Below are 119,494 nucleotides of genomic sequence, written 5' to 3' on the forward strand. Positions count from 1 at the left end.
GTCACTAAGCGACCAGTGATGTCCATGCCCTTGTCTTTGGGGCGTCTGCTACAGCACACGGCCTTGGCACACACTTCACTAAGTCTTATTGTGAGCAGCAGAGGGAGAGCCTCTCTACAAATGAACAGCACAAATATACACCTTATTATTATTAATTATAACAATAACAATAATCATGAATATTATCAATCTTATTCTTATTAATGTAGAGATTGCGCAGGAGTCAGGCTTTTCTTTGGCTCTTTGCCGTTAATGAAAAGGCGCAGTGTTGAGTATTTAGTCACCACTAGATGGCCCTGTGCCACTACACAGGTGCATTCAGTCAGACTGAAACATGATGGCAGGCACACGCACAGAAGCACAACACTCTAGCATGTTACAATAATAACAATAATAATAATTATTATTATAACAACAATAACTGATACTTGTGTATACACACAAATCGAAACAACAACATTTAAGCATTAAATATGCTATGATTCAAAAGCAACCAGCCTGTAAAACCATAACAAAACCACTCATGAACTTTATCAATAACCAATGCAAGGGCCTTTCTCATCATAGTAGGGCACGTTCTGGTGAAGAAAACAGAGAAGAAAGGCAGAGACCTGTTGTTGTTTTCATGTCAGTGGTGAGCTGAGCTTCAGCAGGAACAGACTTTATGCTGATAGTCCAAAGTCCCACAGGACTACTGTTTCACCACCTCTCCCCAGTTCACAGCACTGAGACCAAGCACTCTGTGTCCTTATAGACATTCATATTTAGAGGATAGTATGTGTCAAATCTCCATCAGCAGCTCTATTAGATTCCCTACAGTTGATCTACATGTCTTACAAAAAACAACACATTAATTAAACTGTGAATTTTATGCTCAATTAGTTTACAGATGATATGATAATGTTACATCTGTATGATAAGATCAGGGTGTGGGAGCTTGAGACACAAGCATAAAAATACAAACATAAAAAGATGAACTGGGGTTTCCGGTTGGCGGGTTTATGGAGTAGTCGCAAGGACAGTAGCCTCCCACGAAACCGTTCACACTTTTTGACTAAAACCTACCTATGAGTTAATATTTTTGTTGTTCTATATCCCATTTTACACTTTTAAATTTTTTTATAACATACGATGGCGAGTAAGTCCGGTAAAAGCTCCAAAAAGGATACAGGGGAGATTAGCCTGACCTTGGATAGCATTACTGACCTGCTGAATCACCATACTGCAAGGCTTTCGGCCGAATTTAAATCCTCATTTCAGATAGTGGAATCTAAATTGGAAAAACAAGAAGAACGCATGACATCACTTGAAACAGCAGCGGAGGACGTGGCTCAGCGGGTCACAGACCTGGAAGAACGGTGCTCAACTTTGCAGGTTAGCAACGAACATCTCCGCACCAAGGTCTGCGATCTGGAGGGGCGCAGCCGGAGACACAACATCCGCGTGGTGGGCATGGAGGAGTCGGTCGAGGGGACTCGGCCATCGGAATTCTTTCCATCCTTTCTCTGCGAGGTCTTCGGGCAGCAGGTGCTGCCAACACCTCCGGAAATCGACAGGGCTCATCGCAGTCTGGCACCCAAGCCCAAGAAGGGAGAAAGACCGCGTCCGGTGATAATGCGCCTTCACAAGTATCAGGTTAAGGAGCTAATTATCCGAGAGGCACGCAAGCGAGGGACACTTGAATATCGTGGCCAGCAGATCCGTATATATGAGGACTATCCGGCTGATGTAGTAAACCAACGAGCGGAATATCGACAGGTCATGTCTGATCTTTACAACCGAGGACTTAAACCATCACTCCTATACCCATCACGTCTCCGCATTGTGTTGCCTAACGGTGAGAAGCAATGGTTAAAATCGGTGGAGGAGGCTAGGCAGTGTGTGGCACGTCAGCCTCCCGCCTAGATTGCTAAAGTGACTCTCGTGCTAGCTATCTTTTAAGGAAGGGTATCTCTACAATGCTTGTGACATATTAGTTATATGCGGGTTTAGTTCAATTGCTTAATATCTGTAGTATGATTTCAGTTCCAAGTGCTTAATGACTTAAATTTCCTTTGAGCAGTTTGTGTGCAAATGTAGCCATTAGCCAATCTTTAGCACAAACTAGCCATTGCTAATATTAGCCAAGTCTTTAGCCATGGGTTAGCCTAGCTTGGTAGCCTAGCTTGGTAGAAACAGCCACTGCATTTTCCGTACATTTTTGTTTGCATTAATGGGGTGTATAGTCCCTTTTCAAACAGTATTGGCCCAATATTAATGTGTTCATATTGCTGATGATGTTTACTCTTCTTTTTGGCCATGATATTATAAACTGCATTACAATTTAAATTGTGTTAAAACGGAAAATAATTCTGGTACCTCAATGCCTAACTTTTTGTTGCTGTGGGTGTTTCTATGAATTTGAAAAATGTGGGTAACCAATAGTATTTAGATTGTTTAATGTTTCTTTTACTATAACGGTTAGGGACCCAGAAAGTTTGATAGCCTACTCAGGATTCTTACATAGCCCTGGGTAGCTCTGCATACTATGGTCGGTTATCGCCATCTTGTGGTGGAAAAATGCAATGTTTTCTTTTATCTTTACTTTTACTTTTAAGGTAAACGCTTTCACAGGGAATTGTTACACCCTTGTTTTAGTTTGAAAGTAAATCGCCTTCTATGCAAATTACTGATGAAGTTTAGTTAGCTTTGCACATTGTGTGAGTTTTTCCTGGCTTTTTTATTTATTTATTTTATTTTTTGTATTATTATTTATTTATTTTTTAATAATTTTTCACTATTTTATTTTCTACTCTTCATAACGGAGAATTCAGGGATATACGTAATGTTTTGAAAGGTTTAATTGTATTTGTGTGGGTAATTGGCTTGTGGTGGTAAGAATCGGAATGAGTTTAGGTGGACAAAAGAATGTCTTTTGTAGCTTGCTGCTGTTTGCATCAGCAGCTTTAGGGGTGTTTGTTTGGATTCGGGGAGGGTTACAGGGAGAGAATACGGGTGCTATGGGGGGGTGGGATACTTTTTTGGAGAAGGGAGGGCATTTTTTTACTGACTTTAACTTTACTGACCTTACTTTAAATATGTTACACATGATTTCTAGCCACTTTGTTTATGAGATAAATGGCTGCAAAGCACTAGGCGGCTGGTGGGTACAATACGCTCACCCCTGCTCTTATGTCCTTGATAGTAATTCTGATGAGCTGCAACCTTAGATTTGTAAGTTGGAATGTGAAGGGTTTAAACCATCCAGTGAAGAGAAACAGGGTCCTTTCTCATCTGAGACAGTTAAAGACCGGTGTGGCTTTCTTACAGGAGACTCACCTACGACATAGTGACCATTCTCGCATCCACAAAAGTTGGGTGGGGCAGCTTTTCCATTCATCTTTTCCGGCGAAGGCAAGAGGGGTGGCTATTCTGATTGATAAGGCTGTGTCGTTTGTCCCAAGCCAAGTTATAGCAGACAAAAATGGCAGGTTCATAATTGTCTCTGGTAAACTACTTGACACCTTTGTTACTTTTGCTAACATCTATGCCCCAAATATAGATGATGTAAAGTTTTTCCAACATGTCCTGGGCATGCTTCCTGGTCTGAACTCCCACCCTCTTATAATTGGAGGAGACTTTAACTGTTGCTTGGATCCAGTCTTGGATCGCTCTTCTACTAGACCCCGCGTGGTGAGTAGGTCTGCTTCCTACATACACGACTTCCTTTCAGAGTACAGCATAGGTGATCCATGGCGTTTTTTACACCCCACAGAGAGAGAATACTCCTTTTTTTCACATGTTCATCACTCATACTCAAGGATTGATTATTTCCTTATTGAGAATGTTATGATGTCAAAGGTTGGCTCTTGTGCATACCAGAGTATTGTAATTTCTGATCATGCCCCTCTGGCCTTAGATCTATCATTTCCCTGTGTAGCCAAACCAAGGAGGAACTGGCGGTTAAACTCAACTCTCCTAGCGAATGATCATTTTGTTGAATTCATTTCTGAACAGATTTTTTCAGACTTTTCTAAGCATCAATATATCCCCAGAAGTTTCAAATGCAACTGTCTGGGAGGCCCTTAAGGCCTTTCTCAGAGGACAGATTATCAGCAAACACACCTTACAAATCAAATTAAAGATATAGATAGGCAATATGCAACCAGCCCAACACCAGACCTGTACAGGGAGCGTTTAAGTGAAAACTGAATTTGACCTACTTTCCACCCAAGAAACAGTTCACCTTTTGCAGAGGACTCGAAGAGATTTTTATGAGCATGGGGAGAAGACAGGCAAACTTCTTACCAGCCAATTAAGAGGGGCAAGAGCCAAACAGACTATTAGTGCTTTGCGACTTGATGATGGAGAAATTACCTCTGACTCAAATGTGATCAATTCTAAATTTAGAGAGTTCTTTAGTAACTTGTATACATCTGACTCTACAGTGAATAGTAATGAAATGGAGGATTTCCTTGGCGGTTTAAAAATCCCAGCTATATCTTCAGACTATAAGGAACTTCTTGAACAACCCATTACACAGCAAGAGGTAATATCAGCTATATTCTCTATGCAGTCTCAAAAATCTCCCGGTCCAGATGGTTTTTCTCTAGAGCTATAAGACTTTTTCTATTCAGCTCTCTAGTCATCTAACCCTTGTTCTCACAGAATCCCTTGAGAAGGGGGTTCTACCACCAACAATGGCTCATGCCTGCATTTCACTGTTAGCTAAGGGTGGGAAGGACCCATTAGACTATGCTTCGTACAGACCCATCTCCCTGTTAAACAATGATGTGAAGATTTTAGCAAAGGTGTTGGCAAGAAGGCTTGAGGATGTCCTCCCCTCTGTAATATCCCCTGACCAGACTGGGTTTATTAAAAACCGACAGTCATTCTTTAATATTCGTCGTCTTTTCAATATTTTATATTCCCCTTCAGAATCTGTTCCAGAATGCATTATCTCTATGGATGCAGAAAAAGCATTTGATAGGGTAGAATGGGATTACCTCTTTACTGTTTTAGAGAAATTTGGTTTTGGCCCAGTTTTCATTTCCTGGATAAGACTGCTGTACAGCGCACCCTCTGCATCAGTCCTAACCAATAGTCAGTACTCCACTCCATTCTCTTTGCACCGTGGCACCCGACAGGGCTGCCCTATCAGTCCTCTACTCTTTGCCCTTGCTATTGAACCACTAGCAATAGCACTTCGCAATTCCAACCAAATCACAGGTGTGGTGCGGGGGGGATCTGAGCACAGGGTATCTTTATTTGCCGATGACCTCTTGCTTTATATTTCTAATCCAGGTGTGTCATTACCTGCTGCTATGTCCTTGCTTAATGCATTTAGCCAATTCTCTGGATACAAATTGAACTTGCACAAGAGCGAACTTTTCCCTATTAATCATCAGGCATCACAACTACGCTTAAATGTACCTTTTAAGATTGCTAGGAATAGTTTTACATACCTAGGGGTTAATGTTACAAGCTCTTACAATCACCTTTTCAAGGCTAATTTTGCCAAATAGTTAGAACTAAACAAGACCTCTCAAAATGGTCCCCTCTGAACATGACTCTCATTGGCCGGGTCAACTCAATTAAAATTACCATTCTTCCCAAGTATTTGTATCTGTTCCAGTGCATACCTGTCTTTCTTCCTCTTTCCTTTTTCAAATCTTTAGATTCCATTATCTCATCATTCATTTGGAATGGCAAACAGCCTAGACTGCGTAAGGCCTTTCTCCAAAGACCAAAAGAACAGGGTGGCATGGCTCTTCCCAACTTTAAATACTACTACTGGGCAGCCAACCTACGGTGCATGTTATACTGGTGGCGTTACCATCTCAACCTTGAATGTCCATCTTGGGTTTCCATGGAAAACAGTGCTTGTAGGCAGACCTCTTTGTCAGCATATTTGGGTGCTGCTCTCCCTGGGATTAGTCGTACGCCTACAAACAACCCAGTGGTAAACCACTCTCTCAGGGAGTGGCTTCAGTTCAGGAAGAAATTTGGCTTTCAGAGAGCGTCCCTACTAAGCCCCATAGCATTGAACCACTTATTTGCTCCATCGATGCAAGATAAGACATTTATGGCATGGCATAAACTAGAGCTACACTGTTTTAAAGACCTATTTATAGATAAGACATTTGCCTCTTTTGAGCAGTTGTCAAGACAGTATGACTTGCCAAAACGAATTTTTTCAGATTTCTCCAGGTCAGGCATTTTGTGCAGTGTCAAGTACCAAACTTCCCATCTATGCCACCTGTGAACCCTTTGGATGCATTTCTCTCTCTTGACCCATTTGCTAGGGGATCTATTTCAAGATTGTACAAATTAATGTCGGGTCTGGACTCTCCACCTTTGGCTGCAGTCCGAGCAGCCTGGGAGAAGGACTTAGGTCAATGCCTTCCAGATAGTAGCTGGGAGTCAATTCTTAGACAGGTGCATGGATCTTCTATGTGTGCACGCCACTCCCTGATACAGTTTAAGGTTGTGCATATTGTCCATTTGTCTAAGGTAAAACTTTCTAAAATACACCCAACTATTTCTCCCAAATGCGATAAATGTAAAAGTGCAGATGCCTCCCTAATTCATATGTACTGGTCCTGCCCCTTTCTAGAAGATTTCTGGCGTTCAGTATTTGAGACTCTCTCTGGAATTATAAACCACAAGATTGACCCTGACCCGCTTGTGGCACTGTTTGGGGTTATCCCGGAGGAACTGCAACTACCTGTAGCAAAACGTAAGACCCTGGCCTTTGCTTCACTGTTGGCACGCCGTTCCATCTTGTTGAAATGGAAAGAAGCTGCCCCACCCAAACACACCCACTGGGTCAAAGATATACTGTCTTTTCTCTCATTAGAGAAAATTAGATATAGTCTCAGAGGATCAGTGAATACATTCTATAAGATCTGGAGCCCTTTTCTTGACAGTGTCAGCACTTCAGACATAATTGAGGACTAGTCCTCGATAATTGATAATTGATGACCTTACTGAGCACTGTGGCTTTTCTGATTTTGAACACAACAGAGATAAAGTTTGGTCAGTTTTTTTTTTTTCTTTTTTTTTTCTCCTGTATTGTTTCCTTGTGTGTTTGGGGTGGGGGGATGGGTGGTGGGAGGTGGGAGGTGGTGGGATTTAAATTGTATACTGTATACATGTCTTGTTTGCAATGATATTAGAAATCAATAAAAATACCATTGATTAAAAAAAAAAAAGTTGAACTGGTAAAACACAGACTTCCATCCATACTACACATGAATTCTGTCAGGGTTTGAAGGAGCCGTTTGCCTTACTTGACTGACCCTTCAACCTTAGTCTACCAGAAAAGAGTCACACATCCAAAGAATGTCAAACCTAAATGTCAAACCTAAATGTCAAACAGGATTGATAAAGAGCTGTGAGCAGCTTTTCACTTCCTCATCTGTTCTTTAGTTCAGTGAGAATGGATGAACCAGGGGGAAGAAGGAAGTACTATAACACAAAACCAATACATTCTATGACTCTACATGTAAAAATGTATTACTAAACACAGCAGTAGGTAATACCATGTTCAGGAGACTGTTAGTTTAGCCAAACCAGCCCTTTGCAAGAAAAATCACAATTATTCCCACTGTCAGCCACAACCCTGAAAACCCTGCTGCCACAATGTCAATGTCACAAATTAATTCCCATCAACCTTTGCAACAAACCCTCAAATAATCAGCCTCAGCTATAGTTGTCAACAGATTTGTACATGTTTGTTCATGTTAGTTGTTGTTAGATACCAATGGAAGGACATGAATGTTTCTGGTTGTTGTTTCATAGGGCAATGAGCTCAGCAAACAGGCTTAATGCAGCAGTGACTGCCCAGTGAGAATAGGCATGAATACCTATGTTTGCTTATTTAATTGACTCAAAGCAATCAAGCACACATGGGCTGAGTAATTAGTGGATGTGGCAATGAAGCCATTATTCATCAGCCAATCACAATGATTCAACCATGCCTTCTTAACGATGACACAGAGCTCAGTTATTCGTCAGCCAATCACAATGATTCAACCACACCTTCTTAACGATGACAGATAGCTCAGTTATTCATCAGCCAATCACAATGATTCAACCACACCTTCTTAACAATGACACAGAGCTCAGTAATTGTTCTATAATGGAGCAAACAACATGTTTCCGGTTGGCAAGGGGGCGGAGCGATGTGCACCTTAGGAGACTTGTGGGGAGATCTGCCCGACACGAATTAGAAAATGAATGGATTTGATGTTGCTTTGAAATAACTCTTTAAAACATGGAGCTCCTATACTGATTGGGCTTAGAATCTTGCTCATGTTATGAAATTAGCTAAATGATTTTGTCAAGTTATTCAATTAGCTTGAGGTTATGCACGGCGTACTGCATGTTGCCAGCGATGTTGCCCATCAATGAAATTAGGGCCACTGTATCAATAATGGAAGAAAGGGAATATTAAAATAAAGGATTTCCTCTTTTAATACAGACTTTAGTCTGACCTCAGCTGCACCAGTAAATATCACCCCACTTTCAAACGTACAGCCTGACTTTGTGGACACATTTTCCCATGTATTAAAAATATACAGATAAAGTTTTCAATCTTAATCATTCTTTTCACTGTCTTAGTCATGTACAAGTTTTGTTTTGTACTTCAGCCACCTGCTGTAACAAAGATGGCTCTCGTCCAAGGGCTTTAAAAAGCACTAAATGGAACTCACTGGAAATCAGCACCAGGAAACATTAACCCTTTCAGCATGGGTAACTTTCACCGGCTGGTAAAAGCCTGATTTACAGTCTTGATAATGATGTGTCTACCAGCACCTCATGACCTTTGAACTCACTGGCAGGATACGCTGATAAGAGAGATTACATGAGTCACCATGCTGATCTGGAGTCAGCCTCTCTCCTCTGGTATGACCAGATAAACGCCCATAGACACACAGCACTGAACTCAGCACAGTATGTGGCCCCTGAACAGCCCTGCTTTAGCTATGGGGACAGGCTTAACCATAAGGGGTCTCTGTGACCACAGGATAAACCTCAACCTCAACCTCAAAAAGCCTAGTCTACTTTAAAATCTAAGAGACCATCCGATTCTGTGTACATTAATCTACCTTGACAATCCTCTAGCCAACACTCATTTTTTTTAAATGCCTGACAATCAAGATAAATTATCGATATATTTTTCATTTTCACCCTCGACCCATATCCACTTCAACTTAATAACAAAACAAGTAAACAGACTTACCTTGAGGTCAGTGTAGCCACCTAAGACATGTTCCACCTGTACTGGTTCTGTCAGTGAACTTTGTGTTTCTGTACAAGCCGTTATAAAATGTTTTATAGCTTAGATACCATCAGTTCATTTCCTTAAAGAAACAGTAACATGGTTTAGGTGCTGTAAGTGTTCAGGGCTGAAACTTTGGGTATTCTGTGTCAGCTCAGGGTGCAGACATTGTTCAGGGTGTTCATTTAATACCTGTTCACACTCACAGTAACACCAAACCCAGCAATCCACACAGGCAGTGCCGCCGCTCCCATAACGCGCACTACACGCTGTGCGTAGGGCACCAACTCCTGTGGGGGGAACCAAAAAATAGGCAACTTAAAAATCATCATAGTTATAATAATTATAATGCCGATATTATTTCATATAGAAATATTAGGCATCGTTTAGGCATGTATATCACAAAACAGGCTGAACAAGAGATATATTTAATTGCTCAAAAAAAGTTACGCTGGTGACCCCCCCCCCCCAAAAAAAATACACTCAACTTCCCAAGCTGTGGGTGCCATAGACATGGTGCCCTTTCCTATCTCAGTGGCCTGACGAACTTTGACAGTAGGCTAGGTCAACTTTTCGAAAATGGCCTCAAAAAGACAACAGGAGTCAGGGGCAGACAAAAGAAAGAGAAAGAAACTGCGAGATGATGCCCGTGCATCACTTCCAGGTAGGTCCATGTGCTGCTAATTTAATGGTTAGCCTATGCATACACCTCGAATTAGCTGACGTTATTGCTAATGTTAGCACACTCAAATATGGTATAACTTAGGTGCAAGTAGGGTTGCCAACCGTCCCGAATTGTCCGGGACATCCCGAAATATTATATCAGGGACAGCTCCGTCCCGTATTCCAATCACAGCCTTTTTATTTGTATCCGTGAAAAGAGAAAAATATAACAGTTAAGTGTAATCTGTGCCCTGGAGACAAGCGCCTCTCAACTGCACTTGACTCCACAAGCATTTGTTACGCCAACACGAACAGGTGAAACTTGTAGTGAGAGATCATCATGCCTCGACTGAAGGACAGACTTCCCCAACTCAAATAGAGTATCTTAAATCACGATTAAATTGGAAGCTTGCACATTGACTACTGGTTGTTTTCATATTTCATATCAGCATTCTTTACACATAATGAACTGGTGTTAATATGTGTGAATATGAACTCGTTCATACGAAGTGTCACAGGCACCAATTATAATTGTAGAAGTTAAATCGAGGAGACTATAACATTAGCTAGATAACTAGCTATCATTTCATGCAAACGGAAATCTTCCATTTAAATCGTTTGTTATTAACGGTTTCCTTAGCTAGCTAACCATAGCCTTAGCTAGATAACCATAGCAACCAGGAATCACAAGGATCTGACAAGAGGTAAATAGCGCCCCCCCTTGACTCATCTAAAACAATGTTAAAACTGTGGCCATGCAGTGAACTGCAACCAGTCTGAGTTACATAGGACGTTGAGGCCCTGTTCGAAATGGGTTAAAATGCTACGAATGATGTTCTGACTCTGATTCTGATCGGAGCGCGGGCCAAAAAAAATCGAGCGTAGGCCCCAAATTGGGCAGCCTTTGTCTAATGCTATTTCAAGAAAACAACATGAAATTTGAGAGAAACTTGTAATAATTGTCATGACTATTACTATGAACAATACATCCAAGCAAGTACAGTAGTGGTTTGCCAAAATTACACTGAAATGAATAGGTTTATGGTATGGCTAATGAAACCTTGCGATTTCCATTATTGTTGGTCAGCTGTTGGCTTGCGCGCACACCTGGAAGAATTTGTTTTTCTCGGGGGGGGCGGGGGCATCATAAAGGAGTTATGCTTAGGGCACCAAAATGGCTAGCAGCGGCACTGCACACAGGCACCCTTGATCACTGACTGAAAAGGCTGTAAGACGTAATTTCCTAGACCAATGAGGGAATAGGTGTCTGGAAGGTTTGAGTCGGTGCGTCTTTCTCCTTGCTTTGCTGAAAACGTAAGAGTGATTAAAACACCTTTCTTAATACAAACATATATGATCTGACTCCATTGTCTTTGTCTCACTCCACTCTTTTAAGGACACAGCCATAGCCCGACATCTGTGGAAACACTGGAACCTATGATACTTTTCTAGTTAAGAATTTCCGAAGAGGCACAGTGGGTCAGAATTACCAATTTATTACGACAGGTACAAGTGCCCTACTACAGTCTACAAATTCAACTCTAAAGTGAAGAGTATAAGTTTCTAAAACACCACGTGAAACATAAAAAAACATGAACCTACCTGGCTGCTTAGAAGTGGCTACTCACACGGATGTGAGGGAGTTCTGAAGACAGAATGCTCCAAGTTCTTTGACTGTCTTACCCTTAAGTATCCATTTTAGTCCTGCATCTGGCCTAATAATTACCCCCATAGATAAGAGGTTTTTCAAGATGAGAATCACACAATAACAACTAAATGGAGGGAGTTCTCATCCAAAATTGGGGTGAGCCCCCTCCAAAGAGAGATACCTTTGCACTCTCACAGAGACCAGAATTATCAGGTCTCTGATATCTATGTTTCAAATAATACATACAGCTGTAGAACTGAGACCATTTTCCTACTCAGACGGAGACCATTAAAATGAACCCAAACATGACAAAGAAATCATCTTACAATGCAATATTTCACTTTAGCACTCTTACACTCATTTCTCTGCCCCTAGTTTCACCCCGGCCTGGAAAAGCACAGAGAGAGAACCAGACACATAGGTTTGAGATAAGAGTCTCAGCAGGGGGTGGGAAAATCAACAATTGGGACAGTGTATCTCTGGAATGTTTGTTGGAGCCACCATAAACCAACACCCAGGCCCCACCAAATGAGAAGTTACTAGAGGAAGAATGCCAACTGTGATTTCCCACTGCAAAGATTAATTTCTGCCCTTACAAGGAACATCAGAGGGTGAATGTCACCCAGGCTGATCTGGAGTCAGTCCCTCATCTCTAGTGTCATCAGATTAACTCCTACAGGCTGATCTGGAGTCAGTCCCTCACCTCTAGTGTCATCAGATTAACTGTTACAGTCTGATCTGGAGTCAGTGTCTCACCTCTAGTGTCATCATATCACACACATACACCGCCACTGATCTTAGATCTGTCATCATAATGTTTTGTAGGTGGAACCCAACAGCAGAGCAGACAGGAGTTGGGAAATAAAACAGCAGAGCAGACAGTAATAGGGAAATATGTTTTCATCAAATGTGATTGTGAAATGATTTCTCTCACAACTCAGTGTCAGTGTCTATGCACTACACAGACCCCCCCACACACACACATTACCCAATAACTAAGTCGAACACCCCCCCCCCCCCCCACACACACACACACACACACACACACACACACACACACACACACACACACACACACAGTCAAAGGGTTAGTGTCAAAGGTCTTTGGGCACAAAAAGGCAGCATGGAGACAAATATTTAGTGGCTTGCAATTTATTTATTCACCACCTGGGGATGTAGAGTAGCCATGTGAATTAAAATAAAATAAATAAACAAACTAATAATTTTTTTTTTACAAAACAGCTGATTATGCACAGCCACTACAATAGCTTGCAGCAGATGTCCCTAAATACAGGCAGCAAAAATATAACAGGCCTCACACATCTGAGGATGCTGAAGAAGACAAAGCTTCCTTCTCACCATCTCACCACAACATGTGTGCACCCATCTGCTTCTGCACACACCAGCCAAGTTCAACCAGTTCAGTATGTCATGTGCTGATGTACAATAATGAATGTAGAAGTCACTGTTGGTGATGTACAATAATGAATGTAAAAGTCACCGTTGGTGAAGTACAATAATGAATGTAACAATGTTATGTGGTGATGTACAATAATAGACAATAACTATACACAATATACACAATAATGAATGTAGAAGTCAATGTTCAAAAGTTTTTTTTTTTAAAGTGCAAAAAAAGGTCTGGTCCATCCGCCATTAGGCATATAAAATGCAGCATCACACACCTACACACATTACACAATAACTATACCACACACACACACATTAAAATACCTTTTACACACACACACACACACACACACACACACACAGACACAGGCATTACAAAATAACTATTACACACACACACACACAGACACAAATATTACACAATAACAATGCCTGACACACAATCAAACACACACACACACACAGACCCCAGACCAGTGCATCATTTTCAAACACATGCAGCAAATAACTAAGCCTTAAGGAGAGCGGAATACATCATATTGTTGCTAAACAATTCTTATAATCCATATTGTCTATTCAGAAAATGCACAATATATACAAAAATACAACATCACCATTTCTATAGTATCATCAGAGCCGTGGTGTATAAACAGAATACACATATCACTATGTCCATAGCATCACACATGTGTATTGTAGGTGAAATTGGTATCAGCCTCACATAGGAGTACCAGACTATGTAGGTACCTTACCCTGTTTGCAGGCACCAGGTGAATGTGGGTGCAATTGTGTGTAAATTGTGAGGGCCACCAAGACACATGTCCTTGCAACAGCAACAATATGTTGGTAATCTCACCCGATTGGACAGGCATCAAGCATTCAACACAAAGGCAGATCAATTAAGTTGAACACCTAGGGGGCGCCACACAAAGTGTAGTGTCCTCCACAGTGGTCAAAATAAAGATAATCCACAAATCAGTCTCGTTAAATATATCAGTCTCATAAAATATATTATACTATCAATTTGATTTGATTAATAATTAAATTAATAACCACAACCAAAGTTACCTTATTAATAGTATGGTTGAAGGTCATTAGAATTCTTAATAGAAGAGGTTGGCAACGTCCATTCTTGTGTAACATTAAATAGACCAGCAACCCTTAGATGGTGAGGCGAAGCCAACTACCAACTAACAATGAAAATATATAAACAGTTACGATCAGTAAACAAAACAGGTGAAACACATGAACAATTGCATGTAAACAGTCTTATGCTTAGCCAGGTTGTGAATAGCTAGAATAGCTAAATGCCCAGTCGAAGTTTACCAGTCCTTTGTGAAAAGGGTCGTCCTGGCGAATCCGCTGTTGAAACGGTAGAGAAGAGATGATGCTATCCGTAGATGGATGACGTTTGTCCTTGCTGCGATGTCTTTGTGTCTCTGCAGGTGAGGTCGGAGGATGTGATCGCTCGTTCCGTTGCAGTGGCGCGATTCTGTTGCTTTTGCCTTTGCAATTTAGCTAGCAGGTCTAATGTTAGCTGCTTTCGCTAAACTTACTTCGTCTCACTTAGCAGTTCGTTGACCGAGAGATCTTAGGTGTGTGTGGGGCGTAAGAAGTGAGAGTGGTCTCTTTGTTGCGAGAGAATAAATAGAGAAGACCTTCACCGGTTGACGGTGGTAGGAGAGCGGTGTGCTCCAAGCAATGCTGGAGGTGCGGAGAGTGGGTGACTCCTGTGTCCCTGCAGCATGGGGAGGTCATGTGATCTGGCACAGGGTCAATGAGGAGGCATGATAAAGCCCAAACCCTGGATAGAGGGGCTCAGTGAATGTGGAGTGGAACGTGTGAAGGTGGGTGAGTGTGTCAGAGGAGACGCTGTAGAAGGACAGAGAGCCGGCCGGCCAGTCCAGGTACACTCCTACTCTTCTGGAGCGGGAGGAGGGGACAGGTATGACAGTGTGTTCTTTATTGTGCCAGGCAGAGTAAGTGTGAGAAAAACTCCAGGACTTGTCATTACGTCCCAGCAGACTGTCATCACTCCTCCTTTTCCTCTTGATGCTTTTATACGCCACAGATATATCAGCCCCACGCCCACTCGACTCAGCCTCCCAGTAACAGCGTCCAGACAGACCCTCTCTACACAACACCTGAGACCACAAATCAAATCTCTCTGGGTGGTCAGGATACGGCTTCCTCGTATACACCCATGTCACCTTTCTGTTCCCCTCAGAGAGATAGAGATGTCTGTATGCTGTGTTTGGGTCCAGTGTGAGCTCACAAGCATCTGCAGACAAGAGGAGAGGACAGAGGAGAGAACAACATAATCAGAATATGGGGAGTGACAGCTGCTGCTGACTAACACACACACACACACACACACACACACACACATAAACTCATACACACATAAATACACACACTAACACACACATAAATACACACACACAAACTCACTCTTTATTTCACATTCCAGACACTGCACACCAATAGACATACACATAACTTACTTTTCCAAACACAACACACAGCTACATATTTAAAACTCAACTCACCAGTACATACAAACACACACACACACACACACACACACACACACACACTTACATATTCCTTACACAATACACTGAATCACATACACACACTCACACACACACACTCTCAAAAACACCTTCCTAACCCAGCACAACAATACACACAGACACATTACATTCCAAACACAGTACACCAATACGCACACACATACACTGCTAGAAATTCCAAACACAGCACAGCATTACACACACACACTACCTCACACTCCAAACACACTCCAAACACACCACACCACACATTTACACACAAAAGGGGTAGCCAATGAGAAGGGTGTTAAAACGTCAGCAAGGGCAGGGATTAGAGACGTAGTTTTAGGGCCCGGCCACATGGAAACGGGATAAGCCGAAAACAGGCAATTATTTTTTTCGGATCTGCCTTTTGTACACACGAACACGGCGAGTTGGTAATTTTTAACAATGCTTGTCTGTACATATTATTGTATTCACTTTTTGTGATAAATAAAGAAGACAAAATATAGGTAAATAAATGATTATAATATTTAAACATATTTAAACATATTTTTTTTTAAATGGAAGAAATGAACAGATAGAGCTAAAATCCACAGCTGATGTATATGTTTAGGGGTTTAAAAGAAAACAGCACATGAAATTGACCCCTTTTCAGTTAAACGCTGAATAGGTGGGTGTTTTCAACTCTTTTCAATAATTTGTAGTAAATGAAATGACTAAATAGTGAAAACAATGTCATATGTTGCTTTTTTATCTTGTGGTATATGATTGTCACGCCAGTGCTCAGCCCTGCTCCCGCCACGCCCCCGTGCTCCTGCCACGCCCCCTCCTGATTCAACTCACCTGCCTCAGTCACCTTCCCAGTCCTCTGATTGCCTGAACCTGTCACTCTCTCCACTATATAAACTCCTCACTCCCCTCACTTCCCTGTCTGGCCTCGTTTTGAAAGGACTAAACTCCAGCTTCAACTCCCACGATCGTTCTTCCTCTCCGACTTACAGGTGATTTTAATTATCTGCGTTCTCTCCCTAGCTCCTGTTCCTTGTTTTCCCAATTCTTTCCCTATTTAATATTAAAAATCCTGAGCTTTGAGTTTTGTTGGACTTGAACTACTAAATTTTGTGTATATGGACTTTATCTTCTGAGCGTTATTTTACCAGTTCTGCTTTTGGGTTCTCCCCGTTATTTCCCCTGTTTCCCCCTGTACTGGCTGTTTCCAATAAACGCTATCCATTCATGTCTCTCAGTCGCCTGAAGTTCGTAGCAATGATGATATGAATTGATCTGAAGAAACATAGTAGCTCATAGTTGATGCCCTGATGTGAAGTCATAGAATTTACTTTTTTTTACACTAATGAACAATTTTGGGGCGAAATAATCTATTTACATCGCATTATCTGTGCTTTCCCAAATAACGCATTTGGATGCATCCCCACCCCTTACTGTCCTATGAGAAGTGTTAAAGATGCTTTGTAAACATCTTAATCTTACTTTCTAGATTTATTAACAGCTGAACACTTCCCAAATTATTTGACATTGGAAATTAAAGACTTGGGCTCATTAATTGCAGTGACCCTGACACACACACACACACACACACACACACATCCATTGGTGTGCATCATTGTGAAGTGTTTAGTGGTAACAGCTACAACAGGCATAACACTCAGTGAAGACAGACTACAGACTGAACACACAGAACAGATGTCTGTGTTACTGAATTAACTATTAAGACTTACATCTCAGCAAACGTGGTCGTGCTCTGTTTCCAGAAGCATGGTCAGTTCTGTAACAGAAACAGACGGTCACACATATACTCTTTTAAAACAGATAAGATCTGCCATTTTTTTTCATTTGAATAGTTAATAGTTAATAGATGAACTAAATGATAATTTAAGGAAAGATGAATATGTATTACTGTCAGAGGAATGTTATATCTGATGAATCACTAATTCAAATGGCTATAGGAGCACTGGTGAATATTTGATTGCATTTTATGCTGTTGTATTTTGCACTGGTGCTCTTAGTTTAATTATGTGAAGGAAGGCAGTCAGGTTGAGATGGACCTTGACCTTTGACACCAGAGACACAAGGAACAAAGGAATCAGGAAGATGTAGAGTAAATATAGTTCTTTATGCCTATGTTGCTTATTTCTTGCCTAATTTGGACTAGTTTTTACCTTTACCAACTGCCTATTCATTGACTAATCCCTTTGCTACCATATAATTGCTTTGGACTTCTGGATTCCTTTGGAGTCCACTTACCTGCTGTTAGGGATTTTTTCACCCTTTATCTGGACTGTATTAACCTCAGAATTAAGACTCACACAACCAAGAATATAATAAATAACAAACTTTTACTCTGGCAAAGAGGATTGCATTGGTTCCAGACCGCTGTTCCCACATACACTGACTCTCTGGTGAAATAAAACAGCCTTTATGGAAAGAAAATATCACAGAACAAAGACATGACACTCCCATGGTTGTGTCCTCTCGTGCTGGTTACCCAGAGATAAGAATGTTTACCTAAGACCCTCAAAAAACCCTGACCATCGACTTACAACAATAAATCAGTCTTAACCTAAACATCTCATGACACCTCTGAATTCCAATCTCCTCCCCATCTGTCCTCACAGTTTCAAACTTCCTCTCACAGAACAATGGAAAGAGCTTAGTCTTCCATTTAACTAACTAACTAATATCCAACTAACACACATGATAATAATTAAAAAGAAACATTTCTTTCACACCTGCGTACCACCTTCCCAATCCTCACATCATTCAAAAATTCTATTTAAATTCATATTTGCAATATTGGACGCTGTGTCAAAGAAGTGAACCTACATCTAAGTTGATAAAGTAGCTACTGTATGTAAATACATCTTTGCAAATCTATTACTACACTAGGTATGAAGAAACTGATTTGATCTCACACGAATAATGCAGAAAAGTACAACATTGGGATTTCTTTCTACGCTTACTTAAGCTTCTCCAGTTTACAGACAGGATCCTCCAGTATAACAGATAACAGCTTCAGTCCTGATTCTCCGGGATGATTGTAGCTCAGATCCAGCTCTTTTAGGTGGGAGGGGTTTGAAGACAGAGCTGAAGCCAGACAAATACAACCCTTTTCTGAGATGAGACAATCAGAGAGCCTAACAGAGAGAAAGAGAGAGAGTTGTAAAATGTGATATAATCTAAAAACTATTCAGGGACAGGTGTAAAATGGAGACAGAGAAGGAGATACCCAGTGAAATAGTACACACTACTTCATTCTCCAAGCTAAACTGAAAAAGCTCCCTATCAGCATAATATCTCTTCAGTACATAAATTACTGTTTTCCTGTTGTGTCACAGATGAACTGAAGTGACTTATATCATTTTTTTATTTTCTAAATCTGTAACCCATATTCCTGTTTGTGTTCTCTGCACTCTGGGCTTGATTTACTGGGTAAAGACATGGAACCGTATTAACAAAGGGCGGCACACATGAGTAAAAACGCAGATTGCCCGCTGGTGGGAGGGTATAAGGGAAAGTGGGTGTTCATCGCAAAAGAGATGGGAGGAGATGCGTAAAGTGCGCCTAATTATGTATTCCTATTTACTATTTACTAAAACTTCACGTCTCTGATTTCAGGTCAAACCAGGTCTGTAAAGAAACAAGTGGTGTTTTAGCATGACATATCAGCTAATAAATGAAAACTATGTGCGTGCGAGATATTTGACACAATTAATAAAAAATAAAATACGTACATCTTAAATGTTATTTGTTTAAATGTTTATATTTGATATATCATTTAATATTAGGCATATAACAAATTGTCCCAACAGCTGGCGGCCAGGTCTTACCCAGAATCGCCACTCCATGTAGGGTTTAAACCGTATTCTTTTCTTTTCCACCCATCGTTCAAGCACACAGAGTACAGTGCTCGCCTTCTGCATAGGAATAACGTGTATCTATTCAGGAAAAGTACTTGTACGTGAAGTACACTAACTAAACTATGTAAATTGTAGAGACAGAGCAGCATATTCATGTCACCTTCCATGTTTATTTTGACATTAGAGCCTCTCAAGCACAAGCTACCCCCAGTGTCATGGCAACGTCAGCGTATTAAACCTCTGTTACCCCTGAACGAAGTGTGGACAGGGGTCTAAGTTTGCTGTAACCTTGTGAACCGAAAAGCTCTAATTCTAATTTTAACTCATCATCCATGGTGGCAGGAACATGCAGGTCCATTCTCCCGTCTTTTAGCGGCGCGCTATTAACACTAGAGGGTGGAGTAAGGTGCTGATTATGCGACGAGGTTCTTGTTTGATAAATACTACGCAAAATGCGGAAACCCATTGTACGCTGTATGTGGTTTGGCAAAGTCGCTGATTACGCTGCGCTCGCAAATGTTAGTAAATGAGGCCCTCTGTTTCAAACATGGACACCATGTTCATTAGCATTCAAATGAAGTTTGCGAGGATTCAGGTTCTCCTGTATGCATTTGAACTCCTTCCCCAAGAGGTAGTGTCACCACTCCCCTGTATTTTACTATATGACTGACTGGTATAAATGCCAGCACCTTCTTATTGTCAACTAGACCATTCTCTGAGCAACACACTTGGAGGGTGTCTCCACGCTCACTTGTGCAAGAAAATGTGATGAACAGTTTATGTTCTAGTGTTATGCTGTCATGGTTTTTATAACTAATCAGGAAAATCATGACTATGAGAAATACTCAACACCAAACTCACTGTCTGTAGTTTGCAGTGGTGACTAGACAGTCCCTTACAGAGAAGTTGAACTCCAGAATCTCCCACCTCTATCAATCCTATGATAGGGGTAACGCCTCTACTCTCTCCTTCTTTCCATGCTGGACAATATAGTAGGGCTGCTTGATTATGGCAAATCACGCTTTTTTTTAATCAATATTGAGTTCACAATTATTTCACATGGTTCATGGCGAAGCTCAAAGTGGATATGTTTGTCCTCACCATCATCAGTACTATATGAAGTATGAAAACAACCCAACTTGTGGACATGTTTACTGATGAAACGGGATGTTCTCAGGTGTTCTTCTTACGTCATGACCCAATAGCGATTGCAGATTTACCATGCATTTATCATATGAATAGCCCTCATTTTCTAAGAGCTACATAAATTATCAGAGAATTCATGACAATAAGGACATATATAACACCAACCTTAATGTCTGCAGTTTGCAGTGGCGACTACGCAGTCCATTAGAGAGGAGCTGAACTCCAGAATCTCCCAGGTCATTGTTACCCAGGTCCAGCTCTGTCAGGGAGTTTGGTGACTGTAGAACAATAGCCACAATTCCACAGCACTTGTCTGTGAGTGTGCATTCAGCAAGTCTGCAAAACAGAACAACAAACGACAAAATATTACTCAGAAATGAAAAATAAGCCTTTCTTATCATGTCCTGATAAATCAACATAATTGATGGGTGCAGACAAGTAAAAATCCAATTGAAGTGGTGCTGAGTTTATATCAATATAATGAAAGGTTAGAGGAACACAATTCCAGTTGAAATGAGGCTGATTTTTCCCTTAGATTTCTAAATGCACTGCTACATTTTACATGACAGAAATGGCATACTAATACACAAACACGGTGTACGCCTAAATTGCCACAGTCCTCACAGTTCCCTCATATTAATGTCCACGGCAGCCTGTAAAAAGGAGTAACACACACAACATACATTCCTCTACAGGTTTCAGTTCATTCATGTGTATACTACTTTAGTTTTTCTCCACCAAATTGCTTAGGTTTTAAAAATGAACTTCTAAATTTAACATGACATTCATGACAAATACTGTTCCATTAAGAGCTTCAACCCCTGTCATGCCAGTACATAGTTCATTCATGTGCACACTATTCCTCCACACTAGTCTTGTAGAGAGACGTCATTATCTGCATCTGTTCAACCAACAACATTATCTATCATTCAGATAGAACGGCGTGGTTTATACCTGAAGTTATGTAGAATCGAGCAAATATTGTGTGTTCTATGCTAATATTCATTGAGAATCCAATTGTTGTGCTTTCAAAACATCAACTTGATTTAATATTGACATATAGGAAACAACAAACAAAGTTTGGCGTTCCACCATGAAAAACTTGGTTGGGTGTTATAGGAACCTAAGTCAGAATTCAATTCCATTCTATTCGAGAACTCCGTTATGGCTGATGGCTACATATAGCAAATAACATTTGTTTCCATTGCATTATTTTTCATTTCCTCAATAATGTATTGAGATATATCCCTACTACACACACACACACACACTCTCACACACACACACACACACACATATAAATGCAAAAAGCCATATGTTTCCTTCACTGATAGTTACCATGGCACAACGCTATTCACTGCATAGATACACTTCACCAGATACTTACACCTACATACTTTGTTACAGTAGGCCTCACTGAGAGACAGGCTACATGATTCTTTGTAGATGAGGTGAGATAAAATCATTAAAAACCAAACACCAATCAAGAGAAAGAATAGCGTAGGACTGACGCACAGAGGTGTCAAGTAACAAAGTACAAATACTTCTTTAGTGTACCTAAGTAGAATTTTTAGGTATCTTTACTTTACTCAAGTATTTATTTTTCTGGCAACTTTTTACTCCTTACATTTTAACACAAGTATCTGTACTTTCTACTCCTTACATTTTTAAAACAGGCTCGTTACTCTTGGTTCCGGTTTTATTTCAAAAGTTTCAAATGTGCGCCATCCAATACAGATCAATGGCGCCTTTTCAGATATACTGATTTTGAGCGTAATTGGATGAAGCATAGAAACCCATAACACTCATTGGTTAGGCTATCCATCTTCTTTACGCATGACGCAAAACAAGACAAAAGAGGCGAGATGTCTGGCGAGATGTCTGAAGGGTCTGAAGACGCAAGACAGTAGTGGCGATGGAGAACAGCAAAACGTTCCACATCCCTGGCCCTACCTCAAAGAATTGTTAGAAATCGTCGGGAGCAAAAATAACTTTTCAAACCCAAGAACCACGTACTTTTGCCATTCAAAACATGTAGAGGTAAGCTCTGTTTTATTATTATTATAATAATGGTCGATTTACAATGCTTGCGACAGCTTGGCTAGCAGAGGAACATGCCAACATGCCTTAGTTTGCTTGCTAGCAGTTGCCTACTGAAGGATCCTAAGTTACAGGTTAACCTAGTTAGCTCTCTGTGATGTTTGACAAATAAGCTGTAGGCTAATTCACTACCACGATCTAAAATGTACTACACAGTAGCAGTGTCGATTTTAGCCTGACATTTCTGGTGGGGCAATTTTGTATGAGGTCATGTCACCTCACAAAAATAGTCTACATTCCTCATTGTAGTCTGAATTAAAACTTCCAAGATACTCAAAAACTAGCGATAGCTAACTAGCAGTAACGTTACTGGCATTGGTCTGTCTGATATGATCTGACTATTGTTTTTTTTTCTTGGTCACAGGGTACAGTTCTCGCGGTTTTCGCAATATTCGAGTTGAGTTGCTAGGCAGATTTCTTGGGGCACATCTGATAGTGCCCCATCTCCCAATGTTATCTTTGGCCTGTGTGGTTCACGCTCATTTATGTTTCCATGGCAACGGTCTTAAGCTTGCACCGTAGCCCACAGAGCAGAGAAGGACAGCGGAGAGCAGCATTTCACAGAGCAAGCACACAGACAGAAACACACATGAATCAAATTACTCCAAAACAGGACTATAATGCTTGTGAGTCAAGCTTATTCTCACACACACATTCACGCTACTATGCATATTAAATCAAATAAAGATATATTTTGCCACAAAGCACAGATTGAGCTTTCTGCAAAACAGCGCCATGGGGATCTGGTGGGGCACGTGCCCCTAATGTAGAAATGCCACTGCACAGTAGTAAGCTAATATAAGGCTATTTAATATTCAGTTTATGTATCAGTGTTTCCCACAGGAAATGTGTTAGTTAGGCTTGTGATTGTCCTGGGAGATAACTGAAAATTGTATCACGCCAAAACAATTCAGTGTCACATTTGTTTTGAGCTGTCCTGTTGGTTTGAATGCGACAAAAAATACCCATGTATATGTAACAGGTGGAACTAACCATAGGAAAAAGTTACATTAAATGTATTATTTAATTAGTTTAGAACAATTATTTCACACTGAAACACTTCCCACCCTGCTCATGACAATACTCTAACAGACACACCTGTCCTACTCACCGGTGAGTTCGTCTAACTAAAAAGGGCACAATAACCAGAACACAAAATACCAATGCCCCGTGCCAACATACACTGAATCCACTGTGGGTTAATAACTAAATTAAATGCAAAGACATACAATTACATCATTCAAACCCATAACAGAAGATCGTTTTGCACAATAAACATATTTCACAATCAAAGTCCAATGTTTTCCACATTCAGTATGATGTTCACTGCAGTTCACTGTTTTGCATGTTCAGTTCAAAATGGTCGAGCCACGGTCCTCAAAGTGTATTGAACTGTTCCCAAATCGGACATTACCGTCCCGGACACTTTGCTGCTCGTTGACAATATGGAGTCACATGTGGCAGGGTAATACTCACGAACCACACCGTCTGTCAGTGGCGTGGGAGAGGGAGAGGGAGAGGGCAAGTGAGCTGCGGGCACATCAAGGGCTGTAGTGGCGAAACGGCTAGCTGTCCAAGTTCCCTGGCCTGGTGAAGTCTCCGACGTTGGCGACGAGCTTGCTTCTAAATGTTTAACACTTCACTAACTAGCGAGGACATTCCGCCTCACACTACAACGTGCTATACTTTTTGACAGCGACACCGGGTGATCTTCAGTGCTGGTGGTGTAGACTCCTTCTTCACTTCAACCGTAATTATTCCGTAACACGGACACTAACAAACTTAATAAACTTAGCGCTAAACCTACAATTAACTGACTTGTCTTTCTATTATTCACTCACAATAACGTGGGAGCTCTACGGGCGCCGCCATCTTCTCTCTCGTCATTCTCCGTCTGCCGCTTGTCCCGCCCCCTCCTCTCTCTCCATTAGCCAGTGCACCACCTTTCCAGGCACTGATTGGCTGAACCTACGGCCAAGTTCTGTGGTGCTATATGTTGTGGAACTTATGATTGACGTCCCAACGTAATCGCAGGGGCGGCAGACAGAAATATGTCCACACTCTGGGTGTACCCCTACATATACCTGCCCCTTTTAATTTTTAAAGCTGAACTATATCTATATTCTTTCACTTTGAATTGAAAAGCTATAAAACACTATATATACAGTATATTTACTAACCCTCAGCACAGATGATTAGCATTACATAATTGGTTTGTTATTGAATTGAAGGTGTTCCATGAAAAAAATATGACATTTTGAGTTTTTTATTTGTAATTTTAACAGGTTTACTCCTGTCGAGCTTGCATTTCTGGCAGAATATGCGAAGACTATGAATCTAGTTACAAAGGCCCTTGATGAGAGATGAATGTGCAAATGGGGTCGAGGACTACTTGAATTCCAATAAAGTTTGAGAAAAACATGCTCTTCGAGTTTGTTGTCTTTGACAGCATTATTATATTTTTGTATGACATTTTTCACCATGTCTTGGGCTCCATGTAGCACTCATCAGCTATTAAATTAAGCTTCTATTTCTTACAGTCGTGTCAATTATATTAAGTCCAACTAGTTTAGCTTTAAATGTTAATGTTTTAAAAAAAAAAAATGTATTAAGGTTACTTTTACTTTTATACTTTAAGTACATTTTAGAGCCTGTACTTTTTTACTTTTACTTGAGTAAAGAGGTTAAGTCGATACTTCAACTTTTACCAGAGTATTTTTAAACTCCAGTATCAATACTTCTACTTGAGTAACGAATGTGTTTACTTTTGACACCACTGCTGACATATGACTAGCGTAGGACTCACGCATGAGGAGCATGTGACAGCGACCAAGTGACGCATCACTGGTGCGCGACAAACGACAAGTCAACCTTAGACGAGCGTGTTGAGCATGTGATTAACGTGTGAATAATGACAGAATAGTGTTTTGCTGGCGTGTGGGTTTTATGGTCAAACGGGTATAAAACGCTGGAAAATCATAGTGGATTAAGTTGATCTGAACGGTGAACATCATGCCGCCAAGACGACGAAAAGGTGTGAGGGGGGCTTCTGCTACTAGCGCTGCTGCAAGTAAGAAGATGATAAATGCTGCTGAAAGTAAGAAGAATACAAAGCCTCTTTCACTAGCAATGTCTTCGGATGAAGATTTACTGTTATTATTACTGTGATTTACGAAATAACGGGCGTTATTCCTGGGGTTTTATGTTATTAAAATAAATGATTTAAATTTGACACTGAATTTGTGTTTCTCAATGTTTATTATTAGAAAACATCCCCACATCCACACACATTGTCCATGTCACAAGAGTCTTCATATCATATCCATCTGCCATGGAACAGCACCAGCTATAACAGTGCTCAGCTATGTTCAAGTTCAGTACATCTACTTCATGCTGGGCTCAAGCAAGCATATATACCCTCCACTCCGCTTTTCACTAGATTATGCAATGACCTTGCATGACATGATAGCATGGAATATGTAGATTTATAGTGCACAGAATAACATTTGCAATGATGTAAGTTGCGTTTGTTGATCACGTATGGTTAATAACATATTAATTGTAGAAATGAATCAGAAATCAAGATCTTCCCTTGGTGAAAAAACTTTTGCCGATATCTTCGTACAAGAGATGGGTTAGTTGCTCAATTTTCCCGGGATCAAAGAGGACGTTAGTAGGCATGTCCAAACTAAAAATCACGTCTCAGGATTGCTGCGCACATAAGTTATTTTGGGGGCATCAACTGTACTCAGTCTACCCTACCCAACGACTGACTACGATAGCCAAATGCGTGCAACGTTAATAAAACGTGCCACGAAAGTTCTCAGAACGTTATGGTGCGACAGGGCCTGTAGAAGGATTAGTAAATTATGTGGCACAGATTTGACCAGTCTATAGAACTGTAACGGTGCAGCTGCCCGTTACCACAACGGTAATAGATTCCAGGGTGAAAATAAACACACTAGACAACACGGGCTACGAGCACACAGTTTATTTACACATGAACACCACAAGCAGATTTCACCGTGATCAGGACTGCATCCGTGAAGACACACACCGCAGACATACGGTGACTGAAGAGCCTTCCCTTCGGCGCGTGGCAGGCTTTGTACGGGGCTGGACCGTAACAGAGTGCTTTCTGTGCGGTGGATCATTGACCGGATAGAAAGTTGGGAAGGACCTTTCAACTCTGGGGCCATCGAACGTTAAACGTGCTCACGCCAAGTTGGTGGGATAAGAGGGGTGTGTGTAATGTGTGATAACTATTGAGGTAAATAGAGTGGGTTAACCTGGTTATGTATGTGATTGAGAGTAAGTCTGAAGTCTGGGATATGTGTTAATTGATTTCCGTGATATATGCAATGGTTCAGGCCGGTAAATAAAATGCCGGCGCAGAACAGGTGTTGAGAGAGATGAGTCTGAAGGGAACAACTTCCCAACCCTTTTTGACGACGAAGGTAAATTGTTTAGTTTGAAGAGCGACAAAGTGTAAAGTTGACTCACGATTGTTGAGAGTTACTTGTGCAGTTTTGGAGCTGAATTGTTAGGGACTTATTCATTTATTAAGAATTTCTGTTTGTAGTTTTTGTTTCTTTTAGTTTTTTTCCATTCTGGTGTTTTTGCCTACTACCACGGACATTAAACATTTGCCATTTTTCTACAAAACATCTGAGACACTGCCTCCACTTCTTTTCCATCGCCGCAAGGCCATCCCGGCTACAAGAACATTTAATGTCACACCCCAGTAGAGTGATGTTGGCAGGGTAAGATGTTCACTGGTATATTTACAAGAAAATGTGACGTTAACAGTTACTCCACTGTTATGTTGTCATGGTAATTATAAGCTTAAAGTGGCATTATGCAGTAATTGTACATCAGGATTAGGGTTAGGATAAGCAGTTTTACCTTAAAATAACAGCTTTAAAAAAATTGGGGCGCTACAATGACTTTTAATATGGAGAATCGCCTCCGTGCCATTGCCATACCATTGCCATACCAGGGTCCGTAGGCATATTACTGCTAAATGTAGGATTGCCTGAAGCCGCCCGTTTTCTACTGTCTGCCGAACTAGTAAGTAGCTTATTTGCCGTCTTGCTTTGTCTTGTGTGTTGCACTTGCTTGATGTTTGACTGTATTAGGACAGTTGTTGACTAACTAGTTTGTCATAATGTCAAAGTCAGCACATTTCAAGAGATTTCGTTAGTTTTAGCCGCTAGCATATCGTTAGCGATTAGCAATTGTTCCGTTATGCTACTTTAACTGTAGTACTTGATAATGAGTTTATTTCCTATATTTTTCATATTTTTTTTTTCAATGATTTTCAAATATTTCCCATTCATCCATCATCCTCTATTTGAGGTGTTGGAGGGATGGGAAAAAACAGCAGAAACTCTAAGAGGGATGAGAGACACAAAAAGAACAAGTGGAAATTGAGTTAGAATCGTATGTGAAGGGAAGCAGACAAAAAGATACACCATTAGCAGTCTGCAACGTTAGTGAAGTCTGGTTATCACTACGCTTATATAACTAAAATAAATCATAGTTAAGCGCTACATAATTACTCCGAAAATTCATGACAATAAGGACATGGATAACACCAACCTCAATGTCTGCAGTTTGCAGTGGGGACTACACAGTCCGTTAGAGAGAAGCTGAACTCCAGAATCTCCCAGGTCATTGTTACCCAGATCCAGCTCTGTCAGGGAGTTTGGTGACTGTAGAACAGTAGCCACAATTCCACACGACTTATCTTTGATTGTGCATTCAGCAAGTCTGCAAAACATAGTGACAAAAGACAAATATTACTCTGAAATTATAAAAAAAGCAATGCCTGTCTGAAGGTGTCCTGAGAAATCAGTATAATGAAAGGTTAGAGGGAAAATATTCCAGTTGAAGTGGGACTGAGTTTTTTCCTTAGATTTCTAAATACACTTCTACATTTTACATGACAGTAATGGCATACTTATACACAAACATGGTCTACCCCTATATTGCCACAGTCCTCACAGTTCCCTCATATTAATGTCCACAGCAGCCTGTAAAACGGAGTAACAAACAACATACATTCCCCTACAGGTCTCAGTTCATTCATATGTAAACTACTACTTAGTTTTTCTCCAACAAATTCCTTAGGTTTTAAAAATGAACTTCTAAATTTAACATGACATTCATGACATATACTGTTCCATTAAGAGCTTCAACCCCTGTCATGCCACTACATATTTCATGTGCACACTATACCTACACACTAGAGGTGTACAGAGACGTCATTATCTGCATCTGTTCAACCAACAACATTATCCGTCTCTGTATCCGTATTCAGATAGATGGGCAGGGTTTATACCTGAAGTTATGTAGAATCAAGCAAATATTGCATGTTGTATGCCAATATTAATTGACAATGCAATTGTTGTGCCCCCCCCCCCGCCTTCTAACCTTTGAACATGGAATAATAAGAAACAGCAAAATAAGTTTGCCGTTCAACTATGAAAAACTTGTTTGGTTGTTAGTGAACGCTAAGTCAGAATTAAATTCCATTCCATTCTATTACAGAACGTCATTATGGCTGATGGCTACATACAGCAAAAAATGGTTGTTTCCATCGCATTCATTTTTCTTTCCTCAATAACTTATTTAGATATATCCCTACTACACACACACTAGAAGATGGATACCCGACCCGAGCCCGTCGGAACCCGACGGGTCGGGCCGGGTTCGGACAAATATGCTACTACATAGTTAATTCATGTACACACTACACCTACACACTAGTGTTGTAGAGAGACGTCATTATTTGCTTCTGTTCAACCAACAACATTATCTGTCTCTGTATCCGTATTCAGATAGAACGGCGTGGTTTATACCTGAAGTTATGTAGAATCAAGTAAATGTTGTATGTCCAATGCTTATATTCAAAACATCACATTTATTTAGTTATATAACATATAACTATAAATTATGAAATATATTTCTCATACTGTTCTTTTCTTCTCTCTATCTGTACACACCTTCTAACTGGTGAACATGGAATAATAAGAAACAACAAAAAAACTTGGATGATAGCTTTAACTTTACTGTTATCAAAGGGCAGACTTACTAAAAGTGTCACTTACACTAAAAGGTAAATAATGCAGTAATGTACATTTTATGCCAAGTTATCAACCCAACCAAAATACTGCAGTGAAAATGGAACATTACTCTCCGATGTTATGACTACACATTTATGCATCTGCTGGTATATTTAGATGTTTCATGCTGCACAACAGCAGTAAGTATCATCAGCAGTAGACATTGACACATTTTGTCAAAAATAACAATGAAAAACGAAGTTTATCCATCTCCATCAGAAACTCACCGTAACTTTCTGTAGCATCTCACAGCAGGAAGCAGTCTCCTGCGTCCCTCATCTGATGTGTTGTATTTCTTCAGGTCAAACTCATCCAGCACCTCCTCAGACATCAGAAGTATGTGGGCCAGTGCTGAACAGTGAGCAGGGGACAATTTCTGGTTGATGTTCTTCGGTGACTCCAGATATTTTGTCATTTCTTTGTGCATGGAATGATCGTTCATTTCAAATAAGCAATGGAAAAGATTGATGCATCGTTCAGGAGAGAGATCTTCCCTGTTGAGCTTCTTAATGTATTTACATATTTCCTTGGTGCTCTTTGAGCTGCTGTGTTTGTGGTTCAGTAGACCTTTCAAAAGTATCTGATTGCTCTCCAGAGAGATGCCCATAAGGAAGCGAAGGAAAAGATCCAGGTGTCCATTTTTGCTCTTCAAAGCCTTATCCACTGCACTCTTAAGTAACACATGTAAATGATGAGATTGTAAGCCCAGCACTGATTGAAGAGATGTTAAAACAGGACTGGGTTCATGTTCTTCACTGAGGAGGGATTTTAGGGCCTCAAGGTTCTCAGTAACATAAGAGTGAAACACAAACACAGCTGCCAGAAACTCCTGAATGCTCAGGTGCACGAAGCAGTAGACCTTCCTCTGGTGAAACACAGATTCTTCCTTGAAGATTTCATTGCACATGCCAGAGAATACTGAGACTTCACTGACATCAATGCCACACTTTCTCAGATCTTCCTCATAAAACATCAGATTGCCATTTTCTAGATAATTGAAAGCCAGTTCTCCAAGCTTCAGTAACATTTCTTTCTGAGTTTTAAGATATGTCTCTTCTTCTGTCTCAGTTCCACTCTCATACTTCTGATCCTTCCTTCTGGTCTGGATGAGCAAGTAGTGTATGAACATGTCAGTCAGAGTTTTGGGAATGTCTTCAGTCTTGTCCAGCATCTGCTGAAGTACAGTGGCTGCTATCCAACAGAAGACTGGAATGTGGCACATGATGTGGAGACTCCTGGATGCCTTAATGTGTGAGATGATTCTGTCGGCCTGATTCTCATCACTGATTCTCTTTCTGAAGTACTCTTCCTTCTGTCGGTCATTGAACCCTCGTACTTCTGTCACCTGATCGATGCACTGAGCAGGAATTTGACTGGCTGCTGCTGGTCGTGAGGTTATCCAAATGTGTGCCGCGTGAAGCAGAGTTCCCTGAATCAGGCTTGTCATCAGAACATCCACTGATGATATTTGTTTTAAATCAGATATCATGTTCTGTTGGAAATTCAGAGGTAATCGACTTTCATCCAAACCATCAAAGATGAACACAACCTGACAGTTGTTGTATTCTTCACCATCCTTCAGCTCCTTCAGTTCAGGATGGAAGTCAAGCAGAAGTTTGTGAAGACTATACTGATCATTCCTGACCAAATTCAGCTCACGGAAAGGAATGGGAAAGATAAAGTCTACATTTTGATTGGCTACCCCATCTATCCAATCAAGAATGAACTTCTGCACTGAGACTGTTTTTCCAATGCCAGCAACACCTTTGGTCATCACAGTTCTGATGTTCTTCTCCTGTCCAGGTAAGGGCTTGAAGATGTCATTGCAGTTGATTGGTGTGTCTTCTGTGGTTTGTGCTCTGGATGCTGACTCTACCTGCCAAACCTCATGTTCCTTATTCACCCCTTCACTCTCTCCCTCTGTGATGTAGAGCTCCGTGTAGATCTTATTGAGGGGTGTCTCAGCTCCTGGTTTGATGATGCCTTCAGATATGTTCTCAAACTTCCTCTTCAGACTGGCTTTATGCTTCTTTATAACTCTACTCAGGACTTCATCAGCTGTATATCGTGATCAAAAATGAACATAAAAAAATATTAGTATCATATGTATGATGAATCACATTGGATTTATTTGAGTTTAATTTGTGATCGCTTCAGCCAACTTATCATTGACATTACAGACACAAATATCCATTTACTTTTCACTACTGTTGCTTCTCACACAATAAAATGGTAATGTTCTGATCAGCTGTAGAGCTTCACTCTGTCTGATAATCTAGAGCAGGGATGGAGAATCCTTCTCCTACCAAGAGCCATGTGAGTATTTACAGAGTATTATTTTTTATATTATGTTAATTTTAATGATGCATTAACAAATTATTTCACTGAATGGCTACCTTTTTGTCAATGATTAAATGTATATAATTGTATTCTCCAATTGACTTGTGAGGCACATGTTTTGGGATCAACCTAGGCCCTTGTAAATAAATATATTTATATTTGTATATGAAAACCACCATCTCCTGCACCCTTCATCCTACCTACACCACCCAGTCCAGTCGCCACATCCCAAAAATGTGGGGTGACCGCCTCGGTCCCTTACAGTCAGCTTTTCAAATTCAATGATTAAATGTATATAATTGACTTGATTTCCTGTGTAAATGTTATATGGTCCAGAGGCAAGAAGTTCCCGACCGCTGATCTAGATAATCTTAACCCTTATGTTGTGTTTGCAACATGCTTAGACATACTGTTATGCACTTATTCTACCCCATACTCTGTGCTACCTTTACCTGCACTGTAAACAATGGCCATCATCAACATAGTTTTCTCTACCTACCCTTGTAATAGTAACCTACTAGCAAACTGTATACCAACTAAGCTGTTCTACAATATGTTCTACAGAATGCTCTCTACCCACCTTATCCACTGTCAATTTTGTATTTATTTCTCTACCTCTACATCTCAAATAAAAGTCTTAGGATTATTATTATTTTTGCTTATTTAAGAATGTGTTTAACAATTTACAACATACATTTAAAATATGCATAAAATTGTAGGTACACCTGGAATTCGTCCATTGTGTTTGACTTCAATCAGTAACTTGCGTAGGGTTTCACCCGGAACTTACGTACAACTTTACCTATCATAAAAGTGTAACCTGACGCAATGTTAACCACGCCCCCTTTAGCTTGAACAAAAGCAACGTCTTTTCCAGATGTTCTCTCTCTTCATCTCTCCCTCCGGGCATCGACCGAGGAGCAAGCCTCTTTGACCTCCTCTCAACTCCGGCATCGCCGGCACATGGTGAAGAACAACTCTCTTTGTTCTCTCGCAACAAAGAGACCACTCTCGCTTCTTACTGCCGACACACGCCTAAGATCTCTCAGTCAACGAACTGCTAAGTGAGACGAAGTAAGTTTAGCGAAAGCAGCTAACATTAGACCTGCTAGCTAGATTAGAAAGGAAACAGCAACAGATTCGCGGAAACTGCAACGCAACGAACAGTCAAATCCTCCGACCTAAACTCCAGTGAAACAGACATCACAGCAAGGACAACTTTCTCCACCTACGGACAGCATCATCTCTTCTTTGCCGTTTCAACATCGGACTCGCCAGCACGACCCTTTTCATAAAGGACTGGTAAACTTCGACTGGGCATTTAGCTATCCTAGCTATTCACAACTTGGCTAAGCATAAGACTGTTTACATGCCATTGTTCATGTGTTATTTTGTTTTGTTTACTGAACGTAACTGTTATATATTTTCATTGTTAGTTGGTGGTTGGCTTCGCCACACCATCTAAGGGTTATCATTAGGATTGCTTCTCCGACACATCGGGTCTTGCATGCATCACTAACCATTTCCCTCTTCTAACATGGCATCTTAATCGCGCATGATTACATATACATTGGCTTTCACATAGCCACACACACTCAAACTTCGCGCTGCACATAGGCTCGTCCTTTTCCACATCACATGTATGTTCGCGTACGTGCACACACATGCACGCGGAACTGCGGTGATCAAACAAAGGAACACACACACATTCTTTCTGGCGAGCTCCTAACAGCGCAACCCCGAGCCCACAGGCTCACACACACACACACTTCCCCTCTCTTACATATCCCCACACTCCTTGAATTCATTAGTTAGTTACATTTAGCTAGATCACATATTGTGTGTTATTTTCTTATCATTGTGTAAATAAATACTTTGATTATATACGCTGGTTTATTTAATGTTACACAAGAATGGACGTTGCCAACCTCTTCTATTCAGAACTCCAATGACCTTCAACCATACTATTAATAAGGTAACTTTGGTTGTAGTTATTAATTTAATTATTAATCAGAGTTCCAAATTGATAGCATAATATATTTTATGAGACTGATATATTTAATGAGACTGATTTGTGGATTATCATTATTTTGACCACGTGGAGGACACTACACTTTGTGTGGCGCCCCCTAGGTGTTCAACTTAATTGATCTGCCTTTGTGTTGAATGGTTGATGCCTGTCTAATCAGGTGAGATTACCAACATATTGTTGCTGTTGCAAGGACAGCACCAGTGTGTCTTGGTGGCCCTCGCAAAGACGGTATCACAATTTACACACAATTGCACCCACGTTCACCCGGCTCCTGCTCACAGGGTAAGTTACCTACATAGTCTGGTCCTCCCATGTGAGGCTGGTACCAATTTCACCTACAAAATATATACCATCAAATCTTGAATTTTGTATCACTATTTTTGCATGGCTCTGCCAGATAAAAAGGTTCCTGACCCCTGTCTTATATGCTACTCCTTTATCAGATCTTATAAAAGTATAAACATCAGGAAACCCTCACCTAGCTTGCTCCTTCTGTCAGGTGTGTGTTCAATGTGATTTGTTGACCTAAAATTCAAAACACACCAGGCCCCATTCAAGCAAAGATGTGAACATACTGAATCAGATGAATCAGTAATGATTAACAATAAGAAGCAGACTTAGGAAACACAGGATAAAGGAAATTATAGGAATTAAATGTATCCCATATATTGGAGACTCAGTCTGAGGTACATCAGAACGTCAGCAGTGAACCAGCACACTCAGACCCATCGTGAGTTACAAACTTGTATTGCAGATTTTATTATTTATAAGATCTATGGGTTTGTGATGTAGAGGAGTAGTGGCCTTAGAAAAGAGGAAATTGTTTGTTGGGCGCCAGATGCTCGGAGGGAGCGTCACAGAGAGAGAGAAAAGTTACAACGGCCACTATCACTACCAGACCCAAAACCGCACTAAAAGGGATTAGGCCAATATTGAACATGTCCTGGCTAGCTCAGGGGTTGGGTGAAAGCAATTAACAAGAGCAGGGCAATGCAAATAGCAATAAGTCAGTGTATTTTAGAATGACAAGGGGACGGAGAAGTTTGACAGAAAAAACATTAAATATACACAGGAAAAGAAAAGAACAGGGCATCAACAGTGCATCAACAGTTTTTCCCCACAATCTCAGTTCATTTCATTATGTTCAGAACTAATGGTTCACACACACAAATATCAATACACTTGAACATCATAACATAACCCCCTTCAGTCACACAGGGACTAAACCATAGCGTTGTGTATGAGCGTGTGTGTGCGTGCGGCCAAGCGACGGGAGGGAAAAGGGAGAGAACTCCAACATTCGTCCAGCAGGCGCGAGTACGGACGTAAGGAGTAGTAGCAGCGGTGATGCGACACGAACAGAACGTCGGTAGTGGAGCAGAGGCACCAGAAGAACGTCGGGTTATAGCTGAGGAATACGTTCACTACAATGCAGATAAACTGTCAGTAGCAGCGGTGATAAGACACAGAGAGTACCTGAGAGTTTTTGACAGCGATCTGAATCCGGTATTCCACCAGGAAGCCCGAAATGTAGTCCGCAATTAAAGCACATCCATTTTGTATTCCACAAACGAAAGAGATCTTGTTGCACGAGTCTCGCTGCCCTTTGTGCACAACATCCGCAAGGCAACCACCAAAACATCTCCCCACTCTCCCTAAACAGGAAGTACTATATGGACGTAGGCCTATTCCAGTCAAGCCACAGCGGCCAATGACGGTTGGTCTTTAAAGCGGTCTTTAAAGAGACAAATTTTATGTCCACTGTCTCCAGGGGCTCAAACGGAGGCCCTGTGAGAGCACTTAACACAACCAGCAGATCCCATGAGGGTATGAGCTGTCTATCAGGCACCCTGAGCCGTCTTACCTCCGCCATAAAGCGTGACGCTAGCGGGTGACTGCCCGGGGAAATGCCATTCATGCCTGCATGGCAGGCTGAGATGGCCGCCAAGTACACCTTGAGAGTGGAAGCCGCCTTCCCCTCATCAAACAACTGCTGTAGGAATTCTAATATGACGCCCAGCGCGCAGTTAACGGGGTCGTGCTGACGCGCAGTGCACTATCGTTTGAAACTGCGCCACTTCAGCGCGTACAGAGCCCGTGTCGACACTGCTCGGGCACTCTGTATCGTAGCTACCACCGCGTCTGACAAGCCTGACACTAGGAGCCTGCTCCTTTCAGGTGCCAGGCCCTGAGACGCCACAGCTCCGGATGGGGATGCCAAACTGTCCTGTGCGCCTCTGATAGGAGGTCTGTCCGAAGAGGCAGCTCCCAAGGCTGTTGCACTGACATATTGATCAAATCCGCTACCCACGGCTGGTTGGGCCAGTGGGGGGCTATCAATAACAATTCTCTGCCCTCGTCTGCTACCCTCCTCAGCACATGCTGGAGGAGCGGAACTGGGGGAAACGCATATAGGCGCAGGCTCGGCCACTGGTGGCTCAGCGCGTCTATGCCGAGTGGGGGGTTGTCGCCCCCTAGTGAGAACCAGAGAGGGCAGCAGGTGTTCTGTCTGCTGGCAAACAGGTCCACCTGCGCCCTGAAAAAACGCAGCCAGATCTGCTCTACCACCTGAGGGTGTAGACACCAATCTGCTGCTTGAGGGTCGCCCCTCGATAACAGGTCCGCCCCGTAGTTGAGGTGGCCTGGAATATGAACTGCTCTGAGGGAACGGATGTGAACTGCTGCCCACAGGAGCAAGCGGTTCGCCCAGTAGTGTAGTGACGGGGAGCGTACTCCACCTTGGCGGTTTATATACGCCAATGCTGAAGTGTTGTCCGTCCTTACCAACACATGCTGACCACTTAATCTGGGTAGAAAGTGGTGCAGTGCTAAGGCGACCGTTCGCAGTTCTAATACATTTATATGTGACACGGCCTCTGCTGCAGACCAGCGGCCGTTCACGCTTTCCCCCTCACAGACCGCTCCCCACCATCTCGTGGAAGCGTCTGTGGTTACCACTACGCGGTGCGTCACTATGCCCATGGGGCCTGACGCCGCGAGGAACCCTGGGGTTCTCCAGACTGCCAGGGATTTTCTGCATCTGGAGGCCACCGTTATTCTGCGGTGTCTGTTCTTGGATGAATTGAGTCTCAAGGAGAGAAACCACATTCGGAAAGGCCGCATGCGCAACATCCCCAGAGGGAGAGCGATCGCGGCCGATGCCATCATGCCCAACAGCCGTTGGCAGCACAGTGACGAGACTGACTGTCCCAGCCGGAACTGATGCACGCATGATCTGATGGCATTTATTCGGTCTTGGGACAGCCTGACCTCCATGGAGGTGGAGTCCAGAACCATGCCTAGGAAATTCGTGGTCTGGCCTGGGCGCAGAACGCTTTTTTCTTTGTTTATTACGAAGCCTAGTCGGTGCAGGTGTGCCACCACTAGATGGCAGTCTTGCACCGCTGCTGCTCTTGAATAAGCACAAACGAGCCAATCGTCCAAATAATTGAATAAACGCAAACCGCATTGTCGTAATGGGGCGATGGCTGCTTCCACGCACTTTGTGAAAACCCTCGATGCCAAAGCTAGGCCGAAAGGGAGTGCGTGGAACTGGTATGCTACTCATCCGAACGCAAAGCTCATAAATTTCCGATGTCTGGGGTGGATCGGGACATGGAAGTAAGCATCTTTTAGGTCTATCGTGATGAACCAATCGTTTGGTCTTATGAACTGCACTAGCCGGCGGGGGGTCAGCATTCTGAACTTCAGCGGCATGAGTGCTTTGTTCAACACACGTAGATCTAATATTGGCCGATAGTTCCCGTCCTTTTTGGGGACCAGGAAATAACGGCTGTAGAAGCCTGATGCTGCCTCCTCGGGAGGCACTACACTTATGGTTTCTTTTTGGAGCAGGGAGTCTATCTCTTTCCGTAGGAAATGAGACTGCCCCTGCTGCACCACTGATTGGATCACCTCTCCGAATGACGGAGGGGGACGAGCGAACTGCAGCACGTACCCCGCTGTGATCGTTCTCAGCACCCATGGTGACACTGCGCATGCGCACCAACTCGCAACGCAGCCTGCCAGGCTGGACTTTGAGTTGAATTGGTCGGGAACTAACCCGCTCATAGTCAATGAGTCTAAGCCTAGATCTGCGCCCGCTCCGCCTAGGGAGGGGGACGAGATCTGGGGTTGCCCCCTCATGGTTTCGAAAAAAAATGGGGGGTGCGAGTGCACTGTGTGCACCGCGGGGGGAGTCGCACAAGCATGCCGTAGCACTGCGCCTACTGGGGCAGGGACTGAGACATTTGAGTGTGGTGCTTGTGGGAACCTGCTTACCGTGCTTGACATGAATTTTGCATGAGAGCAACAGGCGGATTTCTGTGGAGGCGGTGGGGACTCCACCGCTCCCCCCTGTCTTTTGGTCGGGCGACTGTCCATCAGGTGGCCGGCGGTCTGCCCTGGTTCGGGCGCGCAGCTGGCTGCTGCTGCGTGGGCGGCTGAGAGGCAGGGCGGAAGGGGTGTTTCTGCCAACCTCTCTGGGGGGGCTGGCGAGCGGAAACCGCTCCGCTTCTGGCCCGGGGTGTAGTGTGTCCCGAAGAGGACTGCTCACCGGACCCGCTGGAGCGAGGCATCCATGCTTGGAATACCTCCCTGCTCTTCTGCTGCTCCTCAAACTTAGCAGCCATCGTGCCCACAGCCCCTCCAAACACGCCCTGGACGCTGATCAGGGCGTCCAGGAGTGGCGCCTTCTCCCGGTCAGTTAGCTTCGCCAGGGACCGCCACAGGGATATCTGCGTTGCTACGGAGACTCCCATGACCCTCCCCAGGGCCTGGGAGGTGCAGCGTGTGAGTCGGAGGGAGAGGTCCGTCGCCCGACAGAGCTCGACCACCGCTTGATGACTCTCCCCCAACGATGAGGCCAGCTCCGTCAGGAGCTTGGCCTGGTAGCGCTGCAGGAGTGCCGCCACGTTCGTAGCACAGGCAGCCTGCCCTGCTGCCAGGTAGGCTTTCTCAGCCAGAGCCGCCTGGTGCCTGGCCACTCGTGTGGGCAGGAGGGGCTTCTGGCCGAGGCGCATCGTGGGAAGGCGGGCGAGAGGTAGCCCGCCACTGCATCCTCGACTGGCGGAAAAGAGAGGTAGCCACTCTCTTTGGCCTGGTCGAGGTGCATGTACGCAGCGAGTAGGGGGTTGCCCACGTAGTCTTCAGCTCCCCATGTATCTCCGCAAAGAAGGGGAGGGCGCTGGGGGCTGGCACGGCTCTGGGCCAGCATAGAATTCCCCATCATGACCCATACTGTTATATCGCAGTCCAGCTGCGATAAGGAACCATGATTTAAGATTTAGAGTTAATAAGTATATGCCATAGTCAATGTATCTCATTCCTAGTGGTAATGGTTAGTTTTATTTAGAGATGTGTGAAAAGTAAAACTTCTCATGTGTATTCTGGACCTGGCCTACATGAGGTGTGAGATAGCTCTCAACTTCCTCCCCAGCCAGGGCATAGTATCTTAGTTTCCTCAGCCTCATGCATAGATTTTGATTTCTTTGATCATGGCTTGAGTTCTGACACCCCTGTGCTCTCTGTGAAGGAAATGGGCCCCAGACTCCACGACTCCCAGGTAATAATTAGCATTTAGGAGATGGAGCCCCTTGCTTTGCCAACAGGATAAAACCTGTATTATTCCAAAAGCTGACAGAAAGAGATTTAGGTGAATCCATCCAGTGTCATCTAAGTCTCTCTTCCTCTGATGTACATCATTGCAAGATTAAACCTGAATTTTGGTTTAACAAACATCAGACTGAGTCTCTGATATATGGGATAAAATTAATTCCTATCATTTCCAACAATGTGTAAAAATGATTGGAAAAAACTGTATATTACTGTGTGTTTGCATGTGCATTTGCAATCTGAAATGATGCCCTTCAATTTTATTTCTAGAGTGTGCATAGATCTTAAATAATAAAATCTGTAATACTGTAAAAGTTTGTAACTCACGATGGGTCTGAGTGTGCTGGTTCACTGCTGAAGTTCCGAGGTTCAGGCATGGACAGATCACTCTTCATGGACACACAGCTGGGCACTGGAGATGGAGGTCTGTGCTTCTGTGACCTGTTAGTGTTGAGAAGCATTAAACACAGACTTTAATTTCTCACCAACACACTCATGTTGTTGATGTGTTTTGAGAAAGTTGTATTTAGTGAAATAATGCACAGTATGTTTGGGGTGTTATTCGCTTGTTTAACTAGAATCTATTTCCTCAGACCCTCCTTGAAGAGAACTGGCTGGACTTTGTACTTGTCCAATGAAATACCCCATATCCTGATTGAAATGAGGTTGTCTCTAGCTAGTTTGCACAAAAAATATTTTTGCCTATATAATTACTTAATTAACGACAACCTAAAGCTGTGGGAATTTTTTAGCATTCGCAAACTATTCCTTAACGTACATCTAGGCCTCAATCAGGGTTAACATTGTGTTGTTTGGCCATAATCACCAAAGGGATGCTTGGAGAAAAGCATTTGATGTAAAGAACTCCCTGACAACTGTGGGCGACAACATGCGAGTGGACCGCTTCTGTTTTTGGTTTTTCAGCAGCCAGGAGACACTGTATGAAAAAGGAAAGAATGTAGTCAACTAAACACCAGCACAATTCAGGATCAAATTACATCAAGTCAGTAAAAAAAACAATGATTTAAAGTAAACCTCACGTTACACCATGAGGTACTACATTAAAAGTAAATATTAGCTTGTGGATGCCCTGCAGTTGCAAAAATAAACAGGATTGAGAGTTTTTCCCGAGTCTGACTTCTTTGTGTTGTGTTTATCTACAAGAGTTCCTCTGAGTGTTATAGTTTTGGTGCATTAGAATCTTCTGTGTGTTATATAACTTTTAATCTTCTGAGCGTTCTCCCATTTTGCTTTTTGTTTTCTCCCTGTTTTGCTTCCCTTTTCCCCGTTCCCTGGCTGATTCCGAATAAGTACTGTGAAACTTCCATCTCTGAGTCCTGATGTCCCTGACACTATCTGTAATAAAAGCTTGTAACTCACAATAGGCCTGAGTGTGCTGGTTCACTGCTGAAGTTCCGAGGTTCAGGCATGGACTGATCACTCTTCATAGACACACAGCTGGGCACTGGAGATGGAGGTCTGTGTGTCTGTGACCTGTTAGTGTTGAGAAGCATTAAACAGAGACTTGAACTTCTCACCAACACATTTATGTTGTTAATGCATTTTGAGAAAGTGATATTGTGTATTCATTTGTATATCACCTATGTGAGGTTTGTGTTTTCTGTGTGTGTGTGTGTGTGTGTGTGTGTGTGTGTGTGTGTGTGTGTGTGTGTGTGTGTGTGTGTGTGTGTAGGTGGGTGGGTGCCGTTGTGCATTCATATTACTGTGTGCTTGCACATGCATTAGCAATCTGAAATGATGTCTTTCAATTTCTAGTGAGTGCATTAATCTTGTAAATTATAAAATCTGTAACAGTTTTTCTCGATTGCTTAATCACAATTTTGAAAACATGGCCCGGTTTTTCAAAACACTACACACAATGAGCACAACCACACACCCATTTAGTAGAACACCTCAGATCCTTTGCAAAGTGAAAAACTCTTCTAAAAACTATACATTAATTTATCAAAACATATGACTTAATTCCGTTTGAACCAGTTATACACTGCTGTTGATAACCTAAAACACTTTTACCAATTCTATATCTCAGTGATTAGAGTACTGTAAGTGAAGTACACAGAGAAAGAGCAAATATACAATAAATTCACCAAACACTACTCAATACCAATGCTGCAGACTGATGAAAATATATTTTATTTCTCTCCATATACCCAAATCAGTCAAAATGTCAACATGGAGACTCACAACAAAACAACGTCCCAGTTTTCATGCTACTACTGTATTGTGCATAACTCTGTAAGCTCAGCAAATATGAGACAAAACTAAATGATGTATCCAGTACAGGTGACAATTACAGTAAAAAAAAAATAAAAAGAACAAAAAAAAAAGATATGAAAAAAACTGAAAATACAGTACAGAAAATACTAGATTCGCCTAGCTGGATCTGGCCAGATAATTTCATCTGATAAATTTGGTCCTCTTCTTCTTTGAGCACATTCTCCTCCTACTTCAGGTCTTTCTCTTCCTCTACCATCCACATCGGCCTCTACCTCCGCCTCTTTCTCATTCTCTTCATCCGTGAAATTCCCCCTCTCTACCTCACTCTTCTTCTTCTGACTCCTTCCATTTTGGTTGAAGATATGTGAACTCACCTGCTGCATTTTTCTAGTGCTTAAACCTGATTGGTGTGTCTACAATTAAACAATCCTGTGTTTGTGCACCTGATGGCTGTGTTTAACCAATTGGCTCATAGGTGTGGTCATTTGACAGTCAGTGCTTTGGAATTGCAAGGAAGTGAAATCATGAGATACTTCTGTGTCTAATGTATACAAGCATGTTTAGTGTTTTGCAAATCACGGTGTGTATTTTGTACAAAGTGTGAGACTAACATTGTGGTGCAAATCTGGGCGGATGTTTGGCTCCTTGAGTGTAAGGTTTTGATAATTATGTAATACTTTTGATTTTAGTATTTATGCAATCGAAATAAAACTGTAAAAGTTTGTAACTCACAATGGGCCTGAATGTGCTGGTTCACTGCTGAAGTTCCGAGGTTCAGGCATGGACTGATCACTCTTCATGGACACACAGCTGGGCACTGGAGATGGAGGTCTGTGCTTCTGTGACCTGTTAGTGTTGAGAAGCATTAAACACAGGCTTTAATTTCTCACCAACACATTTATGTTGTTAATGTGTTTTGAGAAAGTGATAGTGTATATGTGTATCACCTATGTCAGGTTTGTGTGTATGTGTTAGAGGTTGGATACCCGACCCGTGCCAGTCGGAACCCGACATGACCCGAGGGGCCGGGCCAGGTTCGGCCAAATATTTCGAAATTATACTCGGCCTCGGGTCGGGATCCGGTCGGGCTCGGACACATCAGCGCGATAAGGCATTGAACATTCCAAATTAAAAAATATCTTAATAAGTAGTAAAGTCAACATGTCTGCTTCACATGATGCTTGACACATTTTACACCTGTGCTACAAGACAATAAACGTCTCGGTTACTTACGTAACCGCGGTTCCCTTAGCAGGGACCAGATATAACAGATGGGACATGACGTAGTCATGGCACCAATCGAAGCAATATTCATTCACGCCTGAAAGGCCGCGATTCGTCCATTCCCTCTCCTGAGCCCGCCCCCTCAGGAGCCTATAAATTGGGAAGCACACGGTCGAATCGTTCTTGGAAAAGAAACTGAGCGTAGAAACTCAATCCAAGAGCAACACTGTACACGCAACTCTTGTTATATCTGGTCCCTGCTAAGGGAGCCGAGGTTACGTAAGTAACCGAGACGTTCCCTATCGCAGCTGGACTGCGATATAACAGATGGGACCGCATATCCTCACGCGTGATAATACAGTGGCAGCCAACACACACACCAACTTATATATTGCTTTTGCCCTCCTAGAGGTTCATACAGCAGCTGGTGGTGAACATTACAGGGTACTTCCTTTGTACATAGGCCAAGGGGATCAGCGATCCCCAGCCCGTAGGAAATAACCTCAGAATGGTTCATTCGCATCGTAACACGTAGATGCTGATGAACACATACATCACTTTACCATTCTCAGGCCCGGGGATTCAAAGATCGCCTTCCTGTAGAACACCATCTAAAAAACTAGAAAAAACACATCTAACATATAGAATCTAATGAAAGTGTGACGAGAACTCCAGCTTGCAGCTTTACAAATGTCTTCCACTGAGACTCCTTTTAATAAGGCCCAGGAAGAAGAGACCCCCGCGTAGAGTGCGCATGCAACTTCTCTGGGGGATCTAAAGACAAACTCGTATATGACAACACGATAGCCTCTACTATCCAACAGGAGAGGCTCGGTTTTGACAGAGGTCTGCCTTTTGCACGTGTACCAAAGCACACAAACAGCTGATCCGATTGTCTGAATGCCCCAGTGCGCTCTACATAACAGCGAAGAGCGCGTACTGGGCAAAGCTTATTCAAACGTTCCTCCTCTGCTGACGCAAAAGGATGAGGCGAGAAAACTGCTAATTCAATCACCTGATTGCGGAATGGGGTTGCCACCACTTTTAGGTGTGTAAGCAGCATTAGGTCGCATAACCACTTTGTCCCCAGCGATCGAGAACTGAAGGCACGATGGGCTGACGGACAGGGCTTGCATGTCACCAACGCGCTTTTCTGACGCCAATGCCAGTAACAGCGCGGTCTTTAAAGAGACAAATTTTATGTCCACCGTCTCCAGGGGCTCGAATGGAGGCCCTGTGAGAGCACGTAACACAACCAGCAGATCCCATGAGGGTATGAGGTGCCTGTCAGGCACCCTGAGACGTCTCACTCCCGCCATAAAGCGTGACGCTAGCGGGTGACTGCCCGAGGAATTGCCATTGATGCCTGCATGGCAGGCTGAGACGGCCGCCAGGTACACTTTGAGAGTGCTGTAGGAATTCTAATATGACGCCCAGCGCGCAGTTGACGGGGTCGTGTTGAAGCGCAACAAACCACCGTTCAAAACTGCGCCACTTCAGCGTATACAAAGCTCGGGTCGACACCGCCCAGGCACTCTGTATCGTAGCCACCACCGCGTCTGACAAGCCTGAGGCTAGGAGCCTGCTCCTTTCAGGTGCCAGGCCCTGAGATACCACAGTTCTGGTCGGGGATGCCAGACTGTTCCGCGCGCCTGTGAAAGGAGGTCTCTCCGAAGAGGCAGCTCCCAAGGCGGTTGCACCGACATACTGATTAGATCCACCAACCACGGCTGACTGGGCCAGTGGGGGGCTACTAACAGCAATTCCCTGCCTTCGTCCGCTATCCTGCCCAGCACTTGCTGGAGGAGCGGAACCGGGGGAAACGCGTACAGACGCAAGCTCGGCCACTGGTGGCTCAGTGCGTCCACGACCAGTGGAGGGTTGTCGCCCCCTAGCGAGAACCAGAGTGGGCAGTAGGTGTTTTGCCTGTTGGCAAACAGATCCACCTGGGCCCTGTAAAAACGCAGCCAAATCTGATCTTTCACCTGAGGGTGTAGACACTAATCTGCTGCCTGAGGGTCGCCCCTCGATAACAGGTCCGCCCTGTAGTTGAGGTGGCCTGGAATATGAACTGCTCTGAGGGAACGGATGTGAACTTCTGCCCACAGGAGCAGGCGGTTCGCCCAGTGGTACAACGACGGAGAGCGCACTCCACCTTGGCGGTTTATATACGCCATGGCTGAAGTGTTGTCCGTCCTTACCAACACATGCTGACCACTTAACTTGGGCAGAAAGTGCCGCAGTGCCAGGACGACCGTTCGCAGTTCTAACACATTTATATGTGACTCGGCTCCTGCTGTAGACCAATGACTGTTCACATACCTCCCCTCGCACCTTTTTGTGGAGGCGTCTGTGGTCACCACTATGCGGTGCGTCACAACGCCCATGGGGCCCGACGCCGCGAAGAACTGCGGGGTTCTCCAGATTGACAGGGCTTTCCTGCATCTGGAGGTCACCGCTATTCTGTGGTGTCTGTCCTTGGTAAAACTGAGTTTTAAGGAGAGATACCATATTTGAAAAGGCCGCATACGCAACATCCCCAGAGAGAGCGCGATTGCGGCTGATGCCATCATTCCCAGCAGCCTTTGGCAGCACAGGGACGAGACTTCCCGTCCCAGCTTGAACTGATGCACGCATGATCTGATGGCTTTTATTTGGTCTTGAGACAGACTGACCTTCATTGAGGTGGAGTCTAGAACATGCCTAGGAAACGTGCAATTTGGCCTGGGCACAGAACGCTTTTTTCCTTGTTTATCACAAAGCCGAGGCGGTACAAGTGTGCCACCACTAGATGGCAGTCTTGTACCGCTGCTGCTCTCGAGCGAGCGCAAAGAAGCCAATCGTCCAAATAGTTGAACAAACGTAGGCCTCGTTTTAGCAACGGGGCGATGGCTGCTTCCACGCACTTTGTGAAAACCCTCGGTGCCAGAGCCACATCGAACGGGAGTGCGTGGAACTGGTATGCTACTCCTCCAAACGCAAACCTCAGAAATCTCTGATGTCTGGGGTGGATCGGGACGTGGAAGTAAGCATCCTTTAGGTCTATCGTGATGAACCAATCGTTTGGTCTTATGAACTGCACTAGCCGGCGGGGAGTCAGCATTCTGAACTTCAACGGCATAAGCGCTCTGTTCAGCACACGTAGATCTAATATTGGCCGATAGTTCCCGTCCTTTTTGGGGACCAGGAAGTATCTGCTGTAGAAGCCTGAGTTTGCCTCCTCAGGAGGCAACACACTTATCTAAGGATGCACGATAATATCGGCACGACATCGGTATCGGCAGATAAAAGCTTCAAAACGTAATTATAATAGAATAATAATAATAATAATAATAGAATAATATAATAGAAGTTAATAAGTTGCTAGTTAGCTAGATAACACTAGCTAGTTAGCTTGCATGCTACGTGACACCAGCGAAGTTAATGATCTCATTTGACGGAATGTGAAACGTTATGTCACGAACCCATGCTATTTGTACATGGCTTACTTTTGCATATATGGAATTTATATAGCTAACTTGGCAATAACGTTACATAGATTAGTCTAGAAATCCAAGAAGGGATGTTATTAAACTGTAAGTCAGTTAACCAACGTTAGCTTGCCAAGTTAGCCAAGTTGCATTTCCAGAGTGTAATTGTTCAAGTTCAAGGAGGTACTGTTCAAGTATGAAAATTGTGACGTGAAAATATAAATAAATCTGCCATATTTGAAATAATTTCAATAGTTTTCATGAATGAATGTCTATTTCTAAAATGATACAAATCAAGTTTTTAATGTCCTGTATCTACAGCAATACCCTATCATAATAACAGATTAATTCTAGTACAGGAGAGACTTTTCAATAATTAAAAAGCAGAGGTGTATATATCGGTATCGGCAATCGGCCAAAATGAGCTTGTAAATATCGGCATATCGGATATCGGCTAAAATTCAATATCGTGCATCCCTACACTTATCGCTTCTTTTTCTAGTCAGAGACTTACCCAGCTAACCAGCTAGGATAGCGACTCTACTTTCTTAATAGTAAGTCGAACTTGTAGCACTCGGAGCTAGTGAGGGTAAGAACCCGAATAACTCACCAACTCAAAAGAGAGTAAAAGCACACAAAGAAACAACTTAACGGAGCGTAGAACGAAGTGCTTGGATTGATCACGTCGAGTCGAAGTTTCTTAAGAGAACGATTCAACCGTGTGCTTCCCAATTTATAGGCTCCTGACGGGGCGGCTCAGGAGAGGGAATGGACGAATCGCGGTCTTTCAGGCGTGACTGAATAATGCTTCGATTGGTGCCATGACTACGTCATGTCCCATCTGTTATATCGCAGTCCAGCTGCGATAGGGAACGTGTCAAAGTCATCTGAAAGGAAGAGTGGATGAAATGTCATGAATAAGACTTATATCTTTAGAGGGAGAAGGGGGAGAACATAATGTTGACTTAAAAAATACTTTTGAAAATGTAAAAAATGATTGAACCCCAAAAATGTGCAACTTCTCTATTACAATGTAAGCCTATGTATCATAATTGTGAGTGCTGTATGTACAGTATGTACAGTGGTAATGCATAAGAATAAACTATGAAAACAGCTCTACACAGTAGCACAGTCCACTGTCTGACACATTACAGGCACACCATGTGTTACCAAATGGCTACGTAGGCTATGCAACTACGCTTAAAGCCACTTAGACGGTGAATAAAATAATCCAGTAGCCTACTATTCAATAGAGCTTTGATTTACAGCAAAAAGTCAACCAGAAGAATATTTTCTGTATTTTTCAAAATTCCCTCTCACTCGGTTTAAACTATTGATCCATGCATCCTTCATCAATTTACCGCTCTGAAGTAGCCTAATGTCTTTCAGCATAGTGGTAATTAAGATAGGTAAGGAGTGCAATTTCTCTGTCTTACAAATGGGTATTGATGGGAAGCTCGAAACAGTCAAATGTTTGAAACGCAAATGTCGATAGGAGGTGATAAACTCAACAGACAAACACAACATAGGAGGAGATAAACACAACACACACACACACAAAAACGCACACACCACAGGAGAAGATTACCACAACAAACACACACACACACACAAACAAACACACACACACAATAGGAGGAGATAAACAAAACAAACACACACAGACACCATAGGAGGAGATAAACAAAACACACATATACACACACACACACCAAAGAAGGAGATACACACAGCACACACACTCTCTCTCACACACACACACACACACACACACACACATACAGCTGCTCTTGAGGTCCCACTAGGGCTAAAAAATGGCGAATTCTCTTGGGAAAGGGATCTCACAACACACACACACACACACACACACACACACACACACACACACACACACACACACCATCAGAGGAGATAAACACAACACACACACACACACACACACACACACACCATAGGAGGAGATAAACACAACACACACACAGACAAAAACGCACACACCATAGGAGAAGATAACCACAACAAACACACACACACACACACCATAGGAGGAGATAAACAAAACAAACACACACATATACTTAAGGAGAGGATAAACACAACACACACACACACCAAAGGAGGAGATACACACAGCACACACACTCACACACACACTCACACACACAGCCAGGTCATTTAGGGCTTTGTATGTTAGCAGGAGTACTTTGAAATCAATTCTACTTTTGACAGGGAGCCAATGCAGAGAGGCAAGCACATCTCACCTGTACTTGCCTCTCTGCATTGGCTCCCTGTCAAAAGTAGAATTGATTTCAAAGTACTCCTGCTAACATACAAAGCCCTAAATGACCTGGCTCCAAACTACCTTAAGGAATTAGTTGTCCCCTACTGCCCTCCAAGACCGCTCCGTTCCCAGAGTGCTGGCCTCCCTGTAATTCCAAGAATATCAAAAACCACAGTAGGAGGCAGAGCCTTTAGCTACCGAGCCCCCCTCCTCTGGAACAATCTCCCTCTCTCCATTCGAGATGCAGACACCCTACCGATATTCAAATCGAGACTAAAGACATTCCTCTTCAGTGCATCCTATAGCCATAAGTAATTGCGTCAACTAAGCCTAGGGGCTGAGCAGGGGGGAGAGACAACAAGGCCAATCCCGGCATGGAGGTTACCCTGCCCATTTTGGTGGTGCGCCTCTCATCCCTCACTCCTGTGATGCTTTTCTATAGGGGCACTTGGTAGATAGGTAAACAGATGCTAGTGTGAGACAAAATTAAACCAAAACCTACATTGAGGGCACTTTAGAAAGGTGTACTTAAAGGTCAAAAAACCGAAACATACACCTAGAATCTAGGCCAACCCTTAAGGGACAATTAAGAACATCAGAAACCCATTGGTGGACTTTAAAAAAAAAAAAAAAATAGATACACACCCGCTCTGCCCCTGTCCTGCTTAGTTGGGCCTGGGGGCTGAGCGGGTGAGAGAGACAATGCCAGACCCCGTGGCGCACCTCTTAGTTCTCTCAATCCTGTGATGCTTTCCATGGACCACTTGGTTGATAGGTAAACAGATGCTAGTGTAAGACAAAATTACGTAAACCAAATAAATGTAAACACATGTAATACCCCCCTAATCAACTAAACTGGACTCAAATCTAAATAATATATTAAATAATATTCCCTTACACCTAGCCAGGCAGCCCCTCTCCCTCTCTCTCTCGCTCTCTCTCTCCCTCCCTCTCCTCTCATATCACATTGCTAATGCTTATAATAATGCTGATAAAATGTCTACTAACAAAAATGTTCTCTCTCCCTTGTAGCATGTTCCAATTGCTGATGGAAGTGGAAACATTGCTCCTCACCCCACTACTCCTCAACTACGCATATGGACAGCAAAACTCTACCCACTCACTCTGTTCTTTTTCTTTTTCTCCTAATCCAGACTATCTTCGCTATGGGACGCTGCTGTAATCTCTCCACCCGGTCTACCCGTAGAAACCCTCTGCCAATTGCACCCACCGCCACCGCACTGCCGTACACTTACTCTACCTCATACCCTATGCTAGCATTTATATACAATATATATTATTGCCACCATTGACATGTTTCTCTGTTCCTACTCCCCTTACCCTTGTAATAGTGACCCTATCAGCACAGTGTATACCCACTAAACTGGTCTTGTTTGTATCATGTATTTACCACCGGATGTCTGTATATATATTATGTACACCTACCAAATGCAGGCTATGTACATCACCTGTTGTTTCCCATCCCCTTCTGCCACACAACCCTCCCCCATCCCCCCTTCCTATCTCCAACCGGCCGACCTCAAGCAGATGGGTCCCCCCTTATGTGCCGTGGTTCTGCTTAAGGTTCCTTCCTGACTAACAGGGAGTTTTTTCTTGCCCGTGTTGCCAATGTGCTTGCACTAAGGGGGTTCAGGCTCTGGGCTCTGTAAAGCGCCTAGAGACAATTGTATTGTTATGGCGCTATATAAATAAAATTGAATTGAATTGAATTGAACACACCATAAGAGGACATAAACACAACAGACACAAACACCCACACACACACAGACACACACATAAAAACATATACACACACACCATAGGAGGAGATAAACACAACACACACACAACACACACACACACACACACACACCATAGGAGGAGATAAACACAACACACACACACACACACACACAAACAAACACTGTGCTTGGGGTCCCACTAGGGCTAAACATTGGTGAATTCCCTTGAGAAAGGTCGTGGACGGTATATACCCTGCCAGGCCTATACTCAGCAGGCTCTAGGACCCTGGGGAGGTGCTTTGGGGACTAGGGAGGTCGGGCCATCAGATACTTGAAAGCTCAGCTGCAAATTGTTAGATAAGTTTGGCACTGAGCAGCAACTAAACAAGACAGGGGTTTGAAGAGTCAGTGAAAAGCAGGACTGACGAGGGCAATGAACCAGTAACACTGTGTGCAAACCTGTGGGTTCATTAAGTTATTTTTGACTACCTTGGTTTGTAAAATGTAACAGTTAATAAAGGACCTGCCTTGCTGAAAACACACTTGTCGTATCATTTGAACTTTTAAGAGTTCACAACACACACACACACACACACACAACATAGGAGGAGATAAACACAACACACACACACACACACACTCATCATAGGGGGAGATAAACACAACACACACACGCACACTCACACACACACACACCATAAGAGGACATACACACAAACACACACACACCATAGGAGGAGATAAACACAACACACACACACAACACACACACACGCATACCATGATATGAGATACAACACAAACACACACTATAGGAGAAGATAAACACAACATGTTTTTGAATATTTTTCTCTTTTGACACGAAAGTAATCTTAATATCTAGGCAGATAGATATACTTCCCCAACTAACCAATGCCAATCTCCATTTAAAACAACAAAAAAATGACAAAGAAGAAGAGAAGGTTCACATGGATTTTTTTTTGCAAAAACATGGCAATAAATGTCAGTGGACTTCTCACTTTAGAGGCGCTGGAACTGGTTCACTGCTGAAAAGCGGTGGAGTACTCATGGACTTGTCACTCTTCATGGACAGACAGCTGGGCACTGGAGATCGAGGTCTGTGTGTGTGTCGTTTAAAAACACAAGGAGACAAAAAAACAATCAGCATAGACTCATTTTTCTGTGGAGTGAATGCGTGTGAGGGGGGTGTGCATGGGTGAGTGTGTCTTTAAGCAAGTTTGTGTTTGAGTGAGTGAACTTATGCTTTCTGTACTCACCCTGCATAGGTCTGTGTTGATGTGCTGCTCATGTTTCCAGGATCATCCATGTCCTGGTCATTCTTCATGGTCACATAGCTGTGTAGTGCAGACTCTGGTCTGAGTGTCTTACTGTGACCTGCAGCCTCCACTACGTCTTGATTCATTTCAGTTGTCTCACTAGGCCAGAACAGCAGAAAAAAATGAATACAGAATTAGTTCAAAAACTGCAAGGACATTATAGCCCTGTATAATCCACAAATAGATTTTGTTCATTTACTAGAGGATGTTCTAGCTAGTTTAAAACGTATGAATCAATCGACTGAAAAAGGCTTAATATTACGTCATACTCAGAGCAGCAGATAACAAATAATACCAGATAATACTTGGATTGGTTTATCTCTTGATAATAGACATATGAAGTTATACTGGCATGAAACAAGCTTGTCATGACAGACTGTAATGACCTTATTCTGCACAGCCCAGCTTGGGCATGGCAACACAGAGGTAGACTGCTTTGTGACCTGGGCAGATCTGTTGGTGAATTCATATTCAATTTCCTCATCCAAATGAAGGTGATTTCACCAACAGACCTGTACAGTTCAAGAAGTACAAAAACCTAAACAGTGGATGCACTCGTCAATCTACTGTTATTAAGTAGACTAGATATAATTATTTAAGAAAATGAAGCTTGAAATAAAGATGTTTCTTTATTATTTGAATAATTGATATTTTGTCATTGCATTGCTACTGCAATGATGAACAGAATGGTTGTAATAATAATAATTATTAATTAAGACCTTTGTCAGGTTTTTAATGGCACACACACAACAATACAATGAAATATAATTAAATTAAACTGCTGTGTGTTGAAAAGGTGTTGCAGTTGCCCTATTTGAAGGAGCCTTATGTCTTTCAGAATAGTGGTAATTAAGAGGTTTAAAGTGAGAAGGAGTGCAATTTCCCTGCCTTACAAATGGGTAGTGAAGGGAACATCGAAACAGACGTTTTGACAGGGTGTCGATTGTTTGAAACACAGATGTTTTAAAACACTGCTTCTGGGTGTCGTTCAGTTCAACATGTCACATGAAGTCCCCCCCTTCGAAAATGAGCGATACCTGGCTCTTTTAATATGTCTCTTTATAAACTTAACTCTTAAGAGGCCCAGGCCTGTTTGACTTTTTTAGGAAGTCTCACATGCCTTGAATTTGTACAAAATAACATTGTAAAGACTTCGGACCGAGACTTTTGAACTCTGAACCTTGTAAACATAGGTGTTGGCTATACATATGTGAGTTAGCATTCAGAAAGTGTGTGTGGTTTCACTACTACATATTTATAATAGCAGAGTGACCTGTGCCTCTCCAAAATGTGTGTCCCTACAAATGCATATTGATGAGTTGCCTGGCACACCTCAGACAAAGGCAATGGCCATTACGTAATGGCCCTGGAATAGAGATCATTGAATCACCATTACTTATCATATGAATAGCTGTCATTTGCTAATAGGTGGGTCCTCCTTAGGAGCAGAAACCTCACTCACAGACTGAAATGTGCAAGAGATCAGCTCTATTCTCCTTACAAAGTGCTTATTTATATTTTATTTTCGAACTGTATATATTTTAAAAGTAAAGGGTTCAAGGTTGCTGTGGGTGTTCTTTTTATGTCTCTAGGACAAAAACTTAAGCTTTAAGTGTCTCCTTCCTTGTCTGATATATTATTGATTTTATAATTTAGTACATTATTGTATTCGTTACCTATGTTGTCGGTAAACACCCAGAGCTGTTCATATTATTCCAAATGCTGAATTCTAAAGTTTCTGACAAGTTGTAAATAGAAAATTAAATATCTTTAGGGAAATAACCAACACATTACAGTTTTTCTCGATTGCTTTGGCACATTTTTCCAATCACTGTTTACTTTTTCAAAACAGCTCACTCACAGCCCATAACAGAAGATGAAATAACCAAAACACTATTTGATGTTTGCAGAATGACACCACCTTCTCAAAACTTATCACACACCCATCAAAACCAAACATTTCCATCAAAACCTATAATTTGTGCTCAATTGAAAATGTACATTTTCTCATTTAATTAACAATGGATAACAAAATTCAAACTACAGCTATCAATATCAACCTCTGAATCCATCACTTCAACTTTTGTGCAACACCCTCACAGCATTGACTATTTTACCACTGACAACATACTACAATTTGGGTTTTGTACTTGACAATATACTGTCAGAAAGTATTTGAAATCTGATCATTTGTATACATAAAATACTGCAGTTCTGTTTTTGTATTGCTAAATGCTGTAAAAGATATTCTAAACAAGGACCTGTCAACACCATTGATTTTACATTTGTTGCACTGTGTACAAAATGGCAAAGATTCTGACACAAAAATATGTATTGCAGTCATTTTTCCACATTAGATTGGATACTGTAAGAAGTCAAAATGAGAAGTTTCAAGATACAGTAAAAAGGTCAAATCTGTTCTGCAGTGAGCAGTCTCCCCCTGCCACCAGTGTGGGCCAGTGTTTACCTCAGCAAGGACTAGGACGAGGGCAAGGAAGAGGCCATAGTAGAAATAGAGGGGCCCCTGTGTGGCATTCATGTAAGATGCTCTAATGAAATTAGGGCAACAGTCATTGATCACGTAGTCAATCATGACCTCTCCATGAGAGAGGCTGGCCAAGGGGTTCAGCCAAACCTGAGCCGTCATACTGTGGCATCAATTGTTTGTACGTTCGGCAATGACAATGACACTTTGATGGCCTTTACAGTCAATTTACTGTACTGTTTCATTGTATCTGCACTCTTGGCAACAACCATTTCTATACTTTTGTAAAGTGTGTTGCCACAATACAATGTAGTACTGTAGTTTCACTAAAGTCATTTACAACATAAACGGTAGAATTCTGATTACTGTATATTTACAGTATTTACAGCCTATTGCACTATTTTTGGTGGCAGCCTTCTCGATCCATGCTTGGTATCAAAATCAACCTCTTTTAGAGGTTGAGAACTACTTGATCAGTTGTGCACAGAGAGTTCACACAGGTGCTGACGATATTTAGAATATAGAGGGCAGTTTCAGTAGGCTGGTACTAAGTGTCTGACATGATTATTCAAAATGGTTTTGTGTCTTTCTCTGAGAAGTGTGTTAACTGTTTTGAAAAGTGTGTTAAAACTCAAAGAAATTTGTGTGAAAGCAATGAGAAATAGTTAACCCATTCGCCAGAGAAGACTCTTGCTGTGCAAAGAAGATGTGAGCATTAGATTAAGTTGACCCATGATTCGCTAAATGTGTGTAAGCAATCGAGAAAAACTGTAAAACCCTTTGCATTATGGAATCAATAGGCTGATCACATGAAAAACCGGCAATCTGTTACCACTTGCAGAATGTATTTGTCTGCCTAGACAAATTAGCAGTTTTATTTTATAATTTGTTTCAGTTTATAAGCTACTTCAGAGATGCAGTAAGGTATAACAACATTTGTTCAGTAGGCTATACTGACAAGATGTTTTTTCATAGTTTGCTTGTTGGACTTCATGACATTTAACATTAATGCAAAACGTCCAGGAGGTGTCACTGTTGCATTGGATTTCAAACATGTCTCGTAATTCTGTGGTTTCCAGCACAATTGCTTTGAACGTTTCAGTGTTCCACAAAGATTTGCTTTGCCCACTACATCCATACATGTACTGCACAGATCAGGAAAAGATTATGCAATTATATACTAATTGACCCAGTGTGCTAGAACAAGTATTGATTTTGGGTTGAAAACAGTCTTTCAAAATTACCTCAACCATTTTAAATCAACATGAAATGCAGAAAAATACGAGGACCATTTTTTAAGTAATAATAGAATATGACTCTACCAATTACATAGACGTATTACCATTATATCAGTACATTCGGAAAATAGACATCTAACTTATATTTAATAAAATAACTTACAGCTTGTTTTGAGATTCACTCACACACACACACACACACACACCATAGGAGGAGATAAACAGAACAGACAAACTCACACCAGAGGAGGAGATAAACACAACACACACACACACACACACAAACACACACATACAAAGACACACACACACACACCATAGGAGGACATAAAGACAACAGACACATACACACCATAAAAGGAGATAAACACAACACACAAACACACAAAGACACACACACACATACACAACATAGGGGGAGATAAACACAACAGACACACACACAAACACTGAAACACACACACACACACAGACTGTTGCATTGATTTTCAAAAATAGAATTTTTCCAGCGAAATTGCTTCGGACGTTTCAGTGTTCCACAAAGCCTTACTTTTTCCATCACTACATGTACTGCACAGCTCAGGGAAAGATTATGCAATTATATATTAATTGACACAGTGAGCTAGAACAATATGACGTAGATACATACTGACGATTAAACATGAGTTTTAGATTGAAAAAGTCCTTCAACTATTTTAAATCATGAAAATTCCAAAGAAGCCACACCCCAGTGTGCTGAATGACTTCAGGCCAGTCGCCTTAACATCACACATTTCAAAGACCATGGAAAGACTGCTTCTTCACATCCTCAGACCCCAGGTACACCATGCACTCGACCCGCTGCAGTTTGCCTACCAGGAGAAGGTGGGCGTGGAAGAACCATTGTCTACCTAATGCACAGAGCACACTCTTATCTGGACAAGGGGAAAAGTGCTGTGAGAATAATGTTTTTTGATTTCTCTAGTGCCTTTAACACCATCCAGCCCCTCAGACTGAGTGACAAGCTCTTTCAGATAGGTGTGAACGTCCACCTGGTATTCTGGATTACTGACTACCTGACGGAGAGACCACAGTTTGTCAGACTGAAAGACTGCGTCTCTGAGACTGTGTTGTGCAGCACTGGTGCTCCACAGGGGACTGTGCTCTCACCAGTCCTGTTCACCCTGTACACATCTGACTTCACCTACAACACGGAGTCATGCCACATCCAGAAGTTCTCTGACGACTCTGCTATTGTGGGATGTATCAGGGATGGACAGGAGGGTGAGTACAGGAGCCTGGTGGATAACTTTGTGCAGTGGTGTAGGAATAACCACCTGCAGCTGAACACCACTAAGACCAAGGAGATGGTGGTGGACTTTAGGAGGTCTCAGCCTCCTCTGCTACCAGTCTCCATCGAGTGGGTCAGTGTGGAGGTGGTCAACACCTACAAATACTTAGGAGTTCATATGGACAATAAACTGGACTGGTCAGCCAACGTTGATGCAATCTACAAGAAGGGTCAGAGCCGGCTCTACTTCCTGAGGAGGTTGAGGTCCTTCAATGTCTGCAACAAACTCCTGCACATGTTCTACCAGTCTGTTTTTGCCAGCGTCCTTTTTTATGCTGTGGTGTGCTGGGGAGGCAGCATAAAGAAGAGGGGTGCAGGGCGACGGGACAGGCTGGTGAGGAAGGCGGGAGCTGTTGTTGGCACTGAACTGGACTGCCTCACAACAGTGGCGGAGAGAAGGACCCTGAGTAGGTTGCTGACCATTTTGGACAATGTCCACCACCCACTACACAGAACTCTCAACAGACAGAGGAGCACATTCAGTGGCAGACTCCTGTCACTGTCATGCTCATCGGACAGGCTGAGGAAGTCCTTTGTCCCCAGGGCCATTCAGCTTTATAACGCCACACAGAAGGGGAGGGGGAGGGAGATGTACTTCTCTGCATGAGTCTACCTCAGTCTGCCCTCCCCTGCTCATCTCATCTCATCTCAGCCCCGTGCACAGACTTTACCACTTACATATTCTGCACTATCACTTTGCTTTTTTCACTTTCCAAACACACACACACACACACAAGCACAAGAACACTATCTTGCACTATCCATCCACATAAGCACAAGAACATCATATTTTTTGCACTATCCACACCAGCAGCACAAGAACACTTTCCTCCTGGACACCGACACTGTCACAATCATTGCACTCTGTACAATAGGGTCAGACCCATTCCTGTATCTGGAAACACTCCGTGTGAATATGTTCTCCCTATGTATATGTGATTTATGTATGTATGTCGGTTAGGTGTATAAGTGTATATGTGTATAAGCTACTGGATGACCTAAATTTCCCTCGGGATTATTAAAGTGTCCATCTATCCATCTATCTATCTATCTATCTAAATACAAGGACTTCAATTTAAAATCATCAGTGCAATAAATGTGTATCAGCTTTTTAAAGTACAATTAGATTAAATCCAACATGCTGTTCCTAAAGGTGGCTTCTCACAAGCTTGATTTTGTCCAACGAATACAACTATACCAATTATTTGTACAGTGTAGCAGCAATTTCTAATTGCCTACCACGGGTGGCTGAGATAGATTTATTTATTTATTACCAGAATTCAAGTATATTTGGAAAATAGACATCTAGCTTATCTTTAATAAAATAACTGACAGTTTGTTTTGAGTTTTCCTGGCTTGTTTTTCTCAAATCCATTTCCTTGAAGCTCAGATTAGATAACTGGTTGGACTTGTTCCTAGTATCAAGGCAAAACAACAGATCTCGTTGTGAATATGTAACTCTTCCCTCCCCACTTAACTCACTCCATTGTACAGACACATTCTATAGAATCAAAGAAGATAAAACTGATTTGGCATTTCTTCCCCTCTTTATTTTCTTCTTTGTAGTTGTGTTTATTTTGCATGTGTGCACTTGAAAGATGTTCACTTGAAAGATGTTAGTGAAAACATATACTATATATGTGCATGTTTCAGTCTTTTATCAATCTACTAGACCCTGAGTGTGTTAGTGTGACTTTACAGCCTCCTCTCTCTCCTGAGAGACACTCATTCTAGCAGCAGTGGGAGAGTCACTTTAGGACAAAGGAAAAGGACAAATGTGCAGCTTTAATGTTGAAGAAATGTCCTGCATTCCATTGCCCATATCTTTGGGCACTCCCTTGCCTAACTGCCCAGACAAGGTTCACTTGAGATGAAAATATTCTGAATATGTCATAGAAAATATTCTTCCTGTTATGAAAGATTAACTCTCCCTCTCTACCAATTCAAGTAGAATCACTGTAGGATCCCGACATTTCATCCAATAAAAATACCTTCACAGGTGTAATAAGACTCTGAATACATGTATCTATGTATTGGACAACTGCATAAACAGAATTGTGTGAACATGTGTATGTGTGGATTTGTGTGTTCGTGCTATATTTAGTATCATAATGTGGGAGTTGTCATCTAGTTGGCTATTCTATACTGTATATAAATTACCTGTTAATCAGACCTGTCCATATCTGATCATACCTTATGGAAGGACTCAACAAAACTGCTAAATTAAAATTTACATTTGAATAATATTGTTATGCAAGGTGGCCCCCGACAACCCCCCGCCCCTGTCACCTCTGAGTCATTCCACGGCAAACGTACCAATTTAAGGAAATTTCCCCACTCGACCATCTCAGATTTGACTGAAAAAATTCAAGGTTGTTCATACACTTCTTAATAGGTATAGTCCCAAATATTAGCTCTCTACTCCCAATATGACATAAGAGCTTAAACTGCGTTTGATGTATAAAATCTGTGTATAATATCAAGTCTCTAGCTTTAACATTGAGCTTTCCACAGGCCTTCAAAGATGCTGCAACAAAGCGTAGTGTAAAATTTTCGCGCAAATTCAAGCACCCCGAATTTAAGCTAGCTTAAATACTTTTCGAGTTATAGCAATTTGAAAATGGCTCCTCAGAAAACGCTGCTAAAAAAGTGTTTTAAGTACAGGCACCCCCTCCCCCTAAAACATGTTTTTGTGACAAAACTAATGGGAGTAGAGAGCTAATATTTGGGACTATACCTATTAAGAAGTGTATGAACAACCTCACATTTTTTCAGCCAAATCTGAGACGGTCGAGTGGGAGCCATTGTCTCTGAATTGACTCCTCTGTGTCTTTCACTTTCCAGACAACATATGTTCTGAACACAACAGACACACACACACACACGCACACACACACACACACACGCACACACATACCATAGGAGGAGATAAACACCACAGACACACACACACCATAGGAGGAGATAAACTCAACAGACACACACACACACATACCATAGGAGGAGACATACACAACAGACACACACACCATAGGAGGAGATAAACACAACACACACACACCATAGGATGAGGTAAACAAAGTACATCATCACAAAGTGGCAGAATGACTAAATGTGTCACAGAAAGAGACAAATGACTCACCTACATCATACCAATGTCAATTAACAATTAAATACAAATATAGCATTACCATAGACATATATTTTACTCTCCTCAAAATAAAGTGTATGTTGCACATTTGTAAATCATATTCATATATTAGTAAAATTACTTACAGTGTGTTTTGAGATTTTAGTTTGTCGGAATGCATTTCCTTGAAGCTCAGGCGAAGAGAACTGGCTGGACTTGTTCAGTCACAGCAGTTGTGCAAGATGTGTTCATTTTACTGAGGAAAAAAAAACTGATTAATGTTTAACTCTTTCTTGTCATCTTTACTAAAAAGGAGTGCAATTTCTCTAACATTTCACAAATGGGTCAAACCAGTTCTTTAGACGGGGTGTCGAGCGTTTGAAACGCAGTTGTTTCAAAACACTGCTCCGGGCATCATTCATAATGCTCCGGGCAACGTTCATAATGTCCCCTCCCTTCTAAAATAAGCGCTACCTGGCACCTTTGATATCACGAGTGCCTCCTTACTTGTCTGTAGCTGATAAATTATTGGATCCGTTATCTATGTTGTCGGTAAATTTCCAAAATTGTTTAGATTCTTCCAAAATACTGAATTCTAAAGTTTCTGACGAGTTGTAAAAAGAAAATGAAATAGCAATATCTATAGGGAAATAGACATGAGACACTTTGCATTATGGAATCAATAGGCTAATAAAAGGGAATACCGGTAATGTTTTAATCTATTACCATTTGCATAATGTATGTTCTGCCAAGACCAATTAGCAGTTTCATTTTTTCCATTTTTGTTTTGTTTCATAAGCTACTTCAGGCATAAAGCAACATATAGCCTTACGATATTTTGTACCAACAACAGACACACACACACACACACACACCATAGGAGGAGGTAAACAAAGTTAATCAGCACAAAGGGGCAGAATGACTAAATGTGTCACAGAAAGAGACCAATTAATCACCTACATCATACCAATGTCAAGTAAAAGTTTTGAGTGAAAAGATATCAACATATCAGTTTTTAATGAAGCACTTAAGGATGGATATTAGCCTTTAAAGGCTGTTATGATACCATGCCAGTGCTTTTCTTATTGTTGTTTTTGGTGGACAATTAAATACAAATAGAGCATTACCATAGACATATATCTTTCTCTCCTCAAAATAAAATGTATGTTGCACATTTGTAAATCATATTCATATTTAGTCAAATGACTTACAGTGTGTTTTGAGACTTTAGTTCGTCCTGGAATGCATTTCCTTGAAGCTCAGGCGCTCTGTGAAGAGAACTGGCCTGACTTGTTCAGTCACAGCTATTAAAGATTTGTTCATTTATCTGAGGGAAAAAAAAACCTCATGAATGTTTAACTCTTTCTTCCCATCTTTACTGTAGCCAGTTTCGAAGCTAGTTTGAAGCCCCAACCGTTCTCAGATGCTTTTGGTTAACTGATCAAATGTGCACTACTTTATAATGTACGTTGTCTGTTATTTTTTGCTATTTAATAATTATGCTCTTTTAAATATATTTGTATCCCTCCACTTATATGTATCTCTACTTTGGATGTTCCTTTGGCTCTTATTCATGGCAAGCACATTGGTTTGCCACATTAATTTGCCTCTGTGTATGAAATGTGTGATTGAAATAGACTTGCCTTGCCTTGCCTGACATATATGGAGATCTCAGGATTTTAATTAAATCCCGAATATGGGAATATTTAAGTACATATAGTTATGATGTAAAGTATTACATTCCCAAACTGGAATTTCAGTATAGTAAGATGACGTGTGACGCCAGTCTAAATGCCTGTGGTTTGCAGTGGGGAGAGAAGCTGAATCTCCGGTATCATTGTGACGAAGGTCCAGCTCTGTTTACTGACTGCAGAACACAGGCCACAATCTCACAGGATTTATTAGTGAATATACAGTCATCAAGTCTGTGACACAATTTAAACTAATACACATAATGAAATGATATTAAAAGTATACATCTACAAAAAGAGTGAAGTAAACTAAGTGTCTCACTTCCCAGACCCCATAGGAGGAGATAAACAGACAGACACACACACTAGGAATCGGCTATTTCAAGAAGAAAATTCAAGCAAATCACTGAGTGAGGGTATGTAGCCCTCATTGGGCATGTACCAATGTATCAAAATATGTTGATGCCAGAAAAACCAATAATTAGCCAATGGTGAATTGACAGCCAAGCTAGACAACCCTTACACCAATAATTAGCCCATGGTGAATTGACAGCCAAGTTTGTCATGTGAGGGTTTCTCTCTCTCTCTCTCACTCAGTTCATATAGACTTGCTTTTATCAGTATTGCCAAAGAAAAATCAGTATTGCCAAAGAAAACTTGACGGACAAAACACATACAAGGCGATATACGTATAAAAAAGTAATTTAATAAAGGTACTTACAGTGTGTTTTAAATTTCACCCGTCTGTTTTAATGTAGTGGAATCCCTTTCCTTTGAATCGCAGGTGCTTTTAGTGACTTTAACTTGTATGAGTAAAGTAAGAGTATGTTTGAGGTGCCATTCGCTTGTTTTAATGGCATCCAGTTCCTTGAAGCTCAGACACTCCTTGTAGAAAACTGGCTGGACTGGTTCAGAGTTGAAGGTATGGGCAAAACGTCTCGGTTACTTACGTAACCTCGGTTCCTTAAGCAGGAACCAGATATAACAGTATGGTACATGACGTCAGTCATGGGTACAAATCGAAGCATTTATCTATTCACGCCTGAAAGGCCGCGAGATCTGTCAGCGCGCGCTCCTGGGCCCGCCTCCCAGGAGTACTATAATATTATTACGCGCCCTCAGATCTGCCTCGGAAAGAAACTGAGCAAGACAATCAATCCAAGGTAACACTGTACACGCCAACTTTGTTATATCTGGTTCCTGCTTAAGGAACCGAGGTTACGTAAGTAACCGAGACGTTCATTATCGCAGTTCACTGCGATATAACAGTATGGGACCCTATACATTCCCGTGTAATAATACAGTGGCAGCCAATTACACACACCAGCTTTATTGAAGCCTTTGCCCTCATAGAGGTTCATACGGCCGCTGGCAGTGAACATATTAACAGGGCAACCTTTATCATAGGCGGCGAGGATCATGATCCTGCGCCTGTAGGAAACCACCCTGAAATGTTTCATGTGCAACATAACATGTAGACACCAATGAACACACTTATCATATACATCGTTCTCAGGCCAGGGGATTCAGAGATCGCTTGCCCGCAGAACACTATGAAGAAAACTAGGTTCAGCCACATCTAACATAGAATCTAATGAAAGTGTGGCGAGAACTCCAGCTTGCAGCTTTGCAAATATCTTCCACTGAGACGCCCTTTAGTAAGGCCCAGGAAGACGAGACCCCCCGCGTAGAGTGCGCATGCAACTTCTCCGGGGGATCTAAAGACAAGCTCTTATAAGACAACACGATAGCCTCTACTATCCAACGGGAGAGGCTCGGTTTTGAAAGAGGTCTGCCTTTTGTGCGTGCACCAAAGCACACAAATAGCTGATCTGACTGTCTGAACGCTCTAGTGCGCTCTGCGTAACAGCGGAGAGCGCGCACTGGACAGAGCTTATTCAAACGTTCCTCCTCTGCCGACGCAAAAGGAGGAGGCGAGAAAACTGCTAATTCAATCACCTGATTGCGGAATGGGGTTACCACCACTTTAGGTGTGTAAGCAGCATTAGGTCGCATAACCACTCTGTCACCAGCGATCGAGAACTGAAGGCACGATGGACTGACTGACAGGGCTTGCATGTCACCAACGCGTTTTGCATACGCAACATCCCCAACGGGAGCGCTTTAGCGGCCGACGCCATCATTCCTAACAGGCGTTGGCAGCACAGCGACGAGACTGACTGTCCCTGTCGGAACTGGCGCACGCATGTTTTGATGGCATTTATCCGTTCTTGAGACAGCCTGACCTCCATGGAGGTGGAGTCTAAAATCATACCCAGAAAATGCGTAACTTGCCTGGGGCAGAGAACGCTTTTTTCTCTGTTTATTACAAAGCCCAGTCGATACAGGTGCGCCACCACTAGGTGGCCGTCCTGCACTGCTGCAGCCTTTGAATGAGAAGCAATAAACCAGTCGTCCAAATAATTGTAAACGCGTAAGCCGCGTAGACGTAATGGGGCGATGGCTGCCTCTACGCACTTTGTAAATACCCTCGGCGCTAGGGACAGGCCGAATGGGAGTGCGTTGAATTGGTACGCTATTTCTCCGAACGCAAACCTCAGATATCTCCGATGTCTGTGGTGGATCGGAATGTGGAAATAAGCGTCTTTTAAGTCTATCGTGATAAACCAATCGTTTGGCCTTATAAACTGCACAAGCCTGCGTGGGGTCAACATTCTGAACCGTAGCGGCATGAGTGCATTGTTTAACACACGTAGATCTAATGTTGGCCGATAATTCCCGTCTCTTTTGGGTACGAGGAAGTAACGGCTGTAGAAGCCTGCATTTTCCTCCTCGGGAGGGACTCTGCTTATTGCCTCCTTTCTGAGCAGGGAGATTATCTCTTCCCGTAGGAAGTGAGACTGTTCTCGCTGCACCACAGACTGTATCACTCCGCTGAATGGCGGAGGGGAACGGGCGAATTGCAGCACGTAACCCCTTGTGATCGTCTTTAGCACCCATGGTGACACTGCACATGCGCGCCAACTCTCCACACAACCAGGGAGGTTGTGCTTTGAGTTGAATTTGTCGGGGACTAACCCGCTCATGGTCAATGAGTCTAAGCCTAGATCTACACCCACTCCGCCTAGGGAGGGAGACGAGATCTGGGGCTGCCCCCTCATGTTTTTGAAAAAAATGTGGGGGTGCGATTGCACTGTGTGCCTCGCGTGGGGAGTTGCACAAGCATGCCTGGGCACTGCACCATCTGGGACAGGAGTTAGGACATATGATTGTGGTGCTTGTGAAAACCTGCTTACCGTGCTGGACATGATTTCCACTTGTGAGCGACGGGCTGATTTCTGTGGAGGCGGTGTGGACTCCACCGCTCCCCCCTGTGTGACGAGTGGCTGACTGTCACGATCAGGAAGCCTGAGGTCTCCCTCTGCCTCGCCCGTGGTGAGCGGAGTGCTGCCGCGGAGCCTGGGCTGCGCCCTGGGTAGGGCGCGCAGCTGGTCGCCATGCTGCAGGCTGCGCTGGAGGGCGGAAGGGGTGTCTGCCAGCCTCGACCCGGACACATTTGCTGGAGGTGCTGGCGAGCGGAACCCGGTTCTCTTCTGGCCCGGTGCGGGTGTGGTGTGTCCTGAGGAGGACGTCTCACCCGTGCCACTAGAGCGAGGCATCCAAGCCTGGAATACCTCTCTGCTCTTCTGCTGTTCTTCGAACTTGGCAGCCATTGTGACCACTGCCTCCCCGAAGGCGCCCTGGACAGAGACCGGGGCGTCGAGGAGTGGTGCTTTTTCTCTGTCTGACAGCTTAGCCAGTGATAGCCACAGAGACCTCTGGGTAGCCACCGCGGCACCCATCACCCTCCCCAGTGCCTGTGACGTGCACCGAGTTAGTCTGAGCGACAGATCTGTCGCGCGAAGGAGTTCTGCAACAGATGGGTGATTTTCCCCCAGCGACAAGGCAAGCTCAGTCAGGGGCTTTGCCTGGTAGCGCTGTAGCAATGCAGTCGTATTGGTCGTGCAGGCAGCCTGCCCTGCAGCCAAGTAGGACTTCTCTGCCAGCTGAGCCTGGTATCTGCCCACCCGCGTGGGCAGGAGAGGCGTCTGGCCGAGACGCATCGTGGGGGAGGCGGGTGAGAGGTAGCCCGCTACTGCATCCTCCACCTGAGGAAAGGAGAGGTAGCCCCTCTCCTTAGCCATGTGGAGCTGCATGTAGGGCGCGAAACCCGGCACCGGGGCTTGGCCCGAGTAGGGTATCGCCCATGTCGCCTGCAGTTCCTCGTGCACCTCCTCGAAAAAGGGGATGCAGCTGGGAACTGACGCGGCGGAGCCAGCATAAAACTCCCCGTCCAGCAGCGAGGACCTCACGCTGGGAGGGGGAGGGAGAGGGAGCCTGAGGCAGCTGGCTGCTCTCAGCACAACCTCGTGGAGTTGCTGGCCCAGGAGCCGAGACGAGGTAGGAGGTGTCTCCACCCGCATCCTAACGTCATGGCTCGTCTGCATAGCTTCAGCGATTGAGCTGTGCTCATCGGAGAAGTCTAGCAGACTATCATCATCCAGGCTGATGTCCAGCTCGAGTTCAGGCTGGACACCGCTTGGTTGAAGCTCCTCAGCCTCGCTGCCCGCAGCCCCAGGGCTGACAGGCGGCGGAGACGGGGAGAGACCCGGGGGCGGAGCTGCCGCTGCAAGGCGACTGCTCACGCTCACCAAGTCTAAGGCTGACGACGCACTCATTCCTACGGGGGCGTTAGCCCCGGATGGAACCAGTGCAGTCTCCTCGGCGTCCTTGCGCTTCCAGAACGCAAGGCGCCTGGTAGCCTTAGCTAGCGGGAGGCTAGCACAGATGGAACAGACAGGGGCTTTGCCCGAAAGCACGCCCTCTGCGTGGTCCCTGCCTAGGCAGGTCACGCACCGACGGTGGCGGTTGCCCTTGGGACGGACGTGACCGCAGTCGGGGTAGTGTCTGGCCATCTTTTTTTCAATCTGAAAGTAGAGAAGAATGTTAAAACACAAGCACACTATTTGCAACAAACACGTTGTTAGCAAGCTAGCAGGCTAGTCAGAAACTTAGCCAGCCAGGCAGCCAGGATAGCAGCCACTACTTTCAAAATGAAGTTGAGCCAATGCATTTTGTAGCGCCCTGAGCTAGTGAGGGTTAAGGAACCCAGATAACTCACCAACCCGTAGAGAGCGAAAAGCACACAAAACTCTTTTGACTGTGGTAGAGCGTTTGATATATGCTGGGAGATGTTCACTCCGTCTTGCGAAGTTTCAAAAGAGGCAGATCTGAGGGCGCGTAATAATATTATAGTACTCCTGGGAGGCGGGCCCAGGAGCGCACGCTGACAGATCTCGCGGCCTTTTAGGCGTGAATAGATAAATGCTTCGATTTGTACCCATGACTGACGTCATGTACCATACTGTTATATCGCAGTGAACTGCGATAAGGAACTATGATCTTGTCATGAAAGTTTAACTCTTTCTTTCCCACTCATTCTAGTGAGTCTTTCTACAGAAACAAGAAATATCAAATTCTAAATAGGTATGCCCCCCTCTTTCTTTTTCCTCCATAAGCATTTGTGTTTAATATTCGTACATGTGTGAGTATATTTATTGCATGTGTGATTTAATTGAACAACGTTTATTAGAAGTGTGATTATTAGAAGTGTTTTTCAGTCCTTTCCCAGAAAAGCCATCTTTACACAAATACAGCCTTGTTAAAGGTGTGTCCAAAGTTCTACTCCAATGTACTGTCTGTCCAATTGCTCCTCAAAGTCCTCTAGCAGTCTGTCTGTGTACCCCCCAATTATGTTTGTACACAGTCCTGACTCTGGGAAACAAACATAGTGGCTCAAACCAAACCATAAATGATCCCAGCCAATCAGGAGCACAGAAAGGGAGGGGTGTAATTTGATTGGCTGTTGAACTCAAACAACCTTTCACCAGACTTGCAGACCCACCTTTATTCACCGCTTGCTTACTTGCTGGTGTCTTTACTAACTAGCTGCTGTCTTTACTAACATGAAGCTGGTTCTTTTCTCTCAGACTTCAGGGTGAGATTGGACTGGGACACATCAGTGGCTGCTGCAAATAATTCTGGGCTGTTTTTCAATGCCCACCCAAATTAACCAACTACATTCTGTCTTTAGAAAATGCCATATCAGTCACGTTTATTTCATCCATAGATGTTACCTGTGCGTGAAATAAGTCTTTAATTGACCAGTTGAAAAGTCATTTTTCATCATCAGAGCCTTCTAGTGCCATGAACTGCTTCTGTTTAGCGGCTGATATTATAAATAGACTATGCCAAGGATATGATTAAAATAACAGTGGGGTGCTGATCACCAGTGGACCGATATATCCAACAATGGATCGATATATGTTTGCTATCTGGACAGTAGCCTACTATTACTATCCATGAATTGCATGTGTCAGATGTTTACACAAAGGAACATACAGCATATTTGTGATATCAATAAACTTGTTTGTTGAATTTGAGACCTCTAGCTGGCCAGGAGGTGAAGCCAAAGAGCCATATTGTGCATCATAGTTGGAAGGTATGTGCCTAATATCATCGTTCTATGAGGTGTGCCTACCATAAGTGTCTGGGTCAGGGATCAATTGCACGATGCTGAACATCTGACACATGCGACACAGGGAATGAAAACGAACTTCTTTGCTGAATTTGAGAGCCTTAGCTGGTTGTGTGCTACCAGGGGGATGGACCAAGATGTTTTATTTCCCTTGAGTTCTCTTTTATTTTCTTTAAAAAAAGGTTTTCATATAGCCTACCTTGTTGTTTTATCTGTGTTCTTTGAAGAACCTGATGATTTTCTGAATGTCTGTTTTGTTTTGCTGCCTTTGCCTTTCCAACATGGATTTTGAAAAGGCCAACAGTTAGTTAAAAATAAATAAACATACTGTTAAATTCAAGTAAATCACCACAACACCAATATTTTACAACATGTCTTGATTGTTTCTTTAAAAATATGTTATTTTAGATAGAATTTTTCGTATGAGAGAGAGAGAGGGAGAGAGACCCATTCACAGTTTATCTGGCAGAGTTATTGTGTGTGTTTCTAACTACCAGGTGGAAAACATGTGTTGGAGCAGAGAGGCTTGAGCTGAATATCCTCAGGTGGTGACAAAGCACATAAGCGTGTTTTCACCTCAATCTTAGTGAGGTCACATGATGCTCATTCAGCTCTTGTGTTCATCTCCATCCCAGTGAGGACACATGATGCTCATTCAGCTCTTGTGTTCATCTCCATCCCAGTGAGGACATATGATGCTCATTCAGCTCTTGTGTTCATCTCCATCCCAGTGAGGACACATGATGCTCATTCAGCTCTTGTGTTCATCTCCATCCCAGTGAGGACACATGATGCTCATTCAGCTCTTGTGTTCATCTCCATCCCAGTGAGGACACATGATGCTCATTCAGCTCTTGTGTTCATCTCCATCCCAGTGAGAACACATGATGCTCATTCAGCTCTTGTGTTCATCTCCATCCCAGTGAGGACACATGATGCTCATTCTGCTCTTGTGTTCTCCGTCTACTCAAGAGCACGCCACACATAAATGCACCATACAACTTGCCAGTTCACAAAACACACACTTGCAAAGGCTATTTAAATGACTTGATGACACAAAGACACAACTGCAAGTTCGTGGTCAAACCCTGAATCAGGAAGTAAACACCACCTCACTGCCTCAGCCCGCCTCCACTTCTAAAGTTAGTTGGGGCCTCCTCAGTTTCAAAAGTCACACACCACTACTGCATTTTTAACCCTGTTTTTCTCCCATTTTGTTTAATGCGTGTGGGTCATTCCACGCCAAACGGGACAATGGCTCCCACGCGACCGTCTCAGATTTGGCTGAAAAAAATCAAGGTTGTTCATACACTTCTTAATAGGTATAGTTCAAAATATTAGCTCTCTACTCCCAATAGTTTTGTCACGAAAAGATGTTTTAGGGGGGAGGGGGTGCCTGTACTTGAGAAGCTTTTTTAGCAGCGTTTTCTGAAGAGCCATTTTCAAATTGCTATTACTAGAAAAGTGTTTAGGCTAGCTCCTTCAAACTTTCTAGGCTTAAAATATGATACCATTACTTGAAAAATATGGACTTCCAAGGGTGTGGCTTGGGTGATCATAGTATTCGGGGTGCTTGAATTTGCGCAAAAATTTTACTTTACGCTTTGTTGCAGCATCTTTGAAGGCCTGTGGAAAGCTCAATGTTAAGGCTGGAGACTTGCCAGTTTGTTGTGTCCGGGTGGGGGCACGCATTAAATAAGAAAGAAGCGTTGGAGAGGCTGATAACGTAACTGATATTTATTACTAGTACGAACAGGTAGCCCTGGCTCATCAGGAGCGCAGAGTGGAGTGCAGGCAGAGTACAAGAGGGCGAAAGAGGGGAGCGCATCCCCTTTATAGTTCCCCCATGACCTGAAGGATCATGGGAGCTGAAGTGGCAATATGCATACACAACATTCCTCCCCGGAAAACTTTAACTTGTTTAACAACAGTGTTATTCTTTACATCATTACACATTTTTTACTCTATGTATGAACAATAACAACAAAAAATCCCTCACATCAGGAAAGACAGACTTCCTAGTTCTAAAAATCTCAATCAATATAATTCATTCCCACATACAAAGTTAACTGTTCCGGTGCTCGCCGGACTCTCTATGGTCTGGTGCTTGGTGGTTCATTCACACTCTCATTTGTATTAATTCTGTCATCAGAAATCTCATCTCCTTCCAGTTCAAGACTGGGTACAATCTCATAATCCATGTTGTCATACATATGTTCAGCTATTTCAACATTTTCTGTATCTCTGCATAACTCAGAAGATTTAGTAACAATTAACTGGTCTATGTGTTTCCGTCCACATTTACAAGATAAGTTACAGGACCTAGTACTTGTTCAATAACACCAGATTTCCATTTCTTTCCATCGCCTCCCCGAAAATTCTTAACCAGCACTGACTGATTTGGCTGTAAGACTCTCACACGGTTCTGGGTTTTTCTCACACTTTCTTGTTTTTCTTGCATCTGCACAGGAAACTTTGGTGTAACTTGTGACAACCTAGTCCTGGCATGTTATCCTCCTTCGACCTACAACAGGTCCCGACTCCTCCAACTCACAAAGCAGGTATAGAACTTGACCTCATCCTTGCTCGGAACTGCACCACGGACAACCTAACGGTAACCCCTCTGCATTGCTCGGACCACTTCTTCATTCGCTTCGATGTTCGGCTCATTGAGCAACCCTCTGTCCCCCCTCCAATGGTCTCGTTCCGGCGCAACCTCCGCAACCTCTGCAACCTCCGCAACCTCTCCAACCCACTTTTCCTCTCTGGTTTCATCTGCTCTTCCCCCTTTATGCACTTTCTCCTCACTAGGTGTCAATGATGCCACAGAATCTCTCTAATCCACTCTGAGCTCATGCCTGGACAGTGTGTGTCCACTTTCCACCAGACCTGTTTGATCTACCCAGTCTCATTCATGGCTGAGTGATACCCTCCGAACGCAGCACTCCAATCTCAGAGCAGCTGAGAGAAAGTGGCACAAATATGCAGCACTGGACGATCTTGCAAGCTACCAGACACTGCTGGCCTCCTTCTCATCCAGCATCACTGCTGCTAAGAAGACTTTTTTCAATGACAAGATCAACGGTGCAACTGACGCTTGGAAACTATTCTCCACCTTCAAAACTCTGCTCTACCCTCCTCCTCCTCCTCCTCCCCCAGCTACTAACCTCACTGCTGATACCTTTGCTTCCTTTTTCACAGAGAAAGTGGCAGCCATCGGGAAACAATTCAACAATTCAACCAACCCCCCCCCCCACCACAACATCAATATCAATATTGACTCTTTATCTCTTGTTCCATCCAAAACAGCAAGAGACCTCGGGGTCAACCATGACCAACTGACCTTCACAGCCCACATCGCCTCTGTCTCCAGGTCGTGCCGTTTTGCGCTATACGGGCAGTACCTAACCCAGAGTGCCACCCAGCTGCTGGTGCAAACCTTGCTGAGTTCCCGCCTTGACTACTGCAACACCCTCCTAACATGCCTGCCAGCTTGCGTGGTGAAACCACTACAGATGATCCAGAATGCGGTGGCGCGTCTGGTGTTCAACCAACCGAAGAGGGCACACGTCACCCCGCTACTCATTGAGCTCCACTGGCTGCCTGTAGCTGCTCGCATTAAGTTCAAGTCACTTATGCTTGCCTACAGAGTGATTGCTGGTTCAGCTCCCACCTACCTAAATGTTGCACCCAGGATGCTGCGCTCGTCTAGTGAGCGTCGTTTGGCTCTGCCGTCTGTGCAAGTATGGCAATCCAGACTATTCTCATTTGTAGTTCCACGCTGGTGGAACGAACTGCCTAGCACTACCAGAGCAGGGGCGTCCCTCTCTACCTTCAAGAAACTTTTGAAGACCCAACTCTTCAGAGAGCACCTCCCTTCCTAAACTGGCACTTCGACTAGTGCTTAACTTGCACTTCTTTTTCTTTTCTATTTTCTTTTTTTATTTCTTATGTAAAGTAGTATTTATTGTAACAATAAACAGGGTTCTAATGCCCGTAGCTTCACTGTTCCCTTGTACGTCGCTTAAGTCAAAAGCGTCTGCTAAATGACTAAATGTAAATGTAACACATGTAAGGCAGGAATGGATTTGTACCAGAAAAACACTGATGTCAGGAATGGACCTGTTGGAACGGAAAAACCCAGAGAACAATCAACTCTGGTTAACTACTCATCTGGCGGGGGTTAGGTGCTGGGTTATTGTGCCATCAGGAAACATTGCCCAGAGGCTGTCGCAATACCCTAAATTCCAACCCCCCTGCAGAGACTCTTATCTCAGACCTCTGTCTCTGGTTCCCTCGTCGTACTTTTCCGTGCTGAGGTGAAATTGGGGACAGAGAAATGAGCATAAGAGTGTCAAACTGAAATACAATATTGGAAGATGATTTCTTTAGAATGTTAGGACTCATTTTAATGGTCTCGATCTGAGTGGGAAAATGGTTTCCGTTCTCCAGCTGTATATATTAATTCAAACACAGATATCAGATACCTGGTAATGTTGGTCTCTGTGAGAGTGCATGGTATCTCTCTTGGGTGGGGGTCCACCCCAAATTTGGGTGAGAACTCCCTCCATTTTGGGTTGTTAATGGGTGAAGTCTCATCTTGAGAAACTTTGTATCTAGGGGGTAATTATTAGGCCCTGTGGTGCAATAAATGTGTACTTAAGGGGAAGGTATGCATAGAACCAGGATCATTCTGTCTTCAGATCTCCCTCACATCCGTGTGTGTAGTCACTTTGAAGCAGCCAGGTATGTTCATGTTCTCTGAGTGTTTTTATGTTTCATGTGGTGCTTTAAAACTTCTTCATTTTAGACTTGTTGGATTGTAACTGGTAGTAGTCACTTGTACCTGACGTAATAAATTGGTAATTCTGACCCACTATGACCTTTGTTGAAATTCTTAACTGATGTGTATTATGGTTATGGTGTTCCGGTAATACTGACCAGGATTTAGTTACAGACCTAGAGTTGACAACACACTTTTTGAGGTTTCTGGCTAAAATCAACTGGACTAGACATGCTGCAGATAAACTGTTAATTGTATGATATAGGAATAGGATTGCGGACCAGCCTCTGCACTGGATCAAATGGACATACATAGAGTGGAAAAGCAGTCTGGCGCTCTGTCACTGAGCCACAGAGATCGAACAAGCTGAAACGTCCCTGTAACAGACCTGTAGGACCTCTGGGTTAGTTCAGACTAGATGCAGGTTATGTCTGTGGATTTGTCAAAAAGGAATCGGCCGGCCATGGCAAGATCCTTCAATGACACCTTCAGTGAGTTTCAGTGAGTAAGGGAGGTAATTCAAATACAGACGATAGGTGCATTGAGTTGGAGATCAGCCTACAATTCCGGTAAAACTACAGTAAAAGCGAGAAGCTTAGACTGGGTTCCCAAAAGAGTGGAGTCAGACACAGAAAATGGAGTCAGATTAAGTATGAGCATAATAAGAAAGATGCTTTAACAAATGTTACTTTTTCAGCAAAGCAAAGAGAGACGAATCCAACCATACCTTCCAGACGCCTATTCCCTCATCGGTCTAGGAAGTTACGTCTTTACACACACACACATTACACAATAACTATGCCTAACACACACACACACCAACTATCAAAGGGTTAAATGTTGAGGTTCTTTAGGCACAAAAAGGCAGCATGGAGACAAAAATTCAGTGGCTTGCAATTTATTAACCCACTACCACCAGGGGGTGAAGAGTGCAAAAACAAAGAGAAAGAAAGGAAACCAACAGACTAGACTGATCATATAACTTGAAAAAAATATATTTACAAAACAGCTGAATATGCACAGCCACTACAATACCTTGGGGACAGATGTCCCTAAATACCGGTAGCAAACATATAACAGGCCTCACACATCTGAGGATGCTCGAGAAGACAAAGCTTCCTTCTCACCATCTCACCACAATATGTGTGCACCCATTTGCTTCTACACACGCCAGCTGAGTTAAACTAGTTCCTAATGTTATGTGGTGATGTACAATAATAAATGTAGAAGTCACTGTTGGTGGTTAAAAGTACAAAAACAAGTCTGTTGAGTCCGACATTAGGACGCGGTGAAGAAATAAATTAAATGTGGCACCTATAAAATGCGGCATCACGCACACACACACACATTACCCAATAACTATGCCTAACTCACACACACACACACACACACACAAACACACACAGACCCCAGACCAGTGCATCATTTTCAAACAAATGCAGCAAATAACTTAACCTTATAGAGAGCAGAATACATCATATTGTAGCTGAACAATTCTTATAACCCACATATTCAATTCAGAAAATTGACAAAATATACAAAACTCCTGTTTGCATAATATCATCATATCACTATTTCCATTGCAACTATGCCTAACACATACACACATTACACAATAACTATGCCAAACAGACAGACACACACACACACACACACACACACACACACATACACAGACCCCAGACCAGTATATAATTTTCAGACAAATGCAGCAAATAACTAAACCTTAAGGAGAGCAGAATACATTATGTTGTTGCTGAACAATTCTTTTAACCCACACATTCAATTCAGAAAATGCAGAAAATTGATAAAAATATAATATCACCATTTGCATAGTATCATCAAAGTAGTGGTGTATAAACAGAATACACATATCACTATTTCCATAGCATCACAGCATCACACATGTGTATGAATAGGAGTGGGTGACTTCTGTGTTCCTGCAGCATGGGGAGGTCATGTGATCTGGCACAGGGACACTGAGGAGCCATAATAAACCTTAAACCCAGGATAGAGGGGCTCAGTGAATGTGGAGTGGAACGTGTGCAAGTGGGTGAGTGTGTCAGAGGAGACGCTGTAGAAGGACAGAGTGCCAGCTGGCCAGTCCAAGTACACTCCTACTCTCCTGGAGCGGGAGGAGGGGGCAGGTATGTGAGTGTGTTTATTATTGTGTCTGGCAGAGTAACTATCAGGAGAGCACTCCAGACTCCAGGACTTGTCATTACGTCCCAGCAGGCTGTCATCACTCTTTCCTTTCCTCTGGATGCTTTTATACGCCACAGCTATATCAGCCCCACCCCCACTCCACTCAGCCTCCCAGTAGCAGCGTCCAGACAGACCCTCTCTACAAAACACCTGATTCCACCACTCAAATCTTTTTGGGTGGTCAGGATACGGCTGCTCCTCTTTCACATTTGCCACCTTTCTGTTCCCCTCAGAGAGTGAGAGATATCTGTATGCTGTGTCTGGGTCTAGTGTGAGCTCACAGGCATCTGCAGACAAGAGGAGAGAAGAGAATACTCTCATCAAAATATGGGAATGACAGCTGCTGCAAACCTACAAACACACACACACACACACACACACACACACACACACACACACACACACACACACACCCACCCACACACACACACACACACACACAAGCACATTACACTCCAAACACAGCACACAGCGCACAGATACAAACACAGACACACACACACACGCACCACATTCCAAACACAACACACCAATACACACCAACACACACACACACACAAAAACTAATACTACATGTTCCCAACACGACACACACGACACATCCATTGGTGTGCATCATTTTATCATTTTAAAGTGTGCAGTGGTAACAGCTACAACAGGCTTAACACTCAGTGAAGACCGACTACAGACTGAACACACAGAACAGATGTCTGTGAATGATCCCAAATACAGTTACTGAATTAACCATTAAGACTTACATCTCAGCAAACGTGGCCGTGCTCTGCTGACAGAAGCATGGTCAATTCTGTAACAGAAACACACAGTCACACTCTTACTCTTCAAAAACAGATACAAACTGGCATTGTTTTTCATTTCAATAGTTTATAGTTACTATATGCAAGATCCATTTGTGAGTTCTTGAACTTATTGATAATTTAAGAAAAGATGAATATGTATTACTGTAAGAGGAATGTTATATCATATAAATCAGTAATTCAAATGGGTGGCTATAGGAACACTGGTGAATATTTCTTGCATTGTATGCTGTTGTATCTCATACAGGTGTTTTTAGTTTGATTATGTGAAGGAAGGCAGTCAGATGTAGGGTTCTTTATTCTTCAATTTGAATTCATATTTGCAATATTGGGTACTGTATCAAATAAGTGACCTACAATTAAGTTGATGAAGTGGCTATTTAAATCAACTTTCAATATACACCACTACATTAGGTATGAAGAAACTGATTTGATCTCTCAATGGAGACAAGTCATGTCCAAAAGTACAACATTGGGATTTCTCTCTACACTTACTTAAGCATCTCCAGTTTACAGTCAGGATCCTCCAGTCTAGCGGATAACAGCATCAGTCCTGATTTTCCGGAATGATTGTAGCTCAGATCCAGCTCTTTAAGGTGGGAGAGGTTTGAAGACAAAGCTGAAGCCAGACAAATACAACCCTTTTCTGAGATGAGACAATCAGAGAGCCTAAGAGAGAGAGAGAGAGAAAGAGATTGTAGTCAAATTTGATATAATATAAATTCTCTTCAGGGTTAGTACACTATTTCATTCTCACACTAATTATCCTAAGTAAACTGAAAAAGCTCCCTATCAGCACAATACCTCTTTGGTACCTAAATTATGTTATTGTACAGTGCCTTTAAAGCTGGTCATTACTGAACTACAGAACCACTTTTAACTAGGACTGATGTTTTCAAAGGAAATGCTCTGGTGCCCTTTAAAATAGGGGGCCTCAAGTAGCTTCAAGGAGGACCTTGAGATGATAGGAAATTATTTAAAACAATGAACCAAAGTGAAATACTTAAATATTTATATACATAGCTTTTCAATACCCTCAAACTCATTTCTATTCAAAACCAGATTAGAATGAGTCATGAAACATTTGGCATTCATACTTTGTGTTTTAAGTGAATTGTTGCCCATTATTGAATGCTTCAGTCACAAAACCTGAAAACCAAAGTAATTATTGAACTGACATAAAAACGATAGAACTGAAAACTGAGAACTGTTTTCCTGTTGTGTCACAGATGACCTCAATTGACTTACATTATTTTGTATTTTACTCTGTAACCCATGTTCCTGTTTGTGTTCTCTGCCCTCTGTCTCAAACATACCAAATGGTAACACCAAGTTCATTAGCATTCAAAGTGAGGATTCAGGTTCTCCTGTATGCATTTGAACTCCTTCCCCAAGATGTTGTGTCACCACTCGCCTTTTATTCTCCCATCTGACTGACTGGTATAAATGCACCTTCTTATTGTCAAGTAAGCCATTCTCTGAACAACATGCTTAGAGGGTGTCTCCACACTCACTTGTGCAAGGAAATTTGATGAACTGTTGGTGTTTTACTGTTGTGCTTTCATGGTTCTTATAACTAATCAGGACAATAAAGAAATGTCCAACACCAACCTCCCTGTCTGCAGTTTATAGTGAGGACTAGACTAGCAGTAGAGTACAGCAAAATCTCACACCTTGTGAGTAGGATTTGTTATTGGAGAATTATCTGTTAAAGAGGATTTGAACAGCTGTAGAATGATGCCATAGTTTTTCTATCTAGGTCAGTCTTGTCTACAATTTCCAATAGACTTACACATACAGTAGCCTAAGCCTTTTTTAATTTAGAGTTTGTTTAAAATAACCAAACCTTCTCCTTAACATGCTGTTTTTAAAAGGTCAGTTGAAATAAAAAATGCTGCGGGGTAAAATTATGTATTTCTTTGGCTCTATTATAACTATATATATATATATATACACACACTATAATAACACTTCTGGCTGATAACAAAATAATACACATTTAGGTGATTCCCCTTTATCTCAGTAGGCCTACATCCCTCTTCCAGGCAGTATTTGTTTAAACTAATTTGGAAAGCTGTTGAATCTGTGAATTCATTTTGGAGGCTGCAGTTTGAAGTGTTGAATTATATTACATTGCAGGCCTACTTACACTTGTTTCTATTATTTTGACCAGCCTATATTCAATCAGGCTAGGCTAAATAACAGAAACTCCTTTGTGTTTAACACAATACAGTTTAACAACACCACAAACTACATCCTTCAAAATGATCATACAGTTAAATCGGCAAACTCTCATATATATAATAATCATGATGGGGGATTTATTGCAGGACTATTGCACTAGACTGGATTCATTTTCACCAAGTGTACATGAGTTGCAACTGAGTGTATATTATCTTGGTTAATTGCAAACCCATGAAAACTTCTATTTAGGCTGTAAGTATTATTGACAGTAATAATGTCCAAACATCACAGCAGAGCCTAGATCGCAATACTAACAATATTCAAAATACAAGAAATGTCAAAAATAAATCACAAACAGCAGAAATGGCTCCAACACCAACCTTAATGTCTTCAGTCTGCAATGAGGACTAGACAGTCTGTGAGAGAGAAGCTGAACTCCAGAATCTCCCAGGTCATTGTTACCCAGGTCCAGCTCTGTCAGGGAGATTGGTGACTGTAGAACAGTAGCCACAATTCCACAGGACTTATCTGTGAGTTTGCATTTAGCGAGTCTGCAAAACAGCATGACAAAAGACAAAATATTACTCTGAAATGAAAAAAAATGTGCAATGCCTTTCTGAAGGTGTCCTGAGTAGTCAATATAATTAAAGGGTGGAAACAAACAAAAAATCCAGTTGAAGTGGAGATTTCTAAATTCACTGCTGCATTTTACAGGACAGTAATGGCATACCAATACACAAACAGGGTCTAACCCTATTTTGCCACAGTCCTCACAGTTCCCTCATCTTAATTTGACAGTAGCCTGGTCTCCACCAAACCCCTTAAGTTTTGAAAATCAAATTGTAATTTAACATGTCATGTATTTTAATGGAAAACAAAGAACGCACCGGTTGAGGACTGTGTGAAGCATTTGTATGGGATTTGATATTTGATCAGTTAGAAAGATTAGTTATTTATTTGGGACGGATTTTACCAGTCTACAGGAAATAGAAGTTCACACCTCAGTACAGTCATGTAGGGTGTTCACTGGTACTTTTACAAGAAAATGTGTTGTGAACAGTTATTCCACTGTTATGCTGTCATGGATTTTGTAAGCTTAACTGTAGTGCTTAAAATTAGTTTATTTCCTATATCTTTTTCTTATTCATTAGTGATTTTTTTTTCCTGTCCCGGGAGGCATTTATGGCTTGGGCAGGTTCGCGAGGAACATGGTTTAGCCCCTCGCAAAATCAATTAATTAAGTTATAAGGTTTACAGTTGTGAATGTGACCTCTAACTACCGTCCTCAGTATTATGAAGGACTGAGTGAATTATAATTATTATTGGTACCATTTTAATGTTGTTTAATGTGTATTTCTTCTCACACATGATTTTACCCCTGTGTTGTGAGCCTATGGTAGTATGGGCCAATTAGGGGTAGCTCAGCTATCTGTTAAAATGGTTAGCGTGGTATCAGTAAGAGAGCTTATGTACTGAGAACTTCTTGAAGATAATTTGTTGGTGAGGTAGTCTCACTACTCTCGACACAGATACCCTTTGACGTCCCATAAATCTATCATCCTCCATTTGAGGAGTTGAAGGGATGAACGGAAGCTCAAAGAGGTTTGAGAGACAAACAAATTGTGGTGGAAAAAAGAGGTGGAATTTCGTTTAGAATCTCATGTAAAGAAAAAAAGAAAAGGGATAATGTTGAAGTCTGCCACATTTGCAAAGTCAGGTTATCACTGAGCTGATACAACAGTATAAATCATATTTAAGGGCTACATAACTAATCAGGAAAATCATGACAATCAAGACATGTTTAACACCAACCTTAATGTCTGCATTTTGCAGTGTGGACTAGACAGTCCATTAGAGAGAAGCTGAACTACAGAATCTCCCAGGTCATTGTTACTCAGGTCCAGCTCTGTCAGGGAGTTTGGTGACTGTAGTACAGTAGCCACAATGCCACAGTGCACAGCTCTGAGTTTGCATTCAGCAAGTCTGTAAAACAGCATGAGAAGAGACAAAATATTACTCTAAAATGATAAATAAAGTATGCCTTTCTTAAGGTGTCGGGAGAAATCAATATAATGACGGGTTAGAGGAAAAATATTCCAGTTGAAGTGGGGCTTAGTTTTCCCTTAGATATCTAAATGCACTGGTACATTTTACATGACAGTAATGGCATACTAAAACACACATTACTCTACGGGTCTTAGTTCATTGATGTGCATATTACTTAATTTATTTTCCACCAAATCCCTTAGGTTTTGTATTTGCAATTCTAAATTTAACATGACATCAATTGCAAGGTTGGGATGCCTCTTTTAAATAAAAGCATCCTATGCTGGTTGTTCAAGTGACCGGCCGCTGTCTGATAGTCAAATTACACCATTGAATAGTGAGGAGGCAGACATCTCCTAACACTATGTTTTGTGTGTTGCATACGTGTTGTAACCTAAATTGATTTCTCCTGTCTTTGTTTCCCCTCGAGTCAGTCGACGCTTGTCCTGAACGAACGAGTGCATGTGTGTCTGTGTGTATGGGCAGGACAGCCGTTGCATGAATGGACTTACACGACCAGGGGCTGGAGCCCCCCCAAAAGTTTCCTTAGCCCCCCCAAAAATATATATATTTTTGACAAATTCACACCTAACAACCGATTTAGTGTACTTATATTGGTGAATTTTTAGAGTTAGAAATAAAATAGTCTCGAGTAGCACAGGAATCCCGCCTGTTTGAAACTGTGGTGGCAATCGCACGGCTCTGTTTGGTCGTGAGTGAGTGAGTGAGCCTAGCAAGCGTACAGATAGACGGTGATAACGTCTAGTAAACAGACTTGGAGCGACTGTCCGACCCAAGCTGGTGAAAGCTGCCATAATCAGCTGCTGGATGTAATGGTTAATGGTTAAATCATCACAAGTTAATTACAGATGTTCTTGGGGTAGAGCCACCTAGCAGTGTTAAGCCGCCTGCCGGCTATGCCTGAAAAGCTGGGTAGAGTGTGTGTCAGACCAATGGGTGCTGGCTACAGTGGCAAACGGCTACAGAATAAAATTTCGGCTGGGCCCCCCTCCCTTTTCTGGGGTTCAGATAACCATGGTCAAAGACCCAGTTCAGGCGAAAGTTTTAAACAGAGATTTTAACCCTTCTGGAGAAGGAGGCTGTTGAGAGGGTAAGCTCCGACGAACAGCTTGCTGGGTTTTACTCCAAATATTTCATCATTCCAAAAAAAGATGGAGGTCTGCGTCCTATCCTGGATCTAAGGCGTCTAAACACATTTGTAAAAGTGCTACCATTCAAAATGCTGAACACACCATATTTAATGTCCGTCGAGAGAGGAGAGTGGTTCACGTCCCTGGACTTGAAGGACGCACACTTTCACGTCCCCATGTGCCCAGTCCACAGACTTTCTCTGAGGTTTGGGTGCTGCCCTTTGGCCTGTCTCTCTCGCCAAGAATTTTTACAAGGGTGGTGGCAGCAGCCCTGTCCACCCTTCAAGCAGGAGGATTAAAGATCCTGCCTTACTTGGAAGATTGGTTAATCGGTGCCCCAGAGTGTGTCCAAGTCATGAAAGACACAGAGAGAGTAATTTATCACGTACAGAGCTTAGGACTCAGGGAGAATCTGGAGAAGAGCAACCTCATCCCCACACAGAATACAATGTTTGTCGAGCTAAAATTAAACTCAGTCACAATGCGTGCCTCGCTTACCCCACAGAGGGTGTACAAGCTCCCAGCGCTGGTGAGCCAGTTCTGTCTTGGCAGACGACTGGAGTTGGTGCAATATCAGAGGTTTCTGGGCACAATGTCAGCAGCAGCTGCAGTGGTCTCACTAGGCCTCCTCAGGGCTTGGCCGCTGCAGAGGTGGTTGAATGCTTTCAACCTTCATCCTCGGCAAGACCGGCGTGTGAAACTCAAGGTCACACGGCCATTCAGGCACGCACTACGTCCCTGGAGAGACACCTCCCTAACTGGATGGGGTGTAGTTTGGGAAGGCAGGATAGTTCGGGGTACATGGAATTCCCGCTGGAGGGGCGCGCATATAAATGTGAGGGCAGTTCATCTTGCCCTAGTGGAACTTCTCCCCCTTATCAGGGTCAGACATGTCCTAGTGCGGTCGGACAACTCCTCCACAGTGTACCACATAAATCACCAAGGGGGCAGCAGGTCTCTGCGCGGCCTCCAGGTAGCCTGGAAACTCCTGGTGTGGGCCCTCACTTATCTGGCATCCCTGAGAGCAGTGTACATTCCGGGAGTGCAGAACCGAGCAGCAGACCTCCTGTCCAGGACTGGCCCACTCCGGGGTCAAGTGGAGACTGCACCCGGGTGTGGTAGCTCAGCTGTGGTCTCAGTTCGGCAGAGCTCGACCTGTTTGCATCGCCAGAGACGACTCACTGCGACAGGTGGTTTTCCATAAGGGACCAATGGGCACCTCTGGGTCAGGATGCTCTGTCCCAAGACTGGCCATTGGGCCAGCTGTATGCTTTCCCTCCTCTTCCCCTGATCCCCTATGTCCTCCACAAGATCTTCACAGGCCATTACAAGGTCTTGCTGATAGCCCCAAGTGGCCGGGGAGATGGTGGTTCCCCGCTCTCCACCGCCTGGTTCAGGGGCAGACATGGCCCCTTCCAGTCAGGGCAGATCTCCTGTCTCAGGCAGGTGGTCAGATCTGGCACCCCAATCCAGTTATGGACAAGGCAGTTATGCGCAGTTTATACAGCAGCCATTTCTTCCTTTCACCAGCCAGTCGATGGACAAGCGGTTGGGAAACATCCCCTGGTCTCTCAATTTATCAAGGGAGCACGCCGCCTGCAGCTGACTCACTGACTCTGGCCCCCTATGAGCCACTAGACCAGGCTGACCTCAAGTTTCTCACACAGAACACAGTGTTTCTCCTGGTGATTTGTTCTGCCAAGAGGGTCAGCGAGGTACATGCTTTGTCTGTTAGTGAGCAGTGTCTTCGGTGGCCGAAATACTCTGGTGTGTCACTATGGCCAAACCCATCCTTTCTTCCCAAGGTCATGAACCCTCAGACTGTGAATCAGATGATCGAGATCAGCTCTTTCCACCCAGAGTCTGCTCCAATGGGGGATAACTTGGGAAATCTGTGCCTGATAAGGGCGTTAAGAACCTATGTAACGCGTACTCAATCCCGTGTCCAAGCAGCGCCAGTCACACTGGGTGGTTGACGCCATTGCACAAGCCTATGACAGTCAGATTCTGCCTGTTCCTGGTAACTTGGTGGCCCACTCTACTAGAAGTATGGACACCTCATGGGCTGCTCTGAGAGGGGTTTCTGTAGCAGAGATCTGTGCAGCTGCTTCTTGGAGTGCACCTTGCATGTTTGCACATTTATATAGGGTCAATGTGGCAGCACCAGCTCCACTGAGCAAGGCGGTGCTTTCTGTGGTGAGGAGGTTGTAAAGGCGCAGTTCTTTGTCCCTCGCGACCTTGATGGTATTAGTCATCCAAGGTGTAGACCGTGGTGACGGTCTGAGTGAGGTTGAAATAGATCGTAAGTTATGTCCATAACTATCGATATATGAGACCGAACGATAACCGTCACCAACTCATGTCGCTCGGGGCGGGCTGAGGTTCCAGGCAAGAGGTATTATGGTCTCGAGACAGGTAGTAAGGAGATGCAACATCCAAGACTGTGGTGACGGTCATCTTTCGGTGTCATAGAACCTATAGAAGCTATAGACATAACTTACGTTCCTCATTTGAGTACACAGCCAGGATTTCGACCCTAAGGTCACTCAACACCTCACGTCCATTCAGAGGGGAAGATTACCCCCAAACGGTAACGAGAGGAAATCACATCAGCTGACACCACCACACTGCATCCAGCACCTCCAAGTTTTTGTGTGTCTTGGGGCTTTTTGGCCTCCAGGAGCTGTGGGCTCATGCTAAGGTGATGGACTGTCCACCCTTCCCCAGACATACACATACTCACTCTGAAGGACCATTGACAACCCTATGACCACAATGGACACCTGTACATTTCATCCTGCCATTCACGTGGGTGGAAGACTTTGGATGGGTTTGATGGAAATTGATTTTACCATTAATTTATATACTTACTATTGCATTGCATTGCAAGCATGTTCTCCTGTGTGTGTGTGTGCCATGTGTATTGATAGTCAGCACACCTTTGGTTAAAGCCCCTTGAACCCTAGCAGACAGCCTTCCTGCCCCAGGTGGTGGAATACACATCACATGTCCACCATTTTGTAGCCTTTTGTGTGTGTTCCAGAATCATCTGTAGGAGGGTCCCCTCCCATCCCCCCCACTCACAAGCCCCCTGTCCAACCTTTCACCTGTAACACACCCCTTATGTTGACCCCTGACCCCACGGTATCCTCCCATGACTGAGTGGTATTTAAACTGTAACACTGCAATGATCTTTAGTCTTTTCCCTGCCTCTACCTTGATGTTGGAATTGACTCCCTGCAGGAGTGCCTTGGAATAAACCTCCAGAACCCTTTGATTCACCTCGTGGTCCTTTGTCTAAAGTTTGTGGTCTATATGTGGGTTCCATCATGTTACTGATTCACGCTTCTTGTCATAGTAGAGACTACTAGAACACTAACAAACATGGCAGGACTCTGCATAACGGTGGTGGTTGTTTTTGCATGGTAACTCTTGTGTGAGCATGACAATGCTCATATGGGGGACTGATGGAACGGCATATTGATGTTTTCCTGGTCTGATTGGTTGCTGCATTGTGGTTCTTGTGTGAGCATACAAATGTTCATGTGGGGGACTGATATAACTGCAAAATAGCTATTCTACTGTATTTTGTATCATTTGTATCTGTAACATATACGTATTGATGCTTACTGCTCTGATTGTTTGTTGCATGGTGGTTCTTGTGTGAGCATATACATTCTCATATGGGGGACTGTTGTAAGAGACATGAACTAAGTGTAGCCTTATTTTGTATCTGTAACTCATAATATTGGATGTGTACTCTGTCTGTCTCACTGAGACCTGAAGAATTAGCATGTGAACCCCTTCCCCCCCAGATAGCCTCTTTCCTGCTATCACCCATTTGTCCTATGTTGTCACCCCTCTTCCCCATAGGTGAACCTATACACCCAACTGTCTCCCTTCCCTTATCACCTATAGGATGTGGTCATCCTCTCCCCTATTGTATTCTACCTGACTTTGGCATGCTCATTCCTAAATAATCAAATTAATTCCCTCTCTAGTGAAAATGAATAGAGGGGTCCACAATTCAGGTGAAAGGTTGTTGATCAATGAGATCAACATCCAATCATATTACACTCATGCCTTCCTTGCTCCTGAAGCAATATGGTGATTGGCTGGAATATTACCAGGTATGGTTCTCAATCACTAAGTTTGTTTCACATTTATAGTCAGGACTGCAGACAAAAACTGGATTATATTTTAATAGAAAACAAAGAATGGACCGGACAGAGGACTGTGAGAAGCATTTGTATCATGACTGTCAATACATGTATAACACCAACCTTAATGTCTGCAGTTTGCAGTGAGGACTAGACAGTCCTTTAGAGAGATCCTGAACTCCAGAATCTCCAAGTTCATTGTTACACAGGTCCAGCTCTATCAGGGAGTTTGGTGACTGTAGAACATTGGCTACAAATCCACAGGACTTAACTCCGAGTTTGCATCTAGCAAGTCTGTAAAACAGCATAACAAAAGACAAAATATTTCTTTGAAATGAACAAAGGAGCAAGCCCTTTCTGAAAATGTCCTGAGAAATAATATAATGAGAGGATGGAGGCAAGTAATATTCCAGTTGAAGTGAGGCTGAGTTTTCTCTTAGATGTCTAAATGCAGTGCTACATTTTACATGGCAGTAATGGCATACTCATACACAAACAGGGTCTACCCCTATATTGCCACAGTCCTCACAGTGACTTTATAATAATGACCACAGCAACTTGTAAAAAGGAATAACATACACAACTCAGATTCATATACATGTCTTAGTTCAGTCATTCCAATATACTGACTATTTCAGTTTTTGAATTTAAAATTCTATTTAAAATTCTAAATTTAACATGACATTAATTACATATTCCATTACATGAAGAGCTTCTGAATAATTACAATATTTTTTATCGGCTAAATGCCTAAATTATCACATTCATTCCCTCTCTCTAGTGAACATTAAAGGAAGGGGCCACACTACAGATGAAAGGTTGTTGATTACTGAGATCAACATCCAATTACATTACACCCCTTTTTTCCATGCTCCTGAAGCAGATGTGTTGATTGGCTGGAATAGGTTAAGGTTGGGTCTGATCCACTATGCTTGTGTCACATTTACAGAGCCAGGAATGCAGACAAAGTTTATTTTAAGGGGAAAAAAAGAACAGACCGGTAGAGTACCATATGAAGCATTTTTATGGGATTTTATATTTAATCAGTTAAAACTATTACTTATTTATGTGGCACAGATTTGACCAGTCTACAGAAAATAGAAGCTCACACCCCAGTACAGTGATGTTGCCAGGGTAGGGTGTTCACCAGGACTTTTACAAGAAAATGTGATGTGAACAGTTATTCCACTGTCATGTTGTCATGGCATTTGAAGTACTGTAGTGCTTCACATTTTGTTATATTCCTTTATTTTTGTTTCTTAATTTTGTGATGTTTTTTTATGTAATTTCATCCGGACTTAAAATACATAATTTCAAGTAAATCTTGCATCCTCCATTTGAGGAGTTGGAGGAATGGGAAAATACTGCAGAAGCTCTAAGAGGGGGGCGAGGCATGTCATTGGAAATTCAGTTACAATTTCATGGTAGGGAAAAAAAGAAAAGGGGCACTGCCATATTAGCAAATAAAGGATATCACTGTGCTTGTATAACAGTATGAATCATAGTTAAGGGCTACATAACTAATCAGGAAAATCATGACAATCAAGACATGTTTGACACCAACCTTAATGTCTGCAGTCTGCAATGGGAACTAGACAGTCCCTTAGAGAGAAGCTGAACTCCAGAATCTCCCAGGTCATTGTTACACAGGTCCAGCTCTGTCAGGGAGTTTGGTGACTGTAGTACAGTAGCTACAATTCCATAGGACTTATCTGTAAGTTTGCATTTAGCAAGTCTGCAAAACAGCATAAAAAAATGACAAAATATTACTCTGTAATGAACAAATGAGCAATGCCTTTCTGAAAGTGTCCCGATAAATCAGTATAATGAAAGGGTGGAGGCAACTCAAATACATTATATTTATAAATGCATTGCTACATTTTACATGACAGTAATGGCATACTAATACACAAACTGGGTCTACCCCTATATTGCCACAGTCCTCAAGATTCCCTTATCTTAATATGCATAGTAGCCTGTATGAAGGTAGAGGAATGTGAGAAGATTTTGTATGGGATTTGACATTTAATCAGTTAGAAGAATTAGCTAATTATGTGGCACAGAGTATACCAGCCAATAGAAAATAGAAGCTCATACAACAGTACAGTGTTGTTGGCAGGGGAGGGAGTTCACTGGTACTTTTACAAGAAATTGTGATGGCAACAGTTATTCCACTGTCATGTTATCATGGTATTTGTAAGCTTTAATGTATTGCTTAAAATTGAGTTTATTTCAGAATAGTTTTTTTTCATGTAATTTCATCTAAACATAAAATACATAATTTCACATGTATCAATCATCCTCCATTTGAGGAGTTGGAGAGATGGGAAAACACTGCGGAAGCTCTAAGGGATGAGAGACACATAATGAAGAGGTGTAAATTCAGTTAGAATCTAATGGTTATGAAAAAAGAAAATGGGTACTGTTAAAGTCTGCCACATTACAGTAGTGAAGTCAGGTTATTAATACGCTTGTATAACAGTATTATATACATATTAAGGCTACATAGCTAATCAGGGAATTTGTGACAATACTGACATGTATAGCACCAACCTTAATGTCTGCATTTTGCAGTGGGGACTAGACAGTCCATTAGAGAGAAGCTGAACTCCAGAAACGCCCAGGACATTGTTACTTAGGTCCAGCTCTGTCAGGGAGTTTGACGACTGCAGAACAGTAGCCACAATCCCACAGGACTTATCTGTGAGTTTCCATTTAGCAAGTCTGAAAAACAGCATGACAACAGACAAAATATTACTCTAAAATGAACAAATGAGCAATGTCCTTCTGAAGGTGTCCTGAAAAATCAATAAAATGAAAGGGTGGCTGCAACTAAAATGCCAGTTGAAGTGGTGCTGAGTTTTCCCGTAGATTTCTAAATGCACTGCTACATATCACATGACAGTGATGACATACTAATACTCAAACAGAGTCTACCCCTCTAATGCCACAGTCCTCACAGTTCCCTCATATTAATATCCACAGCAGCCTTTAAAAATGGGGCGACACATAACTCTTATTCCTCTTCATGTCTCAGTTAATTACACTACACTACTTTAGATTCCCTTCACCAAATCCCTTATGTTTTGAAAATGCAATTCTAAACTTAACATGACATTAATGACAGGTTTCATCTACTGTCACATGAACAGCTTCTGATTAATCAAAACATCCTTCATTTCTCAAGGCCTAAAAAAACCCATTAAATCTCTTTCGCGAGTGAAAATTAAAGGAAGAGACCACAATTCTGGTGAAAGGTTGTTGATAATTGAGCTCAACATCCAATCATATTACACTACTTTTCTCCAAGCTCCTGAAGCAATGTGTTGATTGGGTAGAATAGTGCCTGGTTTTGTCTGATCCACTATGTTTGTTTCACATTTACAGAACCAGGACTGTGTACAAAAACTGGATTATTTTTTAATGGAAAACAAAGAACGGACCGGTAGAGGACCGTGAGAAGCATTTGTATGGGATTTGATATTTGATCAGTAAGAACGATTAATTATTTATGTGGGACGGACTTTATCAGTCTGCAGAAAATGGAAGTTCACACCTTAGTGCAGTGATATTGGCAGGGTAGGGTGTCCACTGGTACTTGTATTCGTAAGTTTTACTGTAGTGCTTAACATTTTGTTTCTTTTCTTTATTTGTTTAATCTTAATTTTTGTGATTGTTTTTTTATGAAATTTCATCTGAACTTAAAATACATAATTTCCCATACATCTATCATCCTCTATTTGAGGAGTTGGAGAGATGGGAAAAAACAGTGGAAGCTCTAAAAGGGATGAGGGACACATAATTAACAAGTGCAAATTGTGTTAGAATCTGATGGTAATGTAAAAAAGAAAAGGGGTACTGTTAAAGTCTGCCACATTAGCAAAGTCTGGTTATCACTATACTTGTATACTGGTGTAAATCATCATTACATAAATAATCAGGAAATTCATGACAATAAAGACATGTATAACACCAACCTTAATGTCTCCAGTTTACAGTAGGGACTAGACAGTCCCTTAAAGAGAAGCTGAACTCCAGAATCTCCCAGGTCATTGTTACACAGGTCCAGCACTGTCAGGGAGTTTGGTGATTGTAGAACAGTAGCCACACTTACACAGGACTTAACTGTGAGTTCGCATTCAGCAAGTCTGCAAAACAGTTTAATAAAAGACAAAATATTACTCTGAAATGAAAAATAAGCAATGCTTTTCTTAAGGTGTCCTGATAAATCAAAATAATGAAATAGTGGAGGCAAAAAATTCCAGTTGAAGTGGTGCCGAGTTTTCCCTAAGATTTCGAAATGCAATGCTACATTTTACATTACAGTAATGGCATACTAAAACACAAACAGGGTCTGCCCCTATATTGCCGCAGTCCTCACAGTTTCCTCATATTAATATCCACAGCAGCCTGTAATGTCTCAAGTTGGGATGTTGTTTGGCCTATAGAGGGCGCTAAAGACTCTCATCTGTTGTTTACTTACTGTCTTTGTCTGTTCTCCCACCATTTTTGGTAATCACCTGCTCGTTAGTTAATCACATGACCAATTATTTATTTATTGTAGTATTTATACACGGCTGTGTATATTTTCTCATTGCTGGGTCTTTGGTCTCAAGTTTTCTGGTCTAGAGTTATTGTCTCAAGCTTCAGTGGTTCCAGCACGCTGGAGATTAACCTGTTCATTTTCTTACATTTCATTTACATTTAGTCATTTAGCAGACGCTTTTATCCATAAAGCTTACAAGGAATTTGCATTTATACATCAGGAGCAGTTTAAGGGGTTCAGGGCCTCATTTACTAACATTTTGACCGCAGCGCAATCAGTGCCTTTGCCAAACCGCATATAGCGCACGGTATTTTGCATCCTATTTATCAAACAAAAAACCTTGTCGCGTCATCTGCGCCTAACACCGCCCATTAGTGTTATTTAGCACTCCGCTAAAATAGGGGAGAAAAAGCCTGCGTGTTCCACCATGGAGCATGAGCTAAAATTAGAATTAGAGCTTTTGGTTCACGAGGTTACAGCAAACTAACCCGGGTAAATATAGAAACTCATAAATATTTCTCCGTTTAGCCCTTCCGTCCACATTAAAAGTTATGATCACTTTGAATTCAAGACTGTCTTTTATTGGTGAGCTGATTTTAGGAAAATTAAAACATTGAGTTTCTGGGTTGCTATGGTTACTCCTCAGGGTGCCTGTGCAGCTTCATATTAACGAGTTTATGTTCACAAGTTCATATTCACACATATTAACATGAGTTAATTACACAAAGGCAACTGCAAACTGTTAAGATGGTTCCCTAAGCTAGAGATAGCTAGGATAGTTAATAGCCAGGTTAACTGCTCCATAGCATCCCGTTAAATAGTCTGGTAGGAATACATGACACCCCTTACTTTAAAACGGCGTATTCCTGAACACTGAAAACCATGCTTTTCAAAAACGCTGCCCTAGGCAGATACATTTGAAAACTGGAGTTGTAGCGTGGACAGGGGCAACTGACTGTGACGTCTGTGGTCATGAAATCCTTTGAGAGACTGGTATTGACCCATCTGAAGGGCATCACAGGCCCCCTGCTGGACCCTCTGCAGTTTGCCTACAGAGCAAACAGGTCAGTGGAAGATGCAGTCAACATGGGGCTGCACTACATCCTGCAACACTTCGACTCCCCAGGGACCTATGCAAGGATGCTGTTCGTGGACTTCAGCTCGGCGTTCAACACCATCATTCCAGAAGTCCTCCTCACCAAACTCACCCAGCTCACTGTGCCTGCCTCCATCTGTCAGTGGATCACAAACTTCCTGATAGACAGGAAGCAGCAGGTAAGGCTGGGTGAAACAACATCCAGCACCCGGTCAGTCAGCACTGGTGCACCTCAGGGATGCGTGCTCTCCCCACTGCTCTTCTCCCTCTACACAAACGACTGCACCTCAGGAGACCCATCTGTTAAACTCCTAAAATTTGCAGACGACACATCAGTCATCGGCCTCATCCGTGATGATGATGAGTCTGCATATAGGCGGGAAGTTGAACAGCTGGTCCTGTGGTGCGGTCGCAACAACCTAGAGCTGAACACGCTTAAAACCGTGGAGATGACAGTGGACTTCAGGAGGAGCCCCCCAGCACTGCCCCCCCTCATCATACACAACAGTACTGTGTTGGCTGTGGAATCCTTCAGGTTTCTGGGATCCACAATCTCCCGGAATCTGAAGTGGGAACCCAACATCAACACCATCATCAAGAAGGTCCAGCAGAGGATGTACTTCCTGCGCCAGCTTAGGAAGTACAACCTGCCTCAGGATCTGCTGATCATGTTTACATTTTACATTTACATTTAGTCATTTAGCAGACGCTTTTGTCCAAAGCGACGTACAAGGGAGAGAACAGTCAAGCTAAGAGCAATAAAAAAGCATGGTGTAACAATAAATACTACTTTACATGAGAATTAGAAAAACAACAACCTAGAAAAGAGGAAAAGGAAGTGCAGGAATGTAACTGCTGAAGTGCAAGTTAAGCGCTAGTCAGGTGCCAGTTAGGAGGGGAGGTGCTCTCTGAAGAGTTGGGTCTTCAAAAGCTTCTTGAAGGTAGAGAGGGACGCCCCTGCTCTGGTAGTACTAGGCAGTTCGTTCCACCAACGTGGAACTACAAATGAAAATAGTCTGGATTGCCGTGCTTGCACGGACGGCAGTGCCAAACGACGCTCACTAGACGAGCGCAGCGTCCTGGGTGTAACATTTGCCCTTACAAGAGCATTTAGGTAGGTGGGAGCAGAACCAGTAAGCACTCTGTAGGCAAGCATAAGTGACTTGAACTTAATGCGAGCAGCTACTGGCAGCCAGTGGAGCTCGATGAGTAGCGGGGTGACGTGTGCCCTTTTCGGTTGGTTGAACACCAGACGCGCCGCCGCGTTCTGGATCATCTGTAGTGGTTTCACCACGCAAGCCGGCAGGCCCGTTAGGAGGGCGTTGCAGTAGTCAAGGCGGGAGCTCACCAAGGTTTGCACCAGCAGCTGGGTGGCATACTGGGTTAGGTACGGCCTGATTTTGCGGATGTTGTATAGCGCAAAGCGGCACGACCTGGAGACAGAGGCGATGTGGGCCGTGAAGGTCAGTTGGTCATCAATAATGACCCCGAGGTTTCTTGCTGTTTTGGATGGAGCAAGAGATAAAGAGTCAGTATTGATCTTGATGTTGTGGTGGATGACCTGTTTGGCTGGGAAGACCATCAGTTCCGTTTTGGCCAGGTTCAGCTGAAGGTGGTGATTTTTCATCCATGTGGATATATCAGCGAGACAGTCCGAAATCCGCGTCGAGACCGTGGTGTCCTCAGGAGGGAAAGACAGAAACAGTTGAGTATCATCGGCATAACAGTGGTAGGAAAAACCATGCGAGCGGATGATACATCGCAGTCATAGAGTCTGTTCTGTGCACTTCAATCACTGTCTGGTTTGGATCGGCCACCAAACTGGACAAGAACAGACTCCAACGGACAGTCAGGTCTGCAGAAAAGATCATCGGTGCCAACCTGCCCACCATCCAAGACCTGTACACCTCCAGAGTCAGGAAACGGGCAGGAAAAATCACTGCAGACCCCTCACACCCCGGACACAAATTATTCAAACTCCTCCCCTCTGGTAGACGCTACAGATCACTGTTCGCCAAAACCTCCAGACACAAAAACAGTTTCTTCCCCCTCGCCGTCTCACTACTGAACAACTAACCCACTGTAGCATATATATTTATATTTATATATTTATCCCTGCACTTCTCGCACTCTCCACTTCTTCTTTGCACTACTGTTGTGCAACATTTCACAGCTACTGTATATAGCCATTCCGCCTTGTACATACTTTTTTAAACTCCTTAGTCCATTGCACTGTTGCACTGTTTGTTTGTTTGTATTGTATTGTATTGTATTGTGTTGTATATTTTGTGTAAGCACACTGAGAGTCACTTTACCAAGTCAAATTCCTTGTTTTTGCAAACTTACTTGGCCAATAAAACCTGATTCTGATTCTGATTCTGAAGTTTTCAGACGTTCGGTTGGCATGGCACTAGGGGTAGAGGCTAAAACGTCAAAATAAACATGGAAGGTGAAATTAAATGAATTTGCTGCTCTGTCTCTACAATTTACTTAGTTTAGTTAGTGTACTTCGAGTACAAGTACTTTTCCTGAATACATACGCGTTACTCCTGCGCAGAAGGCGAGCACTGTACTCGGTGTGCTTGAACTATGGGTGAAAATACGGTTTAAAGTAAACCATACAATGAGCGGCGATTCTGGGTAAAGCGTGGCCGAACAGCTAGCTGGTGGGACAATTTTGTATATGCCTATATTAAATGATATATCAAATATAAACATTTTAAAAAAATATATATTTCTGATGTTCGTGTTTTTCAAATTTCTCGCAGGCACAAAGTTTTCATTTACCAGCTGAAATGTCATGCTGAAACACCTCTTGTTTCGTTGCTAATACATAATTAGACGCACTTTACGCATCTCCTCCCATCTCTTTGCGACCAACACCCACTTTCCCTTATACCCTCCAAACAGCGGTAATCTAAAGTGCGCCTCCTTTGTAAATACGGTTTTATGTTTTTACCCGCTATTTTACGCCTGAAATGGGCGCAATCCTGTTAGTAAATGAGGCCCTCAGTGTCTTGCTCAAAGACACTTACACACTTGGTAAGGAAAAGTGGGGAATCGAACTAGCAGCTTTCTGATTACTAAACGACTCCTCTGTCCCCTGTACCACTGTCGCCCCCACACACCAGTGTCGCCCCCACTTCTTAAGTAAGTCTTTGGATGTTCTAGGCCTCCTGTTCATTTTTGTTATTGCTATTAGGTGACTGCTGTTTTTGCTGTCTTGTTTTTGCTCCGGATTCCTATTTGTTTACCCTGAGAAGCTCTCTGTATTCTTTGATCATAACCTCTTAGCTTTGACATTATTCTGACCTCTTTATCTTTGTCTTCTGACCGCTGGATTATTTATTGTTTTAGATAAAAAATAAAAGACAATGGGCCTCATTCTCGAACGCAGTTAAGAAGAATTTAAGAGGAATTTAAGAGGAATTTAAGAGGAATTGGATTTAGGACAACATTTGGCATTCATGAAAGTTTTCTCATCTGGGATTTGCTCTGAACTTCAGAAGACTTTCCGAACTCGAAATAGCAGTCGTAACTCGGCCAGAGTTTTCTCAAATGCGATTCCTTAAAAAACCACAAGATGGCCCCGTGGGCCATCTTGTGGTTTTTTGGGGAATCGCATTTAAGAAAACTCTCCGTGTTAATGAATTTGTGAGAAAATCGTTGGTGATTGCGTTCACATCAACTCTACAGATCCTCGGATTAAAGTATCATTAACAATTACGTTTCACATGTAGGCCTATAGTCATGATTCTACGAGGCACTGTGATGTCATAAAATAAATAAAAGCACTACACCGGAATGCTGCTCTCGTCTAGTGAGCGTCGTTTGGCACTGCCGTCTGTGCAAGTACGGCAATCCAGAATTTTCAAGTAGTTCCACGTTGGTGGAACGAACTGCCTAGCACTACCAGAGCAGGCACGTCCCTCTCTACCTTTAAGAAGCTTTTGAAGACCCAACTCTTCAGAGAGCACCTCCCTTCCTAACTGGCACTTCGACTAGTGCTTAACTTGCACTTATAGCAGTTACATTCCTGCACTTCGTTTTTATTTCCTATTTCGTTTTTCTATTTCTCATGTAAAGTAGTATTTATTGTTACACTAGGTCTCTATTGCTCGTAGCTTGACTGTTCTATCCCTTGTACGTCGCTTTGGACAAAAGTGTCTGCTAAATGACTAAATGTAATGTACACGAACACTGCAAATGTAAGTGAATAAATAAATAAGCACTAAACTCAATTACGTTGATATAGCTATAGTGGAATAGAATGGACACATCTACATCCTGCAACAGTCCATCTCTGCACCGTTCAAGTCATAGACATATATAGTTGAAGTTAGATCTGCGTTTACTCGAGGGTGATCGCTTTCCGCTTTGACATGACTCGTTTACGGGTTGCTTTCGTGTAGATTCGGTCGATTCCGACTGCACACGTCACTACGGTTGCGTGCCCTTATAAGGAGCTGGCAGGGCGTGTATGTATGCAAATTCAGGAGCACGAGAACGCGCTTTCAATTTAAGAAAACTCTTCCGGGGGAGCACAGCCCAGAAAACTTCTGCTGCGTAGGACCTCATTTTCAAGCGTGCATGAATTTGGCGGATGTCTTTTGCTTACGTTGTTTTTCCGAAGCCCGTAAGAAACATTTCAGAAGAAACTTCAGAAAATGTTCGAGAATGAGGGCCAATGTTTTTTGCACTCATGCATGTCTGCACTTGGGTCCCACTTTGCTCAGTGTGATTCTCACTGGACCAGTAATTCAACGGTCCGGGTTCAATTCCTCACTCTGGCCCTGACATGTATAAATGTGGCGACACACAACTCACATTTCACCACAGGTCTCAGTTCATTCATGTGCACACTACTTCAGTTATTTTCTTTACCAAATCCCTTAGGTCTTGAAAATGCAATTATAAAATTAACACAAAATGAATGACATATGCTGTCACATGAAGAGCTTCATATTAATCACAATATTCTTAATTTCTGAAGGCCTAAATATACCCATTCATTTCTTATTTCTAGTGAAAATTAAAGGAAGATTCCACAGTTCCAGTGAAACCTTGTTGCTCAATATCTATTCATATTACACTATTTTTTTACATGCTCCTGAAAAAGAGTATTGATTGGCTAGAATAGTACCAGGATTGGTCTGATCTATTATTTTGTTCACATTTACAGAGCCAGTACTGCGCACAAAAATGGGAGTATATTTTACTGCTAGACAAGTAAAGGACCATGATAAGCATTTGTATGGGATTTGACATATAATCAGTAAAAAGGATACGTTATTTATGTGGGACGGTGTCACATCCGCGCACGGTCGCCAGTCCTCTAGAGGGCGACACTCATCCTAGAGCACATAGCACTAACCTTTTCTTCTACACTGGGCTACACCTGCGGTGATCACCACTTCCTACTTAAGCACTGGGTTCCCTTCCCCCTTCACTCTGTCATGGAGTTTCGTGAGTACACCTTCTCTTGTTCCTTCTTCTCTTAGGAAGACTTTGTTTGTGGACATTGACCCCGTTTGTGTAATGCTAATGTTATCGCGAGTTAGCTTAGCATAAGCTAGCCGCGACTTCCATTGACTGTAACGAGTTGTGTGCAGCTACGCCCAAAGGGGAGACTTCTTTCCTTTGGATCATACCTTCTTTGTGGATTACCTCTTATGGATTACTTTATGTTGGATTAACCATTCTTCTGTGGAATGTACCTTTGTTAACTGAGACTGTTAGGTTATGAACTTTGCTAACCTAGCAGTGTTTGCTACTGTGTAGGTCTGGCTAGCAAGCCGGCTGTGAATAAACTCTTTTGTTGCACCTGACCTGCAATCTGCGTGTTTGCCTGAAAACCCCGGCCTGATAGACGGATTTGACCAGTGTACAGAAAATAGAAGTTCACACCTAAGTACAGTGATGTTGGCAGGGAAGGGTGTCCACTGATACTTTTACTAGAAAATATGATGCGAATACTTAATCCACTATTATGTTGTCATGGTTTTTGTAACCTTTACTGTGGTGCTTATGATTTAGTTTTATTTCCTTTATTTTTTGTATCAATTTTTATTTTATTTTTTAAATGCAATTGAATCTGAACTTAAAATACCTGTTTCCCATACATCTTTCATCCTACATTTGAGGAGTGGGAAGGAGAGGGATGGGAAAAAATTTAAGCTCTAAGAGGGTTGAGAGACAGATAATTAAGTGTTGTAATTTCAGTCAGAATCTTATGTTAAGGAAAAAAGAAAAGGGGTACTGTGAAAGTCTGCCGGATAGCAAAGTCAGGTTATAACTATGATACATACCAGTATAAATCATAGCTAACACTTGGGAGTCCAAGACTTGTTTATGTAGTCTGACATGCCTTGATGTTTTTGGGCCAAATAACGAATCAGATTATTCAGGAAAATAAAGTCATGTATAACAACAACCTTAATGACTGCAGTTTGCAGTGGGGACTAGACAATCCGATAGAGAGAAGCTGAACTCCAGAATCTCCCAGGTCAGTGTTACTCAGGTCCAGCACTGTCAGGGAGTTTGGTGTCTGTAGAAAAGTAGCCAAAATTCCACAGGACTTATCCGTAAGTTTGCATTCAGCAAGTCTGGAAAACAGCATAAGAAGAGAGAAAATATTACCCTGAAATGTAAAATAAGCAATACCTTTCTGAAGGTGTCCCTTGAAATCAACATAATGAAAAGGTGGAGACAAAAAATTCCAGTTGAATTAGTTCTGAGTTTTTCCTTAAATTTCTAAATGCACTGCTACATTTTACATGACAGTAATGGCATACCAATACTCAAACATGGTCTACCACTATATTGCCACAGTCCTCACAGTTCCCCTCAATTTAATGTCCACAGCAGCCTGTAAAAAGGAGTAACACACCAAACGCACATTCCTCTACAGGTCTCAGTTCATTAATTCATGTGCAAACTACTTTAGCTATTCTTCTCCAAATTCATTAGGTTTTAAAATAATGAAAATTAACTTCTAAATTGAACATGACATTTATGGCATATACTGTTATATGAAGAGCTTCAAACCCTATCATACGCACTATAGCTAAACACTAGAGGTGTACAGAGACGTCATTATCTGCATCATTATCTGTATCTGTTCAACCAAAAATATTATCAGTCTCTGTATCTGTACTCAGACAGAAGACAGGCACATAGCGTGGTTTATACCGAGACTACATAGTCCTGCAGAGAGAACTAACAGTAACGGGTCACATAATTATTAAACTACAGTTACATTTATACATTTGTACATTTATTCCTGCATCTCCTCTTTTCAGATTATTCGAATTCATATTTAGTGGTTTTCTTTCCAGGATCACATTCACTATTCACACTGAAGAACATAGGAGCTAGCCTAATGAATAAAAGTTCATGTACACTCTCTTATCTGAATGCAACTTTCTCAGTAAAAAATAAATAAATTAAACTTTAGGTGTAAAACCAGGATTGGAACTAGAGGGTTCAGATTCATGGAGTACATACTGAAGTGCTTCAACTTTACGGTGAGGTTCCTCGAGTCTAGAAGATACTAAGTCTAGAAGCTTCTGTGCTGATTCTCCAGGATGATTGTTGCTCATATCCAGATTTTTCACACAGGAGGGGTTTACCATCAATGTGAGAGCCAGACAAACATAACCATCATTTGAGATCCGACAATTACAGAGCCTGAGAGAGACAGACAGACAGACACATCGAGAGAGAGACAGAGAGAGAAAGAGAGAAAAATGAGTCATCCTAAAAATCAACAACTGTAAACCCTTAGGATTCACTCTGTAATTTAAATTGAATTGTATTGAATCTAGGCAGGGGTTCTCAACTTTTTCTACTCCAAGGCCCACCTATTCGTATTTGTAACAGGGTGGGTCCAAACAGACACCCCGCTTATTTTTGATAATCTACATTCCATTCTAAATAATAAGTGACTGTTATGTGTCACAAAGAGCAACATCAGCACCTGATACAGGTGAGAGCCTAGACATTAATCAAAATTGTATTGTCCACCAGAAAACAACATAAAACCACACAGAGCATTTTCAGTCAAAAGATATGTATTATCCAAAAGAGTTGTGAAACAAAGGAATTCATTTGCAGTAGGCCTAGGCCTATTTTTGCACAGCAAACAAGCAAGTAAATAAAACCAGAATAGACCCAAAAGATAGCATGCACTCAAGTGATGAAACATGCAAACAAGACCACTCAGCTAGGCCTAATTAAAATAGGTTTTGCTTCAGACATTCAAACTAAATAATTTTCAAAAAATAGGTCCAAATAATGATTCAAATTAAATTTAAATCTGTTGCTGCAATCCATTATCAACATAATTAGCACCAAGCATTCCTGGGTAGTGGTTCGAGTTGGTAGCTCTCCACGGAAAAGAATGTCCTCTTGCAGAATACCGCTCCAACGATAACGCACAAATGCAGTAATGCATCGTTACTGCTGTCCGTCGACTCGTCTGACTGTATTGAAAATAACGGGCTACTTTAATCCTTTCCAGGACCTGGTTCTGTATGTCCGAGGCCATCTCTGAAATCCAACGACTTGCTGTGTAGTTTGAAAGTGGTACTGTCAAGAGTTTTTTTGCAGCATCTTCCACAATCATCTTGCAGCACATATCCACCGCAGCTGGCAGAAACACTTCCTCCACGATCGTAAATGCCATCTTGGCCTGTGCCACACGTCTAGCTACCAAGTAACTGGCCTTCAAAGCACTCTTCGATTGATTAGCCAATGCAGAAATGGTCTTTTTTTGTATTTGAAGTATTTGAATGCTGGATGTCGCGTCGCTTCAAATTTGAAGGTTTGAGCACCTCATCAGACAGCGTTAAAGCGCACTTGACACACTGAGCTCTGGGCTCAACGTCGTCACCTCCTTTCACAAAACCAAATCTAATATAATCAGGGTTGTATTTTTGCCGAATTTTTGATGTTTTCGGTAGTTTGACATTACCAGTGCTGTCATTCTTTTCGCTTGAGAAACTTCAAAATGTTTCGGCTAATATCACCACAGAGTAGAACGTTAGCTTAACTGAGCGCCTCAACTAAATAAACTCATTCATTCCCTTTCTGTAGTGAAAGTTAAAGGAAGAGTCCACAATTCCGGTGAAAGGTTGTTGATAATTGGCTGGAATAGTGCCAGGTTTTGTTTGATCCACTATGTTTGTTTCACATATACAGAGCCAGGACTGTGTAGAAAAACTGGATTGTATTTGATTGGAAAACAAAGAACGGACAAGTAGAGTACTGTGAGAAGCATTTGTATGGGATTTGATATTTGATCAGTTAGAAGGATAAGTTATTTATGTGGGACTGATTTTACCAGTCTACAGAAGATAGAAGTTCACACCTCAGTACAGTGATGTTGGCAGGGTAGGATGTTCACTGTTACTTTCACAACAAAATGTGATGTGAACATTTCTTCCACTGTTATGTTGTAATTTTTTCCGTAAGCTTTCCGTACTGCTAAAAATGTAAAACATTTCCTATATATTTTGTATCTTAATCTTAGTGATGTAATTTCATCTGAACCTAAAATAAATTATTGCCCATATATCTTTCCTCCTCCATTTGAGGAGTTGGAAGGATGGGAAAAAAAACAGCGGAAGCTCTGTGAGGGATGAGAGACACAGAATGAACAGTTACACTGCAAATTAAGTTAGAATCTTGTGTGAAGGAAAAAAGAAAAAGGGTACGGTTAAAGTCTGCCACATTAGTGATATCAGGTTATGAATATGGTTATATAACAGTATAAATCATAGTTATGCACTACATAGCTAATCAGGAAATTCATGACATTGAAGACATGTATAACATCAACCTTAATTTCCTCAGTTTGCAGTGGGGACTAGAGAGTCCGTTAGAGAGAAGCTGAACTCCAGAATCTCCCAGGTCATTGTTACACAGGTCCAGCACTGTCAGGGAGTTTGGTGATTGTAGAACAGTAGCCAAAATTCCACAGGACTTTTCTGTGAGTTCACATTCAGCAAGTCTGCAAAACAGTTTAACAAAAGACACAATATTACTCTAAAATAAAATATAAGCAATGCCTTTCTTAAAGTTTACTTGGAGATCAATATAATGAAAGGGTGGAGACAACTGGAAATCCTGTTGAAGTGGTACTGAGTCTAAAATAATACCCTAATGAATACACTGCTACATTTTACATGACAGTTATGGCATACTAATACACAAACAGGGTCTACCAATATATTGCCACAGTCCTTACAGTTCCCTCAATTTAATGTCCAAAGCAGCCTGTAATAAGGAGCAACACACAACTCACATTCCTCTACAGGTCTCAGTTTATTCATTCATCTGCACCTCACTTCAGTTATTCTCCATCAAATCCCTTAGCTTTTGAATATGCAATTCTAAATTGAACATGGCGTAAGTGACATATACCGTTAAATGAAGAGCTTCAACCACTATCATGCCACTACACTGTTCATCCATGTGCACACTCTACCTACCAACTAGAGGTGTACAGTGACATCATTATCTAGCCTGACGTTGTCATACTCATAATTCAAGTCAGAATATGAGTCTGATACTGCTCCATTGGGCTGTGATTATGGGGCGTGTTTCAACCGAACCAGGAAAAAAGATGCCTCTTCGCTCTATTGGATAGACCTACAACCAATCAGCCAGCCATGTTTGTTGAAAACGAATTTAAACCAAGCGCTCTTTGGTGACCTGGTTGATTACGTTACTGTTGATCATCTGTCCATCATCGTATAAAGCCCGCCCTGACAATTTGATTGGTCCAAACAGCTTCTGTTCGGGCATAGTCTCTCCCCAACGAAGCAATGCCAGACCGAACTTCCCGACCTAAAATGTTGTGAGCGGGGCTAAGTTCGTCTGGCACCCAGGCTAATCATTATCTGCATCAGCATCTGTATCTGTTCAACCAACAAAGTTATCTGTCTCTGTATCTGTATTCAGATAGAAGATCGGGATAGGGTTTATACCGGAAGTTACATAAACATGGAGCAAATGTTGTGTGTTCTCTGCAAATATGAATTGGAAATGCAATTGCTGATCCTTAAAAATATGTAATTGATTTCATATTGGCACATTATTAAGTATGAAAAATACTTCTCATGCTGTACGTTAGATCTCTTCATTTTTGTAACTAAATTAGGTTTCATGAACTGTTGTACGAACTTTTTCTGTCTCAAGGAAGTATTCTCTTTGTTCTTTTTTTCTGAATGAGTAACTTAGGATAACATGCTATGTGGAGTCTAAAGGGAACATTAATAACTGCAGTTTGTAGTGAGGATTACATAGTCCTGCATAGAGAAGTAACAATAGCAGGTCACATAATTGTTCAACAACACTAGTGAAATTCATATTAATTTCATAAAAAAATATTTTTCTTTTCAGTATCTGCTGAGCAAATTCACTATTCACACTTGAAAGCATAGGAGCTAGGCTAATGAATACATTTTCATCCATACTCTCTTATCTGAATGCAGCTGTCTCAGTAAAAACATTAAAATAAGAAAACATTAGGTGTAAAACCAGGAAAGAAACTAGATGGTTCTGTATTGATGGAGTACATACTGAAGTGCTTCAACTTCACGTTGAGGACCCTTCAGTGTAGCAGACAACAGCTTCCATCCTGACTTTGATTCTCCAACATTATTGTTGCTGACATCCAGTTCTTTCACACAGGAGGACTTTAACATCAGTGTGAGAGCCAGAAAAACATAACCTTCATTTAAGATCCGACAATTAGAGAGCCTGAGAGAGAAAGACACACACACACAAACACAAACACACACACACACAGAGATTAGTCATCCAAAAAATGAACAACATTAAATCCTTACTATTCAGCCTGTAATTTGAATTGCATTATATTGAATCTAGTCTGTCTCCAGGATTCACTTAGCATTACATCAAAGTCTACAAGGGATTTTACTAATATGTAGCGTGATGTAGGCTACATGCTATTTTACATTAACTTCTTATCAATTACAACATTCTTAATATCTGAAGGTCTAAACAAACCCATTCATTCCCTTTCTCTATTGAAAATGAAAAGAAGAGTCCACAATTCTGGTGAAAGGCTGTTGATAACTGAGATGAACATCCAATCATATTAGACTACTTTTTTCCATGCTCCTAAAGCAATGTGTTGATTGGCTGAAAGTCCCTGGTTCGATCTGATCCAATATATGTGTTTGACATTTACAGAGCCAAGACCAAGTACCAAAACTGAAGTAAATTTTCATGTCAAACCAAGAACGAGATGCTGGGGGACGGTGAGGAGCAGTTTGCTGAATTTGACAAAAAATGTATTAGATTAGACATTAAATCAGTTAGAAGGATTACTAATTGAAGGAGAACAGATTTGACCAGTCTATAGAATATTGAAGTTCACACCTCAGTACAGTGATGTTGGCAGAGTAGGGTGTTCACTGTTACTTTTACAGGAAAATGTGATGTGAAGAGTCATTCCACTGTTATGTTTTCATGGTTATTATAAGGTTAACTGTAGCATTTAAAAAAAAGAAATGTCCCATATTTTTCAAATACATTTTTTATAATGTTTTTTAAATTTCATATCAACTTCAAATACATAATTTCCCATACATCTATCATCCAGCATATTAGGAGTTGAAGGGTTGGGGGAAAAAGCGCAAGCTCTAAGAAGATTGAGAGACAGAGAATTAACAGGTGGAAATTGAGTTAGAATCTTTTGTAAAGAAAAGCAGACAAAAAGAGATACTGTTAAAATCTTCCATATTAGCAAAGTCAGGTAATCACTTTGCTTATCTAACATTAAAAATCATAGTTAAGGGCTACATAGCTAACCAGGAAATTCATGAAAATAAAGACATATACAAGACCAACCTTAATGTCTGTAGTTTGCAGTGAGGACTAGACAGTCCATTAGAGAGAAGTTGAATTCCAGAATCTCCCAGGTCATTGTAACTCAGACTCAGCTCTGTCAGGGAGTTTGGTGACTGTAGAACAGTAGCCACAATTCCACAGGACTTATCTGTGAGTGTGCATTCAGCAAGTCTGCAAAACAGCATAACAAAATATTACTCTGAAATGAAAAATAAGCAATGCCTTTCTTAAGGTGACCTGATGAATGAATATAATGAAAGGGTGGAGGCAATCATTTCCAATTCCTCTGCTCACTCTGGGAGAAGCACATTCTACTAAATGGTGAGTTGCCTTTTGCTGTGCCAAGATGAGAGTAGGGTTGGGTACCGAGAACCGGTACCAATATGGAACCGGTTCCAATACAACCGGTACCTACCCGGACCGAAATGCAATGCAGATTTCGGTGCTTCATTTCGGTGCCTGAGCCAATTGAAAACGGTTGCTAGGCAGATTCTGCGGGGCACATGTAAAACTGCCCCAGCTCCCAATGTAAACTTTGTCCTGTGTCACTCACGCTCATTGGTGTTTTCATAGCAACAGTCTTATGACAGTGAAGAGCATGCAGCATTTCACAGAGCAAGCACAAACAGAACTAGCCATCAACCTTTTAACAGAGAAAATACCAAAAGGTAAACGGTCAAAGGTGTGGCTGTATTTCGCACAAAAATATTCAAACATCACGAGGTGCAGCAAATGCAACAAAACAATTGCGTGAAAAGAGGGGAGAGAAGGCAAGAGTCAACGACAGATCAGCAACCGAAGACAGAAAAATATGATGACAGCTACACTTAGCCTACGGTAGTCTCTTAAAGGGGCAGTACACATTTTCTCGTACTCAGTGTGTTCAAGTAACAAGATTAACTATAAACAAGATAGAAAAGATAGGTATAAACAAATCATAAAATGGTGAAATTTCATGAAATAAATGCAAACAAAATAATACATTTTTGACTCCAAAGGCAAATATGCTCATATTTTTGCAAAAGAAGTTTGAAATAGTTTTTTGTATTTATTTATATTTATTTAAGTATACTATAAACTGTTGTTTACAGTTAATATAATGTTCATAGTTTGAAGTTAAAAAGTTTGAAGCTGTAGTTTGAAGCCAAGTGTTTTGTATGTATTTATATTTGTAATATACTTTAAACAGTTAATATATTGTTCAATTTGAAGAAAAAAAATTGAATTGAACAAAAGAATTGCTGAAGTATTGAAGCTGTAGTGTGTGTACAGAGTGTGTGTGTGTGTGTTTTGTATTTATTTGTATTTATTTAAGTATAGTCTAAACTTTTGTTAACAGTTCATATATTATTTAAGTTTTAAGTTAAAAAGTGTTTTGTATTTATTTATATATATAATCTACTTTAAACAGTTCATATATTTGGCAATAAAGCCTTTCTTAAATGTCGCCAATCGTCATTTTTTTAATTATTTTTTTTATGAAAGTATCGGTTCCGGCACCATTTAGGCACCGGTATCGTTTTAAAAATATCGGTTATGTACCGGTATCGGATAAAAACCAAACGATACCCATCCCTAGATGAGAGTGGTCCTGACCAAACCTAAAATGCATAATTTCCCATATATCTTTCATCCTCCATTTGAGGAGTTGGACAGATGGGGGAAAACAATGGAAACTTTAAGAGGGATGATAAACAAGGAATTAACAGGTAGAAATGTAATTATAATGTTATGTGAAGGAAATATTAAAAGGGATACTGGTAAAGTCTGCCACATTAGCGAAGTCAGGTTGTCACTACACTTATATAACAGTATAAATCATAGTTAAGGGCTACATAACTAATCAGGAAATTCATGACAATAAAGACATGTATAACAACAACCTTAATGTCTGCAGTTTGCAGTGGGGGCGGGCCAGTCCATAAGAGAGAAGCTGAATTCCAGAATCTCCCAGGTCATTGTTACTCAGGCTCAGCTCTGTCAGGGAGTTTGGTGACTGTAGAACAGTAGTCACAATTCCACAGGACGTATCTGTGAGTGTGCATTCAGCTAGTCTGTAAAACAGCATAACAAAATATTACTCTGAAATGAAAAATAAGCAATGCCTTTCTTAAGGTGACCTGATGAATGAATATAATGAAAGGGTGGAAACAATCATTTCAAATTTGTCTGCTCACTCTGGGAGAAGCACATTCTACTAAATGGTGAGCTGCCTTTTGCTGTGCCAAGATGACAGTGGTCCTGACTAAACTTAAAATGCATAATTTCCCATATATCTTTCATCCTCCATTTGAGGAGTTGGATGGATGGCGGAAAACAATGGAAACGTTAAGAGGGATGATAAACAAGGAATTAACAGGTAGAAATGTAATTATAATCTTATGTGAAGGAAATATTAAAAGGGATACTGGTAAAGTCTGCCACATTAGCGAAGTCAGGTTGTCACTACACTTATATAACAGTATAAATCATAGTTGAGGGCTACATGCACAGACTTTACCACCTACATATCCTGCACTATCACTTTGCTCTTTGCACTTTCCAAACACTCACACACACACAAGCACAAGATCACTATCTTTTACTACCCATCCTCACAAGCACAAGAACATTATATATTTATTTTTTTTGCACTCTCCACACCAGCAGCACATGATCACTTTTCACTTTCCTCCTAGCACCGACACTGTCAAAATCATTGCACTCTGTACAATAGGGTCAGACCCTTTCCTGCATCTGGAAACACTCTGTGTGAATATGTTCTCCCTATGTGTATGTATATGTGATTTATGTATGTATGTCGGTGAGGTGTATAAGTGTATATGTGTATTTGTGTATGTGTATAAGCTACTGGATGACCTAAATTTCCCTCGGGATTAATAAAGTATCCATCTATCTATCTATCAGGGGCGGCTCGTCCATAAGGGTGATTGGGGTGACGCACTGCCTAGGGGAAAAGAAAAAAAAAAAAAAAACTCCTTATGTATAAACGCAATATCCTTGTAAGTCGCGTAAATGACACGTACATTTAAATGTAATATTTTTTTTCTGTCGGATTCTACCACTAGACCGTCTGATCTGTCTCTGTATGTCATTGTCGAATCAGGTAACAGTCGGTCAGTCAGCCTAAAGTCGTGCTTCAAATGGCCCCACCCCTTCTGGGGCGATTTGGGGCGAAATGAAAATCGCCCCAGACCTCTCCCGTTGACTCCCATGTTAAATCCATTTTTTTCACAAAACAGAGCTCTCAATGCATTCTCTATGGCTTCCGGGAGGGCTCGCCCCTCCTGGTCTTGTCATAAGTAGTGGACGTAAAAGCCTATACGAACGTCATACAGCTTCGACGGAGGCATATTCTGTCAAGATGGCTGCCCTGTCCAGTGCAATAACTCGATTCGCTCTTTGACAGAAACTCCTTTTTAGTCGGCGTACTAATGAAGATAAATTGACAACAAAACAATTAGGACTTCCTAGACCAAATGTATCCATTCAACAGGTTTCTACAAAGGGAGGGAAATCCTACATCCAAGAATTGGAACAAAAGAAAATCGCGTGGCTAATGCGGTCTGTATTTCATATACCACTGTAACTTTTCATAGGTTTTACAGTGTGTTTCACAGTTCGCTTCTTGCACTAACACTGAATCATTTTTCATGTGATGACTTATTTTGCTTTTGTAAGCCAATACTTTCAAGATCAGTCAATAAATATTGTTGTTTTTGACTTATGTTACCCCTTCTTTATGATGTTACTGGACATATCATGTGTCCTGTTAAGCTATGTTACATCATACAACATCTGAGACACGTGGATAATGAAAAAGTGGGATAATTTAATGTGGAGCCACATCATGTTTGCTTATGAAGGCTCCTGGATGCAACTTTCTTCTATAGCTTTCCACCTGTAACTTGCTACTCTAGCTATGTAGCAAGAGGGGACATATTACTGTTGTGTGCTGCCAATAGTGGACAAAAAGGTATTGCTGTATGAGTTAATCAGCTAACTTAATGTACTTACTGAATGGGTCGCCTTAATCATTATAAAAAAAAATTGCCCCCCCTGAGAATTTTTTCAGGAGCCGCCACTGCTATCTATCTATAACTAATCAGGAAATTCATGACAATAAAGACATGTATAACACCAACCTTAATGTCTGCAGTTTGCAGTGGGGGTGGGCCAGTCCATAAGAGAGAAGCTGAATTCCAGAATCTCCCAGGTCATTGTTACACAGATCCAGCTCTGTCAGGGAGTTTGGTGACTGTAGAACAGTAGCCACAATTCCACAGGACTTATCTGTGAGTGTGCATTCAGCAAGTCTGCAAAACAGCATAACAAAATTTTACTCTGAAATGAAAAATAAGCAATGCCTTTCTTAAGGTGACCTGATGAATGAATATAATGAAAGGGTGGAGGCAATCATTTCAAATTTGTCTGCTCACTCTGGGAGAAGCACATTCTACTAAATGGTGAGCTGCCTTTTGCTGTGCCAAGATGACAGTGGTCCTCACTAAACTTAAAATACATAATTTCCCATTTATCTTTCATCCTCCATTTGAGGAGTTGGATGGATGGCGGAAAACAATGGAAACGTTAAGAGGGATGATAAACAAGGAATTAACAGGTAGAAATGTAATTATAATCTTATGTGAAGGAAATATTAAAAGGGATACTTGTAAAGTCTGCCACATTAGCGAAGTCAGGTTGTCACTACACTTATATAACAGTATAAATCATAGTTAAGGGCTACATAACTAATCAGGAAATTCATGACAATAAAGATGTATAACACCAACCTTAATGTCTGAAGTTTGCAGTGGGGACTGGACAGTCCATAAGAGAGAAGCTGAATTCCAGAATCTCCCAGGTCATTCTTACACAGGTCCAGCTCTGTCAGAGAGTTTGGTGACTGTAGAACAGTAGCCACAATTCCACAGGACCTATCTGTGAGTGTGCATTTAGCAAGTCTGCAAAACAGCATAACAAAATATTACTCTGAAATGAAAAATAAGCAATGCCTTTCTTAAGGTGACCTGATGAATGAATATAATGAAAGGGTGGAGGCAATCATTTCAAATTTGTCTGCTCACTCTGGGAGAAGCACATTCTACTAAATTGTGAGCTGCCTTTTGCTGTGCCAAGATGAGAGTGGTCCTGACTAAACTTAAAATGCATAATTTCCCATATATCTTTCATCTTCCATTTGAGGAGTTGGATTGATGGGAGAAAACAATGGAAACTTTAAGAGGGATGATAAACAAGGTATTAACAGGTAGAAATGTAATTATAATCTTATGTGAAGGAAATATTAAAAGGGATACTGGTAAAGCCTGCCACATTAGCGAAGTCAGGTTATCACTACACTTATATAACAGTATAAATCATAGTTAAGGGCTACATAACTAATCAGGAAATTCAAGACAATAAAGACATGTATAACACCAACCTTAATGTCTCCAGTTTACAGTAGGGACTAGACAGTCCCTTAAAGAGAAGCTGAACTCCAGAATCTCCCAGGTCATTGTTACACAGGTCCAGCACTGTCAGGGAGTTTGGTGATTGTAGAACAGTAGCCACAATTCCACAGGACTCATCTGTGAGTGTGCATTCAGCAAGTCTGCAAAACATAGTGAGCAAAGACAAAATAGTTTTTCCTAATATTTCTGAATGCACTGCTACATTTTACATGACAGTGATAGCATACTAAAACTGACTCTACCCCTAAATTGCCACAGTCCTCACAGTCCTCACAGATGTCCACAGCAGTTCGTAAAAAGGAGTAACACACAGAACTCACATTCATATGAAGGAAAAAAGATAAGGGGTACTGTTTAAGTCTGCCAGATTAGCAAAGTCAGGCTTTCACTACTAGAACTACTAAAACTACTTAAACACCCTAAATGAGACACAACTCAAAGTAATGAACAATTTACTCATGTCAGGATACATTCCACAATCATTCAAATTAGCAGTGATAAAAAAAAAAACTTTATCAGGATAATCTGACTAACTAGAGGCCCATACTGTATCTAACCTTCTCTTCTTGTCAAAATGTTTTACTTAATTTCTACATGAACACAATATCAAAGAACACTTCCAATCTGGCTTTAGAGCCCATTGCAGAAATGTAACGGCATTAGTCAAAGTTCTGAATGACCTACTAATCACATCCGATCACGGGTGCACTTAAATACTGGTTCTTCTAGACCTTAATGCTGCTTTTGACACTATAGATCATTATACAGTATATTGAAGGAAACAGCCAGTTTGGCACTATTTTGTATCCTGCCACCCTTGTTATCCTAACTAAAATCCGCATTCACTATGTCAGCTAAAGGAAACTAAAGAGAACTCATCAAAACTAAACATAAATATAAAAACATTTTAGGTATATCATATGGCTAATGCTAATACTGATAAAGTGGCCATATTACCTACTGTTAATTGCTTACCTAAATTGATCTCCTTATCTGTTTATCCAATTGATGTCCTCTAACCAAATGTTCTGTCTCTTATAGCGTGACCTTTGCTCGCAAATGCTAATGGGTGTGGAAACATTGCTCCTCAGGACCATATCCATTAAGTACATTTACGTGTATTGGCGGCCAAACTACTTTGTTTCCCCTCCCAGTCTAGACAAATATGATGAATGATTTCATAGGCACATTCCTGATTGATTCCCCTCCCCTTCTCCCTCCCATTTTGCCACAAGAATGATAAGCTGAATTTGACAAAAAGTGTACAGATTAGTATCATGGACTCTACCTCAGGAATACACTAATATTCTAAAAATTAATGAACAGACACTTACGTAAGTAAAACATAAGGGAGAGGGTAGCATGTTGAAATTGATTCTGAAGTCTTACACAGGAATGCTCACATTGATCTAAGGCCTCAGCTAATACACAATGTCAACATAATTAAGTCTACAAACCTTAAGGTTTGCAGTTTACAGTGGGGACTAGTTAGCCCTGCAGAAAAAATCTGAACTCCACAATCTCCTATGGAATTGTGACTCAGATCCAGCTGTATCAAGGAGTTAGCAGACTGCAGAGATCTCTTCACTGTTTCACAGGACATCTTGTTTAGTTTACAGCCATCAAGTCTGTTAGACAGAAAGACACGTTTTTGTAAACCTACAATATGCAAATAAGGATAGATTTACATAATCAAACCACAGCTATTTGTTGAGCGACAAACACAAACATATTAAGCTGCGGAATTTTGAAATATAGCAGTTATGTTTGTAGTGGTCTAGTTCTATATAATTACAGTTAGTAAGGCAGACAGAAGGACCAAAATACATTTCAAGTAGCCAGTTTTACCAAACCAAGTGCAGTCAATGCTTTAGCAAACACTGATGCTGCTATAACAGTACTTCATATCTCAATTTCAATATAATAAAATTTTTGTGTTTTTTGTGAAAGTACAATGAAGTTCAGACTTTTATTTGGACAACACCAGGTGTATTTCATTACACTCAAACTGACATTACTGATCTTTTTACCCAAAAATAGAATTTAAGAGCATGAAATTCAAAATGGAGTAACAGAAACTCACTTTGCTGTCTTGAAGCACCTCAGGGCTGGGATCATTCTCCTGCGTCCCGCATCTGATGTGTTGTATGTCTTCAGGTCAAACTCATCCAGCACCTCCTCAGACATCAGAAGCATGTGGGCCAGTGCTGAACAGTGAGCAGGAGACAATTCATGTTTGATGCCCTTTGGTGATTTCAGGTACTCCTGAATTTCATCATGCATGGAATGATCATTCACTTCAGATAAACACTGCAAAAGACTGATGCATCTTTCAGGGGAGAGATCCTCTTTATTGAGCTCCTTAATGTACTGACACATTTTCTTAACGCTCTCTGAGCTGTTGTGTGTGTGGTTCAGTAGACCTCCCAAAAGTCTCTGATTGCTCTCCCGACAGATACCCAGAAGGAAGCGAAGGAAAAGATCCAGGTGTCCATTCCTGCTTTCCAGTACTATGGTAACTGCAAACTTTAGTGAGTCTTCCAAGTGGAAAAAATTTCCCATGGTCTCCATTTGATAGCTGTAGGAGACAAAGATATGAAGTGCTGCCAGAAACTCCTGGATGCTCAGATGCACAAAGCAGTAGACCTTCCCTTGGTGAAACACTGATTCTTCCTTGAAGATTTCCGTGCACATGCCAGAGTACACTGAAGCTTCACGGACATCAATACCACACTCTTTCAGGTCTTCCTCATAAAGCATGATATTGCCTTTTTCCAGATGGATGAAAGCCAGTTTTGCCAGCTTCAGTAAGATTTCCTTCTGTGATTCCTGGAGTTGGTCTTGATTTGTCTGTATTCCACTTTGATACTTCTGATTCTTTCTGGTAGTCTGGATGAGCAGAAAGTGTATGAACATCTCAGTCAGAGTTTTGGGGATTTCTTGGGTGTTGTCCTGTTCCAGCATCTGCTGAAGCACAGTGGCTGCAATCCAACAGAAGACTGGAATGTGGCACATGATGTGGAGAGTCCTGGATGCCTTAATGTGTGAAATGATTCTGCTGGCCTGACTCTCATCACTGATTCTCTTCCTGAAGTACTCTTCCTTCTGTGAGTCATCGAACCCTCGTACTTCTGTCACCTGATCAATGCACTGAGCAGGAATTTGACTGGCTGCTGCTGGTCGTGAGGTTATCCAGATGTGCGCCGAGTGAAGCAGAGTTCCCTGAATGAGGCTCGTCATCAGAACATCCACTGATGATGTTTGTTTTAAATCAGACACCAACATCTCTGATTGGAAATTTAGTGAAATTCGACTCTCATCCAAACCATCAAAGATGAACACAACCTGACAGTCTTTGTATTCTTCATCATCCTTCAGCTCCTTCAGCTCAGGGTGGAAGTCAAGCAGGAGCTTGTGAAGACTATACGGATCACACCTGACTAAATTCAGCTCACGGAAAGGAAGGGGAAACATGAAGTCTACATACTGATTGGCTACCCCATCTATCCAATCAAGAATGAACTTCTGCACTGTGACTGTTTTTCCAATGCCAGCAACACCTTTGGTCATCACAGTTCTGATGTGCTTCTCCTGTCCAGGTAAGGGCTTGAAGATGTCATTGCAGTTGATTAGCGTGTCTTCTGTGGTTTGTGCTCTGGATGCTGACTCTACCTGCCAAACCTCGTGTTCCTTATTCACCCCTTCACTCTCTCCCTCTGTGATGTATAGCTCTGTGTAGATCTTATTGAGGGGTGTCTCAGCTCCTGGTTTGATGATGCCTTCAGATATGTTCTCAAACCTCCTCTTCAGACTGACTTTATGCTTCTCTATAACTCTCCTTAGGACATCATCAGCTGTTTATCATGAACAAAAATAAAACAAAGAAACCTATTAGTATCATGTAAATGATGAATCACAATATTGATTTTCATTTGTGATTGCTTCAGTGAAATTATCATTGACATTTCAGACACAAATATCGATTTGCTTTTCACTACTGTTGCACCTTACACATTAAAATGGTAATTTTCTGATGTGCTGTAGAGCTACATTCTGAAACTCTGTCTGATAATCTAAAGAAGGAATGGGGAATCTGTCTCATACCAAGAGCCATGCGAGTATTTACAAAGTAATTTGTGGCCCTACATGACTACACCTAGCCTACTTTAAATCATTAGTTATAGTAATGATGTTGTAGTAATACATAATATTTGGTCAGCTAAATTAAAATAATGCATTTATGAATTATCCCACTGAATGACAAACGAATGAACTGAATGAAGTCAATGTTTAAATGTATATAATTTCATTTTCCAACTGACTTGAAGTCCTGTGTAAATGCTATATGGCCCAGAGGTTGGAAGTTCCCGACCCCTGGTCCAGCCAATCTTCACCCTCATGTTGTGTTTGCAACATGGTGGGACTTGTTGCACCCACCCCGAACACACTCTCATGCACTTATTCTACCCCATACTCTGTGCTAACTTTACCTGCAATGTACATAATTGCCACCATCAACATAGTTTTCTGTTCCATTACTCTACTGACTCTTGTAATAGTATACCCACTAAGCTGCTCCACAATACTTGATATTACATCCTGATACGAGTATACATTTATCTCTCATGTGTCTGATTGTCTGCCCTCCCCTTCTTCTCCCTCCAGTTCTGCCCCTTCTTACCCTGCCATTGTGCTATAAGGGGGTTCAGGCATAGGGCTCTGTAAAGTGCCTAGATACACTTTTTTTGTTTTGTTATATAATTGTTTTTTAATTTAATTCAATTATTGTGGTATCAGTCATAATTGGCAGGTCTGAAAAATTTTAGTAATGCTTTTTAGATTTAGATGTATTTTGATTCAAACCTTTTTTAACGATGCAATTCATTGTTTGACAATGATATATTATTTCTAAGTTTTAAGTTTATTAAAATTAAATAAATAAAGTTTTTAAATGATGTTGTATCGGTACATTTTATTCAAAATAAGGGACATTCAAAAACAACTTCAACACACATACGACTAATGCAGATAAATATAAAACCATACAATCTTTTACAGCAGGGGTTTTCAACCAGGGGTCCGTGGCCCCCTGGTGGTCCGCGACGGCATTGCAGGGGGTCCGCGACATGAGCCTATGTACATCAGTTCACCATTGACTTTTTTTATTTTTATAAATATACCTGGGCCCGTCGACATATTTATGTCTGAATAGCCAAGTCGCATTGCCCAAAATACTGATGTAGACCCATATTCAGCGAAGAAATTACACTGACAAGTATTATAGGCAGAATATGGTTGCGGGGGAGGGGGCGTGGCGGCGGTTACAAACATGAAATAGAAGGGTACGGGACTGTAAAATGTTTTGGGAATCACTGGCACATCAGTAGGCCGCGGATTACTTTCTGGTCAGAATGGTGGTCCCTGGGAAAAAAACTGTTGAAAACCCCTGTTTTACAGCATAATAACACTATGTCTTTGGTCAGAAATCTTGATATGGGTGTGGAAAGGTGAATTACCCTTTCCACCGTGAGCAGTAACATGGACTAATTAATATCACGTTGCGACATAGAGAGAACTGTTGTAAATGTAGTATACCCCCATGATTTTTCTGTTGTCCTGTCCAAAATTTGATTTGTTGCATGTTTGAAACAATAGATGGCATTCTGAGCTAATACATAATGCAGTTCTGAACCACTTTAGTAGGCCTAATGAAAAACAAAGACTGTGATAACAATTGCTAACTGTTATCTGTGATAGGCTACTGTTATAAGTGATAACTGTGACAACAAATCCGTAGCCTAATAAAAACGTTTACTGCGCAAGTGAGCAATATGCAGCAGGCCTATTAAATTTAAACTTTTTTTTTTATCCAGTGGTTCTGCCATGGTAGCCTACTACAAGAGTTTGTCTGAAATTAGTAATATGAAAACACCAAGAAAACGTAACATTTGTAACACAGCCAAGACACTAAGATATATTTGCCATTTTAAATCGATGGCAAACATGAAGACCACATGGTTAACATCGTTGGGCTAAAATTAAATTAATTTAACGTCTTATCTCTGCATTACTCAGTTTACCTTTCAGTGATTTTTAACTTGGCTTAATGTCCTCAGTTGAAGAATTGGCCAGATGTGGGCAAGAAGGGAGAGTTAGGTAAGTATGAATGAAAAATATGCTAACTGAGACCTAAACAGCGGTTAATTCTACTGACTGCAGAGTAACCTAGTACTCTCTGATTTCGAGGGTCATACAGAGGATAGTAACGATAGTAACGGCAGGGGGTCTGTGATTGGTCAAACTCCTCTTCTGCTTTTTACTCCGCTGCAGCTGCCCATGTACGCCTTGGCGACTCGGCACAGACAGACTTTGAAGGTTGAACCCGTTGAAAACCGGCAATGCATTATTGAGCATTATGCATACTTTTAGAGCATCAACTTGGACCAGCGTACTTTGATGCCAAAATGCGTAACAGGTACGCAAAATGCAATCCATGTCCTAGTGTGGGACTAGGTTGTCACATTTACTCTCTATTACAGCATACAACCCCGGTTAATTCATTCAAACATACATACTCACACTTTCACCCAGCATTCCTGTACTGCTGCTTGAATGCGGAAGCGGTATTTCTCCACATCCCACAGGGGAGGGAGATGGGAATTGGCATGAGGGGTGTTTGACATGACGTTTGTTATGTATGTTTGTTAATATCATGGGTGGTATGTGTACAAGGTGTAAATGTTGTAAATGTATGGTTATGAGTGCATTGGTAAACTGAATGGTGGATTGATGTATTTGTTAATGTAATGAAAAGATCTATTTTTGTACGAAAACCATCATCTCGTGCACGTTGGTTTATTCCTCTTCACCACTATCTCTAGTCGCCACATCCCAAAATGAAGAGGAATAAACCAACTGAAGGGACCGGCATAGGTCATAAGAATATGCCATAGTCAATAATTCAATGATATTATACCTAGTTATAATTGTTACTTTTATTTGGATTTAACTAGCATGCAAACAGTTTCTGGGTGAATATACTCTTGGGCTGACCTGGGGAGTGAGGTGTGATATTAGACTCACCTCCCCCCCCCCCAGGTCGAGACAAAGAGCCTGGCACCCATGGCCCATTTGAATAGACGGTAACACCCCTAAACTCAGCTTTTAAGAGCAAATCCTACAAGGAATAGATCAGATGAGCCTGAGGTTAAACTATGAGTGGACGTTCAGGCTTTGTCTCCCTTGGTTGGCCACCACTGTATAAGATTAAAACCTGGATCTTGACTGACTAAAACCTAAGACTGAATCTTCAATATATGGTATAAATTATATTCCATCACAACGTGCGCGAGATGATGGTTTTCGTACAAAAATAGATCTTTGTATTTATTTGACTCCAACACCAAACAAACATACAAAAACAAACAAACATAAATAAGTACTTAAACAGTACATAAATAAGTACTTAAACAATTTGCTCATACTCGTGCCCCCCACTTCGAGTATGAGCAATTTTGAATAGTGTTTGGTTAAAACCGGTGTACATAGGCCCATTGTGAAGGACCGCTCGGTCTTTCACAATGGGCCTATGTACACCGGTTTTAACCAAACACTATTCAAATACTTTGATGTTCAAATGGAATGTAATTCATGTGTATGAATGCACATAAATGTGTTCTTTGTTATCAGTGCAAGACTATGGGTAACCTATAGCGATGACTGTCCTGTGTCAGTGTGATCTTCACGACCTTTGCTCATACTCGAAGTGGGGGGTGCAACCAGGGGCGTGGTTAGGCCTATTTTAGGGGGGCTGAAGTCCCCCTAAAATGTGTTTCAGCCCCCCCCAAATGATTTGGCCTTATTGGCTTTAAAACATATATATATACATATATTTTTTACATTTTTATTTTGGTAAATTAAACTATTGTTTCTGACATGGACAAGTTATTTATAACTCTAACATGCTAAATATGTGCGTGCGTTCTGGTTTTGGTTCTGGTTATGTTTTCTCCCCCTTTAAATTACAATCCAATAGCCTATCATCATACTTAACAATATAAACCCCGGGCATTAGGATCTTGGGGAGGCTGCTGCGCTGGCTTTCTCACTCTGCCAAGTAACGTCTCTTGTCAACGACAGCCAGGATTATAGCCAAGGAGTTTAGCTCAAAGTAAATGATTCACGGAGTGAAATTGTAAGTACAGGTAGTTACAGAATGTGGCTATCTGTAGTTGTTAACGCTTGTTACCTGCTTAAATTTAGGTTTACTTGAGGCAAATTAAAGGGAATATTGTAGTGGGCTATGTTAACACTAAGCTAGCTAGTGAGCCAGTGAGCAAGAGTGTAAACGATCAAATTTGAAATACAAGAAATAACTATCGACATCTCTCTATTCTTTGCATTAATATATCTTATCCTATTTTTGAAATAATTTTTTTGTATTTTTTTTATCTGCCTCTAATGCTATCCTGCATCCAGTCCTATAGTGTTTTTCTCTGTACATTGCAATCCTAGTTTGACTTGATTATAGTGAATGCATTGGGTGCCTTCCATTTCAGCCCATCATACAATATTTATCATTCGATAATTAAGATGTAGTTAGAATGTGGTTTTTTTTTTTTTGTAATTCATGTTTTTTTTTCCCATTGAATGGTATATTTGACACTGAACTAGTTAATCTTCATCTCAGTGATCTCGGTGTCCAAATGAGCATAAAATATCACTGTAAAAACGGACAACGGAAAACAAAATATATATAAATGTTGATCAAAATCTTATTCCCTTCTGCTCATAATAAAAAAAGTAAACAACTCAAAAGTTGACAGTCAGGTCCATTCTCCATCCATTGTGTTCGGTCCCTTTAAGAATTAGGATTTGGGAGTGACGCAGATATGAAAGCTAGTGCTTCCGTTCTTCCTTTACATGCAGGAAAATTATTTCTCTCTCTTTATTTGAGAAAAGTTCATATTTGTGTTGTTAAATTTCATTATGACCCTGAAATTCTGTCTCTTGTGTTATCATATACTGAATGCAAGCAAAACTACAGATCAAAATCACACTCTTTCCGATTGAACCAATCTATGAACTGTCTGAAACATTGATATCTGCGCCCCCAAATGGGCCCAAAAACAAACACACGCTTCGCTCGCAAACATGCCACTTCCCTTGGGGCTAAGCCACACCTTTCATTGAATCCTAGAAACACCCCTGGGTGCAACACTCCCACTACACCACTGATTCTATATTTATTCCACCTTCTACATTTCTGTTGTGATAAAGTGATGATGTTTAAGTCATATCCAAGTCAAATTCACTATTCAAAACAACTCAAAATTTTGTTAGCTTTCTATTTTGACTTTTTGAGAAGTTAAAATGGCTGAAAGGAAGACAAACAAGAAATAGAGATCTTTCCAGCCCCAATGGACTGATGAATATGCGTATGAGGAGAGAGCTGCACACGGGGCATGTGTTCATAATCTTCTTGTGATTTACACTCAAAATGGAGGCCACAACAACAACAACAACAACAACCATGAGAATAAGAATAACTTGGCTAAAACTATATACATTGCTCTTCTTCTTCTTTTTCTGGCTCCTTTAACAAAAATCACAATTTTTGTATGGCTCTGCAAGCTGAAAAGGTTCCCGGCCCCTGTCTTATAAGTTAG

At 41.9% G+C, this 119,494-nt stretch overlaps 2 protein-coding genes and 1 pseudogene across 2 annotated transcripts; all 3 read right to left on the reverse strand.

Annotated features, from left to right (window-relative positions):
- Positions 1-14,740: 14,740 nt before the first annotated feature.
- Positions 14,741-31,857, reverse strand: LOC105894088 (NACHT, LRR and PYD domains-containing protein 3-like; the record flags this gene model as incomplete). The annotated part of the gene is made up of 6 exons (XM_042703500.1): positions 14,741-15,259; positions 15,450-15,459; positions 18,526-18,699; positions 20,734-20,904; positions 28,270-28,461; positions 30,023-31,857. Coding segments are annotated over 6 exons (2,901 nt in total), but the record flags the coding sequence as incomplete, so codon positions are not given.
- Positions 31,858-36,324: 4,467 nt separating this feature from the next.
- On the reverse strand, positions 36,325-52,158 carry LOC105904793 (annotated as a pseudogene).
- A 23,071-nt stretch (positions 52,159-75,229) lies between these two features.
- LOC105905782 (NACHT, LRR and PYD domains-containing protein 3-like) lies at positions 75,230-113,940 on the reverse strand (the record flags this gene model as incomplete). Its single annotated transcript, XM_042703501.1, has 8 exons — positions 113,931-113,940; positions 111,910-113,680; positions 104,353-104,523; positions 101,312-101,482; positions 89,806-89,976; positions 76,783-76,956; positions 76,231-76,277; positions 75,230-75,759 (listed from the first exon to the last, which is right to left on the reverse strand). Coding segments are annotated over exons 1-8 (3,045 nt in total), but the record flags the coding sequence as incomplete, so codon positions are not given.
- Between the last annotated feature and the right edge of the window lie 5,554 nt (positions 113,941-119,494).

Source organism: Clupea harengus, chromosome 24, assembly GCF_900700415.2.
Source record: "Clupea harengus chromosome 24, Ch_v2.0.2, whole genome shotgun sequence".
NCBI lineage: Eukaryota > Metazoa > Chordata > Actinopteri > Clupeiformes > Clupeidae > Clupea > Clupea harengus.